This window comes from Myotis daubentonii, chromosome 3 (genome assembly GCF_963259705.1).
Source record: "Myotis daubentonii chromosome 3, mMyoDau2.1, whole genome shotgun sequence".
NCBI lineage: Eukaryota > Metazoa > Chordata > Mammalia > Chiroptera > Vespertilionidae > Myotis > Myotis daubentonii.
Window position 1 is genome coordinate 86254852 of NC_081842.1, and position 144179 is coordinate 86399030.

At 40.1% G+C, this 144179-nt stretch overlaps 2 protein-coding genes, 1 non-coding gene and 2 pseudogenes across 3 annotated transcripts in view; 2 read left to right on the top strand and 3 right to left on the bottom strand.

Moving 5' to 3' along the window:
* Nucleotides 1-14128, bottom strand: part of ARL13B (ADP ribosylation factor like GTPase 13B) — an 87096-nt gene extending 72968 nt beyond the window's left edge. Inside the window, exon 1 of the mRNA XM_059688049.1 lies at nucleotides 13730-14128. Within this exon, the coding sequence (XP_059544032.1) occupies nucleotides 13730-13788 (59 nt within the window). The 5' untranslated portion in view covers nucleotides 13789-14128. The remainder of the gene's footprint in view (nucleotides 1-13729) is intronic.
* A 4162-nt stretch (nucleotides 14129-18290) lies between these two features.
* LOC132229312 (large ribosomal subunit protein uL22-like) lies at nucleotides 18291-19040 on the bottom strand (annotated as a pseudogene).
* A 12711-nt stretch (nucleotides 19041-31751) lies between these two features.
* On the top strand, nucleotides 31752-113336 carry PROS1 (protein S). Its single transcript, XM_059688050.1, has 15 exons — nucleotides 31752-31943; nucleotides 54109-54266; nucleotides 57306-57330; nucleotides 67221-67307; nucleotides 69381-69503; nucleotides 69603-69734; nucleotides 74167-74292; nucleotides 76399-76520; nucleotides 78303-78418; nucleotides 86298-86487; nucleotides 92694-92861; nucleotides 94777-94945; nucleotides 106052-106200; nucleotides 108651-108876; nucleotides 112097-113336. Exons 1-15 carry the CDS (start codon nucleotides 31760-31762, stop codon nucleotides 112255-112257), a joined length of 2136 nt encoding a protein of 711 aa, XP_059544033.1. The 5' UTR covers nucleotides 31752-31759; the 3' UTR covers nucleotides 112258-113336.
* Nucleotides 50950-51086, top strand: LOC132231943 (U2 spliceosomal RNA; annotated as a pseudogene).
* LOC132232022 (U6 spliceosomal RNA) lies at nucleotides 89929-90036 on the bottom strand. Its single transcript, XR_009452186.1, has one exon. It is a non-coding gene; the product is annotated as a U6 spliceosomal RNA (small nuclear RNA).
* Nucleotides 113337-144179: the final 30843 nt, after the last annotated feature.

Here is a 144179-nt window from a genome sequence, read left to right on the forward strand (position 1 = left end):
ATGTTTAATCTTATCAGTAAACATGAAAATAAAAACTGCCCGGCCAGCGTGGCTCAGTGGTTGAGCTTCAACCTATGAACCTGGAGGTCACATTTCGATTCTGGATCAGGGCACATGCCCAGGTTGCAGGCTCGGTCCCCAGTAGGGGACCTGCAAAAGGCAGCTGATTGATGATTCTCTTTCATCACTGATATTTCTATCTCTCTCCCCCTCTCCATTCCTCTCTGAAATCAATAAAAATATACATTTTTTTAAAAAGAAAAAACTAAAACTAAATAGTGTTTTCCTTTAACAAAACAACTCCTACTTTTTAAGGGGAAAAAAGGCACTCTTAAACACTGCTAGTAGGAGTAGAAATTAGTTTAAAAAAAAAAAAAGCTTTTCTGAAGAGCAATTTAACAATATATATAAAATGCCTTAAACTTTTTCATATTATTTGATCTAGAATTTTCAAAGATATTTATATAAAAATGCTCCCCAAAGCATTGTTGGTAAATAGTGAAATATTTTAAACATTCTAAATATATAATAACTAGAGGCCTGTTGCATGAAAAGATTCGTGTAATAGGCCTTCCCTTCCCCTGGCTGCTGGCACCGGTTTTCCTCCGGCACCTGGGACCCAGGCCTTCGCTCCGGCCAGAGCCGCCTTCAGTCTTCGCTGCTCCGGCTGGAGCTGCCTTCAAGCCTTCGCTGCTCCGGCCGGAGCCGCCTTCAGTCTTCACTCCACTGCTTCGCACCTACGTATGCAAATTAACCGTCATCTTTGTTGGTGGTTAATTTGCATATCTCGCTGATTAGCCAATGTGAAGTGTAGCAAAGGTACGGTCAATTACCATGTTTGTCTATTATTAGATAGGATAGGAATGATTAAACACACTTTAATGAATGTATGCAACACACTACTCTGCTGCTATTAAAAACGATGTTGAAAAAAATACGTAAGGATGCAAAAAGATATGAATTATACATTAAAGCAAAAATAAAAAATAAAAAGCTATGAAACAGCACTATTACTTCATTGTTGTTTTAAAATTTACATGTAAGAAATTCTGCACTTAAAATACTAAAAATGGTAATCTCTAGAGGCATGAGCTAGTGGGTAACTTAAATGTATCACTTTTAGCTTAACTGAGCCTTTAATGTTCTCCAATAAACATACATTTTTAAATAGCAATAAACAAATTATTTTTAAATGTTTGAAAAATAACAATAGTTCCTGTCTACAAGATATAAAAGATTAAACATTTCACTACAATAAATGATTAAATTGAGACAAATACAAGGTGCTAGGCAAATACAATGAAAGTGTGAAGAATGTAGCTGGAATTCAAAGACAGTTTCCTGAAAAAAATAATCTCCCAGCTCAGATTTGAAGCATGATAAGGAAGAGCCAAAGAAGAAAAGGCATGTGGAGGAAAGGAGGAACTAGAGAACTTAAGTATCCCAAATTTGGCATGACAACAGGAGAAAGAATGGCTTATGAAGAGTCCAGTTAGCCCAGGGGTCCTCAAACTTTTTAAACAGGGGGCCAGTTCACTGTCCCTCAGACCATTGGAGGGCTGGACTATAGTTTAAAAAAAAACTATGAAGAAATTCCTATCCACACTACACATATCTTATTTTGAAGTAAAAAAACAAAACGGGAACAAATACAATATTTGTATTTGCATGTGGCCCACGGGCTGTAGTTTGAGGACCCCTGACTTAGCCAGTTCAGGACAAATCATGAATAACTTGTAAGTAATAAGATTAGATGCTATTCGTAAGGCAATTAGGAAAGATTTTGAAGACTTAAAATCCATTGTATACTACAAAAGACCACTGACAGCAGTGTGGAGGATTAATCAAAAGGGGATAGTGGAAAGTCTGTCAAAGAAATGGGAGAGCCCAGCAGGTGTAGCTCAGTGGTTGAGCATCAACCTATGAACCAGGAGGTCACAATTCAATTCCTGGTCAGGGCACATGCCCTGGCTGAAGGCTTGATCCACAGTGTGGGGTGTGCAAGGAGGCAGCCAATCAATGATTCTCTCTCATCATTGATGTTTCTCTCTCTCCCTCTCCCTTCCTATCTGAAATCAATAAAAAATATATTTTAAAAAAAATCTGGGAGAGAATGGAATAATGGATAGAGCATTGGGTATGGCAAAGCTGAAAAGAGTGCAAGATAATTAAGTGGTTAAAAAAACAGGTAGAAATCAAAGGATTTTGATGATTTAAGAGAATAAAACAAAAGGGTGTCCAGGATTACTCTTGGCCTCTGATTTGGGTAACAGAAAGACACAAGCAATTTGTCATGGAAATCAGAGACTTAAGCGCAATTTGGATGTGGTGGGATTGAGGGTTCTGTGAACTGGATATGTATGTCTTCAAGTGGTAGATGAGTCTTTGTGCTGGAAACTTGTACTTGGGAGTGAATATTGAGGTGGTAGATGAAGTCCCAATATTAGGTGAGATTGACCACAAAGAGAGAATATGTAGAAGAAAATAGCTGAAGACAAACCCTGGGGCAATCTTGGGGAGTCAGATGAAGAAAGGCTAACTGGCAAGTAGACACAGAAAAGGAAAAAGGCAGAAAAGCAAAGATTTAAAAATTCAGGGGGGAAAAATCAGAGAATTTTAAAAAGGGAGTTGTGATTTTTAAATTTAAATACTTATTGTTGAGAGTATTACAAATGTAATACCCACTTCCAGCAAGTTCCCACCCTGGCCCAGGTCTTCCTAAATTTTTGTGTTCATAGTTAATGCATATGTACATATGTTCTTTGGTTAACTTCTTCTCCCCCACATCCCCTGCCCTCTGAGATTCATCAGTCTGTTCCATGTTTCCATGCCTTTGGATCTATTTTATTCATCAGTTTATTTTGTTTATTAGATTCCTTATTTATTTTGATTTTTAGATTAAATCATTGATGGATATGTATTTATTGCCATTTTATTGTTCATGTTTTTTCTTTTCCTTCTTTTCCTCTTCTTCTTGAAGAATACCCTTCAATATTTCATGTAATACTGATTTAGTGTTGATGAACTCCTTTAGTTTTTTCTTGTCTGTGAAGCTCTATATCTCACCTTCAATTCTAAATTATAGCTTTGCTGGGTAGAGTGGCCGTAGGTTCTTGCTATTGATCACTTTGAATCTTTCTTTCCACTCCCTTCTGGCTTGCAAAGTTTCTGTTGAGAAATCAGCTGACAGTCATATGGGCACTTCCTTATAGGTAACTAACTGCTTTTCTCTTGCTGCTTTTAAGATTCCCTCTTTGCTTTAACCTTTGGAATATGAATATATATATACATATACATACATACATATATATATATATATATATGTATATATATATATATATATATATAGACACCCTAATATGCAAATATACTGAACTGTGGAATAACCAAACAACCAGTCACTATGACGTGGACTGACCACCAAGAGGCGCGCGGAACATGGCAGGTGTCGGCAGCAGGCGACAGAATGTGGAACGTGGCGGGCATCAGCCGTGGTGGGATGGTGGAGTAGATGAGTGGGGGCACCAGACCAAGATGGGGCGCTGGTGGCTGTCATAAGGGCAAGCCTCTGGTGATTACTAAAAATTCTTTGCTCCCGCACACAGCGATCCCACCCAGTACTAGCACCTGCTGCCAGGGACCCCTTAGGGGATGTACGACTGCCAATTTAGGCCCAATCCCTGCAGTCGGACATCCCTCTCGCAATCTGGGACCGCTGGCTCTTAACTGCTCACCTGCCTGCCTGATCGCCCCTAACTGCCTCTGCCTGCCTGCCTGATCTCACCCCCAATTGCTCTCCCCTGCCAACCTCGTCTTGCCCCCAGCTGCCTCTGCCTGCCTGGTTGTCCCTAACCGCCCTCCCCTGCTGGCTGATCTTGCTCCCAACTGCCCTCCCCTGCCAGCCTGATCACACCCCCAATTGCTCTCCCCTGCCAACCTGGTCTCGCCTCCACAGGCTTGATCACTCCTAACTGCCTCTGACTTGGCCCCCACCATCACAGCCCTGTCCGGAAGGAAGTCAGATGTCCTGAAGATGGCTGGTCGACCCGGTCTAATTAGCATATTACCCTTTTATTAGTATAGACTAGGGGCCCGGTGCACGAAATTTGTGCACTGGGTGTGTGTGGGGGGGGAGTGTCCCTCAGCCCAGCCTGCCCCCTCTCACATACTGGGAGCCCTCAGGCGTTGACCCCCATCACCCTCCAATCACAGGATCGGCCCCTTGCCCAGGCCTGACGCCTCTGGTTGAGGCGTCCGGCCCGGGCAGCGGGGACCCGCAGCTGCAGCGGCCCCACGATCATGGGCTTCGCTTTAGGCCCAGGCAAGGGACCCCTAGCTCCCGGGACTGCCAGCTTCGACTGTGCCCTGCTCCCATCGCTGGCTCCACCCCTACTTCCTGCTATCACTGGCCAGGGCAGCAAAGGCACCTGATTCTCCGATCATGGCTGGGGGGCAGGGCAAAGGCTCTTAGCTCCCCCCTGGGTTTCCGATCACTGTCAGTGGCAGGGGGCTTCTTCCTGCTTTCCCTTTCGCCTCCCTGCATTGTGCCTACATATGCAAATTAACCACCATCTTGTTGGCAGTTAACTGCCAATCATAGTTGGCAGTTAATTTGCATATAGCCCTGATTAGCCAATGAAAAGGGTAGCTCGTACACCAATTACCATTTTTATCTTTTATTAGTGTTGATGATGCCAAGAGATTGAAAATAATTCATTGGATATAATAACCAGGCTGCATCTAATATAGTACAAACAACTGAATTGAAGGGTCTCTGTCAAGCATGTCAAACTCAAAGGCTAACATGGGCCAAATATATAAGGTTTAAGTTTATGTGGGTCGCAAAAAAACAAAAGCTTCAATTTCTTAGAAAAATAGGTTTATTTTGATAGAGACATACTGAATACAAAGGGCTGAAATAAACGAGTAATCATTAACATAAAATAATGGAACATTTTAATAAAAACTGATATTTTTTCTTGAACATTAACTTACCAGACACTGAATAACTGCACAAATTAATAAGCATAATGCAAATAAACCTATTTTTCTTGTTCTCAAAAAGCGAAATATTTCCTATTGTGCACACCAAACAAGTCAGTACAAGACTAATGACTTGCCAGTTGGCTGCTAAAATATTCACTGCTAGTATTAGTGAAGAGAAATGGTGCGCCTGCACATAAGGGAAATGAATGCAACACAATTACAGTAATCAGTTATTAGCAAACATAGTTTGTTATTAATAACTAGAGGCCCGGTGCACAAAAATTTGTGCACCGGCGGGGGGGAGGTGTCCCTCAGCCCCACTTGTGCCCTCTCACAGTCCAGGACCTCTTGGGAGATAACTACCTGCTGGCTTAGACCCGCTCCCGGGTGGTAGAGGGCAGGCCCAATCCCTAGGTGCAGCCCCTGGTCGGGCTCAGAGCAGGGCCGATTGGGGAGTTCAGGCGCCGCCCCCGTCATGCACAGAGCAGGGTGGATCAGGAGGTTGCGATGTCACCCCCAGTCACACTCAGTGTAGGGCCAATTGGGGGTTGGGGCGCCGCCCCCTGTCACACTCAAGGCAGGGTCGATGGGGAGGTTGTGGCACCACCCCGTCACGAACAGAGCAGGGCCGATCAGGGGGTTGGGGCGCTGCCCCGTCACGCACAGAGCAGGGCCAATCAGGGGATTGGGGAGCTCCCCCGTGTCATGCACAGAGTAGGGCCGATAGGGGAGTTGGGGCACCACCCCCTGTCACCCACAGAGCAGAGCCGATCAGGGGGTTGGGGCACGCCCCCGTCACACTCAAGGCAGGGCCGAAGGGGAGGTTGCAGCTCCACCCCATCACACACAGAGCAGGGCCCATGGGGGGGTTGGGGTGCCACACCCTGTCACACACAGAGCAGGGCCGATCAGGGGGTTGGGGAGCTCCCCCCTATCAGGCACAGAGCAGGGCCGATCGGGGGGTTGGGGCGTCTTCCCCTGTCATGAACAGAGCAGGGCGGATAGGGAGGTTGTGGCCCCACCCCCAGTCACACACAGAGCCACAGAACGATCAGGGGGTTTGGGCGCTGCCCCCTGTCACACTGCTCCAGGGGCCAGGAGGCCTTGCGGCTCCACTGATCCCAGTGCTGGGAGGCCTCGCAGCTCCGCTTGACACTGGGGCAGTGAGGCCTCGCTGCTCCGCTGATCCCAGTGCTGGGAGGCCTCGCTGCTCTGCTGATCCCAGTGCTGGGAGGCATATTACCCTTTTACTATATAGGATAGAGGCCTGGTGCACGGGTGGGGGCCGGCTGGTTTGCCCTGAAAGGTGTCCTGGATCAGGGTGGGGGTCCCACTTGGGTGCCTGGCCAGCCTGGATGAGGGGATGATGGCTGTTTGCAGCTGGTCACACCCCCTTCAGGGTGGGGGTCCCCACTGGGGTGCCTGGCCATTCTGAGTGAGGGGCTGAGGGCCACTTTCAGGCTGGCGGTTGACTGAAGCTCCCAACCTCTCCTTTTTTACTTTATTTTTTTTATTCTGGGATTTATTTACCTTCTATGGCTGTCACTGGAGCTGAGAGCTGGCTTTAGCTCTGAGGCTCAGCTCCAGCTCTGAGACCTCAGCTGCTGAAAGCAGGTATCTGGGTTTGTTTGGCTTCTATAATTGAAACACTGTTGCAACTCCAGCTCAGCCAGCTGGCTGAAAGCATGGGGTTTGTTTAGCTTCTATAATTGCAACATAGTTGCTTAGAGTGCAAGCTCAGAGCCCAGCAGCGGCAGGCAGGGAACCTTGGCTTCCTCCTTCACTGGAGCAAGCAAGCCTCCTGTTCACTTCAGCTGCCTGGCTGCCTGCCGCTATCTTGATTGGCAGTTAATTTGCATATCGTCCTAATTAGCCAATGGGAAGCGTTTCGGAGGTACGGTTAATTACCATGCTTGTCTATTATTAGATAGGATGATGTATAAAGGATATTGTAAAAGTTAAGTTACAAAATTTTTATTAAAACACTAGAGGCCCAGTGCACGAAATTCATGCATGGGTAGGGTCCCTAGCGGCTGCCAGCCGGGGCCTCCCTTCATTCCACGCTGCCCCCTGGTGGTCAGCGCACATCATAGTGAGCAATTGAACTCCCAAGGGGACATTTTGCATATTAGGCTTTTATATATAGAGAGGCCCAATGCACGAAATTCGTGCAAGAGTAGGCCTTCACAGCCCCAGCTGCCTCTCCCGCCCTTGCATCCCTGGCTTCGTCTGGAAGGTCATCCAGACAGTCGTTCTGCTGTTCAGCCGTTCGGTGGGTTTGCATATTACACTTTTATTATTATAGATTTCGTACATACCGTTATATTGGCTGGGCTGCAAAAATATTCATTGTGGGCCTCGAGTTTGACATGCTTGGTCTAGGCAGAAGTCTTCTAATGAAAGATGTTAAGGAATATATGAGAGGGGAGGGAGCTGGTTGAGAAAGTGCCTGTAAGCCATTGCCAACTGTTGAGTTTGGGGTGAAGGGAAAGAGAAAGGGTAGTTAGTAACTGAAGGGAAAGAGGGTTATTTAATATGGTAGACACAGAATAATGGTTCCCCAAACATGTCCACAACCTAATCCCTGGAACTTGTGAATATGTTACCATACATGGCAAAAGAATTTTGCCAAAATGATTAAGGTTCTTGGAGGAGGAGTATATCTTTGAGTATCCAGGAAATCACAAGGTTCCCTGTAAGGGAGAGAAAGAAGATCAGAGGAGAACATGCTATGCTGTTGGCTTTGAAGATAGAGGGAGGGGCATGGGCCAAATAGCAGACAGCCTCTTCCTTTGGTGGAAAAGACAAAGAAAAAAAGATTCTCTCATAGACCCTCCAGAAGGTATGCAACTCTGCTGACCAATTTTAGGCTTCTGGAGTCAAAACTATGGGATAATAAATTTGTGCTGCTTGAAATCACTAAGTTAATATAATTTGCTACAGCAGCAAAAAGAAACATTTAGTTTGCTTTGTTTTTTTTAGGTAAGGAAGCTGAGGGACTTTATGACTTTAATTAAATTTAGTTTTAAATCCTAGTTCTAGAAATCATACCTATCTCTATATATACCCCTCAGACACCCACGCTTTCCCCCACATAATCAGCAACCCCAAGGCAGAAGACTGTAGCCTAGACCTGACAAATGGTCACAACATCTGGACCTCTGGCGGGCTAACCACAACATCTTGACCCAAGTTAGGTTTCAGTTCCTGAGCCCTAAGGTGGAACCACCACTGGCTATTTTCCCATGAGACCAGACAGAGAGACACTGGAAAAGACCGCAGAGCTGTCCTCACGACCTGAAGAGATGATTCACTACCCTTACTCCACCTCCAACCAATCAACTCCCAGCTCAACCCAAACCCTTAATCCACCATGTCTTGAGATTTTGCCCTATATAATCTGTAACCTACACGCCACAGAGGAGTTCCAGCTTCTGAGCATTCGCTTCCCATTCTCCTGGATGGTGCCATTCATCAATAAATTGGTCTTTCTCCACTGCACTTCTCAGGGTCTAGTGTTTGGCTTTGCTAGAGCCGAGTGAACAAACTCTTCCTGTTCTATAACCACAGTAAGAGGAGCTTGAACATGTTTACGTACTAAAGAAGAAATAGAAGCAAAGCTCTGAGGGAAAAACAGAAAGACTTATTTAGTTTGGATAATAAAACTGAATAATCAATTTTGGGATAAAAGTTTAGATTGATTCTTGCATCCCAGAAGTCCTATCATTGATCTCTAGCCAAATGCTGAACAACTGAAGTTCACCAGGAAGTGGGAAGAAATGAAATAAAGAACACAGGCATAAGAATTAGCCTGGGAAAAGAAAATGGACCCTTCCTCCACTAACACAGAAAATGATAAGTATAAAATGAATCGAGGAGGGTAATTTACTAATTAGCACTTGTCTCCTAGGATCATAGGTGATATTTACTAAGTAAATACTATGTGCAAAGCATCAAGTACTTGGGTAAATTTTCTTTCTCAAAATGCTGCATGACAGAAATTATCCACACTTGACACATAAAAAAAATGGCCAAAACTCCTAGGATTCAAACTTGAATCTGTTTGACTCAAAACACTATACTGAGAAACTGGGCTGACACCACCATTCCAAGTGATCTAGGACTAGGTTAACACCACCAGTAACAAGACATATCAACATCACACACTCCTGGATGTAATATACTGAGAAGGATACCTCACCTTTGTGGTATCCCTCTGCCCAACTAATGCAACAACACCTTTACCAAATCACAACACCAAACACATTGAAGTGGGGGTTCTACAAAACAACTAACAAATACTCTTCAAAGTCTCAAGGTTATAAAAGACAAGGAAAGACTGAGGAACTACTACAGATTGAGGGAGACTAAAGAGACATGGCAAAGCAATATGGAATCCTGGGATAGATCTCTGATTAAAAAAAGGGCATTAGGTGTTAAAACTGGTAAACTCAGAATAAAGTCTGTAATTTAGTTAATAGCATTGTATCAAAGTTAATTTCTTAGCTCTGACCACTATATTGTGGTCTCAAAATAAAAGTTATTTTTTTTAAAACCCACACTGCCTGGCTGTTGTGACTCAGTGGTTGAGCATCAACCCATTAACCAAGGTCACCAGTTTGATTCCCAGTCAAGGCACATGCTCAGGTTGCGGGCTCGATCACCAGTGTGGGGCATGCAGGAGGCAGCTGATCGATGATGTTTCTCTCTCATCAATGTTTCTATCTCTCTCTAAAAATCAATAAAAATATATCCTAAAAAATAAATAAAAATAAAAACCCAACACTATATTGCACTGCTTCTATAGGAGCACGACACTTATATAACTATGGGTCTAGCTATTAGTCTATTCAAAACTAATTTACATAGATTGAAAGCCTAGTTCAGATTCTGACTGTTGGTTAACAATAGCATGCCTATTGTTCCTGAATTATCTGGCATCCTGGTCCTCACTCCTGACCTAGACTGCTGCCTTAACAATTGATCTCTGACTCCTACCTTGTCCTTATCACAGGTACTGAATACTGCATCTAATCCCTAATTATTGTAGTTTTCTACAATAATGTCTCCCTGGGAAAGCAGCTAAGTGAGGACAGGTGGGTAAACCCAAAAAGTGCTGGATATATTAGGTAAGTCAGCAAAGTAACCTCAAAACATAATGTATTAATAAACATCATCTTCTCTTACATCTCACATCTGTAAACATAGCTCCATAAAATATGAACATGAAAAGAAAACGCAATAAGGAGCAGCATAGCAAAAAACCTTCAAAATACAAAACAGTAGCTCATAAAAGCAAAAATTTGATATATACTTTAAATCAGTTTGCTCACCTCTCATTTATTCCAGTAACTGCAACTACATATGCCAATATTATTTACATTAAGATGATTATTGCTAAGGAGTGATCAAAATACATACAATATTTTGCAAATATTTATTTAGGCGCTATTATGAAGTAGGCATTGAACAATGATACTTAAAAGATAGGTGTAATCTAACTTGTTTTTAATTCCTTTGGGTGTTAACTCTATCCAACAATGAGAGATACTAGTATTTACCTATGCCTCTACATTAGGCCATGTAGATCAGGGAGTTCCCATAGAATTACACTGTAAACCAGGGGTCCTCAAACTTTTTAAATAGGGGGCCTGTTCACTGTCCCTCGTGCCGTTGGAGGGCCGGACTATAGTTTAAAAAAAAAACTATGAACGAATTCCTATGCACACTGCACAAATCTTATTTTGAAGTAAAAAAACAAAACCGGAACAAATACAATATTTGTACTTGTATGTGGCCTGCGGGCCGTAGTTTGAGGACCCCTGCTGTAAACCATATATGTAAGTTTAAATTTTCTAGTAACTGCATTTTAAAAGTGAAAATAAAAGGTGCAATTATTTTACTATAATTCATTTAATCCTGTACATGCAAAAGTTATTTCAACATGTAATCACACTGAAAAAAAAAGACATAAGATATTTACTTATTTTACTTTTTGCATAATAAATCTTCTAAATCCACTTTGTATTATATTATATATTTCTGCATCTCTATTAGGACTAGCCACATTTCAAATGCTCAACTGCCACATGCAGCAAGTCACTACTCTACTGGACAACACAGATCTAGATGCTACTTAGACAAAGATACATTCTCCTTTCTCTGAACTCTATCTTTTCTTTAAACAATTTACCCCGATGTTACACTATACCTGCTAAGAGAAGCAAACACAAAGAATGATGAATTAAACTGAAAACTCCTTTGAAGTGCAAGCTTTTTGGATGTCTTAGTTAAAAGAAGACATGGTATTGTGCCCTCTTCTAAAAACAAAATACATTTTTAAAAAGCAGAAATACGGGGGAAAAAAAGAAGAGAGACCATTTATTATGAGTGGTCCTCAAATCTCAGTAGAGATTCTGTTATCAGCACATAAGATGATTAGAACAAATCTATACACCAAAACACATCTTTGACTCTATCAATATTACTTATATTTAAAACATTCAAATCCAATTAAAAGGGAATAATTTTAAAAGTTTTGTTTAGAGCACATTTCTTTTCCAAATGTAGACATACACTTTTTCCTTATAATATACAAGTATAGCTTTTCAGATTTACTCTTTAAAGGATAGCTCATCCTTACTGCAAACACTATGCTTGAAATGTTAATTAAAAAAAAAACACACATATCCTTTCTGACTGGTGTTTCTGGTTTCTTGGGATATATTCCTAGAAGTGGGATCACTGGGTCAAATGGGAGTTCCATTTTCAGTTTTTTGAGGAAACTCCATACTGTCTTCCATAGTGGCTGCACCAGTCTGCATTCCCACCAGCAGTGCACGAGTGTTCCTTTTTCTCCACATCCTCTCCAGCACTTGTCGTTTGTGGATTTGTTGATGATAGCCATTCTGACAAGTGTGACATGGTACCTCATTGTTGTTTTGATTTGCATCTCTCGGATGATTAGCAACTTTGAGCATGTTTTCATATGTCTTTTGGCTTTCTGAATGTCCTCTTTTAAAAGGTGTCTATTTAGGTCCTTTGCCCATTTTTTTATTGGATTATCTTCCTTTTGTTGAGTTGTATGAGTTCCCTATAAATGTTGGAGGTTAAACCCTATGTTCATAGCAGCACAATTCACCATAGCTAAGATCTGGAAACAGCCTAAGTGCCCATCTGTAGATGAATGGATTAGAAAACTGTGGTACATCTACACGATGGAATACTATGCTGCTGTAAAAAAGAAGGAACTCTTACCATTTGCAACAGCATGGATGGAACTGGAGAGCATTATGCTCAGTGAAATAAGCCAGTCAATGAAGGAAAAATATCACATGATCTCACTCATTTCTGGATAATAAAGACCATTATAAACTTATGAACAAAAATAGATACAGAGGCATTGCTGCCTCGAACAGACTGTCAAACTACAGCAGGAAGGCCGGGGAGGGTGGGAGGGCAGGAGGGGGGTGGGTAAGAGATCAACCGAAGGACTTGTATGCATGCATATAAGCATAACCAATGGACACAAGACACTGGGGGGTAGGGGGAAGCCAGGGGATTGTCAAGGGCAGGGGGGGAAAAAAAGGAGACATATGTAATACTCTTTGTAATACTTTAAGCAATAAAAAAAAACAAAAACAAAAACACAAGCCCTGACCAGTTTGGCTCAGTGGATAGAGCGTCGGCCTGCGGACTCAAGGGTCCCAGGTTCGATTCCGGTCAAGGGCATGTACCTTGGTTGTGGGCACATCCTCTGTAGGGGGTGTGCAGGAGGCAGCTGATTGGTGTTTCTCATGGATGTTTCTAACTCTCTATCCATCTCCCTTCCTCTTTGTAAAAAATCAATAAAATATATATTTTTTAAAAAGTTTTAAAAAAAATTTACTACAATTTACCCTTGGCCTAATTCCAAAGTATAACTGTAAGAAGTCGTTATTTTTTATAAAGAGTAACAAACTTAAGCTTTCTTTATAGGTTGAGCCCCTCAATTTAAAAAAAACACATCATTTTCACTGACTCCTGCCTAGTACAGTGCCTCTGGCACATAATATTTTCTCAACAAATACTTGTTGAGAAGTGGATGAATATCTAGTATCGGGCAATGAATATTAATATATCTGGAATTTCAAAATAAAAAGTTAAGAATTAGACTCTTTCAGTGAAAAGGATTAACTAGATTTCATATGAAAATTGAGGCGACCCTACAGTTAAGAAAACCCTTTCCATCAGTTACTCGCATTTAATACAACACCCCTGAGGCACAGATGTTATCACCCCTCATTAAATATAAGAGAAAGGTGGGGCCAAAAGCCTGTAAAGTCATACACTGTAATTATGAAGTAGTGGAGCCAGATTTCAAGCCCACGTCCTCAAACAAAACGTGTGTGACTGTTGGAAAGGGGTGTGTGAACGTTATGAAAACAATATGCCATGCTTCTCTACTTAAAAAACGAAAATCCTCATTACAAAAACTTCAGAGGATTGATACACACGTGTACAAAATCCACAACTCTTAATGTGTTTTGAACCCATTTAAATTATAACAACAACAAGCGCTCTTGCTGAAGCCTTAAACGCAGCTCGACGAGAAGGCGGCGTCCTTCTGTCCTTCCCTCCGGGGACCAATCAAACCGGGAGCGAAAGCATCCCCGCGGCCTGGGACGGGCTCGCCCGGCTGGAGAGGGGGCGGCTCCCCCCGCTCCCGGTCCCCGGGAAGGCGCGGGCCAGCGGCCCAGCCTACCTGACGGGCTCCTGCCGCCGCTTGAACCAGCTGCAGCAATTGGCCATCAGCCTCAGCATCCCAGGCTCCTCACTCCGCCTCCCATCCGAGCCTGGCGCGGGGATGGGCCCCTGGTGGCCCCGGGCCGCGTCCCGAACCGCCTTCACTACGAAAAGCCTCGGCGCGGAGAGCCTCGGAGGAGAGGGCGGGAGGGGGGTGAGGGCGGCGGCCAGTCCGAGCAGAAGCCGGTCTGATCGCGCCGGCCCGCGAGCCGACGACTGCGCTCCCGGCCGGGGCGGCGGAGGAAGAGGCGCAGATTCGCAGACCCGAGCTGGGTAGCGGGCCGACCGGAGAAAACCCCCGCGTCGACGCGCTGACGTCCCTCCCCGGCGTGGCGGGCCCTTCCAAGCACCGCCCACACGCCCCTCCAATCATCGTTCGCGGGCCGGCGGTGGGGGCCTCTGAGTGGCTGGAGGACCCGGCTCTCCTCCCCTCCCGCCCCCCCGTTTCTGCCCGAGAGGTGGGAGGAAGAAGGGGGAGGGGTCTAGAAGAAGGCGGTGTTGTCCCGGGGAGATGATTCTCGTTACTAGGCAACGGGAGCGTCCAGCGATGATCGGAGGATCCCGGACAAATCTCAGGCGAGGTTTACCTGTACATCCATGCAAAAGTGTGTTACCGCCGAGGGTGCTGCTGCTCCTCTGTCTCCAGTCACAGCTGAGATCCAAAGATCTCAGGTCTTGTGCGTGTTTTGTTTTGTTTTATGCACCAGGGATAGTGATCCACTGGGATTATAGCAGGCTCTGACTGCACAACTATAGAAACAATACATTGGGGGAATTATTACGAAGACAAGGGGAAAAACTCATTTCCTAATTATATCAACAGTTCAGATGAGAGTGACATGTTCATTTGTATAATGTTATTCCTGTTTGTTACACAAATGTGAAATGGAATTGTATATTTATTGTGTGGGGTGGAACGATTACTAAAGAAATATATGTTTATTGTAGAAAATGTAAAAAAAATAAAAACCACTAAAAAAGGAATAAGATTTAGAAAATAAGATGTCACTACCCAAAGATAACAAGTGTTAACATTTTGATGTATGTTCTTTCCAGGTATTTTAGATACATAGATTGCTAGCTATTTGGTTTCTGAAAGATGGAGTTGGTGATCTACTGGCTCGCTTGCAACCTGTTTTGTATTATTTAAAGAGATATGTGATATTTTTTTTAATATTCTTGGGAAAAGAAATGGCAAGTGCATTCCTATAGGAAAAAATCATGCATAATGTATAAGGGTCTGTGTATGCATTCAGTTTCTACTAATATATTTTCAAATCCTGGTAAAAGGTGAGAGGGCCCTGGGAAACCCACTGTATCCAGGGGAAAATAGTGGTTTGGAACTAAGAGTTTTTAAATTATTCTCTGTCTTTACTATGTAATCTTAATTCAAACTCATATACATTACTTACAGTTTACTATCTCTGAAACAAAGTACCCCAACTATAAAAGGAGAATAATAATACCTCTTTTGCAAGGTTGCTATGATGATGAAATGAGAGAAATAAAGCTCAAGTGCTATTTGTAACAAATGAGAGCAGATTTTGAAGTTGGTGTTACCTGTCTCAGAAACATTAATGGCACATATCCTCGTACCTCTTTCCAAACAGCTAGGATCTTATTCACCACTTGTGACCCGATGCACGGATTCCTGCACATTGAAAGGAAATTAATTAGAAGGTGGCTGTCGGGGCAGGACTGGGCGAGATGGGCCAGACACACCCTGGAGCCAACCTCCCATGGTCCCTCCCGGGCTGCTGCACCTGGGGTGGTGCTGCGGCTGGAAGGATGTCTGCAGAGTGAGCGGGGTCCCTCCAGCAGGTGGGTTCACTCGGCCTGGCCTGCAGGGATTAGGTCAGAACCAGCTCTCTGACACCCCCCGAGGTGTCCCAGAGTGTGAGAGCTCCCTCCTCTCTGGTTCCGGGGTGCATCACCGGAGAACCACCACTGCCAAGTACAGCAGCTTGGCAGCTCCTGCGTTGACTGTCTGCCCCCTGATGGTCAGTGCACATCATACCCACCGGCCAGCCGGTCAGATGGTTGGATGGTCACTTAGCCTTTTATATATAGAGATAGATTCTCACTCTCCTACCTTCATAATGTCAACTTCCTTTTTGATTACTCATAGATGTATGACCTCTACTGATTATCCTAATTTAACCTGCCCTTCCTCATCAGTAAGAGGTGCTGCCTCTGCCCAGACTGTTCTGCCCATATACTAAAATACCTCTATAATACAGTACTAATGAAGAAAGTTGAATGACACCTTCCACGCATTTTCTTCCTTCTCTGTTATTCCTGTTTCTTCTTAATTTCTAATAACTCAAGTTATCTATAGTTCCTCTTTTCCAAGGTTAACCACTTTCCTGGGACTTTGAAAAACATAATTTTCCACTTTTCTGAAATCCTCATCCTTCAAGTATTTCTTCTTCCTCCAACATTTTAAATATATTCCTCCTCATTTTTCCCCCTAGATCTTAGGCTACAGTCGCCAGGGTGGGATGGGGGTGAGAGAGCAGAGCAAGATAAGGCTACAATTCCTCCTTAACTATGACCTAGGTTACTACTGTTCTGCTAACTCTTTAATTTCACAACCCAACTTCTTAAAGGAATGGTTCACAAACCCTAAAGCACTATATTTTGCTGTTCAATTGTTTTAATCAATTTACTGTGATTAGGCTTCTGTCCCATCTAGCTACTCAAAACGTATTTTTATATAACTTATGTCTTCCTTACCAAATCAGTTCTCATTTTCTTTCACATTAGTTAATACTTTTAATACAGTTAACTCATCTAAAGCTCTTTCCTCCCTCAGCTTTTCACAATTATTCACTATTCTGGTTCTCTTCTCATCTCACTGGTCATTCCTTCTCCAGCTTCCTATGTGTATTCTCAAGATCCAACCATATCCCTCTGTTTTGTTTCTTTTTTAAAAAATATGTTTTTATTGATTTTAGAGAGAGAGAGAGAGAGAGAGAGAGAGAGAGAGAGAGAGGGAGGGAGGGAGAGGGAGAGGGAGAAAAAAAGCATCCATAAGAGAGCACCATCAATCAGCTGCCTACTGGGGATCCAGGCCACAACCTAGACATGTGTCCTGACTGGGAATAGAACCAGTGACCTCTCAGTGCATGGAATGATGCTCAACCCACTGAGCCACACAGGTTAAGACTCTCTGCTTTCCTTTAAAGAAAATTTTCTCTTAGAGAATCCAATGATTACTTTTGTGCCTGAGGGCCTTATTATGTGATGTTGCTTGAGCATTTGGATCCATACTCAACACCCTATTTCCAAAAATATTCTCAACCAGCTCTACTTCATGGCTTTCCTAGTTCTGATAGTGATCCAGTAACAAACATTTGTGGTGCCAACATACAGTCTGTCAGTCACTAGCATATTACCCTCCAGTTTCATCTAATTAAGTTGACTGTTAGCTTTCAATATAGTAAGTGATTTGGTAAGCATAAGTGTGCTCACTATTTCTAGTTCTCTTTTCCTCACAAGCACATGAAATAGTTATCCCCACCTTCTCAAAGTCATGGATTTGTTTCCTCCAGTAAAATGTGTGTGGTAGTAGTTGTGTCACTTCTTGGTGAAAACATTTAAAAGCTTATGTACAGTTCACTATGTTCTCTCTCCCCTTGCAATGCTAATTGTGGAAGCCTATGTTAACTTTGAAGTAATATAGAATCAAAACAGCATGGAATACTAAGCCAACACATGGAGGACAGCTGCTTGGAAAGTCCTACAGTGGACTTCCCATGAGCAAGAAATAAACACTTGCCTTAGCTGTTTTGGCTCATGGATAGAGCACGAGCCTGGGGACTGAAGGGTCCTGGGTTCATTTCCAGTCAAGGGCACATGCACGGGTTGCAGGCTTGGTCCCCAGTGGGGGATGCAGGAGGCAGCTGATCGGTGATTTTCTCTCATCATTGATGTTTCTATCTCCGTCTCCCTCTCTCTTCTTCTTTGAAATCGATAAAAATATATGTTGGGAAAAAGTAAATAAACACTTATCTTAAGCCACTGTAATTTTGTGGCTGTTTATCACATTATAATCTATTTCATTCTGAATGATGAAAACAGTCTTACTGCCATCATTCTAGTCAAGAATCTCATTTAATCTCCCAGAGATTGTTGAAATAGAATCCTAGATATTACTTGGTTTCTGTTATTTTTTCCATCTTCACTGAGGTACAGCTGATAAAATCATAATACATTTAAAGTGTATAATACAAGTTCTTTTTTCCATCTTCACTGAGGTACAGCTGATAAAATCATAATACATTTAAAGTGTATAATACAATGATATGATGTATATATACATTGAGAAATGATTCTCATAATTGAGTTAATTAATACATAAACACTTCTTTTTCAGTGAGAACATTAGAGAGCTATTCTTTTAGCATATTCCAATACAGTGTAATTAAGTATACTCATCATGCTGTACATTAGATCCTTAGAACTTAATCATCTTTCTTTTGTTTTTTACTTTTATTAGCATTTATTTTATGCTCAATTTACTCCCATGCCATAAGTTTTTGTTTCTTCTGTTATATCATTTTCTTCTGTGCAATCTCCTCTTCTGGTTTAGGAACCATCTGATCTTTTTCAGTGAGGATCACCTCAGTGTGGGAGGGAGAGCTCCCATATGGGCTCTGTGCCATGTCTTAGGACAGTGATGGCGAACCTGTGACACGCGAACTCATTTTTTGGTTGATTTTTCTTTGTTGAATGGCATTTAAATATATAAAATAAATATCAAAAATAAAAGTCTTTGTTTTACTATGGTATCAAATATCAAAAAATTTCTATATGTGACACGGCACCAGAGTTAAGTTAGGGTTTTTCAAAATGCTGACACACCGAGCTCAAAAGGTTCGCCATCACTGTCTTAGGAGCTTTGTTCACCTGGATATGCTTAATGACCAGAGAATCTACATCTAAACCTTTAAGTTCAGCATTACTCTCTGCAATTTTAAGCATGTCCAGCAGTACTAGTAATGAAGCACTCTTTTGGGGCCACCGACCCTGTGTCCAGCCTACTGTTTGGCTTGACCACACCGACAAACTCCACCATTGTAATGACAGAATGGCACACATTGTTTCTGTAAAATGACATCCTCTAGATACTTGGTGGTTTTACAGATCTGCATACCCTTGATGGCCTGGGCAGTTTCACGAGGGTTCTTTAAGAGAACACAAAAATTTGAACCTCTTGTTTTGCATGATTTTGTGGGGTTTCCTGGGTTCAGTGAATAGCGAACCATTTTCAGAGGTCACCTCAGGCCGCTTATGGGAAGAGAACTTATTCATCTTACAATTGAAAATGTATACGTTTTGCCAACCTCTCCCCTTTTCCCATATCCCTCAGCCTCTGGCAACCACCATTCTACTCTGTTCTGGTTTAATTTTTTTTTTTTAATTCCACATAAATGATACCATGCAGTATTTGTCTTTCTCTGTTTGGCTTATTTCACTAGCATATTACCCTCCAGTTTCATCCATATTGTCACAAATAGCAGTCTTTCTTTCTTTTGGAGCGGGGTAAGGCTTAATAATATTCTATTATATATATTTAATATACTTATATAATATACATACATAATTCATAGTATATTTATATATAACATTGGCTTATCCATTCATCCATAGATGAATACCTAGGTGGTTTTCATATCTTGGCTATTGTAAATATGATGAACATGGAAGCACAGATATCTCTTTGCGATAGTGATTTTATTTCCTTTGGTTCTATGCCTACAAGTAGGATTGTTGAACTATATAGTACTTCTATATGTACTATACATATAGTAGTTCTGTATATATAGCTCTATTTTAGTACTTATATAGTATTTTATGCTACTATAAACATATAGTGTATATATATATTCTATTTTAATTCTTCAGGGAACCTCTATACTGTCTTTCATATGGCTTCACCAATTTACATTCCCACCTAATGTGTACAGGGTTCCCTTTTCTCCATATCCTTGCCAACATTTATTTGTTGTCTAAATGTTACTTTCTAATCTTTCCCATCTTTGATTCATTTTGTAAACATTTCACAAGGTAACATTCTTAAAATACGATCACAAAAATCACACAAACAAACATATAAAAAACAAACAAACAACAAAAAAACAAGACTAATCCTTATTTCCTATGGCTTAAACACTTTAGCCTGGTTGTTTGTTTTCACCAGGGAAATATTAAAAGATTATTGTAGAAAAATAAAATGTACCACTATGGAAAATAATACAATAATTAAGTAATGATACAAGAATAAATTGTGTTTTGCATACTCACAGCTATAAACCTACTTTTGCCCCATTCTATATAAATCAGCAAAACAAAAATGATCCATAATCCCACCATTAGAAATGATCTTTGTAGATATTTTGGCATAAATATTCCCAGAGTTGCACCATTAAATTGAATTTAGTTGAACGTTTATGTTCCAATCACTGTTCTGGGCACTAGGAATATAACTGTGAACAAAACATTTTAAAAAATTTCTATCAAAAAAAAAAATTTCTATCCTCAAAGATCTACATCTAGTAGTAGGAAGGATGAGAGGACAGTAATAAACATAATAAATAAACTAGACCATATATTAGCATCCTATCTAATAATAGACAAACATGGTTATTGACCATACCTTCGCTACACCTCCCATAGACTAATCAGTGTGATATGCAAATTAACCTCCAACAAAGATGGCGGCTAATTTGCATACTGCAGGCAGGGCGGGACAGTGCCATCCCACCTGCCCCATCGCCATCCGGGCCTGCTATTTGCGACCCGGGGCAGCGAGCCTCATGTTCGACCCAACCTTGGGCGGCCGGGCGGGGCAGCAGCGATCGGCTGGCCCGCCCGGGCATCCCGTGTGCAACCCGACACAGGATGGCGCCCCAACCCCTGGATCAGCCCTGATGTGTGTGCGACCTGGGGTGGCGGGGCAGGCACTGAGGGATCAGGCCTTCCATCTGCCACCTGGAGAGCGGGCCTAAGCCAGCAGGTGGTTATCTCCCAAGGGGTCCCAGACTGTGAGAGGGCACAAGTGGGGATGAGGGCCACCCCCACCCGCCTCCCCCACCAGTGCACAAATTTTTGTGCACCAGGCCTCTAGTAACATTATATGAAGAAATATAAAACTGGGTGAAGGAATGGGGCTAGAATTAAAACTGGGAATGGTTTTAAGATTAGGACTGGGAATGGGATTAGATTAGTAGTTACATATTTGATAGGATTTAGTTGCAGATTTAGAGCCGTATCAAAACCAAATTTTGGCCAAATAAAATTGACCAGGTTTTTATTGATATTGAGCTAAAGCCACATATCACCATCTCAGATTTTTAATTCTGAGATAAATTAAAAATCCAAAAATTTTATCCAAAGATGTGTTATTTAATTTTAGTCTTAAAATTTTCTGTATATAATTTTTCAAAGTTTGATGTTACAATATAGGCAGGATACATAGTTTTCCAGCACTGGCTAGAATTGCTGTCACTGTAATACACATTTGTGGTATTAAAAAGTTTTTTAAAATTTTGCTGTCATATACATATTTTTTTTTAGAACATCCCCTTTATTTGTGACTTAGGTGAAATGTGAAACACAAGAGATCAGATTGTTCTCCAGATAATTAACAAATACACAAAAACAAATAACTATAAATCATATGTTTAAAATCAAGTGAAACACCAGGATCACCATACATAAAAAATAAACAAAGTCTACCCTAGCCGGTTTTGCTCAGTGGATAGAACATCAGTCTGTGGACCAAAGGGTTCCTGGTTCAATTCCAGTCAAGGGCACATACCTTGGTTGCAGGGGGCAGCTGATCTACATTTAGCTGATCTACATGAGAAACCAATCCATGTGTTTCTCTCACATTGATGTTTCTCTCTGTCTTTCCTTCTCTTCAAAAAAATTAATGGAAAAGTATCCTCAGATGAGGATTAACAAAAAACAAACATATACATACACACACACACAAACAAAACAAATTCCCTGAACCTTGCCCTTTCAAAAGTAAGTTAATTCAGCCCAGCCAGTGTGGCTCAGTTGGTTGAGCATCATACCAAGCACCAATAGGTCGCTGGTTCAAATCCCATTGCCCAGGTTTTGGGCTTGACCCCAGTACAGGTGGGGAGTGCAGGAGGCAGTTGATCTACATTTCTCTCTCACTGTTGTTTCTATCTTCTTCTCTCTACCTCTCCCTTCCTCTCTCTCTTAAAAAAAATCAATGAAAACATATAATTTTTAAAAGCTAATTTAAATACCAAGCCAGCCCTAATTTTTCCTCATTCTATAGCACACTTGAATAATAATACATAACACACTCTTTGTTTCTTTTTATTTGTTTGTTTTTTAAATATATTTTTATTGATTTCAAAGAGGAAGGGAGAGGGAGAGAGGGATAGAAACATCAATGATGAGAGAGAATCATTGATTGGCTACCTCCTACACACCCCCTACTGGGGATCGAGCCCACAATCTGGTCATGTGCCCTTGACCAGTATCAAACCTGGGACTCTTCAGTCCACCGGCTGATGCTCTATCCACTAAGCCAAATCAACCTAGGCCATAACACACTCTTTGTATTGTCCTTGGTGCTTTAATACAAATAGGCATTAATCATACCTCAAACTAGACCAGTGGTCGGCAAACTCATTAGTCAGCAGAGCCAAATATCAACAGTACAACGATTGAAATTTCTTTTGAGAGCCAAATTTTTTAAACTTAAACTATATAGGTAGGTACATTGTTATTAACTTAATTAGGGCATTCCCAAGCTGGCCTTTGCTAAAAACACCCTCATTCTGACTGAGGTACGTTCGCTGAAATCGACCCCTTCCAACTCTCCCATCCTCAACTTGTGCATGAATCACACGCGCCGCCCCCCCCCCAACCCCCGTGCTGCATATCCCGTGGCCCGCCTGCGCTGTGTCTCCCATCGCCCGACCACGGACACCCCCCACTTCTTCTAACACCACTTCTTCAAAATAGACTCGCCCAGGCCGAAAACCGACTTCTGCACATGGGCCACGAAGTTTCAATCGCACTGTATGTGTTCACCTGCACGTGGTATTTTGTGGAAGAGCCACACTCAAGGGACCAAAGAGCCACATGTGGCTCGCGAGCTGTGGTTTTCCGACCACTGAACTAGACAGTAAGTTCCTTAGAGGACAGAGTCGTAACAGTATCTATCACTACTGTGTAATATGCACCTATCAAAAACTAGCTGTCATTTATTATTTATTTATTTATTTTGTCATTTATTTTTTAGCAAGCATTTCTCTATAATCTGGTTGTAGTGAGAAGGATGATGTGTGCTGGTGGTAGAATATGGATCTAGGACAGTAAAATACAAATTACAAAACAGAGAGTCAACATCTAGTGGGCATTCAATGCAATCCCTATTAAAATATCAACAGCATATTTCACAAATCTAGAACAAATACTCCAAAAACATATATGGAACCAAAAAAGACTCCGAATAGCTGCAGCAATCCTGAGAAAGAAAAACAAAGTTGGACGGATCACAATACCAGACATCAAGTTACACTTCAAAGCCACTGTAATCAAAACAGCCTGGTATTGGCACAAGAACAGGCATATAGATCAATGGAATAGAACAGAGACCCAGGAAATTGACCCAAGCCATTACACTCAATTAATATTTGACAAAGGAGCAAGAGCATACAATAGAGTCAAGACAGTCTATTCAAAGTCACTGATGATCAGAGAGATGCAAATTAAAATAAACGGGGTTGGGAAAATTGGACAGATACATGCAAAAAAAATGAAGCTAGACCACCAACTTATACCACACATAAGAATAAACTCAAAATGGATTAAAGATTTAAATGTAAGTCATGAAACCATAAAAATTCTAGAAGCAATCATAGGCAGTGAAATCTCAGACATCTCTCATAGCAATATGTTTACAGATATATCTCCTAAGGCAAAGGAAACTAGGAGAAAATAAACAAATAGGACTACGTCGAAACAAAAAACACATCAAAAGAAACCATCAACAAAACAAAAAGGGAACCTACTGTATGGGAGAACATATTTGGTAATAATACATCTGACAAAGGGTTAATATCCAAAATATATGAGGAACTCATACAACTTAACAAAGGGAAGACAAACAATCCAATCAAAAAATGGGCAAATGACCTAAGTAGACACTTTTCCAAAGGGACATACAGATGGCCAAGAAACATGGAAAAATGCTCAAAGTCACTGATCATCAGAGAGATGCAAATTAAAATGACAACAAGGTATCACTTCATACCTGTTAGTATGGCTATCAACAAATCAACAAATGACAAGAGCTGGGAGGATATGGAGAAAAGAGAACCCTAGTACACTGCTGGTGGAATGCAGACTGATGCCGCCATTATGGAAAACAGTATGGAGTTCCCTCAAAAAATTAAATACAGAAACTGCCATTTGACCCCACTTCTAGGAATATATTCTAAGAAACCCAAAACACCAATCAAAAAGAATGTATGCACCCCTATATTCATAGCAGCACTGTTTACAATATCTAAGATTTTGAAACAGCCCAAGTGCCCAACAGTAGACGAGTGGATAAAAAAGCAGTGGTACATTTATATCATGGAAAACTCTGCAGCAGTAAAAAGAAGGATCTCTTGTCCTTTGAGACAGCATGGAGGGACCTGAATAGTATTATGCTAAGTGGAATAAGCCAGTCAGAGAAAGACAAGTATCACATGATCTCACTCAAAAGTGGAATCTAATGAATAAAATAAACTGATGAACAAAATAGATCCAGAGACACAGAAGCATGGAACAGACTGTTGAATCTCAGAGGGAAGGTAAGAATGGGCAGGTAGGAAGAAAGGGCGGGTAGGAAGAAATCAAGCAAAGAACTTGTATGTATATATCCATAACCCATGGACACAAACAATAGAGCAGTGAAGGCCTGGAGTGGGCTGGGTTAGGGGGGCGGGGTGTGGAGGAGGGGAGCAGGCTATAAGTGGTCACTGGGGGAAAAAGGTAACATATGTAATACTTTCAACAATAAAGATTTTTTAAAAAGTCTAATGGGCTGCCTAGACACAAGGGCTAATATAGCTTTGATTTGCTAATATTAAAAGCCAAACTACAGTATAATTCTCAACAGTACAATATTTAAATGGAAAAAAACCCTAAACACATGCACAATTTATTACAATCAAAGATTAGATTACAATTGTAACTACTACTCTATTTAAGGTCATCAACATTGTAGGTAATGTATAACCACAAAACATGCTGAAGATATGGTCATTCAGTCAAGAGCAATTCTGATATTGGTTTCCTGCTCCTTGTGAAGAAGATCCTCAAAAATCTGTGCTACCTTCCTTTGCAGCGTGCCTTCTGGTTAACCAGCACAGAGAGTCAGTTTACTTTCAGCTGAAGTCTTTGGAAGAGTAAAATTCTTCTTTGAGTAATTCACGTCTCTGTTTCTCTAACATTTCCTTTCTTTATAGCCTTTTTTCTTTAATGCCTATATTGGAAGTGATTTGTTATGAATGCTGTTAAATCACAATTTTGGAGGTTTTCCCTCCTAGTGAAATTTTGGGATCTCAAAATTGATATTCTACTCTTAATTCTTTCTCACAAGATGAGAAAGACCCATGGCCTAAGTGCATTTAATAAATAAATATAGTACTTAGAGGTTATTTTGTTTAATGATATGATTGCTAGCACACCAAACAAATTCACAGCGATTAGAATCCTATCTAATAAAAGAGAAACATGGTAATTAGCCATAACTCCGCTACCCTTCCCATTGGCTAATCAGGGAGATATGCAAATTAACTGCCAGCCAAGATGGCCGCCGGCAGCCAGGCAGCTTAAAGCGAACATGAGGCTTGCTTGCTTCAGTGAGGAGGAAGCCAACCTTCCCCGCCTGCCGCTGCTGGCATCTGAGCTTGCAGTTTGAAACATTGTTACAAATATAGAAGCTAAACAAAACCCCAGAAACCTGCTTTCAGCCAGCCGGGATCTCAGAGCTAGAGTTGAAACAGTATTTCAATTATAGAACCCAAACAAACCAGATACCTGCTTTCAGCAGCAGAGGCCTCAGAGCTGGAGCCAAGCCTCAGAGCTAAAGCTGGCCCAAAATAAAAAAAGAAAGAAAAAAAGGAGCGGTTGGGAGCTTCAGTCACCCGCCAGCCTGAAAACAGCCCTCAGCCCCTCACCCAGACTGGCCAGGCACCCCAGTGGGGACCCCCACCCTGAAGGGGGTGTGACCAGCTGCAAACAGCCATCAGCCCCTCACCCAGGCTGGCCAGGCACCCAAGCAGGATCCCCACCCTGATCCAGGACACCCTTCAGGGCAAACAGGCCGGCCCCCACCCGTGCACCAGGCCTCTATCCTATATAGTAAGAGGATAATATGCCTCCCAGCACCGGGATCAGCGGAGCCACGAGGCCTCCCGGCACCGGGATCAGCATGACAGGGGGCAGCGCCCAAACGCCCTGATTGCCCTGAGGCTCTGTGTGTGACAGGGGTTGGGGCCACAACCTCCCTATCTGCCCTGCTCTGTTCATGACAGGGGAAGGCGCCCCAACCTCCTGACCAGCCCTGCTCTGTGCCTGATAGGGGGAAGCTCCCCAACCCCCTGATCGCCCTGTGGCTCTGTGTGTGACAGGGTGCAACGCCCCAACCCCCTGATAGGCCCTGCTCTGTGTATGACAGGGTGCGGCGCTCCCACCTTCCCCCCCCCCCCCCCACGGGCCCTGCTCTGTGTATGATGGGGTAGAGCCATAACCTCCCCATCGGCCCTGCCCTGAGTGTGACAGTGGTGGCGCCCCAACCCCCTGATCTGCCCTGCTCTGTGTGTGACAGGGGGCAGTGCCCCAACTCCCCTATCGTCCCTACTCTGTGAGTGACAGAGGGGAGCTCCTCAACCCCCTGATTGGAGTAGCAATACTCATATCTGACAAAATAGACTTTAAAAGCAGCATGCTAAGTGAAACAAGTCAGTTGGAGAAAGATAAATATATGATCTCACTCATTTGTGGAATATAATCCTATATAATAAAAGAGTAATATGCAAATGGACCGAACAGTAGAACAACCAAACAACCAATCAAAGCATAAGATGCTAATGATATGCTAAAGCTGCTCAATCGCTTGCTATGATGTTCACTGACTACCAGGGGGCAGATGCTCTGGCTGGTATGTTAGCTTGCTGCTGGGGTCTGGCTCATCAGGACTGAGCGAGATGGGCCAGACACACCCTGAAGCCCTCCCGCGGTCCCTCCCCGGCTCAATCATGCACTGGTGGGGTCCCTCAGCCTGGCCTGTGCCCACTCTCAATCCGGGACCCCTTGGGGGATGTCAGAGAGCCAGTTTCAGTCTGATCCCCCAGGCTACTCCCCTTGGGAGGGTGCCAGACGCAGGGCTCATGGTTGGTGAGCCCTGCTGTTGCAGTGCGAGCCTCTCCTGATCAGGACTAACCGGGCATGAGCCTGCAGCAGGCACAGTGGGGCCCGGATGAGCGGGAGCGGCAGGTAGGAGCTGCAGGCAGTGTTGGACTGTGAGTTTCAGACCAATCCCTACAGGCCACTCAGAGGGACCCCACCGGTGCATGAATCTACACTAATAAAAGAGAAAAATGGTAATTGGCATACGAGCTACCCTTTTCATTGGCTAATCAGGGCTATATGCAAATTAACTGCCAACTATGATTGGCAGTTAACTGCCAACAAGATGGCGGTTAATTTGCATATGTAGGCACAATGCAGGGAGGCGAAAGGGAAAGCAGGAAGAAGCACCCTGCCACTGACAGTGATCAGAAACCCAGACGGGAGCTAAGAGCTGGGGGGCAGGGCAAAGGCGGCCCTGGGGCCGCGTTTGCCCTGCCCCCCAGCCATGATTGGAGAATCAGGCGCCTTTGCCGCCCTGGCCAGTGATAGCAGGAAGTAGGGGTGGAGCCAGCGATGGGAGCTGGGCACGGTCGAAGCTGGCAGTCCCGGGAGCTAGGGGTCCCTTGCCTGGGCCTAAAGCGAAGCCCACGATCGCGGGGCCGCGGCAGCTGTGGGTCCCCACTGCCTGGGCCGGATGCCTCAGCCAGAGGCATCCTGCAGGGGCAGGGGCGGAGCCCGCATGATCGCGGCGCCCCCCGCTGCCACTGCAGGTCCCCGCTGCCCGGGCCGGACGCCTAGGCCAGAGGCGTCAGGCCTGAGCAAGGGGCCGATCCTGTGATTGGAGGGTGATGGGGGTCAACGCCTGAGGGCTCCCAGTATGTGAGAGGGGGCAGGCTGGGCTGAGGGACACTCCCCCCCCCCCCCCCACACACCCAGTGCACGAATTTCGTGCACCGGGCCCCTAGTATAATAATAAAAGCATAATATGCTAATTAGACCAGAAAGCCGAACATAACGATCTTCTGGACATCCTTCCGGACGACCTTCCAGATGAGCCGGGGCTGTGAGGGCTGAGGCAGCTGCTGTGGCTGCGAGGGCAGAGCCCCTTGCTCGAATTTCATGCATCGGGCCTCTAGTGAACAACATAAACTGATGAACAAAAATAGAGCCAGAGGGGGAAAGTATTCTAGAATATAATAGAAGTAATCCTGTTATTTGCAGATTTTTTATATTTCCTACAACTTTTGTGATATCATACTATGTTAGTACAGTTTTGGTAATATTATTATACTTAAAATTCTTTTATTCTTGAAATATTAATGTATATTGCATGTAATATTATTATATGTAAGATCATTTTTCTTGAATAATTGATGTTTATTGCATGTAACATCATATTTAACACATTGTATGCAGGAAACGTATTTATACGTTTTATGTTGACTGGTAGTAGAGTGCGTGACACGTATTAATACATTTTTTATAGACTAGCGGTAGAATGCGGGTAACGTATAAATACGTTTTTTTTTATACTTTTTTATTGCTCTAAAGGGATGCTAACATGCAGATATACGAATTCCAAAGGACAAAATTTGGGTCTCTAACACATACAATGGTGAATTATGTATGTACTTCCAGGTATAACAGTAATCTATTCAACTGTGTAGAGTCATCCCTTCACACAATTCCAGTATTTGTTTAAAATTTAAGAAAAATAATTCAGTATACATTTTATAGTAAATCACAAAAAGTTTCATTGAAAAAAAATATGTAAAACTAAAGTTATCGTAATTTTACTGAACATTGCCATTTGCGCAAAAAATTAGCAAAAATGGCCCACGCCACCTGTTAGTGTGCGATAAAAACTACCTGCAAACAGTGTGTTAAAATCATTTTTCTTGAAATAAAAAAACTGAAAAAAAGAGTGACTTCCACTAGTTTGTGTTTGTGTGATTGTACAGAAATATATAATTGAATAAGGATCATGTGACATTTTTGGGAAAAGTATACTTAAATAACACAAAATTTTGTACCTATATTTCCATATATAGATGTGAATAACCCATTGAGTACATAAACTATTAACAATTTGCTGTAACCTTAAAATGGCATTTTTCTTTATCATTAACCTTGAGATTAGTTTTGCTTTGTAAATGTGATCATCCCCGTGTGATTTTTAAAATTTCTGTTCTTCTTATTGAATATTTTATTTTATCTTTAAGGATAAAAATTATTAAGGTAGACTTAACAATTAACTCACTTAGGTGATATGCTCATTCATATTTATCAGCATTGGTAGTAAATAGCCAATTTATACCTGTACTCCCAATATTTAAAGAGAGTTTCCTTCCCTGTCTCTTATAGCAAAGTACAGATCAATGAATCATTTATAAGAGAATGTCAGTTACTCTATTTTGATTTGTTGTACTATGTAATAAAATTAAAACTAATATATGTAGCTGATACTAAGATTCTGAAAATTAAATAATTAGTTTGCAAGTAATTTAAAACTTTTATTTAAATAATGACCAATTTACAAGGGATGTAACTACATTGTTGAAATACCTAAGCTGGTGATATATAACAACTGCAATGAGTGAACCTTAAGTAGATCCTGATTAAACTTAAAACACTCTTGGCTGTTTAATCTCAAGGCAGTCAATAGGATGAAGGAACTTATATCATAAGTATGTGACTATCTCAACTTTTGTTGTTCTTCTCTTGTGACTCTGAGTCTGAATTCCCCAAAGAACAAACTTCGAGGGAGGACTGGATTGCAGAAGAGTGGGGACAACATTCACCCAAAGATCTCACATATTTTATTGATGCCATACTCAGCAGTGAGGAATTCTATCCATTTTGGGAAATCTCTGTAATTTTTGACTTGTAAGACATATCTGCATTTTATGTGTGTGTGATTTGAGGATGTTATCAATGTTAAAAAAATACTTACATTAACACTTACATTAACAGTTATGCCCATTTTACAGGTGATAATGAAGCATGGTAGCAATCACCTAGGGTAAACACTGCTGTTTAATTTTTAACCCTGCTGTTCTGGCTTCTGTACTTATTTGCTTGCTAAAATAATAGAGAAGTTATTTTGATTTTCTGTGTTAGGTCAGAGAGAGCCCAGGATCAGATACATGCAGACATGTGATGAGACAATGGACTTCCCCTGGAATTTCTCACAGATCAACATGCCAGACACAGATACCAGCTTCTTCTCCCTGAATCCACATACCCCCACACAGATACGGACTTCTTCTGAATACCCCCGCCCATCCCCTGCGGCAGAGAATTCCTCAGCTCATGTCCCCTCCCCTCACCCAACCGCAGTATAAAAAAAGCGCCCCCCTCCCTGTTGGTGTGAATCCACGTGCCCTGTCCTGGGGGTATGTGGGTCTCCCCGGGACGCAGAATAAACCTTTTCCTTTCCTTTCTTTTCTGATTCACTGGACTCTATTTCTTGCGCCGCCTCCTGAGCCACCTAACCTAACATTCTGAACTTATATAAATCATCTCATTCAATTGAATACCCCATTGATTGTGGTTTTACTGGTCTTTCAAAAACACATTTCTCTGCACCTGGAGACCAGGAAGCACAATTGCTTTAATTGCTTCGTGGCTCCAGAAAATGTGTTTCTGTTGATGCAGTGGCCCCAAGACCTGAAACTATAATTAATCTTTGTACATAACTAACTTGCTTATTTTAGCTTCTGTAACAAACTGCTTTTGCAAACCAGATTCCTCATTCCAAACCTCGAGATGTAATCAATACCTTTGTGATATTTGCCTCTATAAGCCTGATGTTATGGCCAGTCGGGGCTTCGAGATTTGGAGAGCATTTGCACCCTCGAAGCCGCCGGCTCTGAAATAAATGTGGCTCCTTAATTGGACTTCTTGAGGCATCCTTGTGTGATTCGCGGGGTACAACACAACAATACAACTGAGGCTTAGAGGGGTTAATCAATTTGCTTAAAGTCACATAACTAATAAGTGGCAGAGCATTTTGATTTAGCTCCACAGGCAGTCTTAAACATTAAATAACACACATTTCAAAGGAGTATGCCTAAAGCACAAAAAGCAGAGGTAATATATAAAAAAACAAAATGAGCTCTCTAAGGTGATGGAATTTGATACATTTTTTTTCCCCCATCAAAACATTATTTCGCCATAGTTGTTTTAGACCATACGTGCAGGTACAAAATAAAAATGTTGGTGGTCAAAACTATCCCATTTGCTTCCCTTATCCCTGTGTTCTCCAGTCTTCTTGGAGTGGCTTCACTCACTTCTTGGTTTTAGTTCATGTCCACACCCCTGTTGTCTCTCTCCGTGTTTCTTCCCAGCAGGGATCCCCTTTCCCCGGAGTCCTCCACGTTCTCCTGGCCACTCAGCCTCCCAGCCTGGCTCGCCGGGGCTTTTTACTTCGCTTGCCTCCCCTTCCCCTTGGAAACTCCCCCCTCGGGAGACCTGGACCGAAACGCGCGAGTTGGGGAGCGGGCCAGGAAAGCTGCCTCCGCAGTGTTTGCTAGGCCGCCAACGCGTCCCCCGAGCCCTGCCCCCAGCTCCGCAAAGCTTCCTGGAAATGTCCGCGTTATCGCTTCCCCGCTGCGGCTGGGGGCTGGGAGCGGGCGGGCCTCTCCGCCCCCGGCTCCCGGGGCGCCGCCGCCCGCAGTCCTCGCGCAGCCCGGCCATGAGAGTCCTCGGCGGGAGCTGCGGGGCGCTGCTGGCGTGCCTCGCCCTCGCGTTCCCCGTCTCGGAGGCAAACTGTGAGTAATCAATAGCGTCTTGTCTTCTTCTGTCCCCAGCGATGCCAGCCGAGCCGCCAGCCTTGCCCCAGTTTGTTTTCCGGGGCTGCAGCCTCCTAGAAACTTTCCAAGCCCCGACAGCCCCGGCGGATGGAAGCAGCCCTGGGTCCTGCGGGCAGCGGAGTGGTGGGGCAGGGTCGGTGTTTGCTCTGCGCCGTGTTGCTGCCCAAAGGACCGAGGGAAGGAGCCGAGTAACACTAACTGTTAAAGGAGGAGTTAGAACACCTACCCATTTGCCCCCAGCAGCTGAAGTTCCCGGTCAGAGGACAGGGATGAGCACATTCCAGCATAAAAGTAGGGGAAAAGGCATCCCACTGCCTTCCCTTTGTACCCGCGCCTGTCCCCAGCTCGCACCCCCTGCTGCAGCCTTACCCCACTTTTGCAATGTCTGGACTTTGAGCTTGGTTTGCTTATTTCAACACTGACAAACGAATTGTTGTAGGTGAGTTAAAATTTTGCATAGCAGTTGGCACATATTATCTGACCTTGAAATCAAAAGGACTGTTAAACATCGTATTTCTTAGATCATTTTGTACTGAGGATATTTGACACTGAGTGCCACTGATCTGAAGTCCTGACAGGAGTTTTTCATCTTTATCTTTGAATGTCTAGTTCTTTAGGTTCCCGTGCCTGGACTCAAGGCACAATATTGAGTTTTGTCTGAAAAATATATGAGGTGTATTAAGGCATTTAGAACATTTCAGTTGTCAGTTAACTCATTTGTTTTCTAGAGTTTAAGCATGTTCATTGATTAAAAATGCTTACTTGTACTGTTTTACTCTCAGGAAATGACATGGGAGAGATAAACTATGAATTAAAAATAACTTTTAGGTTGCGTAAAGCTCTAATATAAAAACTTCAAAGAAGTAATTTCAGGAGAATTAAATAGGAATTTACTAACATTACACTAGTTTTTATTACTGCTCGTGATGAATGGAATATTTTAACATTCTAATTTAGAGGCTAAAACATTATTGTTGATTTTATATTAAAGAGCTACAATAGCAGAACTTCAACACTCATACCCCTATCATCACTACTAATAAGCCTGCATGTGGACCATAGGCACTTCCTTATTACCTATGTAGGCCATTAGGACAATCAGATATTCGTTTGTTAATTAGTGCTTTGAGAAGAGAAAGAGGCAAAATGACTAGCCACACTTCCTGCTTGTCATCACAGGAATTTTCTCAGCTCTTTCTTTTTATAGAGATTGTCATATTTTCACTGAATCTAGGCAGAGTTAAAAGTGTGTGTGCGCGCGCGCGTGTGTGTGTGTGTGTGTGTGCACATTATATGTAGGTATTCAAACCATATGTATGGAGAAATACAAGTGTTATGTATAGATACTGTTAGATAAATTAATTCTACCAGGTTACATATAAAGGCCCTATAATCTCTTAACTTAAAAAAATAGGATAGTTTGCCCTGGCCAAGTAGCTCAGTTGGTTAGAGCATCATCCAGATACATCAAGATTGTGTGTTCAATCCCTGATGAGGGAACTTACATGAATCAATCAATGAATGCATACATAAGTGGAATAATAAATCAATGTTTCTCTCTCTCTTCCTCTGCCCCCTCCCTCCTTTCCTCTCTCTGTAAAAATTGATCAATAAAAAATTGTTAAAAGTTTAATTGGATTGAAAATTATCTTGGTTTAGTGATGAGAAAACTGTGATACAGGTGGAATTATTTTACTCTTTAAGATTTTAAATTTGAAATAGAATTAGAACTCTAAATATTTGATTTACAATTCATGTTTAGTCCATAGAAATATAGTTGATATTTAAAAATCAAATCATAGGTTTAGTTTTGAGAGAGTGAGAAATCATTTAGTTCAACCTCTTTGTTTTAACAATAAATTCTTCAGAGATGTTAACTGACTTTCCAGACATTTCTAGACCATATGCAGAGAGAGAGAGAGAGAGATTTAAAAGATATACTGTCTACATATTTTGTCATTTCCCCTTAAGGGCTGTGGTGAAGAGAACTAGAAGAAAGGGGAGTGCTAATTGGCTGTGCTAATTTGGCCCTACGGAGACTTCCACTTCTGGATGGATGCAGTCCACCCTAGACATTACGGACTCATATTTTCCTTCTCTGTTTTACTCTTTACTAACTATTACTTTCATTGTTTATCCATCTTTCTCTTTACTTGAAGTCCCTTTATTTCAGAGTCCAAAATGTTGCACTGATGGAGAGATTTTATCAAGGTTAGGTTAGATTTGGGGTTGGTGCTAGAAAACTTAGAAGCAGTTTCTGGTATGCAAACAGCACCCTATGCCATATTCTCTTACCACTAATTATATGTAAGGAAACATAGTAATATTTTTCATAATAGACCTTTTCTGTCCACCAAGTTATAGATAAACTAGATAAACTAGAGGCCCGGTGCATGAAATTCATGAACTCGTGTGTGGGGGGGGTCCCCTCAGCCCAGCCTGTGCCCTCTTGCAGTCCGGGACCCCTTGCTCCTTACTGCCTGCCTGCTCTCTGCTCCTTAGCACTGCTGTGGAGGCGGGAGAGGCTGGCTTCTGGCTGAGCAGCACTCCCCCTGTGGGAGTGAACTGACCACCAGGGGGCAGCTCCTGTGTTGAGCATCTGCACTCTGGTGGTCAGTGCGCATCATAGCAACCAGTCATTCCACAGTTTGGTTGATTTGCATATTAAGTTTTTATTATATAGGATGTTCCTTATGCATAGGTAATTTTCAAAATATTATGAGAAAAAATGTAAGAAGCCTGGTAATACATATATCAGTATTCTTTATTTACAAGTAACAGCAATGATAAGGGAAGAAGGAAGAAATGGAGGGAGGAGGGGAGGAAGGGAAGGGAAGGAAATGTAAGGAGAAGGAAGGGGGAAAGAAAAGAGGAGAAAGAGAAAGGAAAAAGGAAGGAAGGAAAAAAGGAGCCAAATGGATTTATTGGAAGGTTACTGAATGGCATGCTGAATAAACAGGTTTAGGGAAGCCAGGGACTGGGCATTTAGGTGTTCCATACAGTGGGAACTCCTGTGCTCACTGTGTTAGGATCTGCCACCATGTGACTCCTAATTGCCTTCTAGTCCTGTGTGTCTCTACTCATGATTGAAATTCCTACTCATGATTGAGAGTCTCATCATTTGGGCTTAGCTTATTTCTGGAATCCTGTGATTGACACCTCACTAGAATCAGGTAGAGCCTGGACAGCTCCCACAATGCTGGGAAGGAAGCAGAAAAAAGAGAAGTCTACACGTTCTAATTATACCCTGTGCAACATACACACATGACCTTCTTTCTATTAACACCACCTGAAAGTATTTCAAATATTTTCACATATTTATAATATTATGTAAATAAGTAATATACAACACAAAGTACCTCCTGTTGAATAGGTTTTAGTCATAACCAGAGAGGAAGGCTCAAGGCTGCCATTTCCTACTTTTGTATCCTTGGGTGATGTCCGTGCCTCCTCTAGTTCTGTCACAATCCCCTGTCAATGTGGTCTGCTTTATGGACAAAATGATACATTGTAGTGTACCGACACATATTATATGCCAAAATGTAATAATAAAAAAGAGGGGAATACAGGTACTGGCTTTAGGGATTGGCTGTCTCTCTTGGTTATAAGCTTGAATTGGTATTTATGAGGGACTTCATCCTTCACTACTCAATTCACATCTTTCTTCCTCTCAGGGAGTTCCTCATGCTTGGGCTTTTGTCTGCTCCATGAGCTGAATGAACCACACCCTTCAGGAAGAATTTGAGCCCTGTTGTTTCTACCTGTGGAAGGCTGTATTCATCTCTTCTTTTAGAATTTCTACTGTTTACCATAGTTATCCTGGAGGAGTAACACTCCTAACCCTGATTTATATGTGGTAACAACACTATTTTGTCTCGATTATTGTCACTCCAGACAATCCTCTTTTCTTTTTTTTCAATGAGAGTAAGGAATTTTAACTGGCCATAAAGCAGGTTCAAGCTTCTAATTCAGTAGAAAATATTTTAGGTCCCTCATGAATGTATTCCTCCCTGGTTCGCCAACTTCTAGATGAACAGAACCCAGTTATGAAGGGAGAAAGCAAAAAATTCAAGAATAGGTCTTTGAATTAGTTTCTTAGGTGTGTTGGAACAAAGTACACAACTCTCATCCTAGCTGGTTTGGCTCAATGGGTAGAGCGTCGGCCTGTGGACTGAAGGGTCCCAGGTTCAGTTCCAGTCCAGGGCACATGCCTGGGTTGCGGGCTCAATCCCCAGTAGGGGGCGTGATCCCCAGTAGGGGGCGTGGAGGAGGCAGCCAATCTCTCTCATCATTGATGTTTCTATCTATCTCCTCTCCCTTCTTCTCTCTGAAATCAATAATAATAATTAAAAAAGTACCACAACCTGGGTGGCTTAAACAACAGAATTCATTCTCTCACAGTTTTGGAGGCTAGAAATCTAACATCAAGATTTTATCGGAAAGGGGACCTGGCCCTGAGCTGGTCTGCTGGTAGTGTGTGGGTTCTTGACTTCATGCAGGAAAAATTTCACAATATGGGTCCAGGTGATTTTTAGAGGACATTTATTAAAGCTGGGGACAGTGAAACAAGGAAGGGCCTAGGATAGAAGAAACAACAGGAGAGAGACTGGGCGGGGAAATGAGCCTCGGCTGGGTTTCTTTAGCTCACTAAGAAGTCGGAGAAAAGGGGATGGAGGGGACAGGTTCAGGGGGTTAGCCTGGAATGAGCTGAGCACTAGGAGGTGTTGTGCCCAGATTTCATGATTCCCAAGAACCCTCAGGGAGCCAGCGAGTCCGATGCAAAAGCAAAGAGTCATTCATTTCAAACCTAGGTTTGGCTCCCCTGCCACACTCACCGATGCAACGGTAAGCTCCAGTGGCCGAGAGAGAGAACTCTGTGTGGAGAGAGGCTTTATAGGGGGCTGGGGCAAGGGGAGGAGAAAGGACTGTGGGCCCTGCCGATTGGCCAGGCGCCAGTCGGTGTCTCATTACACAGGATGTGGTCATAGTGATGGCATGCACTTCCCTTAACTATCATTGGCCAGTCCAGAGAAATCCTGGGTGTGGCCAGCAGTGGCTTGGCTTTGGGGAAGAAGCCTTGCTGAGCACATGGCCAAGGTAAGATGGAGGGCATAGCCCTTACTTACCCTGGGGCAAGGTGGAGGGTGTAGTCCTCGCCCTTTCAGAGGGAGAATCTGTTCCAGGCTTCTCTCCTAGCTTCTGGTTTCAAGAGACATTCTCCCTATCTTCACATCATCTTTGCTCTGCACATGTCTATCTCTGTTCCACATTTCCTCTCTTGATAAGAACACAGTCATAGTAGATTAGCAACTACCCTTATGACCTTGTCTTTCCTTGTCATCTGCATAGTTCCTATTTCCAGATACGGTCAGGTTCACAAGTACTGGGGAATTAGGACTTCAATATCTTTATAGGGGACACAGCTGAAACCATAATAGTCACCAATCATGACAAAACCATATTTTTCCAACCCCAAATTAAGAAATCAATATTTTAAACATAAAACAACACATTTTTATTTATTTATCTTTTTATTTTTTTGACATCTTTATGGGCTCAGAACGTTCGGAGACCGAGCTCGTTAAGGAGCTCGTTAACTCAAATTACTCTATCAAACTCAATGCAAAAAATCGGCTGAGAGACAGCTGGTATCTCAAAAAACTCGTTAGTCGTACACTCGTAAGTCAAGGCCCCACTGTATCTCCCTATTTATATTAAAGGGTGATTTAGAAAATTGTCCATTTTCTTTTTTTTAAATATATCTTTATTGATTTCAGAGAGGAAGGGAGAGGGAAAGAGAGATAGAAACATCAATGATGAGAGAGTATCATTGATTGGCTACCTCCTGCACATCCCCCACTGGGGATAAAGCCCGCAACCCAGGCATGTGCACTTGGCTGGAATAGAACCTGGGGCCCTTCAGTCCGCAGGCTGACGCCCTATCCACTGAGCCAAACCAGCCAGGGCGTCCATTTTCTTGATTGCTATTTTTGGATACTGTATTTCAAATATATTTGGGGCATTTATTTATTTATTTTACTCTTGCTTTACTGGTAATTTTATTCAAGGAATAAACAGAAGTACTCTGTCTCTATTTACTATCTATCCATCTATCATCTATCTAGTTATACATTTTTGCTTTCTTTAGAGTCCTCTGATTCTTAGAATTAACAAAACAGCAAATTAGCACTTAGTAAATAACATCTGTTACAAGCATTAAACTATTTTAAAATTTTCATAATCTTTTATTACTTTGGATAAGATATGCTATAATATCTTTAATAACAATTTAGTAATACTTTAATCTGCAAATCTCTAAATCTTAGTAGTTTAGCAAAATAAGAGTTTCTTTCTTTTTTAAAAAATTAGTATATTTTTATTGCTTTCTGAGAGGAAGGGAGAGGGAGAGAGAGATAGAAACATCATCATGAGAGTTGATCATTGCTTGGCTACCTCCTGCACTGGGGATCGAACCTGAAACCCAGGTATATGCCCTTGACCAGAATGCCCCTGCAACCAGGGCATGGGCCTTTGACCGGAATTGAACCTGGGACCCTTCAATCCACAGACCCACTTTCTATCCACTGAGCCAAACAGGCTAGGGCAAGAGTTTCTTCTTAATTGTGTAAAGTCCAATTTGGTTTTTGTAAATCTCTTCCATCTTTAGTTAAACTGTCTGGTACACATGGCCTCGAATGTCCCTGCAAGAAAAGAGAGCAGTAGAGGAGATGTATTTGTTCTTCACGGTCTTAGCACGGAAGCGACAAGACTCACCCCTGCTTAGGGTTCAGATAGCCACATCCCAAGGCAGCACATGGAGTATTTGGTCAGCATTGTTTCTGTTACAAAATTTTCCTTCTAAGGTTAAGATGTTAAGATTATGGTTTCTTTCTCTAAGAGAGGTGCAGGTACTTATTGCCTATTTTGAGGTTGTTGCAACTACGTGAAAAAAATTTGTGATAGACAGAGGGCACAATTAACTATGCCTATTATGACACAACACCTGGGGACTTAGTATAATGACATTGAGTTGGTTGCTGATGTAGCAGGATGAAAAATAATATGGTAATAGCTGGCATTGAAATTGTTCCTCTGGTGAGAACTGCCATTATTTTAGAAATTACCTTCAACAATGGCTTTACATTTAGGAAGTGAAGTTCTGAAAACACGGTCTATAACTTTGCTACTCAAGCGGAGCCCATGGACCAGCAGCAGCAACATTTCCTAGGAGCTTATTGGAAATGGAGTATCTCTGGCCCCACTCCAGACCTGCTGATTCAGAATATGCATTTTAACAAGATCCTCAGGCAACTCCTCTGCACACTTAAAGTTTGAATCATGTGGTCTGTAAGGGGATAGCAGGGAAGATAGATAAATGGTTCTGCGTAAGAAGTGAACAGATTGCATGGGTGGCAGTAGCAGGCACCCAGGGAGCGAGAAGGGGAAGGGATGTCAGAGAAGGGAGAAAAGAAGCTGAGGCACAGAGAATGCAGCTGGTGTGGAAGGTCTCCTGTCAGAGATTATTAGATGCCAGGTGGACAAAGGATTTTAGGAACTGGCATTCCTAGGTCTCAACTTTAAGTGGCAAAAGTTGCTTTAAATGTAAACTGCCCCCAGGGTTTCTTCAGAAGAGGTTGAGTTTGCCCTAGCCGGTTTGACTCAGTGGATAGAGCCTCAGTCTGCGGACTGAAGGGTTCCGGGTTTGATTCTGGTCAAGGGCACATACCTTGATTGCAGGCTCCTCCCCAGCCTGGGCCCTGTGTTTCTCTCACATTAATATTTCTCTTCGTCTTTCCCTCTTCCACTCTCTCTAAAAATTAATGGAAAAATATCCTTGGGTGAGGATTAAAAAAAAAAAAAAGCTTGATTTCCACATCTAGGCTGATTAAGAATGAAGAGAAGAGAGTAGTGAGATTGTATTTAAAGGGCCAGAAGGTTGAGAACCACTGCTCTAATGTATCTTATAAGGACACTAATTCATTAGAATCTGGGCCCCACCTCTATGATCTCATTTAACCTTAATTACTTCTTTAGAGTCCCATCTCCAAATATAGCCACACTGGGGATTATAGCTTCCGCATATGAATTTCTGGAAGAAGCAAACATTCAGTTCATAATGACCATCAAGTGGAACACAAATGCTTATTTTCTTATTTCATTACTATGGAAGAAAACAAGTACATTTCATATTTTGTCTGGGTGGTTGTTGTTTCTTTTTCTTTTTTCTTTTTTTTTTTTAAGTGGCCCTGAGTTTCTATATGTTACATGCATCTTTCCTTATAGCTTGTTTTATTTTCCTTGACTCCTTATCCCAGTCATTTTCTCTCCTTTTCTTAATAGGTTATCATTTTATTCCATTGTTATTTAGCCTTTTGGAATGTCAACAGGGAATTCTGAGAGGCTGACAGAAATTGTATTGAATTTTAAACACCTACTCAATGATATACCAATATGTCAAGTAATCTCACATTCACATCTGTACTTAAAAATATATATCCTAAGAGTCAGAAGGGAAGCCATTGAGATCTACAGTCTTTCTAAGCCTGTAAGTATACTTCAGATTTGCTTATTGTGGAGATCTGGGAGGTATTGCAGGAAGTGGGATATTGTAGCATTAGGCCAACAGTTTCATTGTTGCCTTAAAAAAATGTCCAAAAACAATTTGCCTGTTGCTTCATAAATACACACACAGGCCAGTGAACTGATGATATAATTGATGGCATCCTAAAAAAATAGGTCAAATAGAACAAAAAACAAAACATTTCCTGTGCTGTAAACTCTTGATACATGACATCAAAATCACATGGTATTTTGGCCTCCCAGAATGTAGTAAATAGAAAAGACATGAGGACCGACTGCCAGAATATCTTACTGCACATCATAAAAGAGACCTCCCACTACAGCCTCAGAAAGTATAGATAGCCAGTTGGCAATGTAGTAGTTGAGAGAAGAAAAGACAAGGCTATAGAAAATTCCTCTTCATCAATAATCTGAACTCTTATGATGTACAGTAATTTATCATTTACTGAGAGCAAACAGATCAAATAAAAAAGATGGTCCATATAATTATTTCCTGAGTAATAAAAGGCTACCTGTTCTGTCTTTTGAGTAAAATGTACTGCCTCCTCTCTTTGTGGCTGAATGAAAGGTGATCATCTTGAGGAAACAATGGCAGAATGTTTGATTTATTCTTTTCCCCCCCTTAGACTGAGGCAGTAAATTAAACATTTAATTAAATCTCGGAGTAAGGAGAGGCCCATTTCACTTCTGTTGTGACTAAACAGTTTAGGCATTGTTTCCCTATTCATTCATTGATCTGACCCAGAATGGAGGTCAATGGCCACAGGTTTGTTTTTTAATGTCAGCAATGGCTTTCCTATTTCTAAATAAACGACAGCCCTCACTCCTTCCAATCCAAATGTTTTAGAACTCACTTTTATGAGTGCAGCATATAATTCATAGATTATTTCATCTTCTTTTCCAGATTTATATCTGTATCTTTTATGATCTTTGACTACCTTAAAGTCAGCCTATTTATTGCTCACTCCTTTTGAAGGACAGAGGCATAGTTCACCTTTTCTTACATTTTTCTTACCATTAGCATAATAACATTCAGAGAATCAGCATTCAGCAACATAGTGCTCAATATGAAAAAAAAATGTGAAATTTAGAGAAAAGCAAGGGTAATACCTTTCTTTAAAATTTTTTAAATTGATGTATATTGCACATACAGACATAGCATTTCTTTCTGAAGGCTAATAAAAGCTTTTCTGAAAGTTCATAATAATTATATAGACTGATGAATGCCCAAGTAAAAATCTGTCTTTGGAGTTTTCTTAATATTTGCAACCTTCACTTTTATAAATATCCCCTCAATTGAAAATCTTCTGTAGTAGATTCATTTATTTTAAAAATTAAAATTGTAGTTAATTAATATGTGATAAATTAAAATTTGTAATACTAGCTATGTGGTCACATGTTTTCCTATCACTATTAACTAAAGGTTTTTCTATATTAACATGCAATTATATTTTTTTTCAGGCTTTAACTAAGGAAAACATGCCATTTTAACAGTTGAGACATTAGAGGTACAATTATATCTCAAATTATTATCTAGTTGTTCTGTTTGTACTTTGAAAGCCATTTTCCCTGAACCCATCCCACACTGAAGCAGAAACAAAGATTCAAAGATTTTGATAACTCAAATGCTAGGCAAAGATTCTCTTCTCAAAACAAACACACAGAAAAACAGTAACAAAAAACAAACACACAAAAGATTCTCTTCTCAGACACATTATTTTAGGGGCAGTTTTTCATTTTTGGGATGCCAGATAATGAGGGCCTGGGGAAAGGAATGACAGAAAGCAAAACTAAAAAAGAGATGACCTTTTGGAGGGAGGAATGTACGAATAGTCATTCCAAGGACAAGAAAGCAGAATGGAAGTGATTCAGAGGATGAGCTGCTACCTCCTCCATCTGCTGCCTCCTCTTCTTCTGACTGATCAGTTTTGGGCAACCTGCAGACTTACGGTCCTGACCCACCTGAACACAGGGTAGCAAACTTGGACAACCAAGTGGGAAAGGGGCCTGATGAAAGGAGCTCCCCTTGACCGAGGTTCAACTGAATTGAACAGTGAGGAATTTTCCTGTGAGTATAGGCATTACTAACTCTACTATCCTTATTACGGATGCTTAAGTGACGCATCTGTAATATGCTTAATGATAAATTACTTTTTTGGAGATAAACTTGTGCTGGAAAAAACACACAAAGATTTGTTCCCACAGAAAATACTGAACCTGTGAAGGCTGTGAAGACCATTTCAAAAGAGAATTCCGGTTAGTGTTTGAACAATGATTATGTTATTGACATAGTTGTTCAACTGGCTGTGGTCACTTTTTGGAGAAGGGGTGACCCAGATAAGTTAAAAAAAGAAGCTGATTCAGTTATGCTTCTAATCTTGAAAGACTCATAACTAACATTACAACCTAAAAGTTTGAATCTGAATGTAGCACTTTTCAAGCAGCATAGTTGGGTTTTAACAAGGATTTTCTTGAAAAACTTCTCCATTTAAAGAAGTGAAGCAAGCGATTGAAGACCGAGTGGTAATGCAGAAAGAGAACAGGTTTTGGAGGCAGGCTTGGTTTGTTCTCAGCTCTGTGAACTTGATAAAATTAAACTCAACTTCCGTTAATTTTTAGTTCCTGTGTAATATGGGAAAATTATTATATATTTAGAGCAGTTGTGATTAGGATTAAAGGAGATTAAAACAAAACAGCATTTATCTGCTTATATGCCATGGCTATCATGATGATATTTAATGGAAGTTTTTGGACATTACTGCAGGCCAGTAGGTTGGGTGTTTTGGGGCTTATAGATTGAACCAGCTGTTAAAAGCATGTCTAACCACATATTATTCTCACCCTACAGTTTTGTAGTTTTTAGTTTGGATCTGTGATATCCTATTTATACCTTTTGACAAGGAATAGTAGACTCCTTTACAAACACACTCTGTTGGAGGGGTTTATTTTATAAAGGACAGTAAATGTCTTATTTACCGTAAGCTATCAAACTTGTCCACTCCACAACCACATAATTTCTTTTCCTTTTTTAAATTAAGTACATTGTGGGTGTTGGAGTGACAGCATGCATAGAAGAAAGAGCACTGGACTAGGAGGATGGGGATAACTTCACTTATTTATTTATTTTTAAAATCTGTATTGTTGAGAGTATTAAAGATGCCCCCCCCCACTCCCCCCCCCACCTGGTTCCCACCCTGCCCAGGCCTTCACCACCCGATTGTTTGTGTCCATAGGTAATGCATATATGCACACAAGATCCTTGGTTAATCCCTCCTGCCACCCTCCCTGCCCTCTGAGATTCCTTAGCCTGCTCTATGCTTCCATGCCCCTGATTCTATTTTATTCATCAGTTTATTTGTTCATTACATTTCTTGTTCATTTATTTTGATTTTTAGATTCAAATGTTGATAGATATGTATTTATTGCCATTTTATTGTTCATATTTTTTATCTTCTTCTTCTTCCATTTCTTAAAGAATACCTTCAACATTTCACATAATACTGGTTTGGTGGTGATGAACTTCTTTAGCTCTCTCTTGTCCATGAAGCTCTTTATCTGACCTTCAATTCTTTTTTTTTTACATTTATTTTTAAACTAGAGGCCCGGTGCACAAAAATTTGTGCACTCGGGGGAAAGGGGGGGGTCCCTCAGCCCAGCCTGTGCCCTCTCGTAGTCTGGGACCCCTCGGGAGATAACGACCTGCTGGCTTAGGCCTGCTCCTGGGTGGCAGAGGGCAGGCCCAATCCCTAGGTGCAGCCCCTGGTCGGGCTCGGAGCAGGGCCGATTGGGGAGTTGGGGTGCCGCCCCCTGTCATGCACAGAGCAGGGAGATCGGGAGGTTGCGATACCACCCTCAGTCACGTTCAGGGTAGGGCCGATTGGGGGGTTGGGGCACTGTCCCCTGTCATACTCAAGGCAGGGTCGATGGGGAGGTTGCAGCGCTATCCTCGGTCACGCACAGAGCAGGGCCAATCAGGGGGTTGGGGCGCTGCCCCTGTCACACACAGAGCAGGGCCCATCAGGGGGTTGGGGCACCGCCCTCTATCACCCACAGAGCAGGGCCAATCAGGGGGTTGGGGCGCCGCCACTCTCACACTCAGGGCAGGGCCGATGGGGAGGTTATGGCTCTACCCCGTCACACACAGAGCAGGGCCCGTGGGGGGGGGGGTGGGGAGCTCCCCCCTATCAGGCACAGAGCAGGGCTGATCAGGGGGTTGGGGCGCCTTCCCCTGTCACGAACAGAGCAGGGTGGATAGGGAGGTTGTGGCCCTGCTCCCTGTCATACACAGAGCCGCAGGGCGATCAGGGGGTTGGGGCGCCGCACCCTGTCACACACAGGGCTGCAGGGCGATCAGGGGGTTGGGGTGCCGCACCCTGTCACACACAGAGCCGCAGGACGATCAGGGGGTTTGGGCACTGCCCCCTGTCACGCTTATCCTGGTGCTGGGAGGCCTCATGGCTCCGCTGATCCCAGTGCTGGGAGGCATATTACCCTTTTGCTACATAGGCTAGAGGCCAGGTGCATGGGTGGGTGCCGGCTGGTTTGCCCTGAAGGGTGTCCTGGATCAGGGTGGGGGTCCCCACTGGGGTGCCTGGCCAGCCTGGGTGAGGGGCTGATGGCTGTTTGCAGCTGGTCACACCCTTCAGGGTGGGGGTCCCCACTGGGGTGCCTGGCCAGCCTGGGTGAGGGGCTGATGGCTGTTTGCAGCTGGTCACACACCCTTCAGGGTGGGGGTCCCCACTGGGGTGCCTGGCCAGCCTGGGTGAGGGGCTGAGGGCTGTTTGTAGCTGGTCACACATCCTTCAGGGTGGGGGTCCCCACTGGGGTGTCTGGCCAGTCTGTGTGAGGGGCTGAGGGCTGTTTTCAGGCTGGGGGTGACAGAAGCTCCCAAGTGCTCCTTTTTTTCTTTTTTATTCTGGGCCAGCTTTAGCTTTGAGGCTTGGCTCCAGCTCTTAGGCCTCTGGCTGAAAGTAGGTTTCTGGCCTTTGCTTACAATGTTGTGAATCTGCTGGCTGACGTCCGGTGGTATTTGTTACAGAGTTTCTTAAACTGCCGGCTCAGAGGCCTGCAGCAGCAGGCGGGGAACGTTGGTTTCCTCCGTCACTGAGGCAACCAAGCCTCATGTTATTTTCAAGCTGCCTGGCTGCCGGCAGCCATCTTGGCTGACAGTTAATTTGCATATATCGTTGATTAGCCAATGAAAAGGGTAGCGGTCGTACACCAATTACCATGTTTCTCTTTTATTAGTGTAGATATATATTTTTTTATTATTGATAGTATTACAGATATCTCCCATTTCCCTCCCCCTCTTTCCCCCTTCCTCCCAACCCTTACCTACCCCCCCCCCCCACCAAGTCTTCACCACCCTATTGCCCATGTCCATGGGCTATGTATATAACTATATAAATTCTTTGGTTTATCTCTTCTCGTCCCCCTAATCCCACATTGAGATATGTTAGTCTGTTCCATGCCTCCCTGTTTGGGGTCTTATTTTGTTGGTCAGTTCCTTTTGTTCATTAGATTCTACAAATAAGTGAGATCATGTGATATTTATCTTTCTCAGTTTGGTTTATTTCACTTCGCATAATATTTTCCCGGTCCATCCATGCTGTCCCACAGGGTAAGAGAGTCCTCTTTTTTAACAGCTGCATAGTACTCCATAGTATAAATGTCCCATAAGCTTTTTTATCGATTCATCCACTGATGGGCACTTGGACTGTTTCCAAATCTTAGCTATTGTAGATAATCCAATTTTTTTGGTTGGTGTTTTGGGGTTTTTAGGATATATTCCCAGAAGTGGGATCACTGGGTCAAACAAAAGTTTAATTTGACCTTCAATTCTAAATGATAGTTCTGCTGGGTAGAGTAATCTTGGTTGAAGGTCCTTGCTATTCACCAATTTGAATATTTCTTGCCAATTTCTTTTGGCCTGCAAAGTTTCTGTTGAGAATTCAGGTGACAGTCATATGGGTGCTTCCTTATAGGTAACTTACTGCTTTTCTCTTGCTGCTTTAAAAAAAAAAAATGTTTTTATTGATTTCAGAGAAGGGGGGAGAGAGAGAGAGAGAGCGAGCGAGAGAGAGTAACATCAATGATGAGAGAGAATCATTGATTGGCTGCCTCCTGCATGCCCCCTACTGGGCTTTGAGCCCGAAACTGGGCATGTGCCCTTGATCAGAACCGAACCCGGGACCCTTCAGTCTGCAGGCCGATGCTCTATCCACTGAGCCCACTAGGGCTTCTCTTGCTTCTTTTAAGATTCTCTCTTTGTCTTTAACCTTTGTCATTTTAAATATGATGTGTCTTGGTGTAGGCCTCTTTGGGTTCTTCTTGTTTGGGACTCTGTGCTTCCTGGACTTGAAAGTCTATTTCTTTCACCAGGGGAAGTTTTCTGTTATTATTTCTTCAAATAGGTTGTCAATATCTTGCTCTCTCTCTTCTCCTTTTAGCACCCCCATAATCTGAACGTTGGTATACATGAAGTTGTCCCAGAGGCTCCTTATACTCTCTTCAACTTTTGGATTCTTTTTTCTTTTTGCTCTTCTGATTGTGTTTTTTTTTGAGACTTCATATTCCAAATTGTTTATTTGATTCTCGGAATCCTCTACTGTTGAATCCCTGTAAATTATTCTTTATTTCAGTTAGTGTATGCTTAATTTCTGAGTGGTTCTTTGTCATGTCTTTGAAATTCTCACTAAGATTCTTGAAAAGCTCACTAAGTCCCTTAAAGCTCTCATTAAGATCCTTGAGCAACCTTATAACCATTGTTTTGAATTCTGTACTAGTAGTTTGCTTGCTTCCATTTCTTTCATTTGTGACATGTTTCTTTGTCTCCACATTTTGGCTGCTTTGCTGTGCCTGTTTCTAAGTATTGGGTAGAGCTGCTATGTCTCCTGGAATTGGTAGAGTTGGTCTTTGTGTAGTAGGGAGCCCAGTAGGGTCCAGTGGCTCAGCCTCCCCAGTCATCTGAGCTGGGCCCTCTAGTTGCACCCCTGTGTGGGGCGTGTGTACATTCTTGTTGTAGTTGAGCCTTCATTGCTGTTGGCATCACTGGGAAGAATTGACCTCTAGGCCAATTGGCTGTGAGAACCAGCTGCAACTACAGCAGAAGAGCTGCTGTGCAGGAGACACCCATATGGGGCAGGACTTGCTTCAGTGGGGCTTTGGTGCTCACCAAATCTGCCTATTGAGTATGTCGTGTGTGGATGTGTAGAGTTGTAATCTGGTATTGTCTGAAGCTGTCCACCGGATGCATTGTCTCTTGGGTCTCCAGTGAGGTGCAAAATCAGCCACTGCCTGGGGCATCCAGCAGGAGCTACAGAGAGATCTGCAGATTCCTCCTATTTGTATTGGGTTTGGAAGTGCCCAGGTGAAGCCCAGCTGTGAAGCAAGGCAGGCTGGTGCTGGTGCTGGGTCTTGGGCCTCTTATTGATAGGTTTGGGGCATGCTGAAGCCAGCTGCTGCTTGTTTGAGAGGTTTTTTTTAAAAGAGTGAAGGCTGAGCTGGGACAGGCCATTCATATGGAAAAGACTCTGCAAACAGCTTGGGTGGGCTGCAAATTGGATGGGGAGGGTCTCAGGGAATCACCAGGGTGGAGTGAACAGTATGGGCCATGCTTCTGGAAACTCAGATATAGCTGTCAGTCAGCTCTGCAATGGGGAGGTCCCAACACAGGAACAATAATCCCTGTGAGCACCCCAGTCTGGGAGAATGCTGCCCCCAAGTTCCTTCCCGGATGCCAGACAATCCAGTTCCTCCCCATATGTCTCTGGATCCTCCAATGCAACCCCTGAGTGCTGGAGGAAGCAGGACCCTGTAAGTTTATGCGCCAACCCTTTAAGAGGAACTCTGTGAGGCTCTATAGCAGCCGTGGGCAAACTACGGCCCGTGGGCCGGGTCCGGCCCGTTTGAAATGAATAAAACTAAAAAAAAAAGACCATACCCTTTTATGTAATGATGTTTACTTTGAATTTATATTAGTTCACACAAACACTCCATCCATGCTTTTGTTCCGGCCCTCTGGTCCAGTTTAAGAACCCATTGTGACCCTCGAGTCAAAAAGTTTCCCCACCCCTGCTCTATAGCTTCAGCTTCACTCAGTCCCAAACCCTGATGGTTTTTACAGCCCGGCTCCCAGGCACTAAGGCAGCCAGGCAGGGGGCCCAGCCCCAATCGATTGATCCACAGGCGGGATGGTGGAGCAGATTTTTGTGTAACAGATTTTTGTTTCTTGAAGAGGAGTTTGAGGTCTTTGATGGGCTTACAAAAATAGGTCTTAGGTTGTAGTTTCTGTGGGGACTCACAAGAAACAGGTTAAATTTGAGATAAGTGAGCCCAACTGGCTATCGCTGTGAGCTTTACTGGAGTTGGGGTGCTTACTAGGATCTGATGTGGGCCCTTCGGTCTGGTTGTAGTTGGGATCAAGACAATTGTATTTCATTTTGTAAGGCCCAAGAGACTTCCTCTGTGGTGTAGGAGGGCCTTTTAGGGGCCGAGGGAGGTTGGGGAACAGGTTTTTCTCTAATTATAAGACTCCAGTGAGTGCTATGAGTTCAGCTTTTTGGGCCCAACTAGTGGGAGACAGGGGTTTTGCCTCTTGTTTCCTGAAGACTGTTAATGGCATACCCAGCCCTTCTGACCCCATCCTTTATTATAAAAGCTTAATATGCAAATTGTTCAACCGGGAGTTCGACCGGGAGTTCAGCTGCTCGCTATGACATCTGCTGACCACCGGGGGCAGCGTGGAACATGGTGGGCATCGGCAACGTGGCACTGCAATGGGTGGCAGTAGAGGCGCTGCCGGCCCCAAAGGGCCCCAACAAGAGTGGGACCGTGGCGGGATGGTGGAGCAGGTGAGCGGGCAGCACCAGGCCAAGGTGGGTGCAAGTGGGGGCCCAGTCGCCCCTCCAATTGCCCCGCAGATGGTGACCAGCGGCGGCAGTGGGGGGTGGGGTCACCGCCCGGCTCCCAGGCACTGAGGCAGCCAGGCAGGGGCCCAGCTGCAATCGATCGACCCACAGGCAGGATGGTGGAGCAGGTGAGGGGGTGGCACCAGGCCATGGTGGGGTGCCAGGCAGGGCTGCAAGGCTGGGGGTGCAAGCTTGGGCTGTGAGCCTGGGGGCACGAGCTGGGGGCTGATCCCCGTAGGCCACCCCAAGGGACCCCACCGTGCACAAATTCGTGCACCAGGCCTCTAGTCTTGTATAAAACTTCTGCCATCTATAAACTCTTCTGCTTCAAGATGAGGTAAAAGTTCATCTTTTATGGCAGGCCTGCTTGAATGTAATTGTTCAGTAGTTTCTATGGATTCGTGTGTGACTTGTTTTTCTGTATTTATTGGTAGGAGGGTGGCAGGACTAAAAGTTTGGAAGACCTTCAAGTTAAGGCAAGAGAGTTGAGGAGGAGAGCCTGATATTTCCTTAGCCTTCCCCTGTGAGCCATTGAGAGCCGTTATTTCTGTTGTGGGTGGTGAGATTGGCACCAGGTGTTAGCCCAGTGGGGTCAGACTGGACCTGGGTTCCGCAACCTTGTCCTTGAGTTCTGGCTAGGAAAGTACTATTCACAATCGAGATTCAAACCATAAGAGAACATTTATTGGGAAAATCACAAGAGGTAAAAGAAGTAATTTGTAGAAGAAATGGGCTTAGGAAACAAGTTATAGAGGCAAAGGAAGGGCCCTTGGAGCTTAGACGTCAGCTATATGATGCGGCTATTTCCCTCCAATCTGTTGCTTGATGTTGAATTTTGTTATGTCATTTTTGTTGTTATCCAACTATTTAAAAATTTTTTTCTTTGCCTTCTGTTTTTTTCTTGCATAGTCTTTATATGATGCCATTAAATATTTTTAAACAATAAAATAAGTGTTATAATACCAAATAGGAAAATGTAATACATTAGTCATATTTAATTATATTACTTATTTTTTAAAGGTAGACAAATATTACATAGTATTGGTTTGTCACAATATTGAATAATATTAGTTAATTAGTTAAATTCCTCAGATTTTAAGAAGGAAATATTTCCTTTTGTGACAGCATGGATGGACCTGGAAAGTATTATGCTGAGTGAAATAAGTCAAAGAAAGACAAATACCATATAATCCTATTTATATGTGGAATCTAATGAATAAAATAAACTGATGAACAAAGTAAGTCTAGAGGCATGGAAACATGGAATAGACTGATAGTTGTCAGAGATGAGGGGGGAGAAGGGGACTGGATGAAAGAAGGTGAAGAGATTAGCCAAAGAACATATATATGCATAACCCATAGAGACAGCATTGTGGTGATAGCCAGAGGGCAGTGATGGGGCTGAGGCTGGAAGGAGGTGGGCAAAGGGGGGAAATGGGACATCTGTAATAGTGTTGACAATAAAAATAGAGCTAATCGCTTCTCGGCCTTTTGGCTAAGATCAAGTGTAGTATCTGTTCTTATCAGTTTAAAAATAGAGCTAAAAAATAAAAGAAATTGAAACTATGTGAAGTGATGGATGTTAACTAAACTTATTGTGGTGAGAGTTTATATATATATAAAGTTATAATGAATTTTGTTATGTCATTTTTGTTGTTATTCAACAATTTATTTATTTATTATTTTTTTTAAAATATATTTTTATTTGTACAGAGAGGAAGGGAGAGGGATAGAGAGCTAGAAACATCAATCAGCTGCCTCCTGCACACCCCCCGCAGGAGATGTGCCCGCAACCAAGGCACATGCCCCTGACCGGAATCGAACCCGGGACCCTTCAGTCCGCAGGCCGATGACGCTCTATCCACTGAGCCAAACCGGTCAGGGCATTATTCAACTACTTAAAAATTTTTTTGTTTGCTTTCTGTTTTTTTCTTACATAGTCTTTATATGATACCATTAAATATTTTTAAACAATAAAATAAGTGTTATAATACCAAATAGGAAAATGTAATACATTAGTCATTTTAATTATATTAATTAATGAGATTAGCCAAAGTATAATGTATACTAATAAAAGGGTAATATGCTAATTAGACTGGGAGACCTTCCGGGAGACCAGCCAGGGAGGGCAGTTGGGGGCCATCAGGCCAGCCAGGGAGGGCAGTTGGGAGCCATGAGGTCGGCAGGGGAAGGCAGTTGGGGGCCAAGAGGCTGCCAGGGTAGGGCAGTTGGGGGCGAGCAGGCTGGCGGGGGGGCAGTTGGGGGCGAGCAGGCTGGCGGGGGGACAGTTGGGGGTGAGCAGGCCGGCAGGCAGAGTGCTTAGGGGTATTGGGCAGGCAGGCAGGTGAGCGGTTAAGAGCCAGAGGTCCCAGATTGCGAGAGGAATGTAACCGGAGTCAGATATCCCCCGAGGGGTCCCCAGATTAGAGAGGATGCAGGCCGGCTGAGGGATGCCCCCCACCCCCATGCACTAGTAAACCTACTGATTACTAGTACATTATATATATTAGTTCTATATAATGATATAAAACGTGCACCTAAAACTAATACAGTGTTATATATCAATCATATCTCAAACTGGAAATGACAACTAAAGAAATTCCCAACATTTTAAATAACTTTGTAAAAACTAATCTTTTTCACATATTCAAGTGTCACAGATAGTGTTGCCTGATTTTTTAAAATCTTGACTCATAGTTGGTTAAAGAACATGTTTTATTAACTTAATTATGGAAGTTTTAAAATGAAAACATACACCAGTAATGACTGTTGAGGTGGTGAGAAGTGATCATATGTTTTATAAGTATTTATTTATTTACTTATTTTTAATCCTCAGCTGAGGATATTTTTTCCATTGATTTTTAGAGAGAGTGGAAAAGAGAGGGAAAGACAGAAGTATCAGTGTGAGAGAAACACATTGGTTGCCTCCTGCACACACCCCAACCAGGGCCCAGTTCAGGGAGGAGCCTGCAACCAAGATGTGCCCTTGACCAGAGTCGAAACTAGGACCCTTCAGTTCACAGGCTGATGCTCCATCCATTGAGCCAAACTGGCTAGGGCTGTTTTATAAGCCCTAAAGAGAAAGCTGAGAGGATTTTGTGATGATGTAGAATTGGGTTTTGAGGTAGGAGGAGAGGGGAAGGGGGAATGAAGGATTATTTCAAGATATTTTGTCTGAGCTCTAGAAATTACCATCAATTGAGAGGTCAAGTGGAGGCACTCAGATGGAGTGTGGAAATTAAAAGTTCACTTTTATGATGCCATATTTGAGATTTTTGGTCATCCAAGAGATGTCCAATAGCCAATTGGACATATGATCTGAAGTGCGGAGGGAGGCTCTAGCTAGAGATATAATGTATCATTAGGATATAGCCATGAAACCTCAAATAACCAATATTTACAGATCAGTAAAAGGGGTCTGGGTCTGGTCAATGAATGAGATACAAGAATAATGAAAACTGCCTTATGATCTGTAAGTTAGGTTTAAATATTGTGTCCACGAAGCAATAATCAAGGCTGTCAAATAATACTTGTAGGTCATGGAAGATGAGGACTGATAATTAACCTTTAGAGCTCGTATCAGGATCTTGATAAAAGCAGCATGGTTAGAGTCACACAGAAAAGCCTGATTGGTGTGAGTGTGAAAGAATGGGAGGACAGCTGTGCCAAGTGGAGCAAAGAAATGGGAGCATTTCTGATACGATTGAAATGCCTGTCATTAGAGGATGAAGAAGGCCATAGAGGGCATGCCAGGATTAGTCTCTGTGGATTCTAGAGTCTTCTGTACGGGCTTGCTTTTACCATGAATTTTTAGCTTCCTGTTTGTATGAATAATTGTGTTAGCCTATTAAATATGTTTTAAGTAGCTGATTGGACTATACTTCTGCTTTAGTGGTCATGTGAGTTTTTCATTAAAATTAAGAAAGTGGCTTTCAAGATGGGATAGCTATGACTTTTTACATAGTCATTTCAGCATGATGCTATTTCCAATGTAGTTATAAGATAAACAGAAGTATCATCTGGTATGTATGACCTCCAGCATGAGCATGAAAAATTTGTGTAGATCATTATACTAATGCTATAGTTGGACACCAGACCTACTCTTTGAGTTGTTATCAAAGTGCTATATATCTGCACTTTTTTTTCAGTTCAACCATACTGATTTTAAATGTCATACAATTCAAAGGCAGAAAATGGTTCTAATTATCACTAGAGGTCTGCTGCATGGATTTGTGCACCAGTGGGGTTCTTCGGCCTGGCCTATAGGGATTGGGCCAAAACTGGCTCTTTAACATCTCCAAAGGGGTCCTGGATTGCGAGAGGGCACAGGCCAGGATGAGGGACCCCACTGGTGCACGATTGGGGCTGGGGAGAGACCACGGGAGGGCTCCAGGACGTTTCTGGCCCGTCTTGCCCAGTCCCGATCGGCTGGACCCCAGCAGCAAGTTAACTTACTGGTTGGAGCATCTGCCCCCTGGTGGTCAGTGCATGTTATAGCAACTGGCCAAATGGTTGAACGTATGGTCGGACACTTAGCATATTAGGCTTTTATTATATAGGATTGTTTAAAAAATAACATATTTTAGGTGGAGAAATGAAATATTTCTTTATATAAACTTATTTTTTTCCTTCAGTTTTGTCAAAGCAACATGCTTCACAAGTTCTGGTTAGGAAACGCCGAGCAAATCATCCCTTTGAAGAAGTCAAACCGGGTAATCTTGAAAGAGAGTGCATCGAAGAACTGTGCAATAAAGAAGAAGCCAGGGAGATCTTTGAAAATTACCCTGAAACGGTAAGAGCTCATGACAATTAACGTTAGCACAGCTAGTCATACAATTGTAGACAGAACAGTTCCAGCTTGAGTCTGTGTTCCTCTGTGTTCCTTTTTAATGTTAAGTAATTGTGTATATATCACATTTCACATGTAACCATTGAAGTATTTCAGAAGGAAATATCTTCAAAGGAAGGTGGACTAGTCAGGAAGACACTATTGCCAAAAGCAATGTGCTCTAACCAATCTATAATTTAATTATAAATTAAATACTACCAGCAAATAGTATCAACCTCATGGTTTGTAAATACTTTCTTCCAACCATAACTTGGTAATATGGGGTAGGGAGGGAAGACATCTTAAATATAATGTGTGTGCATGTTTGTGTGCGCACATGTACAGACATGGGTGGGTACCAACATGTGATTGCATTGTTATCACTACACTTAATTAAATATCTCCAGGCATTTTTAACCAGCCTTTAATCTAGAGCTTGGTACATAATAGGTACTCTGTGAATCCTTACTGAAGAATTCACTCAGGCACTAGCCGGTTTGGCTCAGTGGATAGAGCGTCGGCCTGTGGACTGAAGGGTCCCAGGTTCGATTCCGGTCAAGAGCATGTACCTTGGTTGTGGGCACATCTCCAGTGGGGGGTGTGCAGGAGGCAGCCGATCGATGTTTCTCTCTCATTGATGTTTCTAACTCTCTGTCTCTCTCCCTTCCTCTCAGTAAAAAAATCAATAAAATATATTAAAACAAACAAAAAAAATGAATTCTCTCAGCACTGTATTTCCTGAGTATATTTTGATTTATTCCATAAATCCTTAAGAACTTTCCTGAGCCATTTTATATCATCAGTCATTCCCAGGGTTAGAATTTACATCTTAGTGATTAATTTTTCCAAGTTAGTTTACAAAAATCTAACCATAAACATCCCTGAATATGCAGAAATATGACCTTATCTTTAGTCCTCTTACTTCCCAGGCCAGGATATTCTCCAAAATATACTGCAGGTGGCAGTACAAACAGTGCCTCTAAGAATTCAAGTTTGATAACCTTCATGGTCACCTCAGATATTTTCTTTTCTGAGATGAACTATATAACCAAAAGGAAATGAGGAAGAACATATATACAAAGGCCCTCCTTTACCTCTCCCATGGCTCTTAGGACCATGAGATAACGAGGAAGAATTATCTCTATAGTTGGAGAACTTGTCCAAGACAGTAATAGGTTGTGTTCTCTTTAATTCTTTTACCTCCACCTACCTTTATAGGTTCAAAAGGAATTTTTTCCAAGGTACCTAAAGATTCATTTTTAATACTCTCTGGGATTGAAGCAAAATGTTTCTCTTAATTCTGTTGCTTTTGTGGATAAGCACTTGGCAAGAGAAAAATATTTTCTTCCATACAATATACAGAGTATTCTTATTTTTTAGGAAATAGATACACACACCTTTATTTTTATTATAGAAATTTAAAATATATACCAAAATACAGAAAACAATATAATAAACCCCAATATACCTTCCCTTTACTTCAACAATGATCAGTAATCTACCATACTTGTTTTACCTGTTTTCTACTATGCCCACTCTAATTTTGTTTTGTTTGCTGGAACGTTTTAAAGCAAGTGTGCATGGCTGAGATATCATACTGTATCACTCATACATAAATACTTGATTATGTTAGCATCTGAGTAGCAAATAGGGAGCGAGGCCAAAGACCATAATGGAGTGAAGGGAAGATAGTAGGGAAGGGAACTCATGAATATTTTTTTCTCTCCACTCATTCTGATGGAGGTCTCATTGACAAAAGAGAAAGATATGACAGACAAAAGAAGAAATGGGAGAAATAAAAGGAAAGAAAAAACATTTGTTACTGCTTCTCACTTCCATCCTGCCTCATCCACTCACTGTCCACTTCCCTAATACCTTAATTCACATTCCCAATCTCTACCCCATTGTTTACCTCCCCATTATCCCTAATACATTCCTTTCAGCCATCACATAATCTCCTTTTGAACCCATTCATTATTGCTTATCCTCCTGGCTTCTGTTCTGTAGAAGACACTGCTGTCTGAGTCACTTGATGGGAGATCCTATCCTTATAAACTAGTAGATGTGTTGTGTAGGTTTCTTCAGTCTATAGGCCGACGCTCCATCCACTGAGCCAAACGGCCAGGCCTAAGTGTGTAGGTTTCTATGTGAGAGAAAGAAACAGTGAAGACTTTTGACTCTGTGTTGGATGAAATTATCATTTGCACTTCATTACGTTTTTGTGTAGAAACACTGGTTCCTCATGGGGTGTTCTTGTGCTTCTAATGTTACACATTAGATATATTATGGCTTAAGAAGGCTTTTGTGAACCAGCCTGAGAACCTTCCCATTAGAAATCATTTTTAAAATTTTCTCTCTCTGGTGAAGTATATTTCTTAGTCCAAATTACTGATTTACAGACAAACTTTTGGTACATAGCCAATTAAAAAGTAAGGTATTACTTGTACTCATGATGCTAAAAGATAAATGTCCGCTTCAGTTCAGTTCAGATGATGTCAGTGTTATTCAGCATTGGATCTGGTATGTGTAGTCGGCATGGCATGAAATGTGTCAAATGGTTATCTGATCTCTATGGGAAAAATAAAGGATTTACAAAAAGGGGACATATATGATTATATTTGATAGCTTCAATAGAACCTGTTTTCAAATTAGAAGTTTTTGAAGCATAATTTAATAGATCAGTATGGCCTTAAGACTAAGCATCTGATTAGCTGAATGTTATTAGTTATCTACTCCTAGTATGTTTTGCTATAGAAAAAAGCCTTATAATGTGGAGATGACAATTGTTTGTAACTTATTTGCATCTTTAAAAAGATATATATTTAAAGTTTTTCGCCTTCACCATTTATTCCCCCTATACCCTCCTCCACATTCACCTACACCCCTCCCCTCCTCTCTCCACATATTTGCATCTTTAAAGTAAAAACACATTTCAAAATTGTTTTTACTCTATAGTGAAATTTAACTTTCTAAGATAACTTATTTATTTTTCTTTCTTTCTAGGAATATTTTTATCCAAAATATTTAGGTAAGTTCAAAGGCTTTTATTCACATAATTCTAGAAATGGAAGGGAGTTAGATATGATCAAGTCTAGTCCTCTACTTGTATATGTCATCCAATACAATTTCATTGGCCTTGGGAGGAAGATTCCATTCTATATGCAATATTGCTGTTCTCTTATTAAAGTTATGTAGAAAAATTTTAGAATTGTCCTTTAATTACCATGTGGAATTTTGACATTTAGTTTTTTCAATTTCCTGTCTTTCTCATAGAGTCATTGGGCTAATACTAAGTTATATTTAGGTCCTGGGTTATCTTTTAATAAAAGAAAATATCTCTGAAAGAAAAACTCCCCAGAGCTGTGGCATAAATAATTATTGAAATGACTAACAACTTCTCCCTTGGCAACATCACTTTATCATTTCCTCCAGTATCTCTCTCCATGTTTTGCTTTGGTACACAATTCTGGACTTCCCAGGAGTGAGGTCATTTCCGTACCCAAACAGAGGAGATGATTTCAACTAAATATCAGTTAAAGATAACTAGGTTTCAGTTTGCTTTAAGGACATATGAGAACATTTGTATTAATATTACTTGGGATAGTTGTTAGCATTTCTCAGCAATTAAAGTCGAGTACAATTTTCTCACCTCTTTCTGATGGGATTCTCTGTAGGTGGAGCCCACAAAGGTGTGCTCTTGTCCTCTTTAGGCTCAGATTACTCCCCATTGGTGCCTCTTTCCATCCCACTCTCATCCCAGCCAACGTGAGCTTCGAGCCCTGTGAAAAAGAAAAATGAATCTTCCTAAAAAAAAAAAAAGGTAGAAATGTACTCTGATACACATGAATTACTATGTAGCTTAAAATTTATTGATATAATTTTGCGAATAACTTTCTATTACTCTATTTTTTCTCTTGAAATTTGAGGGTTTAATTATAGTTTAGAGCTTCACTTTTTGTTTGTTTTTGAATACCCATGCACAGACTTCAGAGACCATGTTTAGATTGGGTATATCTCTTCTTTCCCCCCTTTCCTCGGGAGCCTGATATTGAAATGATGGTATGTGCTTATATCTTCCCTTCAGGACAATTAACAATTAGGAGCCTAAGACCACTGTGTAGAAGACCCTTTTAGGACCAAGTGCTCGTTTTCATAGTCCTGAAGTAGTTACTCTTTCATTTATGAGTGTCCACAATGGTCTGACTCACTTTCTTTTATTTTTGGTAATCCTCACCCGAGGATATTTTTCCTTTGGTTTTTAGAGAGACTGGAAGGGGCAGAGAAAGGCATAGAGAGAGAAACATCACTGTGAGAAAGTCACATTAATTGGTTGCCTCCTGTACACGTGATAGAGCCTGCAACCGAGGTACGTGCCCTTGACCAGAATCGAACCCGGTACCCTTCAGTCTGTGGGCTGAAGCTCTATTCACTGAGCCAAACCGGCTAGGACTATACATGACTCACTTTCTAAAGCAAAAAGTACAGGTTTGCACTGTTAAAGTGGAGAAAAGATAGAATAATAAGACTATTTCAGCTTCTCAATTTTAGGTAGAAATTTGATTATAATTAAAACATACAATATTTGAATATTAAAAAGTTACAAGCTTGCATTAAAAAACATAGTGTTAATCTCTATTTCTTAAGTCCATGTATTGAAACTGTTTCTGTAGGTGTGTAAACTCTAGAAAATATATACATTTGATCACAGAGTATATTTCGATAAAGATAAATACGATTTTAATAGAATATTATGTGTTTTGGAGGAGTTCCTTAGGTAAAACATTTTTCCTTTATTTTCCTTTTATTTTTCTCAACTTCCTCTTTGCTGGCTCAACCCAACTTTCTCTTCTCTTTACCTGTCTTATTTGGCAGCATGGTGGAAAAGCTAAGTATCAAATAAAAAAATAAGTAAGATGTAGGCTCTAGTTAAAGACCTAAATCATTTCTACTGTGTTAGGTTATGCAAGTTATTTAACTTTTTAGCTTCTGTATTTAAATGTACACTATATTTTTTAACTTCAGAACTATTGGGAATACCAAATAAGTACATTTATGGAGATACACTTTTTATTGTGTTAATTTTTTAAAATGTAAAGTATTATCATTTAACCAACCCATATATGAAATAAAATATATTCTTATTATGGTTTATTTTTTTAATTCAAATTTCATATTTTGGACCTTATTTATACACAGGCATATGTGATTAATTCCACTGTTGAAGACAGAAAAGAAATGCTCTAAGTTAAACTTTTCTGTCATTTGATTTATTTATTTTGTAGGCCAGATTTTTCTACTTGATAAAAAACCTTTAAAATCCTATCCATGGTAATCCTAACAGTAATTTTACTAATTACCTCAGTCCATGCATAGTGCTCCTTACCGTGAGATAAGAACACCCAAGAGATCAGATCACTAATAACCCATACTTTTTGGACAGTGTTTAGATTTGTAGTTTCAGGGGTTCAGAAAGCACTTCAATCTCTCCACATACCCCATTACTGCATTGAAAACATGGAATTTGGACAGAAATGCTCTGTTTGTTTTTATATTTATTTTTTCTCAGGTTATTTTTTAGATTTTTCAAAATTAATTTTTAGAGAGAGGAGGGGAGAGGGAGAGAGAGATAGAAATATCCATGAGAGAGAAACATCATGGATCGGCTGCCTCCTGCACACCACCTACTGGGGATTGAGCCCCAAACCCGAGCATGTGCCCTGACCTGGAATGGAACATGACCTCTTGGTTCCTGGGTTGATGCTCAACCACTGAGCCACAGCAGCTGGGCAATGCTCTGGGTTTTCAAGTTGTGTTCTTTTCCTTAGAAAATAGAATAAATGACTCTACCAGATATATTACTTTTAAAATATCACCTGATAGAGTGGAAGATTCTATTAATGGGAGAGAAACTTTGTGGGAAGAATGCTAGATTCTGAGCCTAAATATAAACATTAGAAATTATTTTTAATTTCTAGTTCTTACCAAGTTGGTGAATTAGCCCAGACTGCCGACTTCCCTTAAAATCATCTCAAGGGAAACATTAGCATTCCAGGCACTAATAATAACAAAATAAAACTTTAAAACAAAAACAAGAAATATGAGAAACCCATGGGTAGACTAAAGATTGGTTTGACCTAGCATGGGAATCGGGGTGCTGACTGCTGATGCAGCAGTTGGAGGACAGATCAGAATACTTAAAAAAATGATCTAAGCATTCCACTCAAGAGAAACTTTTGGAGGTAAACCCTGAGTAACAAGGAATAAGGAAATAATAAAAATAGGGATAGAAATAAGTTAAATGGAAAACAAAAGAGAGATTAACAAAAACAGTATATCTTTCTTTGAAAAGTATAAATTAGACTGACCTCTTGTAAGAATAATCAAAGAAAAAGAAAGAGGGAATGCCAAAACAAAGTGGCGGATAAAAATGGGAAATACTGAAAACTCCCAATATAGATGAGATTTATAATAAAATAAAGATCATCATGAAATAAAATATTACAAATAGCTACACCAAAATATATTTAGAAACTGGATAAAATGGACACATTCCTAGAAATATATAAACATCTATAATTTTACATGAAGAAATAGAGAACTTGATTTTATAAATGAGAACTAAATAAGTTAACCTCCTCCCCACTTAAAGCTTCCTCCTTTGTATTCCCTCAAATCCAAACCCAGATGTTATATGAGTGAGTTCTTCTACATTTAAAATTGTCCTAGAAAATAGAAAAATAGAAAAAGATCTATGTTGTGAGTTTATTTTAAAAGACTGGTGTGGATCTTGATTCCAAAATCAGATAAAGACAATGCAAGAAAATAAAAATATAATTCCTTTTCATTTATGAATTCTAAGTAAAATTACATCCAATCTGATGTAAACTATATTAAAAATAATGTCATGGTAAAGTAGATTTTATTCCAGAAATTCAAGGAGGTTTAACATCAGAAAATCCATTAATGTAATTCTCCACATAGTTTATTAGTGCCTCAATTCATACAGAAAAAGTAGTTGATAAAGTTCAACACTTAATTATGATAAAAAAAACTTTTGGCAAACTACAATTACTAGTATAGGAGAACTTTCTGAGCTTTGTAAAGGTTATATATGGAATAACCATGTAATTTATCTTTCAAATTTTGATGTTTTGTTTATGTCTAATATTACACTAGATAAATGCCAAGTAAAAAAGAATAAGTAGGACTCTCCTGGGTAAATTGGCATGTATGGTAATGCTAATGATATACACACAACATGAGAGAAAGAAAGAATGGAAGGATGGAATAAGAGAAGGAAGAAAAGGAAGGGAAAAATAAGAACAAAACATTATACTTAATGGGTAAACTTTAGATATAGTCTCTTTATGATTGATAGCAAAAATAGAAGCACTTCAGGTTACAGATAACTCAAGGAAAGAAAAGTAAGAATAGTATAGATCATGAGGCAAAATCTATGGCTATCATTATTTGTAATTGATATGATGATATATTGCTAGGAAAAAACATTATCCACAGACAAAATATTAGAACATGTAAGAAATATTAGATAGTTCTGAGTCTACCCCATAAAAATCAGTAACAACTAGTAGCCCTGCACATGAATCCGTGCCCCCCTTATAGCTTGCTGCCCTGTCCCCTCCTGTAGTTCTCTGCTGCCCGCTTGTAGCCAATAGCTCGCTGTTGCCCTCCTGTAGCTCTCCGCCAGCTGCCCTGCCCTCCTGTAGCTTCCCATGCCCTCCCCATTCCCCCCCATAGCTTGCTGCCCTGTCCCCTCCTGTAGCTCCCCATGCTCCCCCCCACCCCCCCTCATAGCTTGCTGCCCTGCCCCCTCCTGTAGCTCTCCATCACCTGCTTGTAGCTCACTGCCCCACCCTCCTGCTGATCCGTGATCCGGTCGTTGTGTAACGGCCATTTGTATATTACATCTTTATTATATAGGATAGTCCAGTAAAAAATAAAAAGTTGATACCATTCACAATAGCAGAAAATCCAATAGAATATCTACGAATATCTTAGGAATATATAAAACAGCTAGAGGGAAAATTTTAATTGAACTTAAGGTCATAGAAGATGAACTGAAATCATAGAAAAATATTTCATGTTCTTGAATTGAGTGATGCAGCAGCAGTGGGGTGATGGGGGCAGCACCTTCCCCTGATCGGCCAGGTTGCCTCTGGCAGAGGGAGGCTTAGGCTGCGGGCCGAGGTAGAGGTGGTTAGGGGCAATCCGGCTGGCAGGGGCCAAGATAAGGGTGATCAGGTCAGCAGGAGACAAGGTTGGGGCAATCAGGCTGGCAGGGGGGCAAGGTAGGGGTAATCAGGCCAGCAGGGGGGCAGTTAGGGGTAATCAAACTGGCAGGCAGGCAGAGGCAGTTAGGGGTGATCAGGCAGGCAGGTAGAGGGGTTAGGGGTGATCAACCAGGCAGGCAGGCAAGAGTTTAGGAGCCAGTGGTCCTAGATTGCTAGAGGGATGTCCATCTGCCAGTTTAGGCCCGATCCCTGCAGGCAGTCGAACATCCCCTGAGGGGTCCCAGATTGGAGAGGGTGCAGGCTGGGCTGAGGGCCCCCCCATGCATGAATTTTGTGCACCAGGCCTCTAGTTAATAATACAATGCTGTAGAAACAAAACCACTTGCTATTGTCAAAGGAACATGTAGACTAATGAACTTAAAGAGTTTAGAAACATCTATTTATATATGGAACCTAATATTTGGTAAAGATGATACCATATGTCACCTTAAATTGTTTAGAAGATCATGTTGGAAAGACTGGCTAACTATAATCAGAAAAATAAATCTGGGTTCCTAACTATCACCAAATGAAAAGATGGATCATAGGTGAAATAACAATACACACTAATGTTAAAATAAAGTAAAACAATTGAAACGAAACAAAAACTGTATGAGAATATCTTATGATCAATGGCATGGAACAAAAAAACCTCAAATGCACAAACCATAAGGCAAAATAATTGGTAAATTTGATTACAATAAAATTAAGGACTTCTCTTAAAAGACAAAAGGGATATGATTAAGAGACAGGTAAGAGAATGAGATGATATTATAAATGTTTAAAGTTTTGCAAACCGACATGAACAATGGATAAGTGCCAAAAGGAAAATGACTACAAAATAATAAACTATTCAGAGAAGGAAACCCCAATTTTTATTTATTTTTTAAAATATTTACTTATTTATTTAGTGTTAATCCTCACCTAAGGATATTTTCCCATTGATTTTTAGAGAGAGTGGAAGGGTGAGGGACACATCAATTGGTTGACTTCCACATGTGCTGGACAAGGGCTGGAGATCGAGCCTGCCACCGAGGTCTGTGCCCTTGACTGGAATCAAATGAGGACCCTTCAGTCCACAAGACAATGCTCTGTCCATTGAGCCAAACCAGCTAGGGAAGAAACCCCAATTTAAAAAAAAAATGAGATATGCTCCATCTCACTGGAAATCAGAAAAACAATGAGATGTCACTTTATTACCCACTAGAGGCCCGGTGCACAAAATTCAGGCATGGATAGGGTCCCTAGGCCTGGCCAGTGATCAGGGCTGATCGGGGCCTTCCAGCTGCCAGCTGGAGCCTCCCTTCCCCCGCTGCCGGCCAGGGCCTTCATTTGTTCTGTGCTGCCCCCTGGTGGTCAGCACACATCATAGCGAGCGATCAAATTCCCAGTTGAACTCCCAAGGGGACACTTTGCATATTAGCCATATATATATTAGAGACCCGATGCACAATATTTGTGCAAGAGTAGGCCTTCCTTCCCCCGGCTGCTGGCACCAGCTTCCCTCTGGCACCCGGGTGCGGGCATCCTTTGCAGCCCTGGCTTTGTCCAGAAGGTCATTCGGAAGGACGTCGGTCTAATTAGCATATTACACTTTTATTATTATAGATATATATTCTGGAAACAGTTAGAAAGCCAGAATATGAAAATTCTTATGCTGTGATGGTGGGCGTGCACCTCTGGAGAGCCCCTAAGTTCATGCCTAGCTAATGATCCTGCAATTCCAGAAATCCTTTAGAATCTATTCCATAGAATTTCTTATTCATGTGCTAACGAGACATGCATGAAGATATACCCATTGCAGTGCTGCTTATAGAGGTGGGAAATTGGAAGCAATCTGAGTATTGCAGATAGAGAGGATTTTTAAAATGGTGATTGCATGCCATGAGTAATATTTAGTAGTTAGGAGCAATAAGTTATATATAATAGCATGGATAGATCCTAAAAATATAATGCTAAGGAAGAAATATCAGAAAACATGATACATATTACACAACCATTTATAGAAGTGAAAATTCATGTACACAAAATTATAAATCTATTTTATAAGAACACATACAAATAAAAAATGCGTGTTAATTAATTAGAATGATTGCATAAGGAGTGATTGGGAGTGGAAATAGAGATAAAAAGCTACAAGCAACAGGCTTTTTAAAGACAAATAATAGTAATGTATCATCAAGAGGGGAGTATGAATAGTCTTCCACTTAATGAACAAACACTTAGATTTTTATGTGATGGCATCTTCTGTGATATAAAGACAGAAAGATGCAAATGTAGTTTCTCAAAGAAAAGAAAAATTTGCCAGACTCTGGTTCCACTACAATCCCAATAAAACTTGTTTAGGGCAGTTTGAACTATTTTTTAAAATTGACCAATTCAGACAAGTAGTTCAGTGGTGTCTATATCAGGTGGTAAAAGAGAATCAAATAATTTGGTCCCTAATAATATTAATGAGGAAAAAGGTGAATAGAGGGTGTGTGTAGGAATTTTCATAGTCTAGACCAGTGGTTGGCAAACTGCGGCTCGGAAAACCACGGCTCGCGAGCCACATGCGGCTCTTTGGCCCCTTGAGTGTGGCTCTTCCACACAATACCGGCTCTTCCACAAAATACCGACTTCTGCGCATGGGCCACGAAGTTTCAATCGCACTGTATGTGTGCGCCCACACGTGGTATTTTGTGGAAGAGCCACACTCAAGGGGCCAAAGAGCCGCATGTGGCTCGTGAGCCACGGTTTGCTGACCACGGGTCTAGACCAAGTGTAATCATCAGGGTCCTTATACAGGGAGTCAGGAGATCAGAGTAGGTAGTAGGTTATATAACAATGAAGCAAAAGTTGGTAGTGATGTGAAGGTAGGCTTCCTGGTACAAGCCAAGGAATGCAGGTGGCTTCTAAATTCTGAAAAAAGGCAAGGAAATCAATTCTCCCTTGAAGTCTCCAGAAGGGATGCAGCCCGGCTGAGACTGTAATTTTAGACTTCTGGTTCCTATAGCTGTAAGAGGATAAACTTACGTTGATTTAAGCACTAAGGTTATGGTAATTTGTCACAGCAGCAGTAAGATACTAATGTACATATTGACTTCAAATGGAGCCTCTGAATCAATCTGTTATACATTGTACCTTCCACAAATGGCTGCAGAAATGCCTCCCATCACACATACTCTTCTGCAATACCTCTTGCCACTTCCCATTCACTACATGGAGTCCATGCCTGCCACCTCTCCCCCTTGAATCTGTGTGGAACCTGGGACCGCTTCGATCAATAGAATGGTGGAAGTGACAAAATGCCTCCTAGTTGGCCTGGCAACTTCCACTTTTTCCTCTTGAAAGCTAGCTACCCTGAAAGAAGTGCCATGTTAGAACCAGCATGCTAAGGGAAACTCAACCACATGGAGCAGCCCTGCAGCATGATATGCCATATGGAGAGAGAGCGATGCCACGGAGCCTGAGCTGTCGGACTGTGAATGAAAAGCTATCTTGGAGGTGGATCCTCCAGGATGTGCAGCAGAGACAAACAACCCAACGCTTTCTAAATATTTGACCCACAAATTCATGACTAAAGTAGAATAGTTATTTTAAGCTACCAATTTTAGGGTTTGTTTCTCAGCAAAAGATAATCAAATCCACCTTTTCAGTAAGCTGATGATTATCCACACAGTGAAGTGATATACTGTTGTTTTCGGTGGCTATTAAAGAACGTGTTGTTGGCACTGAGTGACCCCTAGTTACTTTAAAGACTGTAAGTATTTTATCTCTATTTTTTCAGCTGTTATTTCTGCCAGATTGCCATATGTAATTTCATAGAGTTATAGTGAGGAACAAAATGAATGCAGTGAACCTGCTTTGCTTTGTACTATTGAGGCATTAGGCAAATACTATTATGTTAATCTCTATGCAACATTGGAACAATTGGAAGTTGTTTACAGCAACCAGAAACACTAACTAATTCTATTGACTTAATTACAGACACTTTCTAAATCAGGCTCTGATCTACAGATTTGAGGATAACTGTATAGGTCTTTGCTATAGAGATTTTTGTGTGACAATAAATCTCTTTTGCAAATCCAAGAATGTTTTCACTTCTGGCTTTAAGGTTCTTTTCCAAAGAGAACTTTCATAAACCTACTAGAGGCCCGGTGCATGAATTTGTGCACCAGTGGGGTCCCTCGGCCTGGCCTGTGCCCTCTCACAATCTGGGACCCCTCAGGGGATGTTGGACTGCTGGTTTCAGCCTGATACCCACAGGCCAGGCTGAGGGACCCCACTGCACCGGGGCTCTAGTATGCATATAAGATCTTTGGTTAATCTCTTCCCGCCCTCCCTCCTTCCCACTTCCTTCTGAGATTCATCAGTCTGTTCCATGTTTTCATGCCTGTTTATTGAGCATCTGCCCCCTGGTGGTCATTGCGCATCACAGGTACTGATCAAACAAGTCAAATGGTCGCTTAGGCTTTTATATGTATAGATTTTTCATGAATCCGTATTTTTGCAATCTTGCTTTGAATGCTGAATCTGTAAGTCCACAGGAATATAAATAATGCGCCTCTTTGCATAATTTCTACCATGATTTCAGATCATGTGAGTATGCCCACTCTAAAAAGATTACATTTGTTTGTATTTACAGGCTGTCTTGGCTCCTTCCGAGCTGGATTATTCACTGCTGCACGTCAGTCAACTAATGCCTACTCTGATCTAAGGAGCTGTGTCAAGGGTAAATACCTCTACAATCAATTTAAAAACAAAACCAAACAAAAACCTGCAAAAAGTACACCCATGTAAATATGTTTAAAAATTAACAAATGTACCCTTGAAGGTTATGCCCAACAAGGAGGTTGGCTTAAAATGCATTTGAAAGAATGCTTGTCATATGCAAATGCTACTGTTTTATTAAAAATGAATTTTTCACCTAATGTTTATTGAGCTGTCTGCCTTGTTTACTAAGCTCTAGGTCATGGATTTCAGGATTTTATTCCCAACAGCTTTATTTTGTCTATTGTTGCATAATCATGTAATATGACCAAATGTTACAGTTGATTAATAGATCAAAATTGAGCCAAGTTATTTTCCTAACTATTGGCATCAATAACATAAGTGTGGAAAATGTTATGATCCCAAATTATCCTTCTCCCTCTGAAGTTCACATAAAGTCTAGTGATAATCCTGGTACATTGTCTATCTCTGATTTACCAGTTTCCTGAGAGTCATAGTGAAAAAGGGGAAATTGCAAGAAGTTGAAAATGCAAGATTGGAATGTTTGTCCAGTGAATGTTTTACATGGAGCATTGGCAATATCTAGATATTTATCTGAATTTTCTCTAATATAAAGTTAGTTAAACTTACATAAGTATAATCTATTTGAACACACATATTTAATTCACACTTTATCAGTTTTTTAATTTACCAAAGGACAGGAAAGTAATTTGATAACAATTTCTGATTGGTCTTTCTGTTATTTTAATTCCTAATTTATTACTATTTTAAAAAACAACTTGATGAACTTATGAGGACATTTAAAAACATGTGGTAATTAAGTTTCAGCTAGGTTTACAATGTTTTTCTTTGCAAGAAACAGAATTTTCCTCTAGCTAACCTGAGCAGAGGGGGCTGTTTGGGAAGTATGGAAGGAACTCGCTGAGTTGACTAGGAAGGCTGGAGAAGCAGGCATGGAAATGTGTAGGAACCAGGGACCCTGCAGTGTCCCGTGAGGAGAGAGAAACCACAAATGACTAAAGAAACAAATGGGCATGTCATTAAGATGGTGATAAAGTGCTCTGATATTTTATGAAGAAAATTCCTTCCCCTAAGGATCACAGTACTCTGCTACCTTTTTTTAAATGTCTGAAAACCAGTATTTCATGTATTTTGACAGAGTTCTATTTATCTAATGCAGGAGGATAAATCTGGTCTCTGTTATTCCATTTGAGCCCAAATTGGAAGTCCCCAATATTTTTCTATTAATATTGAGAGTAGTTTTATGTGTCCTGTATATCTCATGGAACTGTTTTAATGGTCAAGTATGGTAATATATATGAAAAAATATCTAAGTTACAGTTATAAAATACGGTATATATTTGCAAATATAAGAGTAGTTTCCTTTTTCAAAATAAAAAGATTGTCTAATGGACTCAATATTTTATGAAAAAGTATTATTTGAAAGAAGGATTTACAATTTTTTGTTTGTTTATTATAGGCTTCATGCACAGGATTTCTTTTTTTAAATTTTTTTCTTTATTGATTAAGGTATTACATATGTGTCCTTATCCTCCCATTGTTCCCCCACCCCCCAGCTCATGCCCTCACCCCCCTGGTGTCTGTGTCCATTGGTTAGGCTTATATGCATGCATATAGGTCCTTATGTTGATCTTTCCACCTTTACCCCCACCCTCCCCTGCCTTCCCTCTGAGGTTTGACGGTCTGATCGATGCTTCTCTGTGTCTGGATCTGTTTTTGTTCATCAGTGTATGTTGTTCATTATATTCCACATTTGAGTGAGATCATGTGATGTTTATCTTTCTCTGGCTGGCTTATTTCGCTTAGCATAATGCTCTCCAGTTCCATCCATGCTGCTGCAAATGGTAAGAGTTCCTTCTTTTTTATCACAGCGTAGTATTCCATTGTGTAAATGAACCACAATTTTTTAATCCATTCATTTGCTGATGGGCACTTAGGCTGTTTCCAAATCTTAGTGATGGTAAATTGCATGCACAGGATTTTTATCAAAAGGTATATCATTTTATTTACTATGGCATGTGGTAAAAATTAACTAGATGTCTATTTCCTTTAGCCATTCCAGACCAATGCAACCCTCTTCCATGCAATGAAGACGGATATCTGAGCTGCAAAGATGGCCAGGCTACATTCTCTTGCAAGTGTAAATCAGGTTGGCAAGGAGAGAAGTGTGAATTCGGTATGTATGATATACCCATTTGGCTCATCTGGATCAACCCCCTGAGGAATTTTCTGAAGGCTTTATCACTTTAATAAGAATTTATGTTCTGGTTTTTAGATATAAATGAATGCAAAAATCCCTCAAACATAAATGGAGGTTGCAGTCAGATTTGTGATAATACACCTGGAAGTTACCAATGTTCTTGTAAAAGTGGTTTTGTTCTACTTTCAAATAAAAAGCACTGCAAAGGTAAGAGAAAGAAAGTAGAATAAGAAGATATTTACCATGTGAGAGCAAAATTCAGTTAGAGAAATTTCCCTAGGAAATTCTTGGAAAACTCTCTGGTTATAAGCTGTTATAATAAATATACATTACTATGCACTTTGAAGCCTTTCGATATTATGGGACTGCCTTTTAATTTTTTATAGGACATTTATTGTTTTCTTTTGTATTTAATATTTATAGAGTATTTTTTATTGCATATGTATGTGTGCACACATGTGATCACATTTTAAAAATAATCTCATTATGCCCTGGTCAGGTGGTTCAGTTGGTTGGAGCATTGTCCTGTACATCAAAAGATTTCGGGTTCGACCCCCTATCAGGGTGTGTACGGGAAGCAACTGCTCCTTGTTTCTCTCTCTTGCATTGATCTCTCTCTCTCTCTCTCTCTCTCTCTCTCTCTCTCTCTCTCAAAATAAAACATATCTTTAGATGAGGATAAAAAAAAGAAAAAATAATTTTGTTATGTGGTGATAAAGTGAAGTTTCAGTGCAAGTCCTTGCATACTACAGTGCTTGCAAAATTGTTGTTTATACTTTCTTTGACAGACACTATAATATTATTTCCTTTATTCCAATGAGATAAACAACTATACGAAAAAATCCAACACAATGCTTAGTAACTGTTTTCGTTGTATTTTGTTTCCTTGTCAGAAATATCTCTTTAATTTCCAATATAAACCCTTCATCTTACACCTCATTTCCTGTTGGAAATTTGGGGAAAATGAAGCACAGACTTTCTTTATACTACATCTAAGAGCACATCACTTGTCATTAGTCTTGTTTTTTTTTTTTTTTAAATCTCAGACTTTAGTGATTCCTGTCAATTTAGCTTTATAACAGTCATTTTGCTATAGTATATTTCTTTTTTTCTTTATGCTTCTCTGTTCCCCGAGTTTTGACTTTTTTATCTCTGCATGTCTTTTCCATTAGACTACTTTAACAGCTGTAACTAAATCTTCAAGTGTAATTGGTAGGTATGTGGATGACTAAAAAGGGAAATTTCCAGCCTGAAGTTTAATTTTGCCTTAAGAAGCTAGAAGTTTTTCCCTCCCTCCCTCCCTCTCTCCCTCCCTTCCTTCTTTCCTTCCTTCCTTCCTCCTCCTTCCCTCTCTCTCTTTCTCTACTACTCCTCTACTTCCTCCATCTCTTTTTGCTGCAAGGTGAAAAAAAAATAGTAAATTAAAATGTAAAGTTTTCTCCGTTCATATCTGCTTTGGTAAATATACCAAATTGAATTCATAGTCAAGGAAAGGTCTGCCCCTCAATGCACTATAGTGTTTGGTGGGGTATAGTTTACTATAATATTATTTAAAGTGCAGTTCAATGACTAAAGTGAAGTGTATGAACTAACAATTTCTTCTAAACATATACCTAATTTGTAACCATATATCTTTCTTATTTGCCTGTATGAAAGTCTGTTTGAGGTTTAAACATTTAGAATACCAATATCATTAGAACATCAGTTATAGAAAACCATCATAATGCAAGATACCATATGCATGCCATAAACAAATAGTACCCATTCATACTCTACATTAAAAAACTTAAATAGTCTGTTCTTCTGAAGAATTTGTGACATATTTTTAATTAAAAGTTATTTAATCCTTATACACTGAAGTTATACATGTGCATGTAAATTATCGCAAAAAGTACTCATAAATAAGAAGGTCCCGATTGACCAGAACATATGGTCTTGTGTACTTCATTTGCATAGCTTTTTATCCATGACATCTAATTAATAGAGTACAGAACTCTGAGAAGAATGTGTATACAACTATTACAATAAGGCCTTTGTCAACATGTGGATATGCTTGGATCAAGTTGCCAGGAAATGTCTAAAAAATTCAAGAATAGAACTTTTCATCAGTCATTAGATGTCAGTGTAGAGTCATAAAATCAATGAGCTGAAACCTGAACTCATATGATTTAAATAATTCCTTGCAATTTTTCTCAGACCAAATAATTTAGGCATATGTTTTTACTTTCTTTTAAAAATATTAAATATTTTATTTTGAAGTAATATAGATTCACATGCTGTTGTAAGAAATAATAAAAAGAGATCCCATGAACCCTTTGCCCAGTTTCCCCTAATTGTAACATTTTACAAAACTATAGTACATTATCACACCCAGGTTACTGACACTTATGGAGTCAAGATACGGGGAAATTCCCTTACCACAGGGATTGATTCTATTACATTTGTGCATGTCATTTTATTTTTATTTTTTTAATATATATATTTTATTGATTTTTTACAGAGAGGAAGGGAGAGGGATAGAGAGTTAGAAACATAGATGAGAGAGTAACATCGATCAGCTGCCTCCTGCACACCCCCCACTGGGGCTGTGCCTGCAACCAAGGTACATGCCCTTGACTGGAATCAAACCTGGGACCCTTCAGCCCTCAGGCCGATGCTCTATCCACTGAGCCAAACCGGTTAGGGCTATTTTTATTTATTTTTTATCCTCACCCTAGAAGTGAGGATATTTTTTCTGATTTTTAGAAAGAGTGGAAGGGGTGGGAGAGAGAGAGAGAGAGAGAGAGAGAGAGAGAGAGAGAGAGAGAGAAGAGAGAGAGAAGAGAGAAACATTGGTTGCCTGCCAAGTGTGCCCTAATGTGGGTGGGAGAAAAGGGGGGTGGGAACCAGACCTGCAACCCAGGTACATGCCCTTGACCAGGAATCTACCTGCAACCCTCTGGTGCACAGGTATGATCCAACCACTGAGCAACGCTGACCAGTGTGCATGTCTTTTAAAATAGAATAATGTCTGAAATGTTGGTTATTAGTCTGTGGAAAAGTTAAAATCCCAGCTTTTAAAAGAAATACATATTTTTTTTTATTTATTTCAGAGAGAAAGGGAGAGGGGGAGAGAGAGATAGAAACATCAATGGTGAGAGAGAATCATTGATCATCTGCCTCCTGCATGCCCCCCACTGGGGATTGAGCCACAACCCAGGCATGTGCCCTTAATCAGAATTGAACCTGGGACCCTTCAGTCCACAGGCCAATGCTTTATCCACTGAGTCAAACCAGCTAGGGCAACTCCCAACTTTTTAAAGTAGAAAGTATATTTTTCATTCTAAACTTGCTTTCAGAGAGTACAAATGAGAAAAGTTCACTTATAATTAGATCTCCATTGAATTATTTTTATCACTTTTTTCTTTCTTTTTTTTTTTTTTTTAAATATTTTATTGATTTTTTTACAGAGAGGAAGGGAGAGGGATAGAGAGTTAGAAACATCGATGAGAGAGAAACATCGATCAGCTGCCTCCTGCACACCCCCTACTGGGGATATGCCCGCAACCAAGGTACATGCCCTTGACCGGAATCGAACATGGGACCCTTCAGTCCGCAGGCCAATGCTCTATCCACTGAGCCAAACTGGTTAGGGCCACTTTTTTTTCTTTGTTTTTACAGGTTCTTATCTAGTAGCTAATTGCAATCAATACTTTGTCTCCTACTCTACTATGTAATGTAATAAACACATCTGAAATTTCAGGCATATTAATTTAGCATTAAAATTTGTATTGGATTAACTGCAGCTTTATAAATACTTTGAGACCTTATTCAATTTCACTTTAAATTTGAGTCACTCTTGAATATTTTAGGTAACAATAATGGTATGCAGTTTAGCTATTGTTTTTCCAAAGGAAAAACATAAGACTGATGAGCCATCTCATATTTGTTTTTTATATTTGTGATAATGCAGATTGTATATACTTTTTTTTTTGGTATATACTTTTAAGACCATATTTCAGAAACATGTATTTAGAAATACATATGAATAATATGGTGGCCATGGCTGGTGTGGCTCAGTTGGTTGGGTTCCATCCCATTCAATGAAAGGTTGCTTGTTTGATTCCTGGTCAGGGCACATGCCTGGGTTGCAGTCTCAATCCCCAGAAGGGGCCTGCAGGAGGCAGCTGATGTTTCGCTCTCACATTGATGTTTCTCTCTTCATCTCCTTCTCCCTCTCTCTCTAAAAATCAATTACACACACACACACACACACACACACACACACACACACATATATATATATATGTATATATATATATATATATATATATATATATATATTAAAAGAAATGTTTATGGTAAATCCTTTATCCCATTTATTTTCATACTGTAGCCTGGTAGATAAGACAATAACTAAAGCCCTGTCTTTCGTTTACATAACTACACATTGCAAACATCAATCAAATTCTCTGCGCTTGCATGAAGATATAATATTTAGTGAACTAAAATATGATGATAGATTTAATATTTTGTTATTCTCAGGCCACTCTGTTATCTTATTTTATACATTAAACCAGATCCAGGAAACACAGATCAAGGGTTTTTTGCTAGCTTGGTATGGGAAAAATGTCTTTTAATATATTGGTTTCATTTATAGATGTGGATGAATGCTCTGTGAAGCCAGGCATTTGTGGCACAGCTGTGTGCAAGAACACCCCAGGAGACTTTGAATGTGAATGTGCTGAAGGTTACAGATACAATCCCACATCAAAGTCTTGTGAAGGTAGAGTTGTGGTCATGTCATTGTTGATGGTGGAGAGGGTGGGTTTGAACCCTGGTTTGGTATTAGAAGCATTGGTTCTGTTTGACATCAACAATCAGATTTTCTAAGATGGTCAAATCCATCTTAGTTTGTTCAATTGAATAATCATTGGCTTCCTTCCAAAGTAAAAATATGCAAGACACATGGTCTTTAGTTTTAGTGTTAGTACTCCAGTGGGCCCTCTAAGCTAAATATGGATTAGAGACCTCCCAATGTATGATAAAAGCAAAATAAACATATTCTCACATCACTTAAATAATATTCAAAGATAAAAAGAGTTTCAAGCTGGAAGGAATAACACACACATACAAAAAAAAAAAGACAAGTTTAAAAATCACGTGGGAATTACTTACAACAGGGGTGGTTAGAAACCTTCAGTTCTATACCAAGCTTATCAATGATTTTTTGTGTGTAAGTTTTATTTATTATAAAATAAGAAATGACAAAGTTCTATTATAAGTAAAAGCATATGAAAGAAAAAAAATAATCATAACCAAATGATAGCTAAGTTCTAGAAATGAGAGAGTACTGATTAGTAGTGTCAGTGCCTGTGGATTAGGAAGAGCCCTTGAACTTGTTGCTGCTTCATTTGGCCACAGCAATGCTTGGATGTCATAGTGGATTATTATTTTTTTATTTTTTATCATGGATATATACAAATTATCTCACATCCTCCTTTAAATTTTTTGAAGTTTCAAAATGAATTTAATACCATGACTAAAACTAATGAAATGAATAGCAGTTTTGACAAAGTATATTTGAGATACAATGTGGTCATTTAACCTTTTTTAAGTGTACAATTCAGTGGCATTAATTACATTTTATATAGATATGCAGCCATTGCCATTATCTGTTCTAAAACAACTTCACCACCCCAAAGAGAACTCTGTAACCCTCCTCCAATCCCTGAACCTCTAATCTACTTTCTCTTTCTACAAATATCCCTAATCAATAGTAATTTTAGAATAGGGTTTTTTCCAGCTACATATACTTCTCTTGAGATTTTGAGGCCTTATCTCTTCGTGCATGCACCAAAAATACCTGCTCGTTCCGACACACATACGTCATTTCTACTCTCTCACCATGCCAGATAGAAATTACTGTAGTAAACCATAACCATTTGTAGATGGTAATTAGCTCACTTCATCATCTATATTGTAGCTTTATTCCGTGAAAAACAATTAAAAAACAAAATAACAGATTTATATGACATACAATATTTTATTACTTTAATCATATAACATTTTAATGGCATGGAGGGATCACTAATATTGGGGTTTTTTTTTAAACTGTTGTGTGCTATAATAGCATTTATGAATTTGGGAATTTTCAAAGATATCATTGGTTCATTCATCGAAAAGGTCAGGATCTTAGTAGCTCTGGATCTTAGTAGTGGGCTTTAGCTAAAGAATATTGTTACAACTTTTCAAGAATGACTTTCTCAAAATATGAAGTGGGGACAGGGATCATTATACAAGATTTCACAATATGGGAGGTAATATAGCACAGTGAGTTTTTAATAAAAATAAGAATACAGGTATGCCCTTTAATGCCTCTATTAATCATTGCATCATGTAGAGTCAAATGTTTTTGATATTATCATTTAGTTCTCAATTACATTGACCTTCAATTAAAAGGGATCTTTTCATCCCTATCTTCCCATCCTCCCCTTCCTTCTCCTCCCCTCTATTCTCCCCTCTTTTTCTTCAAAGCAAAGAATAGGAAAGGTAGTCTCAATGCAATTATATAATCAGAAATGCGAACTAACTTGAGACTCTTGGTCTTTTTGCCTTCAAATTCAAAACCAGGAAATTAGTATACTTGTTATACTTTTGTTAAGTATTAATTAATAAAATTTTAATATTAAATTTGTTATTTGCAGTGTGTAAATAAAAAGAAATTAAACTTGTGACTCATTTAAATTTTCATGCCAAGTGTTTAAATGTAATTGGATGTCAGAAATTTCTTTCATTATTGTCACTGATATCGCAGATTAAAATCAGAATACTTCTTCTGTTGGGTTGAGCATTTATAAGATATTAAGATTTATGTTCTCTTTTTCTCTAGATGTGGATGAATGCTCTGAGAACATGTGTGCTCAACTTTGTGTCAATTACCCTGGAGGTTATTCTTGTTACTGTGATGGGAAGAAAGGATTCAAACTTGCCCAAGATCAGAAGAGTTGTGAGGTAACATTTTACAATGCTAAACTTACCATCTCTTTTCTAAAATAAGAGATCCAGGTACTTATTTCCACAGAGCTGAGATAAGTCAGGAAAATACAGATGTCCTACAATAATTTCTGTAGTTCCATCTAGGCTCTGAGTCACAATCTATTTACTAATTATGGATGTGTAAAGTTGTAAACAATTGGGAATAATTAGTGGCTGGGTAAAAATAAAAGCTGCAGGGTCACAGTTCAGAGAGTACAGCATGTACATTTACAAAATACAAAATATATGCTTATTTAAGAAACTTAAGGAAAGCTGAGGTTTATACTGGTCTTTGTGAGAAAAAGAATCTTCCATAGAAACTTTAATGAAAACATTTCTCAGTGTCCACTTTTCTTTATTTACCATTCTGACAACTTTGATCAAGCCTTAGGCATGTTAGTACTTTCAAGAGTTGTCATGAAATCTTGGGTGGAAACATTGTCAGACTAGAAGAGTTAGTGGGACTTACATAGATCAAAATTCAGAGAGTTTGATTTTGTTAATCTGTATCTCTTAAATTTGCTTTTAGTTACTCAGATTTAACACATAATTGATGCAGAAATTGAATGTTGGGGGTAGATTCTAGTTTTTCCTTTATTGAAATGAATAGATCAATCTCTGAAGCTATTTTTTTTTTTAAATAAGGATCATGTGTTAATGATCCTTAGTCCAATTATTGTATCTCCTTTACTTTTTTTCAAGTAAAAGTGAAATTTATATGATTCTGAGGCAAACAGTAAAGATACAGAAATCCTTAATAATGATTTAATCATATGTACACACATACCTCTTTATCATCAAGACAAAGCTTAAGTACTCCAAAAATGTAACATTCAATATTATTCTACCTACTTGATAAAGGAAGATAAGGTAAGATAGTTGCCTATGTACTGACTTTAATAGTACAGTACTTAATTGAAATGCCATGCTGTGTGAATGTCTATTTTGTAACTTAGTCTCTTATGATTTAAGTATTTGTTGTAGTTAGACATCACCATCTGCCTCAGAATAGATTTATTAAAGTTCTAAGAGGAAATTAAATGTTATTTCTGGACCTAGATTTAATACAGTGCTATGTACATAATTCCTTCCAAAATAGCCATTTATAAGACTTTCCATTTTAATGTTTATTTTTATTTTTAGGAAAAAAAGTACTTAATTTCAGATTTAATGATTCTAAATCACTGTTTTTGTAGCTTCCTTGAAGACTATGATGATATCTCATTTCTATTTATTCCATCCAGGTTTTCCAGTATTCCCTTTGCTACCTAGATAGCTCAGTTTTTGCACAGAAATTTTTTGCTTAATAATGAATGAGTGAATAAATGAGGTCCTATTTATTGGTACATTAATTTTCCCACCTACTTCTGACTCCAAATAAAAATTATTTTCAGACATAATTCATGGAAGGTCTGATACCTGTATCAGTTAAATAAGGGATCACTTGTTACTAGAGGAAAAAGTTTGTGTTTTTGGACTGCGATTTATAAAGGAAATATTAAAGACAAAAATATAAAGCCATACGCATTGAACAAAATTTTAAAAAACACGTATTTTTGGGGGTTCCACTGCTAGACTAGACAAGGAAGTAAAGGTTATTGCTTTATTATTACCAGGGTGTCTTTAATTCATTTTAGTGTATCATGGAGGATACATTTGACAAGAACACTAGGAATCAGAGAAAGGATGCATAATCTGACAAAAAACAAGCAGTTAACTATAGTTTTTGTTTGTTTTCTTTTCTTTTCTTTTCTCCAGGCTGTTCCAGTGTGCCTTTCCTTGAACCTTGAGAAAAATTATGAACTCCTTTACTTGGCAGAGCAGTTTGTAGGGGTTGTTTTATATCTAAAATTTCGCTTACCGGATTTTATCAGGTAAGGTACCACTGTCAATGATAATTTCTAGCAGTAGTCAGGTTAGAACAGAAGAAGAAGGGGACTATAAAAGTTTGAAATGTATGAAATTGCATTATAAATCAGATGATTTAGGTATATGATTATTCAGATGACTTGGGGAACCATAAAGCTAATTTGCTCCTTCACACATGTAATTTTCACGCTAGAACAAATTTGGATCATTCTAGGCTGGCCTTCCTAGTGATCCTTCAGTCTTTATTTATTTATTTATTTATTTATTTATTTATTTATTTATTTATACCTATACATTTGACAAACATTGAAGTCATCCTGTACATGTAGTTTTGTAATCTGCTTTTTTCCAAATACCAGTTCACTATAAGCATTCTTCCCAATATAAATATTTCTACAGAATAATTAAAAAAAATCTTTATTGTTGTGAGTATTACAGATGTCCCTCTTTTTCCCCCCATTGTCCCCTCCTACCCAGTTCCTGCCCCACCTCAGGCCTTTGCCACCCTATTGTCAGTGACTACAGGTAATGCATATATGCAGATAAGATCTTTGCTTAATATCTTCCAATCCCCCACCCCTTTCCCTCTGAGAATCTTCAGTCTGTTCCATTCCCATGACTCTGATTTTATTTTATTCACCAGTTTATTTTGTTCATTAGATTCCTTGTTCGTTTATTTTGATTTTTAGATTTAATTGCCGATATATATGTTTTTATTGTCATTTTATTGTTATACTAGAGGCTTGATGCATGAAATTCGTGCAAGAGTAGGCCCTCCTTCCCCCAGCTGCAAGCACCGGCTTCCCTCTGGCACCCAGGACCTGGGCTTCCCTCTGGCACCTGGGACCCAAGCTTCCCTCCGGTCGCCAGCAGGCACCCAGAACCCAGGCTTCCCTCTGGCCACCAGCAGGCACCCAGGACCTGGGCTTCCCTTGCAGCCCCAGCTTTGTCTGGAAGGATGTCCGGAAGGGCATCCAGTCTAATTAGCATATTATGCTTTTATTATATAGGATTTTTTTTCTTTATTGATTATGGTATTACATATGTATCCTTACTCCCCCATTGCCCCCCAACCCCTGCACTCATGCCCTCACCCTCCTGGTGTCTGTGTGGATTTTTTTATCTTTTTCTTCTTTTCTTCTTAAAGAATACCCTTCAACATTTCATGTATTACTGTTTTGGTGGTGATGAACTAACTCCTTTAGCTTTTTCTTGTCTGTGAGGCTCTTTATCTGACCTTCAGTTCTGAATGATAGCTTTGCTGGGTAGAGTGATCTTGCTTGTAGGTCCCTGCTATTCATCACTTTGAATGTTTCTTGCCACTCCCTTCTGGCCTGCAAAGTTTCTGTTGAGAAATCAGCTGACAGTTCTATGGGCACTCCCTTGCAGGTAACTAACTGCTTTTTTTCTTTCTACTTTTAAGCCTCTCTCTTTGTCTTTAGGCCTTGATATTTTAATTATGATGTGTCTTGATGTGGGCCTTTTTGGGTTCCTCTTATTTGGGGTTCTCTGTGCTTACTGGACTTGTAAGTCTATTTCTTTTACCAGGTAGGGGAAGTTTTCTGTCATTATTTTTTCAAATAGGTTTTCAATATCTTGCTCTCTTCTCATTCTGGCACCCCCATGATTTGAATCTTGGTACACTTGCAGTTGTCCCAGAGGCTCCTTACACTCTCTTCATATTTTTGGATTCTTTTTTCTTTTTGCTTTTCTGATTGGGTGTTTTTGCTCTCTCATATTTGAAATCGTTGATTTGATTCTCAGAATCCTCTACTCTACTATTGAATCCCTGTCAATTATTCTTTATTTCAGTTAGTATATGCTTAATTTCTGAATGGTCCTTTTCCATGTTTTTGGCTTCTCACTAAGATCCTTGAAAGTCTCACTAAGTCCCTTGAAGGTCTCATGAAAATCCTTGAGTAACCTTATAACCATGGTTTTGAACTCTGTATCTAGTAGTTTGCTTTCTTCCATTTGTGACATGTTTCTTTGTCTCCGCATTTTGGCTATTTCCCTGTGTTTGTTTGTATGTGTTGTGTAGAACTGCTATTTCTCCTGGAGTTGGTAGAGTGGCTTTGTGTAGTAGGTGTCCTACAGGGCCCAGTGGCTCAGCCTTCCCAGTCACCTGAGGTAAGCCCTCTAGTTGCACCCCTTTGTGTACTGTGTGCACAGTCTTGTTGTAGTTGAGACTTGATTGCTATTGGCATCACTGGGAGAAATTGACCTCCAGGCCAATTGGCTATGAGAACCAGCTGCAACTACAGCAGAAGAGCTGCTGTAGGAAATACCCCTATAGAGCAGGACTTGCTTCTGTGGGGCTTTGGTGCAAATTGAGTCGGCCCCTTGAGTGTGTTGCTTGTGGATGTGTAGAGTTGTAATCTGGTATGGTCTGAAGCTGTCCACTGGGTGTATTGTCTCTTGGGTCTCCAGGAAGGTGCATTGTCAGCAGAGAGATCTTCAGATTCCTCCTATTTGTATCAGGTTTGGAAGTGCCCAGGTGAGGCCCAGCTGTGAAGCAAGGCAGGCTGGTGCTGGTGCTGGGTCTTAGAGTCATACACTCTTTGAAAAAATGAAATTGGAGGTTTGTTGGAATAATGTAAAGAAAACACGTTTAGACTGGCTATAGAGTCCAAATTTTAAAATATTTTAATTAAATAAACATGGTGACCTAGAATTTAATTCATTATATATGAGTGATTATTCATTAACTATAAATTCATAGAAATCTTTGCATTAAGAATCATTGAAATTTATTCTAAGATTCCCTGATGTAATTGTGCTCCTTCCACACTCATTTTCCACTATGACCTGGTTTTCCCCTTTAATATCTCAGAGCAAATAGTATTGTCTGATGAGATAGACTGGAGACAGTATTCCTTGCTATGCAAATAATGAGAATGACAGAGAAAAAAATAATGTCTGCATACTTTCAGGCATGTTCAGGGGTATTGCTTTCTCAGAGACAATTCATAATAGCTTGGGCTCTAACAGTGGATCAAATTGGCCAAATAATTATTTTTCCTGGTATTATTTATTTAATTGGTTACTTAGTTTAGCTTTTTATTGAGATATAATATATACAGAAATGGACTTGTCTGAAATGTGCAGCTTGATGAATTTTTTATGAACCTCACCTGTGTAACCAACATGAAGAACAAGCTAGCGCTTTATTACTTTTTTTTTTTTTTTTGCAAATCCCTTCTGTTGTTTCCTGTAATCAGATACTCTACCCAAAAGTACAGATTCACTATTTTTTTACTCTATAATACTTCTGACAAAGAATGAATTGTTCCCCAATGTGATGAATCAGCATATTGATGTATTTCAGAAAGAAAACATACAGAACAGGACTCAGAATTACTGGTTTAGCATGACTTTACAAAGAGACGGAAATTATCTCCATAATAGGATCAAGTTATGGAAAATTCTGAGCATACAAAGATTAAGGTTTTGGCAAGATAACACATTGCATCAGCAAGATGTGATGAATGTGAAAAAGAATGGAAGCACTTATTCTAAGCAAAATTCTTTTTCTTATAAAATAATTTGGGTTCAGTGAATTTCTACTACATTGCTATCCATTCAACACACTTTACTTCACATTTACGTCTTTAGAATATTTCCTATCACCTTTTCTCTGTTTCATTTGAGGTAGATCTGTTTCCCATTGCAAATGGTGCCTGTGTTGTTATTACTGCTATATGTGGGGATAAGGTGTGTATTCCTTACTTTATTTAGCAATTATTTGAAATCCTAACTTTTTAAGTTAAATTATCTTTATTTTAACTAATCATTATACCAGTACTTTTCTATTCCCTTTTGTCTTTTTTCAGTCATTTTGATTTGCTGGTCCCTTGGAAACTTTATTGCTGATTCTCATTAGAAAATGTCCTATGGGCACTGAGTCAATATGTGTTATTTAAAAATATAGCATACTTAAGATTTTTCCTCCCTTGTGGTACCTACATATATGTCCAGAGTCTTTAATAGTCATTGCCAGAGCTCTGATACCCCAGAACACATGGCTAGACTTTATCTGTTTCTTTGAAGGTAAAATTGATATATGACATAATATGTCTCAGGCGTACAACATTATCTATAATAATAAAAGTGTAATATGCTAATTAGACTGGACATTCTTCCAGATGACCTTCTGGACGAAGCCAAGGCTGCGAGGGAAGCCTGGGTCCTGGGTGCCAGAGGGAAGCTGGTGCCAGCAGCCAGGGGAAGGAAGGCCTACTCTTGCACAAATTTTGTGCATCGGGCCTCTAGTAATTTGATATTTGTATATATTACAAAGTGATCACCACAAAAAATCTAGTTATTGTCTTTCACCATAAAATTGACCCCTGCAGACTTCTCACTCACTCCCCACCCAATTCTCCTTTGGTACCACCAACCTGTCCTTACCTATATGTTTGAGTTTGTTTTTGCTCATTTTTGTTGTTGTTTGTTTGTTTGTTTTAGATTCCACACATGAGTGAAATTTTGCAGTATTAGTCTTTCTCCATCTAACTTACTTCACTCCATTTGTTTTGTCTCAAATGGCAAGATTTAATTCTTTTTATGGCTGGGTAGTGGTCCGTTGTGTGTGTGTACCACATTTTCTTTATCCATTCACCCATCAGACACTTAGGTTGTTTTGTTTTTTATATCTAAGTTATTGTAAATAATGCTTCGGTGAACATGGGGGTGCATTTATCTTTTCAAATTAATGTTTTGTATTCTTTGAATAAATACACAGCAGTGGAATTGCTGGATCATATGGTGACTCTCTTCTTAAATTTTTGAGGAATCTTTATACTGTTTTCCATAGTGGTGTGCTACTTTACATTCCTACCAAGTCTATGAGGGTTCTCTTTTCTCCACATCTTCTCCAACATTTGTTGTTTCTTGTCTTTTTGATAATAGGCATTCTAACAGGTATGAGGTACTATCTCATTGTGGTTTTGATTTGCATTTTTCTAATAATTAGTGAAGCTGAACATCTTTTTATGTGCCTGTTGGCTAGCAGTATGTCTTTGGGAAATACATAGTCAGATTTTCTGCCCATTTTTTAAAGTCGGTTGATTTTTTGTGGTTGTTGAGTTTTGTGAATTCTTTGCATATTCTACATATTAATCCCTACTTGGATGTATAGTTGCAAATATCTTCTCCAGTTCAATAGATTGCATTTTCATTTTGATGATGGTTTCCTTTGCTTTGTAGAAGTTTTTTAGTTTGATCTGGTCCCATTTGTTTATTTGAATTTCTGTTTTCCTTTCCTTTGGAGTCGATTCACAAAAACATTGCCAAGACACATGTCAAGAAGCTTACCTGCTATATTTCTTCTGTGTATTTTATGGCTTTAGGTCTTTAATCCATTTTGATTTAATTTTTGTGTATGGTGTGAGATAGTGGTCTAGTTTCATTGTTTTGCAGGGGGCTATCCAATTTTCCCAGCACCGCTTATTGAAAAGTCTGTCCTTTCTCCATGTTTTTTACTTCTTTTTCATGAATTAGTTATCCATAAATGTGTGGGATTATTTCTGGACTCTCAATTCTATTCCATTGATCTGTCTATATTTATGCCAATATCATACCATTCTGATTACTATAGCTTTGCTGTATAGTTTGAAATCAGGAAGTGTGACACCTCCAGCTCTGTTCTTTCTCTAGCTTGTTTTAGCTATTGGGGAAGTTCTGTGGTTCCATACAAATTTTAAAATTAATTATTTCACTACTTTAGTGAAAAATGCCATTGGAATTATTTTGTGGCTGGGATTTGAGGAGACAGCTCATGGGGACTGAATAGGTGGTTCTCCCTGCCCAGATGGCCGTGGGGGTACCCAGGTATGGAACTGGACAGTGCCCTTCAAAAGGGGCTAAAAGGGGGGAGACTCTGTGGAATGGGAGAGGGTGGGCTGTGGACCAGGAAGGTAGAGAGGGAGAGAAAGAGGACCGACAGAGATGGAGAAGAGGAGGTTCTGAGGGATGGGAGAGACAGAGAGTTCCAGTGGGAGAAAGCGGAGGGAGCCAGGGCGAGAGGGAGAATGACCAAAGGACAGAAAAACAAAGAAGGGAGAGAGAGACTGAGAGGGGAGAAAGGGGAAGAATGAGAGAAAGAGAGAGAGAGAGAGAGAGAGAAGAAATTGAGAGAGAGAGAGAGAGAGAGAGAGAGAGAAGAAATTGAGAGAGAGAGAGAGAGAGAGAGAGAGAGAGAGCACACTGGAGGGGGTTTAGACAGAGACAGACACAGGGAGACACCTAGAGACAGAGGTGGGTGGAGAAAGAGGGAAGAAAACAAAACCAACCCCAGTGAGAGATGAGAACAGTTTAGTGGCCAGGAGAAGGAGGATTGTGGAGGGCCAGACCCTTCTGCCTTGGGAGAGAGGGCCCTGTCGCTGGAGGGCAGAGCCATTGGAATTTTAATAGGGATTGCACTGAATCAGTAGATTGCTTTGAGTAATATGGATATTTTAACAATAATAATTCTTCCAGTCAATCAGCACAAAATGTTTTTCCATTCATTTGTGTCTTCTTCAGTTTCTTTTATCAGCGCCTTATACATTTCAGTGTATAGGTATTTCACCTCCTTAGGTAAATTAATTCCTAGGTACATGTATTTTATTCTTTTTGATAACATTGTAAATGGGATTGCTTTCTTAATTTCTCTTTCTGATAGTCTGTTATTAGCATATAGAAACACTACAGATTTCTGTACATTAATTTTGTTTCCTGCAGCTTTGTTGAACATTTATTAGTTCTAACAGTTTTTTTGGTGATATCTTTGGGGTTTTCTATATATTTGCCATTTCCAAATAGTGAGTTTTACTCCTTCCTTTTTGACTTGGATGCCTTTTCTTTCTTTCTCTAGTCTAATAAAAGTGGCAAGAGTGGGCATCCTTGTCTTGTTTCTGCTTTCACTTTTCCCAATGGAGTATTGTTGTTAGCTGTTGGTATGTCATATGGCCTTTATTATGTTGAGCTATGTTTTTCTCTATACCCACATTGTTGAGAGTTTTTACCATAAATGGATGTTGAATATTAGCAAATATTTTTTCTGTTTCTATGGGGATAATATATGATTTTTATTCTTCATTTTGTTACTGTGGTGTATCACATTGATTGATTTGTGGATGTTGGATCATCCTTACATCCCTGGAATAAATTCTACCTGATCATGCTATATGATCCTTTCAATGTATTTTTGTATTTGGTTTGCTAATATTAGACTATATCTTTTAAACTTTTTTACCATGTAATCTAGTATAGTGATTTATGCTATTAGAGTTTGGGAGACCCTTTGAAATCAAGCTAATAGATAAATTTTAAAGCTTTTGACTTTACCTTTTCTACCACACATGAAAGCTTAACTGTGTTTGCAATCATTCAGATGCTGAGTGATTCCTTCCTGACATATATGAAATCATAGGGAGAATATGCTTTTTGATGGATAAACCAATCATGAAATTGTAATATCTTTCACTAACCACTTACAGATACAGCAATAAAAGAATCTTAATCAGATTATATAGTGTATAAAAGGTTCCAGAAGAGATTCAATATGTCTAATATTTGTACATGTGCCTTAATCCCAACATTTGAAAGAGTGCCTCCAAAACAAATGCCAAAAAAAAGATGAAAAATTACCAAAGTATCTGTTCTCTGGGGAAAAAAAAGACTCCAATAATAAGCAAGAAAATTTAATAAATTGATTTTAAACACACATGGAGCCAGAGATAATACACCAACAATCTAATTCTGCCCTTTTCTTTTATTAATTCCAGGGACAGAAGTAGTTGACTCAACATACTGCTTTTTGCCAGTACAAGAAAAAAAAGAATAATACATTGAGCCTTCCATGTTCTCACTATTAAGGCTCTCTCTTTGTCCGTTATTTAGATTTTCAGCCACATTTGATTTCCGGACATATGATTCCGAAGGAGTTATCCTGTTTACAGAAGCTCTTGACCACTCAGCTTGGCTCCTGATTGCACTTCGTGATGGAAAGCTTGAAATTCAGTTTAAGAATGAACATACAACCCAAATCACAACTGGAGGCCAAGTTATTAATAATGGTCTATGGCATATGGTACGTTGTTCAGATTTCATAAAGAATCTGTCCACTTTGACATAGTTTGTATAAAATCATTAATAATTTATTTTTATTAGGTTTAGTGCTACCAAACCTAAGTGGAATTGGTTTTAATCTGATGTTATATGAAGTATATTCTATGTACTGCAAATCCATGAAACAGTCTGAGGAAGGATAACCTCCCTTAATGTATTTAAGATTTCTCATAACTGAAGTTGTTTCCAGTTATTTGCCTGACCTTGTCTGACTTTAGCTTCTTACCCCTTTTAGTGTCTGTCACTGGCTGAATAGTTCAGAGATTATTAGCTGGCAAACTAGTTTATGTCAAGACACCACTGATCAAGGACAAGTATATTGGATAGCCAGCAATTTTTTTTAAATGTAAAGAATTACACTTAGGAACAAAATCAAAGTTACTTCAGCTTTAAATATTAGCATATAGATAATCAGTTTGTACAGTTTACATTAGCTGGTAGCAATCAGAGTGCCTAGAAACTAGAATTTTTAGGTAATTCCTAATCATGAGCCTTCATTTTAATAATCAATAACAACATTTTAATCAACTGTATCATAGTGGAGATTTTCTTTGAGAAGGGATTACTGCACGTCTATAGTGAGGAGAATTCTTTTCTGCAGTAGAACCAATCATTACTTCCAGGAGAGGATAGCTAAGACCAGCTTCACCTTAGGATGTGGTACCCATCCACAGAGGAACTTTCTGTGCCTGTGGGAGCTGATGAGAAGTCCCTGTGGCGATGCCATGTGAAGTCATCACTGAATTATTTCGTTCCATTATTTACCCACTCACGCACTCATCTATTCAATACACTTAAACTGAGCACTTTCAAAGTGCTAAGTTCCTAAGAACTGGTCTTTCTTACTCTTGAACTTAGCACCTCACAATTTAGTAGTTGATGTTGCCTTATGAATTAGTTGTCCATAGCTGTGTGGGTTTATAGACTAATGCAATGTAATGTGAAATATGCTACAGTAGAAGGAGTGATAAAGTCAGTTGAGCACAAATGTGGTTCACCAAAGAAGGGCTTTCTGTCCTTTGATAGTCATAGATTTTGGGCTCCTAACTTGCCGGAAGCCGGTCCATCCTTGCTGCTTGACACAGTCGCTGCAGGATAGAAACATCTCCACAGCATATGTTTCAAGGGACCTGGCTTATATAGCATACCGTTCTTAATATGTTTGCTCCCCTTAGCGCTGTGTGTTTTAACCAAGGTCACCTCTCCAAGAAAGGTTGTTTCCCCAGGTAGGGATTTTTCCCTGAAGTTAGGGAGGGGATAAAACCCCTTAACTAAGTGCCAGGCGGGTAGTTAATCACTGTAACTACAAACAATCACGCTTAAGCTAGATAATCTTTACTCCCTGGAATGGAGATAAGAAACGCCCTAACCTTTGTAATAGAAATTGACAGGATTAAAATCAACTGGTATAAATACGGATGTAACAAGACAATAAACAGCAGAACCTCTCTGGAGATCCAGACCAGAACTTGGCTGGAGATCCTGGCTAGGCTGCTGATCAACTGAACACTGTCTCCGTGTCCTTCCTTCTTCGCTGACTCCGTCTACGCCTTTGGGAACCCCTGGACCTGCTGGGGTTGGACCCCGGCACTAACTCTAAAAGAATACTGTCTGCACAGGTTTAGATGCAACTGTCAGAAAAATCACTAAAATTTTCTGACTTTGTATGCTCTCATTAGATGCTTTGCTACTATGTCTCTCCTATTACCCCTGTATCAAGAGCAGTTTATGAATCTAGCTAAAGGATATATTTTACTGCCTAATGTCCCAAACACATATCTTAAATCACTAAAATCACTTTCAGCAAGAGGATAAACATTTTCCCCCAATGAGTTTATACAAATAGAAAATAGCTGTTTGGAGGAAAATTTGGTAAATGTCTAAGTAGAATATATTATGTATAAGGAAGAAGGTAAGTATTTACCTGTGAGATTAACAACATGAGTTGTAGATTGTATTTATTTTTTAAAATTTTATTTATAAAAGGGGACCTAATAGATGGTGACAGAAGAAGATTTGACTTTGGTGGTGGCCACACAGATCTTATATCTTAGAAATTTACACCTGAAAACTATATGATTCTATTAACCAACGTCACCCCATAAATTTAATACAAAAATCAAGAAAACAGAAGGGAAATATTTAAAAACAAACAAAAAATTGTCAATGAATCATACTGCTGAAGGCAAGATTAATGGTTGGATGTAAGGCAGCAATTCAGTTTGATGCATTTTGTCCTCTATGTCTATGATCCTTGTTTAAAAGAAAGTATTTAATGTATATCCGTGTTTCAATTAAAACATTTTAATTAAATTATTCCTTTATAAACAGTTCAATTTTATATAAAAATAAAATGTAAGAACTATAAACAAGTCAGAGAAAAACTTTAATCTGGTAATAAATTTGGTATTGGTAGTTTTTCTTAAATTCTTAATTCAATATTTTAACAATTTATGAATTCCTCCCCACCATATAAGTAGGATTTTTTTCTCACTCTGTATGTTTTGTTTTTAAAAAATTACCACATGCTATTTTACCAGCTTATAATTTTGATGGTTTATTAATAAATTATACTATTTTGCTGAACAAATTTATTCAGCACAGAAATTATTTGAAATAAATATTTTAAGTTAGTAGAGTATTTACTATAAAATGACTGTTTCACCAATTTTAAATTATTTAAAAATTTAAAATAAAATACTTTAAAAATAAATCAAAATTGAAATGCATGACAATTATTTTATAATTCAGCTAAAGTGAATAGAATGTGTACTTATTAAGTACTTATAATGACTATAATGCAAATAAATAAATACTGATTGTTTAGAATGATTATTATATCTCATATTTGGGTTTAATCCTAATATTGGTTGGAAATCTATAATTTATATAATAATTTCATTCATTTAGCAAAATATTTATTGCACTTTATGTGATATTCTGTCTAGGTGGTGAGGATACAATAGTGAATAAAATAAAGTCACTGCTCTTATGGAACTTTCATTTTAGTAGTGGTGAGATGAAAACCACAAATACACAAATAAATAGATATGTCAGATATAATGAATGCTATGAGGAAAAAGAGAAGGCCAGGCAATAGAGAATGATGATGGTGAATGTGCAAATGGAATCAGGAAAGCTATCGCTGATTAGATTACAGTTGACCAAATATTTGAGGCAAAAGTCATGAGAATCATATGGGGAAAGATGATTCTGTGCCATATGAACAGCAAGTACAGTCTTAGGCAAGAGGATGTGTTTGAGGAATAACACAAAGGTCAGTGTAGATGCAGTGGAGTGAGACAGAAAGAGAGCATGTAGAAAATGAGGTTAGAAATATGATCTGGAATAACATCATGTAGGGTTGGAGAACATAGTGAGTACTTGGATTTTTTTTTTTTTTTTTAATATGGAACACTTCACGAATTTGCGTGTCATCCTTTGCGCAGGGGCCATGCTAATCTTCTCTGTATCGTTCCAATTTTAGTATATGTGCTGCCGAAGCGAGCACGAGGACTTGGATTTTATGCTAAGTAGAAAGATATTGGATGATTTTGAGACATGACCTAATCTAATTTGCATTTTTAAAGATAATTTTGATTAGGTCCTCATGGCTTTGTGGAAACTAGATAGTAGAGAATAAGGGTAGAACAGGACATGGAGCCAGGAGACCATTGAAATAACCTAGAAGAGAGAAGATAGTAGTTTTGGCTGGAGTATTGATCGTGTGAGTGGTGAGAAGTGATCTGATTCTGGGTATATTTTTAAGGTCAAGCCTTCAAGGTACATATAAACTTTCAAATATTTAGCATAAAGAGAGGGTTAAAGGCCATGAAATTGAGTATATCAACTGGCGGTTCTAAACTCTCTCATCCATTGCCCAAATATTTATAATGTTCTTTTACTGTCCTATAATGAAATGCATCAATAATGAAAACCACCTTCACATATCCCTAATAGAAACCAATAGGATGCTTCAATTATTATATACATGAAGGAAAACAATTTATAAGAATATATATTTCAATTTGTAAATGTTCAATACAAGTATAATACTTGTCAAATCTTGCTCCTATACATAGAATAATGAATAATGTGGAAGCTATAAATGAAGACTTATGCTGAGTATTGTACTGGCAGCTCAAATACCATAACTGCATAAATGGGTTTGCCATCAGTACTAGTAATTTAATCCTTAAATTATTTTGATGGTTTACTAATAAATTAATTGCTCTTATACATAGAATAATGAATAATATGTAATTATATATGTTTTTTCCGATGGTCTTAGGCGACCCTTGTGAAAGGGTCGTTCAACCTCCAAAGGGGTCACGACCCACAGGTTGGTGACCCACAGGTTGAGAACTGCTGCCCTACAAGAATATCCAGTATGGTTATTTAGAAGGTTTGCAGGATATTGGATTTTTTATTATTTATTTTGCACAATTACCCTTCATATTACAATGTCAGCATACTTCCTACTCCTTGTGACAACTAAAAGTACCCCCTCCACCCCACATTTTCCAAATGCCCTGGAGTGGAGCATAGAGTTCCCATTTAGAAATACTCGCGCGGCTGAAGGAAAAAGGTCAGGAAGCTGAGCTCTGGGGCTCATAGAGATTGAGAAGAGGGGGATCTAGCAAGGAGACTGAGAAGAAACCATAAGAAGGCAGAAGAAGCAAGGTTATTAGGAACATCTCCCCCCCCACCCCCCTTTTCTTTTCTTTCTTTCTTTCTTTCTTTTTTTTTTTTTTTAAAGAAATGTCTTTCAAAGAGGGAATAGTCATTAGGGCAAAGTGACATGATTAGCTATATATATATATATATATATATATATATATATATATATATATATATATATATATTTTCCTTTATTGGTTAAGGTATTACAAATGTGCCCTTATCCCCCCATTGTTCCCTCATCCCCCCACTCATACCCTCACCCCCCCTTCCCCGTGTCTGTATCCATTGGTTATGCTTATATGCATGCATGCAAGTCCTTTGGTTGATCTCTCCCCCTTAGCCTCACCCTCTCCTGCCTTCCCTCTGAGATTTGAGCATCGATCGATGCTTCTCTGTCTCTAGATCTATTTTTTGATTAGCTATATTAAGGAGAAAGTATACACTGCCTAAATCTGTACATGCTACCAAATTTATTTTGCTTTAGAGCGTAGGTTTTCTTTCTATAGTGGTGTTTTAATATGCCTTTTGTTTGGCCTCCATTAATAATTAGTAAATGAAAAATTTGCATGTTGAATGATACAGTTTTACATGAGATTGCAACAATGGTTCTTTGGATTGCCTTTATAGGATTTCTTTTAAAAAATATATATATTTTATTGATTTTTTACAGAGAGAAAGGGAGAGGGATAGAGAGTTAGAAACATCGATGAGAGAGAAACATGGATCAGCTGCCTCCTGCACACCTCCTACTGGGGATGTGCCCGCAAGCAAGGTACATGCCCTTGACCGGAATCGAACCTGGGACCCTTGAGTCCGCAGGCTGACGCTCTATCCACTGAGCCAAACCGGATAGGGCTATAGGATTTCTTAATTGTTGTTTACCATTACTACCAACCTTTATTTTAGAACCCACACTACTTTCAAAATTGGAAAAAAAGTTAAAATTTCATGTTTTGTGCTTCCTAATTATCTCAATTACTTTGGAATTTTGAAACAAAATATTATTTGTTGTGTAATAACCAGAATGATGGATGTACTGATTTATCTTAATTTATATGAATAATTTATTTACATTATTGATTCTTTATGTGTATTATAATACAATTGTCAAGTAAGAACACAAACATTTTCTAAGATTTTGTAGAGTGACTCACTTTTTAAAAACTATCCATTTTATGACATACTGGCTTGAAGAATACATATTTTAATTGGATGTTTAAATTTAACAGAGTAACATTGATTTTTTTAAACTTTAAAAGACAGTCATTTCATTTTTAATCATGTACTATTCATTTAAAACACATTTTTATCATCTCTATAATCAGTTGACATTTCAAATGTATTGGGGCAAATTAATAATTACATTAAAATGATTACTTTAGAAAACTATTTACTGGAATATTAACAGGATTATTCAAAATTAGTATTTAATATGACATTCAAGGACGTTTGGTTGTTTGATAATCTCTGTCTTTTTAATTGTAGGTCTCTGTGGAAGAATTAGAACAGAGTATTAGTGTGAAAATAGCTAGAGAAGCCATAATGAATATAAATAAGCCAGAGAGCCTTTTTAAGTCTACAAGTGGATTTGTAGAAACCAAAGTATACTTTGCAGGCTTACCTCGGACACTGAGGAATACACTCATTAAGCCGGTAAGGATCCAAGCTTTTTACATTCATTCATCAGGGATGAATTCCTTTTATTTGTAATAGATTTGAAAAGATATTGCCAAAGTCAAAAAAAGTTATTTTATTGAACACACCAACTGTGACAACTTGAATTGAACATGGAAAAATAACATTAGTGGCCCTTGAAGTTATATTAAGAAAACAGAAAAATGAGTATAGTGTTTTTGAGCCCATTTAACCTCCAGCAATTTTATTATTTTTTATTTTTATTTTGGCACCAGAACTTGGAAAACATTTATTAGACATGATAGGGAAAGTTCTCATGATGCATTATAAAAAGGACAGCCATATATCAACTGTTACAAAAATGGAGTAAGGTGAACATTTTTAACAAACTGAAGTATTTTCTTAAAGAAACTTCCTCTACTGTCAGAGATCTTGAAAGGCCTCTTGGTCAGTCGTTAGAAGCAATGCTTCACATAACTGATAAGCTTGTCTTCCACTTTGGGAAGAGAACCACCTTTTTCTATTCTTGCTTGCAGTGAAATAGAAAATTTTAAATTCTTAAGCTTTAATTCACGGCTAACATCATAATTGTACATAGCCATTAAACATAAAACTACATATATTTGAATCCCCAAATACATTATTTTATAAAGTCAGTTAAAGAGCTTTCTTAGGTCTACTTTAGAACTTAAATTTGGGAGATAAGAATGACATATAAGGTGGAACTTTTTTTATTTAAGAAATCTTTACTAGCAGTATGACTGCAGCTTGTCATAAATTGAAGTTACATACAGTAGATGATTTTCTGAATGTGATGTTTAATAACAGTGGAATAGGTTTCATGAAGGAGACTAATCACTGTCCTTAGAGAGTTTTAAATATTTCATCTGTATTCATGGATCTGCCAATTGCACCTGCTGATTTAACTTAAATATTTACTATTTTATATCTATCTTTCACTCATGGCAATTCAGTTACCTTAAGTTAAAAGATTTCTGTAATATGATATAAAACCTGAATTAGTTAACCCATGTCAGAGTGAATGTACCTGTTCTTTGAAATTGATAAATCCAGACACTTGAACAATAAAATAAATTATTCAAAAAGAATCAACTATTTATGACATGGCCACCACATATCTTCAGTCTCACTGGATGCCATGGCGAGGCTACAGAATGGAAACACATGGGGTCCTCTAATTGCATTTACCACACAGGTCTGTCTGTCTTGCCAATGTTTGAGTCTGATGGCAAGACAAATCTGTGTAGTAAATGCAATTAGAGAAAAATAGAAACCAGCATAGAGCCCAGGGCCACAGCTAGACACATACATGGAACTTGAGAGCAGGAAAGTTACCCCTGCATGCCATAGAAGAGGCATGTAGGGCTTGAGGTATTAAAAATTATTAGGATCTTAATGGAGGCCTGTGATGGCATAAACTCACTACCTGGCAAAGACTATGCATCTGATAGTCTTTTCTTTGATGTCATTTAAAAAATATTTTTAATATCTTGAATTTTATCTAAAATTTTCTTTTCAAAGTGTTCGTCAGATGGATAGTCTTTTCCAGGTAAAGTGAGTTTATGTCATCACAGGCCTCCATTAAGATCCTAATAATTTTTAATACCTCAAGCCCTACCTGCCTCTTCTATGGCATGCAGGGGTAACTTTCCTGCTCTCAAGTTCCATATATGTGTCTAGCTGTGGCCCTGGGCTCTATGCTGGTTTCTATTTTTCTATTTTTCTCTAATTGCATTTACTACACAGATTTGTCTTGCCATCAGACTCAAACATTGGCAAGACAGACCTGTGTGATAAATGCAAAAAGAAAAGATTTTCCCTCTAAGTGAAAGCCTGTTTCTATAATCAGTTAAGCCACTATCAGTCTGACAAGTTAAAAATGCACTCCTTGACATATATTCTATTTTGTTAGATTAATCCTCGTCTAGATGGATGTATGCGAGGCTGGAATTTGATGAATCAAGGAACTGCAAGAGTAGATGAAATTATTCAAGAAAGACAAAATAAGCATTGTTTTATCACTGTGGAGAAAGGTTCCTACTATCCTGGTTCTGGAGTTGCTCAATTTAGCATAGATTATAGTAAGTGATTTCCCATTTTATCTCTCTTTTCTCATTAATGACTAAGTTTATTCATTGACAAATAGCAGTAATTCCTTCAGTAAACATTATGAGTGCCTACTTTTTGCCAGGCATAGTATTAAGCTTATTCATATTATTATATACTTTTTATAAAAATTTCCCCAACATATTGAGGGAAAAAGTAGTTGAATATGCCTATGTTATTATTTAAAGATTATTGGCACATAGCCTGATTAATTTTGGGTAAATTCAATTGAAGCATCAACAATTTCTCAGTTGTATTGAGTCTACTAATTAATATAATTAAAAGGATGCATCTTCATTTCTAGTATTTTCATTTGCTTCTTTCTTAAAATTTTCACCTCTCATGAAATTTCTTTTCTGTTCATACATGTTGTCCCATCTTTTCCAATGAGCCTTCAACATATTAATTAAAATTTTTAAAAATTCCCTGTCTGATAGTTCCAATGTCTGTGTCATATCCAAACCTGATCATGTTGATTGCATTGTCTCTTGACCATGTGTTGCTTTTTTCATTCTTTCTTCCACATCACATAATTTTTGTTTTAAAGGTGGGCATCTTATGCAGAACAGCAGAGACTGAGATAAATAACATTTAGATCTGGAAATGAGCACACCTCAGCTTTTGTTAGGCTCTTTACTGAGGGATGATGAATCAATCTACTCAAGTGTTGAGCAGCTTAGGTTTTGTTGTTTCTGTGACTACTTTTCAAATTCCTTTAATATTATCTTGTGCTTAGGGTAGCAGTTGGTAATCCAGAGGTTTTGTTTTTTTTTAAATTCTGTATGTTGAAAGTATTACATATGTCTCCTTCCCCCTTCCCCCGCAAGTGACCTCTCCTAGCCTCCTCCCACTTCCCAGCATAGGCTCTCACCCCCCTATTGTCTGTGTCTATTGGTTATGCTTATATGCATCCATACAAGTCTTTTGGTTGATCTCTTACCCTGTCCCCCTCCACCTTCCCCTGCCTTCCCTCTGAAGTTGACAGTCTGTTCGATGCTTCTATGTCTCTATTTTTGTTCATCAGTTTATGTTGTTCATTATATTCCACAAATTAGTGATATCATGTGATACTTATCTTTCTCTGACTGGCTTATTTTGCTTAGCATAATGCTCTCCAGATCCATCCATGCTGTTGCAAATGGCAAGAGTTTTTGTTTTTTTTTTTGTTTTTGTTTTTTTGTGTTTTTTTTTTACAGCAGTGTAGTATTCCATTGTGTAGAGAAGTACCACTGTTTTTTAATCCACTCATCTGCTGATGGGTACTTAGGCTGTTTCCATATCTTAGCTATTGTAAATTGTGCTGCTATGAACATAGGAGTGCATGTATCCTTTCTGATTGGTGTTTCTGATTTCTTGGCTATAGTCCTAGAAGTGGGATTAATGGGTCAAATGGGAGTTCCATTTTCAACTTTTTGAGGAAACGCCATACTGTTTTCCACAGTGGCTGCACCAGTCTGCATTCCTGCCTGCAGTGCACGAGGGTCCCTTTTTCTCCGCATCCTCACTAGCACTTGTCGTTTGTTGATTTGTTGATGATAGCCAGTCTGACAGGTGTGAGATGGTACCTCATTGTCATTTTGATTTGCATCTCTTGCATGATTAGTGACTTTGAGCATGTTTTCATATGCCTCTTGGCCTTCTGTATGTCCACTTTCAAAAAGTGTCTATTTAGGTCCTTTGCCCATTTTTTGATTGGCTTGTTTATCTTCCTTTTGTTAAGTTGTATGAGTTCCCTATAAATTTTGGAGATTAAACCCTTATCGGATATAACATTGGCAAATATGCTCTCTCATGCAATGGGCTCTCTTGTTGTTTTGTTGATGGTTTCTTTTGCTGTGCAGAAAGGTTTTATTTTGATGTAGTTCCATTTGTTTATTTTTTTTTAGTTTCCATTGTCTTAGGAGCTGTATCAGTGAAGAAATTGCTTTGGCATATGTCTGAGATTTTGTTGCCTTTGGATTCTTCTAGTATTTTTATGGCTTCCCGTCTTACCTTTAAGTCCTTTATCCATTTTGAGTTTATTTTTGTGTGTGTGAGTTGGTGGTCTATTTTTATTTTTTTGCATGTATCTGTCCAATTTCCCCAACACCATTTATTAAAGAGACTGTCTTGACTCCATTGTATGCTCTTGCCTTCTTTGTCAAATATTAATTGAACATAATGGCTTGGGTTGATTCCTGGGTTCTCTGTTATTTTTCATTGGTCTATATGACTGTTCTTATTCAAGTACCAGGCAATTTTGAGAACAGTGGCTGTGTAATATAGCTTGGTATCTGGTATTGTGATCCCTCCAACTTTGTTCTTCTTTCTCAGGATTACTGTGGCTATTAGGGTTCCTTTTTATTCCATATAAATTTTTGGAGAGTTTGTTCTAGGCCTGTGAAATATTCCATTGGTATTTTAATGGAGATTGCATTGAATCTATAGATTGCTTTGGGTAGTATGGACGTTTTAATGATATTGATTTTACCAATCCATGAACATGGTATATTCTTCCACTTGTTTATATCTTCCTCTATCTCTTTTTCAATGTCCTATAGTTTTCCCAGCCTTTTACCTCTTTAATTAAGTTTATTCCTAGGTATCTTAATTTTTTTGTTGCAATGGATTTTTTAGTTTCTCTTTCTGTGAGATCATTATTAGTGTATAAAAATGCCATAGATTTCTGCGTGTTAATTTTGTATCCTGCTATGTTGCGGAAGAGGATTTTTCTTAATAGCTTATTTGTCCTAAGATTTAGGTATTCTCTCTTTCCTAAAGGGAGAGAGAGAGAAAAACATCAATGATGAGTGAGAATCATTCATCAGCTGCTTCCTACATGCCCCCTCCTGGGGATCGAGCCTGCAACCTGACAGGGAATTGAACCATGACCTCCTGGGTCATAGGTTGATGCTCAACCACTAAGCCAGTTCGGGCCAGGCTAGGTATTTTCTTTATAACATCATCAACAGAGTGTCTCTGCATGGTCTTGGCTCACCCAGCAGAGTGTTCTTACTCATTCCTTAATATTTGCTAGCCTCTTAGAGCGGTTGGGGGGGTTGCAGGCTAGAGATGGGAGGAGTATTCTCTATTATTCTGATACAGATTCAGTCTTAGTGTTACCAGGGAGATGATGAAACCTCGGATCTTGTCTTCTTGAAGGAAATATTTCAATCGAGAGACAAAGTGTAGCAAAGAAAGTACTGGCTGCAGCAAAAATATACTTAGGACAGTAAAACAAAGAAGGGCATAGAAGAAGCAATAGGAAAGCCTACGCTGGGATGCTTTGGCTCACTGAATAGTCAGAGAAAAGAGGGCTTGGTGACAGGGCTTGGCGGTTAGCCCTGGACGAACTGCTGCTGCCTATTGCTCCCATGGTTGCAAGACTTGTGGGACCCTTAGAAGGAAGGAGGGTGAAGGGAATAGTTCATGTGTACTCCCCTGGAGCGGGGGGGGGGGGGGGGGGGAGGGGGGAGTGTGCATTGGGTCCTTCATTCTAAGCATACTTATCTCTCTCTTGCGGGTGGAAATCTTAGGGGAGGTCTCAATAGAATATTTATCAGCTTTCCAGGTGTGCCCTGTCAGGGTTTGGTATCCACTGATTGGTTGGTGCCGCCATGGCAGGGGGTCATTAGTCAATGTAGCTGGTCCATAGCATCACTTGTCTGGTTTAGCTGCTTTTTTGGGTCTGGAGTTGAAATACAACTGAGGCCTAGATGTTATCTTTAGGAAGGAAAAGGTCGGGGGGGGGGGGTGGTATTCTAAACTTGCATGACCAGCAATATACTAGGGGGGGAAAGGTTGCCCTGGGGATGAGGTTCTTTTCCCCCCCAGGTTTGCTCCTTGTTAGGCATCTAGGGCTTTCTGGTCTGGTGAGTTTCTGTACCTGGCCCATCTTCCTTGCTCTGCTCCTGTCTGTCTAACTGCCTATATAACATTGGGTGAGTGTTGTATTCCTGGGGCTCAGGATTGGACTTTTCATTGTCTCTCTCCCTCACAGCAGTGGGGAGATGTCTAGGATTCAGGTATTTTTCTGTTTCTCCTTCATGGTAGATTGTTTTTGTTTTCTTGTTTCCTTTCTATAATCTGTAGGTACATGGGTCTTCATATGTGTCCTAATGGTGGCAGGTTTTCGACTTTTCCCCCATGCTTTAATTGTGTGGAAGACACAGAGAATGATCTGGGTGAGACTTTGTGCCTTTCCTGCTGGTTGCTGCTTCTCTTTCCTAGGCCTGCACTAGGAAAAAGGCACTCTTTAAACTCTTTCTCTGCCCCCAGTTTTTCTCTTGAGCACCCAGTAAGGTCTGTGTAGAAAGCCTATGAATGGGTATGAATTTATAGTGTTTCTGCAGTTCCCACAACTTATTTATCACACCAGCTCCCACTAAGACTTTAGGAAGTTGTTAAAATTTTACCTAGTTCTAGAACCAAGATGACGGCATAGGTAAATTCCAGTACTCACTGCCTCCCACAACCACATCAAAATTACAACTAAAATACAGAACAGCCATCATTCAGAACTGCCTGAAATATGACTGAATGGAAGTCCTACAACTAGAGAAGTAAAGAAGAAAGCATATTGAGACCGATAGGAAGGGCAAAGGCGTGGACCGGCTTGGTCCGACACCCATGTGTAGCATGTTTTTAATCAGGAGGGATATCTAGGCTTCAGAGGCCTCCAGTGGTGAGCAAGCCCCACACCAGACTCCTCAGACCAGGGTTCCAGTGCTGGAAGAGAAGCCCCCCAAAACTTCAGCTATAAAAACCAGCAGGGATTATGGCTGAGTGACAGGGAGACTGCTGGAGTCCTAGGCAATTTCTTTTAAAGGGAAGCACATAGACTTACTCAGACTCACTCCCTCTGAGCTCCAGTGCTTGAGGCAGTGGCTTGGGAGGATCCAGGGACATACGGGAGGAACTGGATTGTCTGGCATCGGATCAAGAACTTGGGGACAGCTTTCTCCCAGACAGGGGTCCTTGCAGGGGTCATTGTTCCTATGCTGAGACCTCCCCCTGACTGGCAGGCACCATATCCAAGTCTCCACCAACCTGGCTCACACTGTTTGCTCCACTATGGTGATTCCCGGAGATACCACCCCACTCAATTTGCCGCCCCACACAAGCTGTTTGCAGCAGCTATTCCATATGAATAGCCTGTCCTGGCTCAGGCTTCAGACTTTCCTAAAATATCACAAATAGGCATCAGCTGGCATTAGCGTGTCTCAGTAAGAGGCCCCAGGCCCAGCACTAGCAGCAGCCTGCCTTGCTTAACAGCTGGGCTCTCCTGGGCACTTCTAAGGCCAACACGAGTAGCAGCCATCTGCAGATCACTCTGTAGCTCCCAATAGGTGGCCCCAGGAAGGGCACAGGCAGTGGCTGACTTTGCACCTCCAAAAGGGCCCCAGAGCCAATGTACCCAGTGGACAGCTTCAGACCATGCCAGGTTACAGCTTTATACATCCACAAGCAACACGCTCAAGGGGCAAACTCAGTGAGCACCAAAGCCCCATTGAAGCAAGTCCTGCTCCATAGGGGTGTCTCCTGCATAGCAACTCTTCTGCTGTAGTTGCAGCTGGTCCTCACAGATAATTGGCCTGGGGTCAGTTCCTCCAATTGGCCTGGGGGTCAATTCCACCAACAGCAATCAAGGCTCAACTACAATAAAACTGTGCACAAAGCTGACACTGGTGTGCACATAGAGTGCCCATCTCAGGTGACTGGGGAGGATGAGCCACTGGGGCCTCCAGGACACCTGCTACAGAAGGCCACTCTTCCAGTTCCAGGAGACATAGCAGCTCTACCTAATACATAGAAACAGACATGGGGAAGCAGCCAAAATGCGGAGACAAAGAAACGTGTCACAAATGAAATAAGAGAAGACATCTCCAGAAAAAGAACTAAATGAAATGGAAATAAGCAAACTACTAGATACAGAGTTCCAAACAATGGTTAATAAGGGTGCTCAAGGATCTGAAGGAGAGCTTCAAGGATCGTAGTGAGAATTTCAAGGAAATTAGTGAGAACACCAAAGACATGAAAAAAGATCAGTCAGAAATGAAGGATATATGAATTGAAATGAAGAATAATTGATAGGGAATCAACAGTAGAGTAGAGGATGCAATTTGGAATATGAGGAAGCAAGAAATACCTAATCAGAAGAGCAAAAAGAAAAAAAAATCCAAAAATATGAAGAGAGTGTAAGGAGCCTCTGGGACAACTTCAAGCATACTATCACTCACATCATGGGGGTATCAGAAAGAGAAGAGAGAGGGGAAGATATTGAAAACCTATTTGAAGAAATAATGACAGAAAACTTCCCCTACCTGCTGAAAGAAATAGACTTACAAGTATAGAAGCACAGAGAGTTCCATACAAGAGAAACCCAAAGAGGCCCACATCAAGACACATCATATTTAAAATGCCAAAGGATAAAGACAAAGAGAGGATCTTAAAAGCAGCAAGAGAAAAGCAGCTAGTTACCTATAAGGGAGTGCCCATAGAACTGTCAGCCAATTTATCAACAGAAACTTGGCAGCCCAAAAGGGAGTGGCAAGAAATATTCAAAGTGATGAATAGCAAGGACCTATAGCCAAGATCACCCTCTCTAGGAAAGCTATCATTTAGAATTGAAGGTGAGATAGATTTTCACAGACAAAAAAAAAGCTAATGGAGTTCATCACCACTAAACCAGTATTACATGAAATGTTGAATGCTAATCTTTCAGGAGAAGAAGGAGAAGAAAAGATAAAAAATCAATAAATACATATCTATCAACAATTAAATCTAAAAATAATAAATGAACAGGGAATCTAGTGAACAAAATAAATTGATGAATAAAGTAGAACTAGAGGCATGGAAACATGGAATAAACTGACAAATCTCAGAGGGTAGGGTGATTGGAGGGTGGGAAGAGAGTAACCAAAAAACATATGCATATATGCAGTACCTTTGAACACAAACAGTAGGGTAGTAAAGGCTTGTGACCCCGTGCAAACCAAGTGGATGGGGGGCAATGGGAGAAAAAAGGGCAACATTTGTAATAGTTTCAACAATAAAGATAAAAACATTTTTTTAAGCTAAATTCTTCTTACCAATTGTATAGTATGTAGTGTTTGCCTTGGGTAAGTGAGCACTCTCATCCTGTCCCTCCTTGGAAGCACCTGTCTTTTTTTAGGTTTCTAATTAGTTGCTCTGCCAAGACAAGTTGTGATTATGTAGATAATTGGGCTCTTGATGTTGTAAGGGCGGGGACAGTGCTCTTTCCAGTTTTCTACAGACTTGCCAGACTGATCCCAAGCTTTTACCTTTGCAAATAATTCTTCCGTGAGTATCCTTGGGCATATATCCTTGTACCTTTATGTAATTAAGTCTTTAGGATATTCTTAGATTATTTCTCTCAGAGGTTATGCAAATGTACTTCTTACTGTTTGATCAGATTCTCTTCCAAAGATTTTTGTCAATTTCTACTTCTACCAACAGAAAAAACAGGTTTATGCTTGAGATTTCTTTTCAATTGGAGAATTCATAAATTAAATCTTATACATAGTTTTAACTAGTATTATCCCAATTTTTACTAAAGTTGAGTATCTCTCCATATGGTATATCTTAATTATTTTATTGGGTTCTTTGTCTTATTCTGTTTTATGAGTTCCATATTTGAGCTACTAAGAGTTTACATTATAAAGTTAGTGTTAATCTGATATCTCTGCTTTAAGAAAACATTATATTTTAACTAGAGGCCCGGTGCACAAAAATTTGTGCACTCAGGGGAAAGGGGGGGTCCCTCAGCCCGGCCTGTGCCCTCTCGCAGTCTGGGACCCCTCGGGAGATAACGACCTGCTGGCTTAGGCCTGCTCCCGGGGGGCAGAGAGCAGGCCCAATCCCTAGGTGCAGCCCCTGGTCGGGCTCAGAGCAGGGCCGATTGGGGAGTTGGGGCGCTGCCCCTGTCATGCACAGAGCAGGGTGGATCAGGAGGTTGCGATGCCACCCTCAGTCATGCTCAGGGTAGGGCCGATTGGGGGGTTGGGGCACCGCCCCCTGTCACACTCAAGGCAGGGTTGATGGGGAGGTTGCGGCGCCACCCCCTGTCACGCACAGAGCAGGGCCAATCGGGGCTGGGGCACTGCCCCCTGTCACTCACAGAGCAGGGCCCATCAGGGGAGTTGGGGCTCCTTACCCTGTCACGCACAGAGCAGGCCTGATCAGGGGGTTGGGGAGCTCCCCCCTGTCACGCACAGAGCAGGGCCCATCAGGGGGGTTGGGGAGCTCGCCCTGTCACGCACAGAGCAGGGCCCATCAGGGGGTTGGGGAGCTCCCCCCCCGTCATGCACAGAGCAGGTCCGATCAGGGTGTTGGGGAGCTCCCCCCTGTCACTCACAGAGTAGGGCCGATAGAGGAGTTGGGGCACCACCCCCTGTCACACACAGAGCTGGGCAGATCAGGGGATTGGGGCACCGCACCCTGTCACACTCAGGGCAGGGCTGATGGGGAGGTTATGGCTCTACCCCGTCACACACACAGCAGGGCCCGTGGGGGGTGGGGGGGTTGGGGCGCCGCACCCTGTCACACACAGAGCAGGGCCGATCAGGGGGTTGTGGCCCCGCCCCCTGTCACACACAGAGCCGCAGGGCGATAAGGGGGTTGGGGAGCTCTCCCCTATCAGGCACAGAGCAGGGCCGATCAGGGGGTTGGGGCGCCTTCCCCTGTCAGAAACAGAGCCGGGCAGATAGGGAGGTTGTGGCCCCGCCCCCTGTCACACACAGAGCTGTAGGGCGATCAGGGCGCTGCCCGCTGTCATGCTGATCCCAGTGCCGGGAGGCATATTACCCTTTTACTATATAGGATAGAGGCCTGGTGCACGTGTGGGGGCTGGCTGGTTCGTCCTGAAGGGTGTCCTGGATCAGGGTGGGGGTCCCCACTGGGGTGCCTGGCCAGCCTGGGTGAGGGGCTGATGGCTGTTTGCAGCTGGTCACACCCCCTTCAGGGTGGGGGTCCCCACTGGGGTGCCTGGCCAGTCTGGGTGAGGGGCTGAGGGCTGTTTTCAGGCTGGGACTGAAGCTCCCAACTGCTCCTTTTTTTCTTTTTTCTTTTTTTTTATTCTGGGCCAGCTTTAGCTCTGATGCTCCAGCTCTTAGGCCTCAGCTGCTGAAAGCAGGTATCTGGTTTGTTTCGGTTCTATAATTGAAACTCTGTATCAATTCCAGCTCTGAGATCCCGGCTCGCTGAAAGCTGGTTTCTGGGGTTTTGTTTAGCTTCTATATTTGTTAAAATGTTTTTTAAACTGCAGGCTCAGAGGCCAGCAAGGCAGGAGGGGAAGGTTGGTTTCCTCCGTCACTGAAGCAAGCAAGCCTCATGTTAGTTTCAAGCTGCCTGGCTGCCGGCTGCCATCTTGGCAGGCAGTTAATTTGCATATCTCGCTGATTAGCCAATGAGAAGGGTAGCGGTTGTACGCCAATTACCATGTTTCTCTTTTGTTAGATAGGATTGTGTTTATTTGCAATCTGAAAAAAACTTACTACAGTTTTACGGAAGAGCCTTTTACTAATACTTTCTGTTTCTTTTTTTTAACATAAATTAATACAGTGCTTTAAACTTTTATTTCTGTTCTGTAAATAAAGGCTTTTTGTTGTTGTTGTTGTTAATCCTCACCCGACAATATTTTTGCACTGATTTTTAGAGAGATTAGAAGGGAGAGGGAGAGACAGAGAGAAAGAAACATTGATGGGAGAGAGACACATTGATTGCTTGCCTCCTGCACATGCCTGGACCAGGCCAGGGATTGAGCCTGCAACTAAGGTATGTGTCCTTGACCGAATCAAACTGGTGACCTTTCAGTTTGGGCTCTATCCACTGAGCCAAATCGGCTAGGGCTAAAGGATTTTTTAAAAATATTTAAAGTGGATTGGTGACTGAATACAGGAAAATAATTGGCCTACAACAATTAGTTGAATTGAGGAAAAAATTCAGAAAAAGAGGAAAATAAGAATTATATTGTATCTGAAAAAAGAACTTTAATAAGCAAGTAGTTTTTTATGGGTAATTTGAAAGAGATCTACTTTGAAATTAATATTTAATTTTACATTGTAGTTTCTGAGCATTTGCACATTCATTTTAGTTTGACTTTGTTATTGCCTTAAATTTACTTAATTCAAAATGATTACATAAAAAATATTTTTTCTTGAAGGGAATTAGACTATTATAATGAAAAAATATAATAGCATTAGATGTGACTAAATGGAAGAACATGTTGTCAAAGGAAAATTATGTTGTCCATTCACATTCATCCTTTCAAAGCCCCTAAGCGGTATTTGAGTTATTGTTATATTTTACTTTATTAAATGAGGAAGACTGCATTCAGATTGTGAACTAATAGTTTTAGGAATCAAACAATTTTGGAAACATTAATTCAACAAATATGTGTTGAGTGACTTCTGTGGAAAACAAATGATGGTAGAGACATGTAGAGAACTTGCATCGTAATGTGGTAGGCAATTAACCTAATAATTAAGAAAAAGAATGTTAGGTATTATGCAAGAGAATAACAGAAGAGTCTCTATCAAATGTCAAAGTTAGCTGGTGACTTAAGAGTATTTCTCTATTATCAAACTACCCAACTCCCCTATGCATAGAAATCATATTTTTCCTTTCTATTGCTCTAACCTCACCTCTTTATGGATGGGAAGTGGTGATGTTGTAATGACAACTATACCCAAATTTTCCCTCAGATATATTACAATGAAGTTGTTGAATTTCCTTCTAAATGTGTACTTTAAAATATGACCACTCTGAGATTTGAGCATTGGTGAATATGCAAAAAAGAAGGAAGAGCTGTTAAAGAGCAAACAGGGAAAATGCATAATGATCCTAAATGCCACCGTCCAGAATTCCACTCTGGGAAGAACAGAAAGATGGGGTTTTGTTTATGTGTTTCTTGCCTGCATTAATGTTTCTCTGTGTTTTGTTTTGCCTAGGTTATATAGGTCATTGAGCAGGAAGAACTAAAATCTCTAGTATTACAGAAAAATGGCTTTGAATAGTAATGAGATCATAATAATTCCTTCTGCTGTACTTTGACCCTAATTTTTGTTTGTTTGTTTAAACAGATAATATATCAAACCCCGATGCTTGGCATGTAAATGTGGTTTTGAATATTCGCCCATCCACGGGCACTGGCGTTATGTTTGCCTTGGTTTCAGGGGACACGGTGCCCTTTGCCTTGTCCTTGGTGGACTCCTCCTCTGAGAAGCTTCAGGTAACTTTATTCTAACCCTTATGATCCGTGTTTTTTGTTTTTCTTTTTAAATATATTTTTATTGATTTCAGAGAGGAAGGGAGAGGGAGAGAGAGATAGAAACATCAATAAATAGAGAGAATCATTGATCTGTTGCCTCCTGCACGCCCCACACTGGGGAATGAGCCTGCAACCTGGGCATGTGCCCTGACCAGGAATCAAACCATGTCCTCCTGGTTCATAGGTCAACGTTCAACCACTGAGCCATGCCGGCCAGGCTATGATCCTTGCTTTTTATTTAAATCTGTAAAATGAATTTAATAGCAGTCTTTACCTCAAAATGCTATTCTCATGATTAAATGAGATAACTGATGTGAAGTATTTGATACAATCTCTAGCACATCATTAAGGACTCAATAGATATCCATTATTGTTACTTTTTTGCTGGCTTATTTCTGAGGTCTGAACCCAGAAGTAAGGGTGAGAAATTGAAAAGCTTTATTGCATCTGTAGCTAAGATTAAGCAGACTCACACACAGGCTGCTTGGAGCCTTTCCAGAGTACATAGGGATCCACCCTTATTCAGAATTTTGGAGGAATCATGGGAATTAGTCTGTACTGGCACAATAGAAGTGAGTCTGACTATAATCTGCTCTCAGCTATTCAGTGCCTAATTATAATCCTTGTGTTTTCTGGCACATGTAATCTTTTCTCCCACGAGTAAATTAGGAAAGACTAGAGAAAACTAAAAGCAGTTCACGTGGCTTCTTGCTGGCAACTCTGGTTTAAAATTAGGAGGCAGAACAGGAAAAACGCTTGCTTCAAAGGAAACATGAGACTTATCAGAAGATCTGTATTATTCCACTTCCTATTAGAGGCTGATAGCTCTGTTCTCATGTTACCCACTGTGGATTCCAACAAGCTACAGCAAGAAGCTTACATTTGTGCCAAGGTTGGCGTGGATGCTCTCTGGAGCTTTTAGAAAGAGATATGTAATTGAATAATGTCTGTAGTAATAAAAAGGTGTTGTTTGCAACTTAAAAGATGACCTGGAGGAGTTTCTGGTAGTTAACTCTAAGCAACCTGAAAGGATCCTGCTGAGTTTTTATCTCTAATCTACCACCACAGGAGCTTACCATACTGGGATCACAGCTTTTTGTTTGCTTGTTTTTTTTTTTTTAAATAAACAAAATGGAATTCCTATCTTTAACATTACGTTCATGCTCCTGCTGGCCATGCCTTTGATATTTATGTCATCTCTTTGCCATTTGTCTCCGTGGCTCCCTATTTTGGCATGTCAGATTGCTTTCTCAGGATCTGTGTACTTTGTTTTATAATGTTATTCCACACGCTACTGATCATTCTGGAACAGCTTTTCAGCTGACCATCTTTAAGTCTAAACGAGTTCAAGGATCTGGAACATGTAACACAGTAACAGATCTTCTTGAGTAACCTGTATTTGAGATGTATAGACTTAACATAAGCATCTTGGATTCCTGAGTAGGCACTTCAGACTCTCTCTGCCATCTGGGAAGCATGCATCTAGCACTGCATCTCTCTAGTTTTGATTTTATTTTCTCTCTTCACATTAACATTTCCTCTGTATCCAAATAAGCTATATGCATAAATCACACTCAACAAGTTGAGTACTTTTGTATATCAGTAGTTTGAAAAGTTCAGCAAAATAAGTACATTTTTTCTTTTGAGAATCATCTGTTAAATACTCTGTAACTTACTGCTGGTGATCCCTGTTGTTTCTCTCTCCTGGTTTACTCATTTACTTTTTCCCAAGTCTATAAGATTGCTTAGGTGATACAAAAATCTCTTCAGTCTTACTAAAGCACTTTAAATTTTCCAAGTCTTTTTTCCTAACAAATAGTGATTCAGGAGATTATATATATATATATATATATATATATATATATATATATATATGCAAGTCTTGAAGTGAGGAAGGTTCATAAATAGAAAAACATTGCTTAAGACACTAGGTTCTTGTGGTTGGTATCACAACTCTGATGGTTTATTGAATTTTCAGAAGTCACCATACATTTACATCTTAGCTAAACCTGAAGTTTATGAAACTAATGTATATTCTAAAATTATGATTATTGCTAGAGGCCCGTTGCACGAAATTCTTGTATGGGTGGGGTCCCTAGGCCTGGCTAGCGATCAGGGCTGATTGGGGCCTTCCTTCCCCAGCTGCCAGCAGGGTCTTCCTTCATTCCGTCCCACCCGCGATGGTCAGCGATCGGACTCCTGGTCTCCCAGTCAAACTCCCGAGGGGACACTTTGCATATTAGCCTTTTATATAGAGAGATAATAATTAGTAATGTTTTCATTTAAATTTGGAGGCTCTATCTTACATTTTTTTCTCATTGAAATTCAGATTTTGAGTTTCAAAACCCTAAATCACTCTTAAGTAGTATCACCATCAGCACTTGCTAATACTGAGTCTGCCTGTTCTTCAGGATATCCTGGTATCCGTTGAAAATACGGTAATAGTCCGGATAGAGGCCTTAAGTCTGTGTTCCAGTCAACAGTCTCATCTGGAATTCAGAATCAACAGAACAAATCTGGAGCTGGTGACTCCACTTAAATATGACATCATCTCCTCCGAAGATCTTCAAAGAGAATTTGGCATCTTGGACAAAGCAATGAAAGGAAAAGTAGCCACTTACCTGGGTGGCCTTCCAGGTACCTGCTTTTTCTTCAGCTTTAAAAAGTGTATTTTTAATCACAGGGGTAGTTGTTAGAGTCACCAGAGGAGGAACGCATGAGGCCAAAGTGGTGAGGGATTATGAATTTATTAGGTCGTCTGGATAACAGAGGGGCTGAGCCCCCAAATGGTGCCAGCACCCAAATACAGGGGTCAGAGATTTTAAAGGACTCGGCGGGTTTTTTCCTGGGCAGAGTATTCTCTGTGCAGGTCCAGACCCCGGGAAAGTCCAGAGGGGAGAGAAATGGCCTTAGCGAGTGGAATGTGGTCTAAGGGGAAGGGAATGTGCATTCTGAAGTGGCCTACAGGTCAGTTCCCAGGGGAGGGGTAGTGATTCAATTATTTGATCAAACCTAACAATAGTATTTTAAATAAGTAATTTTAGTAAAAGGACATCGGAGGGGAAAACAGAATTCCTGTATCCATTATTCTTTTCCTCATGGTTTGAATTGACATTTTATTGTACATTTTTGTTTATTTTTTTTAAATGTGAACTGAAACTAACCACATTTTGCCTCATTTGGCTATCCTAGCCAGAAAGAATTTATTATTTCATTTCATCCTCATAATAGTCTTGTGAATTCAATATTTATTCTTCAATTCATCCATTCTTCACCCAGTATTTCTTAAGAATCTACATCCTGGTACTAGGAATACAGTAATAAACAGATATGATCCCTGCCATTAAGGGATCTAGTGGCAGAGGCAGACACTAAGCAAGTAATTAGAAAAATTTTAAAAGATAAAATTGTCCTAACTTCAGTCTCCTTCCATTACCATTTATTTCCCCTTTCACCTCTTCTACCTCTCCCCACCCAAGATATAAATCTGGTATTTGAAGGATTTAAAGAATTTAATCAGGTGGTGGGGGTGGGGATTAGCATTAATATGCAAATAAAATGGTCTATGTGCTGGAAAAATGGGAAGGGGTTGACATGCTTGAGGAATATAGAGATCAGCATGGTGAAAGCACACTGAGCAGGGGGATGGCAGGGCAGGATGAGGCTCTGAACTGGGTGGGGGTAGCGGGGAATTAGGAGGCTTGTACTCCTAGGACAGTGTCCTGAGTCTAATTTTAAGAGCTATGAAAATCATTACAAGGTTTTAGACAAGCAAGTTGTATATCATCAATATAGCACCCTGTATAATGAATGGAGATGGACAGATGGGAGGGAAAAATGGACAAGATGAGTTGGGGGCTCCGGAAGTAGTCCAGGTGAAGGCGCAGTATTAATAACAGCAGCAACAACTGTCCTACCTGTTCATAGTGCTTCACATGTATCCACTCACTGAATCTTCAAAACAGTTTTGTCAAGTAGGTACTCTTATTACCCCATTTTACAGATGAGGATGCTGTTGAACCACGGTGATGGCAGTGGAGATGGTGTACAGTGATTAAATCGGAGATGTATAAGAGGAATGAAACTAATAGGATTTAATGATTACTGGGGTAGGATCTCCTAGGCATCCGGCATGAGCAGTAGCATGGGTGGGGATTTCACACCAAGATGGACAAAACTGGAGGCAAAGCAGGTTCATCTTTAACTTAATATTAGAAAATACGAAATAGGCATAAATATTTTACTTTAAATGGCAGGAAAAAAAATTTTGAGGCAGAAAGTTCTTTAAAATAATTTTCAAATACCTTTGCAGGTTACTCTTATGGGGAGAATTCTGAGTTTGATGTCTGGACTTTACAACCTTCATTCCATTACTTTAACTGATCAGGATCTTCATTTCCCATATATGGAATTTATATCTGGGTTTTGGAGGAATAGAAATAAATAGGCTCTAACAGTTATAGATAAATAGACAGATAAAGATAACTATGTAAAGTTGGTTGATTATTAGGAAGTTAGTTAAGTTAGCATGGTTAATTATTAGGAATTATAATTAGAGTTCAAATGAGTAAATTCTACATTGAAACCCACTACTATCTCATTCACAAATTATTTGAATGCAGTTTTTAAAAGAAGTGAAATTATGAAAACTTCAGTGGTTCCAGGACTTTGGCAACGGCACTGAAGACTGACTTCAGGCGAGATGGGTTTAGAAAAAAGAGGAAAAATTAAGGGGAACTGAAAATTGAGATATTAAGAGTGTATGTAAACTGTGGGATGGGTGAATTATAATTGTTATGCAAAATAGGCATATTAAATTGCATGTTATGAATTAAAAATCGGGAAAATTGATCATTCTGAGGTATTTTTATAATAGTGGCATAATCCATAGTGCTCAGCCACAGTTAAAAGGGTTTCTCAATAAATATAAGCCCACAGAAAAGTGTATTGTCAAGTTAGAGTAGAAAATTTAAAGTATATATGCATATATGTATATATATATACATATATATGTGTATATGTATGTGTATATATATATATGTGTGTGTGTGTGTGTGTGTGTGTGTGTATTTGCTTAAGGTACTGAGGAAGAAGAGTAAGGACTGAGAATATCTATTGGGAATTAAGATTCATGGAGTGGAGATGCCAAAAAAAAAAAAGAGAGAGAGAGAGAAAACAATAGAGAGATAGATGTTTTTATGGTGAACTGTAGTTCTTAGGAATTCAAGGATGTTACCTACGTATTAAATTTGATAGAGAGTGAAAGTATAGAAAGCCCCAGAGGCCATAAACTATTCACTGAAGCATCATTAAAATTGTTATTTTTTAGAACCAAACATTACATAAAAGTGAATTCCCTATCATGATCTGCCAATGTGTGCTCAGCAAGAAACTATTTCTTTGGAAAATAAAGAAATTTGCTTTAATTCCAGTAATAATAAAAGAAACATATTTATCATGGCATTTAAAAAAGATTTCTAAGTAACTATAATTTAGAGTTGAAAAAGTGATTTAACAGCACTTAAACTGTTGCTCAGATTTAAAGAGACAATAATGAAGTTCCACATTATAAGTAAGAATGTGCTCATTTCTCCCAAGTGTGTTTATCTTAGGTTTGGGTGGAACTGATTGTGTTTATGAAATGAAAGGAACTCATGTATTCTGAGTTCAGTGCTATGCACAGTGCCTTATACACATAGACTCTCTTATATAAATTTATTAAATAGAATTACATTATTAACTTTTCCCTTAGGGGTAGAATTTGGTTGGGAATGGGAAGTTTGAGTGATTCCGCTAAGTGTAAGCAAATAAGATGGTAAAAATCTTGGACTAATTTTTTTGATATTCTCTTTTACAGTTGTTCCATTCAGTGCAACGCCAGTGACTGCCTTTTTTAATGGCTGCATGGAAGTGAATGTGAATGGTGTACAGCTGGATCTGGATGAAGCCATTTCTAAACACAATGATATTAGAGCTCACACATGTCCATCAGTTTTGGAAAACAAAAAGAGCCCTTAAGTCATCTTTTGTCTGCTGATAACATCTTTTTCCCTTTTTGTAATTATACTTACATTTCAAAAATAGTTGAAGGGTTTTACTTATGATGGGCAGACCTTAATTATTTTATGGTACTTTGTTTGACCTTCTTGGAATTTTAAAAAAGTCCTTTTTTGAGGAAACAAGATTCTCTTGTGATATAAATCACATTAAAAAGTTCTTACCTCTGTTGCTGTCTAGAAATTAAATAATGAAAAAACATGAGAAAGTTAATTTGAATTTTTGCTACAAATGACATTTCTTCATTTTTATGTTTGTAAAGGTAAATTTTAGTTGTGTCATCATGAACTAGTGTCTAAATATCTAGTTTTCTTGGAAGGCAAGGAAGTAAACCTAAACAAATGTTCAGGAGACTAAGTACTGTTGATCATAGCAGATACTATTTTGTTTTTGTTTCTTCCTAATGAAAGCAGAAGAGACAGTGAGTGGCCTATGCATTTGAATTGAGTGGGAGGCCTTACAGCTTTATTCCAAAACAACTCCTCAGGGGCCCCAGCTTCGGCTTCACCTTTCTTTCACTGGCTTCACATTTGAACCAGTAGTTTTACTGAATTAGAGAACAAGTGGACACATTTTCAGACAGCAGCCCATGAACCTTATCAGTTACTTATTGGATTCCACGAGGATGAGCTACCAGATGGTGCTGGGATGGGTGTGGAAACTGGGAGTGGGTACATTCTTTAAATTTGACTGTGCTGGTCACACAAGCTCCAGATTAGAAAAAGTAGAACATAATGATGGAAAGAATGAATGATTCCAACTTTAATTACCTGAATAAGTTGCCAGAGTGTGACTGTTTATTGAAGGATAAAGGGAACTATGAAAACTAAAATAGATTTTAATGAAAGAGTAACAACAGAGGGACATCGTTAATATTGTGTCTTTGGAGCAAGTAGTTCTATCACTCCTAAACCTGTGATTCACATTAAGAATGTATCTTATGTTTCATTGACAGTTTTAGAGAATAAACTATTTTTTCCCACTAGAGGTATTTTATATCATGTAAAACATAATAAATTGCTGTATATTTTTAAAATTTATATGAATGTTATCTATATTCTATCAACTCTTTGAACAGAACATAAAATTATAGACCTGGCCAGGTAGCTCAGTTGGTTAGAACATTGTCCTGATACTCTACGGTTGTGGGATCGATCCCTGGTCAGGGCACAATACACCAGGCAACCAATGAATGCATAAACATGTGGAACAACAAATCTCTCTTTTTCTCTCGACAATCAATAAATTTTTAAAAATGGCTTAAACAATATAAAATTACATAGTATGCCTGTAACTCTTCATGCAGCACAGTAGTTCTTTAGTTCAAAGACAGATAAAGCTCAAATATCTGATGAATAGTTATGGCTGCATTGTACACACGGGAGCTGAGAAAGGAAGAAAAGCAAAAGTCACATGTATTAAGTATTTGCCAGAAATTGTGCTAGACCATCTTAATGGATGTAATTTTTCTCCCAATTACTACCATGTACTGTGGGGAATACATTTTAGCAAGCAACTACTGATGATTACTTTGGTGTAAAAAAACTAAGGAAGTGGAGTGGTGGCCTGTGTGGCTCAGCTGGTTGGAGCGGCCTCCCAGGAGCGCACACCGGAGGCAACCGGTGGATGTTTCTCTCTTCCTATCCCTCTCTTTTAAATTAGTAAAACATATCCTTGGGTGAGGATTTAAAAACAAATAAGGAGCTAGAAAAACTGAAAGTATATGAAGAGAAAAAAAGAATGGAAGAAAGGGAAAAATGAATTTTTTTTGAGAGGGGAGCTCTCTGATTCTCATTTAACTATGTCCCACTACACTGAACTATACAGATCCATTCCACATTTGTCATTAGAAATAGAACCTTCCAACGTGCAGTAATCTTCTTAGAGGCTCCATGTACTTATTTATAAATTTCATCTATCTTTGAGATGGACTCACATGTGGCTTAGAGAGAGAAGGTGTCTAGACCTCAGGCTAAGAATCTTCCATTTGACCTTTGATCTTGATGTTTGCCAAGAAACACAGATTCCTAATTTTAAAGAGAACTGTGGTACTGAACATTATGCAAGACAGGTTGTAGATTGCCAGCTTGCTGATTAATACATTGGAAAGTATAGCTCTGCCGCAGCATGCCCAGGCGCAGTGTTCCTGAAAGCATTTGTGACTCATCCGAAGGGGGGCATTTAGATACAGCAGGTGTGATGACTAACAAGGATGAGATTTCATATCTGCGGGAAGGCATGGCCAGGAAGCCCAGGAGGACCTGATAGAATTGTTGGTTCAGTTCAGGGAAGACGGTGCTTAGTTCAGAGACTCTAGAATTCCTTCGTTCTGTCTTAAATGGGCAGTTGAGCTTCAAAATATTTTGCAATGGATATGAAAATCTGTTAAAGGAAACAAAAGATAGTATTTCAAATATAGGAAAAAATGAAATTTGTATGCCTTGATTTGTTTTTTTCATTTTTATGCAGAGATTAAAAAATATAAAGCTATATATGTTGCTTAGCAAAGATTTTTAAGATACCCTATATGTAGGATGATTGATTAAAAAAACAAACCTAATCACTTTTCAGAGTATATGTTGTTAATTGAGGAATGAAATTGTATTTTAGATTTGTGATGCCAGGAACATGAACAAACTAAAAGTTACTGTGCAGTTGTCAGAAATAATAAATCCAGCTTTTTATGAAAAAATAAAGAGAACAGTGGTTTATATTTGGTGCCATTTGAGCTTTGTGTCATGAAAAATCCAAGTGACAGAGTCATTACATTGTCCCCTAGAAATTACTATTTTCAGACAGGTTATGGATCAGTAATAATAATGGTTCATTTGTGAGAACAGTTACTAACCTTGGTTTTCCTGTCTGAAGTTTTAATTCCTGTATCAATCCCTGTGAGTCTTATAATCTTTTCATTTTGAAAGTGGTATTATTGATGGGGAAATTTTTTTTGGAGGGTATATTTGTTTAATAATAGACATTTATTTGGGAAACCCCTTAAGCTTTTAATCTCTACAGTCAGTACAAAAGACTGGGATATTAGAGGAAATTTTATTTATTTATTTAACCCTCACTGGAGGATATTTTTTTCCATTGATTTTTATTTTTATTTTTTTGTAATTAGCTAGTTATTATTTTAAATCTTTATTGTTGAAAGTATTACATATGCCACCTTTTTTTCTCCCATTGACTCCTTATAGCCCACCCCCACCCCCATCCCAGGCCTTTACCACCTTATTGTCTGTGTCCATGGGCTATGCATATATGCATATAAGTTCTTTGCCTCCACCTACCCACCCACCCCTGCCTTCCCTCTAACATTCATCAGTCTCTTCCATGCTTCTGTGTCTCTGGATCTATTTTGTTTATTTTATTCATTAGATTCCACATGAGAGTGACATCATGTGATACTTGTCTTTCTCCATGCTGTATCAAAGGATAAGAGATCCTTCTTTTTTACTGCTGCATAGTATTCCATGGTGTAAATGTACCACAGCTTTTTTATCCACTCACCTACTGATGGACACTTGGGCTGTTTCTAGATCTTAGCTGTTGTAAATTGTGCTGCTATGAACATAGGGGTGCATACATTCTTTCTAATTAGTGTTTCTGGTTTCTTAGGATATATTCCTAGAAGTGGGATCACTGGGTCAAATGGCAGTTCCATATTTAGTTTTTTAAGGAAACTCCATACTATTTTCCATAGTGGCTGCACCAGTCTGCATTCCAACCACCAGTGTATAGGGTTCCCTTTTCTTCACATCTTAGCCAGCACTTGTCGTTTGTTGATACTAGCCATTCTGACAGGTGTGAGGTGATACTTCATTGCTATTTTAATTTGCATCTCTCTGATGATCAGTGACTTTGAGCATTTCTTCATATGTCTCTCGGCCATCTGTATGTCCCCTTTGTAGAAGTGTCTATTTAGGTCCTTTGCCCATTTTTTAAATTGGATTGTCTTCCTTTTGTTAAGTTGTATGAGTTCCTTATGTATTTTGGATATTAATCACTTATTGGATGTATTATTGCCAAATATGTTCTCCCACATAGGGGACTCCTAAAATTTCTTGATGTTGCTATTGATGATATGGATTTTGGAAAAGACAGGGTCACTAAAACCTCTAGAGCAGTGGTTCTCAACCTTCTGGCCCTTTAAATACAGTTCCTCATGTTGTGACCCAACCATAAAATTATTTTCGTTGCTACTTCATAACTGTAATGTTGCTACTGTTATGAATCGTAATGTAAATATCTGATATGAAGGATGGTCTTAGGCGACCCCTGTGAAAGGGTCATTCGACTGCCAAAGGGGTCGCGACCCACAGGTTGAGAACCGCTGCTCTAGAGACAAGTGTGAAAAATTTCTAATTCATTCATTTAGCAACAAATATTATTGAGTAATTACTCTGCGTAAGGTAGAGCGTCTGAAGAGAGAAACCCAGCTGAATAGGAAATGACAATACTCACGCCAGCCCGTGGTGGGCCTCATGTTCCTATTCCTTGGGGTTACAAAGCAGGTGCTTTCAGGTTGGACTAAGAAATGCAGGCAATACAACTTTTGATCATTGCTTCTACATTAGAGTAGTTTGTTCCTTACAAACAGATTGATTTGACAGTGATCTTACACATGGGTTACTAACTAATATCAGGTTTCAAGCTTTCACAGAGAATTTATATTTGAAAATTGGGCTTTCTTCAGTGGAAGAGACATTGGTCAAAGGTTCATCAGTGATGTACTTGGGTCCACTCCTAGCTCTTGGCTATCTTGTGTTCATGTTTGTAGAGCATGACAGTGAAGGGCAGTTTCATGGATCAGCATCCTATGCGGCTTTCTGGTGCATATTAATATAAACACTGCAAGGTCTGATTACCAAATCAGATTGATACCATGAAAAGACTGAATCAAGATAATGTGAAGCTAAGAAAGTCAGAAGTGGAACTAACTGAGTATGGAGTGGTTTGGAACAAGTAATACCCTGAGGCTGTGAGGCATATCCTGAGCCACAGCAACTACTTCTGCAATGCTGCAGACCTGCCATGGTACAGCAATGACCTTGTGGATAAGAGTAGCATCCAGTGAACTTACAGACTCACTTCTGTGTCCTGCAACTACTTTCCACAGCAAGCCCACTCCAAAGATGACAATAGTTCTATATGAGAAATTGTACAATACAATTTGTATTTTACTGGTGAGAAATCTTTCCTGCTAAAGTTTCAAATGGTGGAATCTGAAATCTTATTCTGTAACTAGAGGCCCAATTGCGCTGAGGGGGATGGGGGAGGGTTCCCTTAGCCCGACTGTGTCCTCTCACAATCCAAGACCCCTTGGGGGATGTCTGCCCGGGGATCGGGCCTAAGCCAGCAGTCAGACATCCCTCTCACAGTCTGGGGCTCTCACAGTCCAGAACCACTTGCTCCTTACTGCCCACCTGCAGCAGAGGTGGGAGAAGCTCCTGCCACTGCCACTGCGCTATCCAGCTGTTGAGTCTGGCTTTTGGCTGAGCAGTGCTCCCACCTCTGTGCTTGCCAGCCGCGAGCCCACCGTGAGCCTCTGCATGGAGGTCAGTGCACCTCATAGCAACCAGTCATTCCACCGTTGGTCGATTTGCATATGAAGGTTTTATTATATAAGATTAGTCTCCAGATGGAAAAACAGCTTGGTACATTTGATCCTTCTTCAAGTTGATTTGAACAGAAGGGAGTTAGGCTAATATTTAACTGACATAGGGAGAATCTAACATTATTATCTGTAGTTCCCTAGTAATAAGCAAACAAAATAATAAATTATATAAATGTAAGTAATAACTATAATACATATTAAAGTGTAGTTAATGCTGGAGCCTTGGGGTTGATGCTGGAGCCTTCCTGAGCCAATTTAGCATGTACAAGGTAGCCACAGAGGACTAGTAGCTGGCTCTCCTGAAAAATAGGCACAGACTTAGCCTTCTTTATACATGCAACTAGCAAGATGTCAATCTGGAATTGTATCCCAGGATGTACCCAAATTTGAAACTATATGTGCCTTTAGTCTTATTAGTTATCCCATCTCTTAGTAAATGTTATATTTTTGGAGTGAAAAAATTTTATCTCCAACTCTACATACAGCCTGCTGTATCATTGAATCCCAGCCAATAATATTATCAATTTAATAGTTCTGAAGACAAATGTGATACTTTTTTCAATTAAGCAAATGCTGATGATGACTCTGAAAACTTCTATCTATACTAATAATAGAGGAATATGCAAATTGTCTGGGATGCCGTCACAGTAACAGTAATGACCAAACAGCAGGCTGCGTGGAGTGACAAGGCCAGCAGGGAGGGCAGTTGGGGGCAACCAGGCTGGCGGGGTGGGGCAGTTAGGGGCAACCAGGTCAGCAGGGAAGGGCAGTTAGGGGAGACCAGGCCAGAAGGGGAGGGCAGTTGTGGGCAACAAGGCCTGCAGGGAGAGCAGTTGGGGGCAATCAGGCTAGCAGGGGAGGGCAGTTGGGGTTGAGATCAGGCCATTAGGGGAGGGCAGTTGAGGGTGACCAGGCCAGCAGGGGAGGACAGTTGGGGGTGATAGGGCCGGCAGGGGAGCAGTTAGGTGTCAACCAGGCCAGCAGGGGATTGGTTAGGGGGCGATCAGGCAGGCAGAGACAGTTAGGGGCAATCAGGCAGGCAGGCAGGCGAGCGGTTAGGACCCAGCAGTCCCAGATTGTGAGAGGAATGTCCGACTCCCCGTTTAGGCCCAATCTCTAAACCGGCAGTCGAACATCTCTCAAGGGGTCCCAGATTGGAGAGGGTGAAGGCCAGACTGAGGGACAACCCCCCCCACCGCGCCCCCCGTGCATGAATTTTGTGCACCAGGCCTTTAGTAATCATATAATTGGAACCCTGGGCTAGATACTGTCCTAGGAAACAGTGAAGAAAATGCTCTAGTCCTGCCACCAACATTTTTACAATCTAGGGCAGTAGTCGGCAAACTCATTAGTCAACAGAGCCAAATATCAACAGTACTTCTTCAAAATAAACTCACCCAGGCCGAAAACCAACTTCTGTGCATGGGCCATGAAGTTTCAATCGCACTGTACGCACGCCCGCATGTGGTATTTTGTGGACGAGCCACACTCAAGGGGCCAAAGAGCCGCATGTGGCTCGCGAACCGCAGTTTGCCGACCACAGGTCTAGGGAATAGAAGACAAATGGACAAGTAATTAAAACATGAGCTTGAGTTTGATAAGTGGTGCAGCAGAGAAATAAACATTTCGGGAGGTTATGTGGAGGAATAAATGGATTACAAATGGAAGCTTAGTGAAGTAGGCCCTATTTGAATTAGGCCCAATAAGATAGGAATTTCCATTAGTTTCTCTGCTTCCAAGTCCTGTTGCCCACAATGTTTCCAGATGATCTCTCACACAAAGATCATATTTCACTATAATCCTCATAACCTCCTTTGTTTATCTATTGATTATTGCCTGAAGTACATATGATTAATTGGGCTTTCAAGGGCTGTCATCATTAAACCAGTGGATCTTGACCCAAGATGCTTACCAGATTCACTGGCACCATCCCAGACAACTAAATCAGAAGATTCCCATGGGTAACCAAGTAATAAGCCACAGATCCAGCCTCTGGGTTACTCTCTAGTCCAGCAATTTTCATTTTTTAAAAAAATTCTTTATTGTTTAAAGTATTACATATAGTATTACACATGTCTCCTTTTGCCCCCATTGACCTCTCCCCGGCCACCCCCACCCCCCAGCACATGCCCTCACCCCCCTGGTGTCTGTGTCCATTGGTTAGGCTTATATGCATGATTAAGGCATCTTCTGATTTACAATATAGCACAGTGTGAACCATAAATATATAGGTCATATAACAGAGTTGCATCTTATTGGTCATGTCATATAATAAAGTTGTGTCTGATTGGTTAATTCTTGGTACTGAAATCCTTATAAATATGTCTAGGCACCTGATTTTTAAAAAGTCACTTTGGAGAAAAAAGGATAGGTAACTACTGTTATTATTTGTAGATTAATCAAAATTATGCCATTTTTTTTGTCAGATTAGCAAAAAATACAATTTACTTTTTGGTATGTTGTAGAATTTTAGTAATTTATGTGTGTCATGAGAAAAAAGGTTGAAAATCACTGCTCTAGCCTCATGTATTCCCTTCCCCATTCCTTTTGTCTCCTGTGTGCATATGCACACACACACACACCAGAAGGGCAGACAAAGCATGAAATTGAGTGAAAAATAGAAATAAAAGAAAGGATACAGAGGAACAGGTGTGTGTGCATGTGTGTGTGTGTGTGTGTGTGTGTACAAAACCAGGAGAGAAAAAGACAATGAAGAAAAAGTATATGAAAACAAAGATTCACTGAGAGATTTGGTAAGATACAAAATAAATAATGAAGTGGAAGAAAGAGAAGAAACAAAGACTACAAAAGATACTGGATGAATAGGATAAGATAGAAATAGAGAAAAATTCAAAAGGAAATGAAATATCTACTTCCTTGTAGTCACTTAAATAAGAGTAGATAGAGACAAATTGAGATACCCACAGAAAAAGAGAGATTTAAAGAGGACAGAGATGATGAAATAGGGACAGATATTTAAAAGACAAGCCAGCTGTAACCGGTTTGGCTCAGTGGATAGAGCGTCGGCCTGTGGACTGAAAGGTCCCAGGTTCGATTCCGATCAAGGGCATGTACCTTGGTTGCAGGCACATCCCCAGTGTGTGGTGTGCAGGAGGCAGCTGATCGATGTTTCTCTCTCATCGATGTTTCTGACTCTCTATCCCTCTCCCCTTCCTCTCTGTAAAAAATCAATAAAATATATTTAAAAAAAATAAAAATAAAAGACAAGCCAAAGAATGAAAGAAAAAGAAAAGAAAAAAAAGGGAGAGAGAAACAGAAGAAAAAGACCAAGTAAGCATGAAAATAGAGAAAAATATTAGGTAGAGGAAAGGAGGATGAGCCAAATATAGAGAAGGGAAGAGTGAGATGGAAAGAAACAACAAATACTAATGGAAAGAAAGAAGGAAAGAGCTCCAGGAGGAACACAGCAAGGAGAGGCAGACATAGAATTATATAAAAAGGGGAATATGTCTGGAAGAAGAAAGTGGGAACAAGAATAAAATAATAAAAATTAAAATGGAAAAAAATGGATGGAGAATTAGACAAAGAGACTGAGAAAAAGAAAGAAAAGGAGAGAAGTATAGAGGGGGCAAGGCAGTTTTATAGTTGTATTACAAACACAGTTTATTCTCATATTACTTAATTTTTATGTTATTTTCCATATGAACAACTATAAACCCACTTTTGCTCCACCCTGTACAGAGAGAGGCAGGAAGAAGAGGCTGTTCAGCTAGTTTATCCAAGGTGAGGATGGCAACCACAAGGACATAATGGGAGGGCGTTCCATGCCCTGAGGTGGCGCCCTTGGCCAAGTAGCTGCTGAGAGTGTACAGTCAGTGTTCCTGAAATCAGTCATCAGGGAAGTCCCTGTAGGAGCTGATTGTTCAAAATCCAGGTGCCAGGGGTTTAGTTTTTTCTAAAGGCTGTGAGGGGAGGATCTGTTTCAGGAAAAGGGTAAAGTTTTAGAACCTTGGAAGATGTATTGATGCTATCTGTTTTCACCATTCCAATTTTCACCAACATCACTAGAACATACATTCAGATTTATTATGATGCAAGATCAGAAGTGCTGTTCAGTTAAGCACTCATGTTAATGTTCATTTAACAAAAGACATAGATTCTGACTCATAAATTATGTGAGGGGGAAGGTAAAGAACCTAGAAAATAATTATCTAACATAAGTAATGTAGATGCATTTCCTCTGAAAGCAATAAAATATCTTCGCTGCTTCCTGCAGAAATGACTTTAAGGCATTGATATATTGTGGTTCTTCTACATAATATTTAGATAGTGTGGTTTAGAAAGTAAAAAAAAAATACTCTAGAATTTTATATTCAACTTTGCCCCCATTTGTAAATCATAAATTTATTCAAATAAAAATTATTTTCCATGATCTAGTCAATTATATATGCAGTTATTATTCAATGCTTTGTTCTGTGATTTTTTTTTTTAATTTTTAAAACCCCTGTTATGATATACAAATATAAGACCTCTTTGGGTAGGCAGGATGGGAGATACTAAATAACTCAAATATTAAATAAGAAAGAAGACAGTTTTAACTAATAAAGCTGTTTGTGAAAGTAGTTTCTATCTACTTCTTTTGTTTGCCTGAATAGAAACTGGAAAATGTCAGGCTATGAGATCTAGAAAAGTGATCTGATGACCATGCTGAGGTAAAGTCAGAAAAAGAGCATACATTTCAAAATTTTCCTAGGGATTCTCTATTACTTTGCATTCATGGGGCTACTCTGTAATACTTCAAACATAAGACATATTTAGCTCTACTAATTGCATAATAAAGTGTACCATACTCAAGTACACTTAGGGCTGAGAAAACAAGCTGAAAATATTTATTATGAGCTGTTCCAAATTCAATAATATGATTAGATGCTTTTCATTTTTGTTCTTAACTTAGATTTAAATGTAGCACTTTGGATCCACTTTCCCTCCACGTATGCTTTCAGTTTAATACAGAAGTAAAACCCATGGGAACTAGGGACACATGTGGCAACTTGCTATAAGCCCTCAGTTCCTTTCCCTGCCTTTCTACTCACCTGCACAGCTCTCCAGTCATAGGAGAATGCGTAAATCCTCACTACAGACAAAAGAGAGGTGAATCCTGTTGTTAAACTCATTTTAAACACAGACTACTTCCTTGGCTATTAATTGCTTTGTTTTAATCTCAAGTTCTCTACAGGGTTTCCAAGGCCCTTCATAATCTTTCCCTTCCTCCTGTCCCCAGACATCATCTCTACCCCTTTAGATCAGTTACTCATGGCCCTTCATGGGTTACCATTTAACCCACTTGTCTTCATTCTGCTTTGGCCTGTGATTTTCATTTGACTCATGGAGCCCTCCCCACCTTTATTCACCTTGTAACATTTGTAGATATTTTCATGTATATTGCTTATTTATGATGTGTCTTTCCATAGGCTGTAATTTTCATTCAAGAAGGGGCATTATCTGTACCCCAGTAGCTGGCACTTAATAAGCTATACATATTTGTTAAATAAGTAAATTCTATTGTTTACATGCCCTGGCTTTACTTCCTCTCAGCTAGGTTGCAAACATTTATGTACATGGAAAATACCTGTCATTCTTTTTTATCCAGAGCTGCTTTGGGACAACCTCATTGCCTCCTACAATACCATTGACTTCATGGATACTTAATAAATCTAGGCTCATTAAAATCTGGAGGCACTAGTGAAAATCAAAGAGAGCATGAGGAATACGGTAAACGGGAATGAGGTGAGAATGTTTTAGTAAGCACTGTTCCAGCATGCCGAGATGAGCTGTGCTTTGCTTCACCTTCCTCTGGTCCAGAAGAGAGAATAATTCGACAGTGAAGAGCAGAACATCGCAGCAGATAAAGGGAAACACTGAAGGTGTCTGTGTTCTGTCTGGAAAGAAGCAAGAGTGAGGGGCTGCCCCTACTCAAGTCCACAGCACGATGGCTTGGGGTAAAAGGCCTTGCACTATAAAGGGACACTGCAATGCAAGGAAGATATAGACATGCAAAGACTCATCCTGCTTTTCTCCTCATTCTTGGAATTTCATGTCCCAGGCTAAACAGATGACTCTTATTAGCGAAGAGCAGCCCACACCCACAAATCTTGGCAGGACTGTCTCACAGGAAATCCTCAACTTTTATATCAACCTGGACATGTGATTTCCCCCCCAAATACTCTTGCAAAGGAGTGTTTCATCATGTCTTTGACATCCTTGGGAATAACTCAAATGAATTCTACTCAGTTGCAAAGAAAAAAATCATCTCCAATTATTTACATTTAACAGACCTATTTTTCCCCTCCTGACATGAAAGCCCAATATCCAGCTACATTTTTGGAGGTACATTTTATATTCTTGCCTGCCATCCTGCCTTTGTCTCTGTCTGCCTTTGATGATAAACCCACATTTCAGTCGTAATTTGTTTCATGTCAGTAAAGTTAAAACAGAACTGTAACGCATTTGGCGGAACACGTTACGGTGTTTGGGAATCCTGCTCTCTTCCTTCCTATTGTCTCGTACTGACTGCTTGCAGCTTTCCAGGCCCTCGCGGCTGCTCACTACTTTTTTCTTTAATTGAAGTAAGATTCACATAACGTGTAATTTGCCGTTTTAAAGCCTACCCAGCGATCGGTCCCTCCTCACCCCTCTCCCCCCCCAGGGGGGAAGCAGCAGCGTTTCCCCTGACCAGGGTGTCTCCTGTCCCATGTCTCCAGCTTCTGGGTGCCCTCTGCCACCAAATATTTTGGGGATTTGTTACCTTTTCTCAATTACCATTGCAGCGCTGCAGCCCTAGGCTCACAATCTCACCAGACTCACCACATTTGCCTTTCAAATGTCTTTCTGCCTCAAACTTTCCCATTTCCTTATATTCATCTTCTTTTTTTGTTATTATTTATATATTTGAAAATAAAGATCCATCAAGTTATTTTTGTACCTTACAATAGTCTTTGGCTGTCCGCTGCCGAGAGGAGGAAGTTCAAACTCATTTTCTGCTTGCCTGGGTTTCCATCACTGTTTCTTCTATGCACTCCACAGTTCATCCACTGTGCATGCACTTATTTCCCGAACACCCTCATTTCCTCAACAGCTACTGTATGACAGCATTGTGATGAGTGCTGAGGACAGGACAGTAAATGCACCGGTGTGAGCTGCTGCTCTCAAGCGGCTTCAGTGGACGCTTCCACTGGTTTGGTAGTGCATATGCATAGAATCAATAAGGACTAAATCATGTTACAACATGATTGTAAGTTCCCTCTTCATGAGCAAGACTCACAGATTCCTCATAGTGGGAACCTCAGAATCAAATACAGTGCCTGAGTCATAATAAAACATTTAGTTCAGGCAGACTGTGCTGAATTGGGTTTTAATTATTTAGCATAATAATGAATGTGTAGTCAGTGACAGATGCTCTATGTTTAGTGATCTGTAAATGTGGTTCAAATTAACGGATGGAAGTACAAATAATAAAAAACACGGCAATGTAGATTACAATTAAGTTTTGTATTATTTTCATTCATTTCTATGATATCTCAGTTTATCTTAATGATTGAAAATGTACATTCTTATTTTTCTGATTTTCCCTAAGGTGGGCATTTTTTATCGTATGGCCTATTCTTGAGCAGTGGTCCCTGATATACAGCTTCAGTGGGACAAAGCCATATCTAAATTCCTATTTTCAACAAAGACAATCAAGAACTATTCCTCATCTTTAACATTATTCAGTGGCTTAGGTTCTATCTAGCTAATTTTCTTTAAAAAAATAACCATTGTAGAGTGAGAAAGCATTTGGTATGTTCTTTTGCCTGTTGTCTAATTGCACTTAATTCAGTTCAGAGACCAGAGCATTTAAGCTTGTTTGGAAGTTCTTACAAGAAACCAGATGAAGGTTTATAACCCCCCATAGAGGAGGTGTGTGCACATTCTGCAAAACTAGACAAGGCATGAAGTGGACCATGTATACATGCTCTTTACCCTTCATGAGTCTTCAGTCCTCTTCCATTAATACCATACACCTTAGAGAGGACTTCTGAAAAGGAAGTGAGGCTGGGAGCTGGCATAGTGGAACAAGCACTGATGAGGAAACAGGATCGTTGGTTGACACACTGGGGGAAGGGTTGTGGACACAGGTTAAGATGGCATGGTTGGGAAGAAATGCCTTGGACTTTGCTAGCAAAGATCTAGGTCAGGGGTGGGCAACCCCTGGCACGCATGCCAAACATGGCACACCAGTAACTTTTGCTGGCAAGCAAAACCCTCTCTTATAATCTTCCATTTACATTTTTTTCTTAATATCAACTTTTTTATTTTTCAGATAAATTCAGTGTAGGTGCATCTTAGATATTTAAATAATTTTACATAACAAGTTATCTTAAAGACCATAGACATGGCTGACTTTGAAATGCAGTTGATTGAATTTCAGGGTAGCTCCATTTGGAAGCAGAAATTTATTGACCTTAGAGTTGACCTGGAAAACATTGGAAAAAAGCGATTAGAGACAGGAGTACCAGAGAGAAGTGTCGAAAATGAACTATTGAGGACTTGGAATGCCATTCCAGAAATTTTTTTCTGTTGAAAAAACTTTGCAACAGTGTTACTCTCAATGTTTTCATCCACATATGCTTGTGAATCTTTGTTCTCAGTGATGAATTTTGTTAAGTCTCGTAATAGGAGTAGCCTGACGGATGAAAGTAGTAGCTCGTGCATATCTCTGAAGGTCACGAAATATAAACTTGATGTAAAATCTCTGTCATCAATGATGCAGCAGCAAAAGTCCCACTGATAATATCAAACGGAGTCATAAAGTTTTCTGTTGGACTATCAGTGTACATGTATACATTAAAAAATAAATGTATTTTTCATCATCATATACTGTGTTTTTGTCACTCGAATTTTATTATTTCTTCAAGGTTCTTCACATACATACACCTTAAGAGATATCAAGTAGGCGTAACATGTTCTCAAAAAATTAGGGTTGGCACACAGAAGAATTTTGAGTCAGAGATTTTGCTGGTTTTGGCATGCACTCACAAAAAGTTTGCCCACCCCTGGGCTAGGTTCTCCATCCAGGTTACCGTCCTTGTGACTGTGATTGAATTATTGCTTCTTGAGTTTTGGTATCGGGATCTTTAAGATGGGAATAAAATACATTTCAAAGAGCGACTATGACAAATCAATGAGAAATTTAAATACAATGCCTGATATATAATAGGTATTTATTAAATACTAGAAACCTGGTGCACAAAATTCGTGCGGAGGGCGGGGGGCTGGTTTCCCTCAGCCCGGCCTGCACCCTCTCCAATCTGGGACACCTTGGAGGATGTCTGAATGCCTAAACCGGCAGTCGGACATCCCTCTCACAATCCAGGACTGCTGGCTCCTAACCCCTCACATGCCTGCCTGCCTGCCTGATCACCCCCTAACTGTTCCCCTGCCAGCCTGATTGATGCCTAACTGCCCTCCCCTGCTGGCCTGGTCACCCCCAATTGCCCTCCCCTGCCAGCCTGATCACCGACAACTGCGTTCCCCTGCTGGCATCTTGTGGCGGCCATCTTGTGGCGGCCATCTTGTGGCGGCCATCCTGTGGCAGCCATCTTGTGGCAGCCATCTTGTGGCAGCCATCTTGTGACGGCCATCTTGTGGTGGCCATTTTGTGGCGGCCATCTTGTGGCGGCCATCTTGTGACGGCCATCTTGTGGCAGCCATCTGGTGACGGCCATCTTGTGGCAGCCATCTTGTGGCAGCCATCTTGTGGCAGCCATCTTGTGACGGCCATCTAGTGGCGGCCATCTTGTGGCAGCCATCTTGTGACGGCCATCTTGTGACAGCCATCTTGTGGCAGCCATCTTGTGGTGGCCATTTTGTGACGGCCATCTTGTGGCAGCCATCTTGTGACGACCATCTTGTGACGGCCATCTTGTGGCAGCCATCTTGTGGCGGCCATCTTGTGGCAGCCATCTTGTGGTGGCCATTTTGTGACGGCCATGTTGTGACGGCCATCTTGTGGCAGCCATCTTGTGGCGGCCATCTTGTGACAGCCATCTTGTGGCCGCCATCTTGTGGCGGCCATCTTGTGACAGCCATCTTGTGACGGCCATCTTGTGACGACCATTTTGTGACGGCCATCTGTGGCAGCCATCATGTGATGGCCATCTTGTGACGCCCATCTGTGGCAGCCTTCTTGTGGTGGCCATCTTGTGACGGCCATCTTGTGACAGCCATCTTGTGGCGGCCATCTTGTGGTGGCCATCTTTTGATGGCCATTTTGTGGCGGCCATCTTGTGGCGGCCATCTTGTGGCGGCCATCTTGTGACGGCCATCTTGTGGTGGCCATCTTGTGGCGGCCATCTTGTGACGACCATCTTGTGACGGCCATCTTGTGGCAGCAATCCTCTGGCAGCCATCTTGTGACGGCCATCTTGTGACGGCCATCTTGTGGCAGCCATCTTGTGATGGCCATCTTGTGACGGCCATCTTGTGGCGGCCATCTTGTGGTGGCCATCTTGTGGCAGCCATCTTGTGGCAGCCATCTTGTGGAAGCCATCAGGTAACGGCCATCTTGTGGCGGCCAACTTGTGGTGGCCATGTTGTGGCAGCCATCTTGTGGCAGCCATCTTGTGACGGCCATCTAGTGGCGGCCATCTTGTGGCAGCCATCTTGTGACGGCCATCTTGTGGCAGCCATCTTGTGGTGGCCATTTTGTGATGGCCATATTGTGGCAGCCATCTTGTGGTGGCCATTTTGTGACGGCCATCTTGTGGCAGCCATCTTGTGATGACCATCTTGTGACGGCCATCTTGTGGCAGCCATCTTGTGGTGGCCATCTTGTGGCAGCCATCTTGTGAAGGCCATCTTGAGGCGGCCGTCTTGTGGTGGCCATTTTGTGATGGCCTTCTTGTGACGGCCATCTTGTGGTGGCCATCTTGTGACAGCCATCTTGTGGCCGCCATCTTGTGACGGCCATCTTGTGGCAGCCATCTTGTGGTGGCCATTTTGTGACAGCCATCTTGTGACGGCCATCTTGTGGCAGCCATCTTGTGGCGGCCATCTTGTGACAGCCATCTTGTGACAGCCATCTTGTGGCAGCCATCTTGTGGCAGCCATCTTGTGACGGCCATCTTGTGACGGCCATCTTGTGGCAGCCAACTTGTGGCAGCCATCTTGTGGTGGCCATTTTGTGACGGCCATCTTGTGTTGTCCATCTTGTGGCGGCCATCTTGTGATGGCCATCTTGTGGCAGCCATCTTGTGGTGGCCATCTTGTGGCGGCCATCTTGTGATGGCCATCTTGTGACGGCCATCTTGTGACAGCCATCTTGTGACAGCCATCTTGTGGCAGCCATCTTGTGGCGGCCATCTTGTGACGGCCATCTTGTGACAGCCAACTTGTGGCAGCCATCTTGTGGCGGCCTTCTTGTGACGGCCATCTTGTGTTGGCCATCTTGTGGCGGCCATCTTGTGACAGCCATCTTGTGACAGCCATCTTGTGGAAGCCATCTTGTGGCGGCCATCTTGTGACGGCCATCTTGTGACAGCCAACTTGTGGCAGCCATCTTGTGGCGGCCATTTTGTGACGGCCATCTTGTGTTGTCCATCTTGTGGCGGCCATCTTGTGATGGCCATCTTGTGGCAGCCATCTTGTGGCAGCCATCTTGTGGCGGCCATCTTGTGGCGGCCATCTTGTGATGGCCATCTTGTGACGGCCATCTTGTGACGGCCATCTTGTGACGGCCATCTTGTGACGGCCATCATGTGATGGCCATCTTGTGACGGCCATCTTTTGGCAGCCATCTTGTGACGGCCATCTTGTGGCAGCCATCCTGTGACAGCCATCTTGTGGCGGCCATCATGTGGCGGCCATCTTGTGACGGCCATCTTGTGACAGCCATCTTGTGACAGCCATCTTGTGGCGGCCATCTTGTGGTGGCCATCTTTGATGACGTTGCACATGACACCACCTAGGCTTTATTATGTAGGGTTATCTAGCTTTTAAAAAGTGATGATAACATTGTATTAAATCACAGTTAATAGAAAAGTTATGTTAAATTAGTCTAACCCAGTGGTCGGCAAACCACAGCTCGCGAGCCACATGTGGCTCTTTGGCCCCTTGAGTGTGGCTCTTCCACAAAATACCGATTTCTGTGCATGGACCATGAAGTTTCAATTGCACTGTATGTGCGTGCCCGCACGTGGTATTTTGTGGAAGAGCCACACTGAAGGGGCCAAAGAGCCACATATGGCTCATGAGCTGCAGTTTGCCGACCGTTGGTCTAACCAATAAAATTCCCAACGACCAAGTTGTGATTTCCGTCTTCTGAAAATGGCTTACTTATTAAAATTTTTTCTTTATGTTTCATTCTTGCTAAGCTTTTTCTGTACTCAAAGACAAATACATTATGGGTCCAGGATATGCCTCTTTGTTAACCAAGGTGTCCCCAGTTTGCTTCTCTATATTAAGACTCCAAGAATAAGGCTCCTCAATTCTTCCTCCAGATATTTCCTGTAGCTTGAACTTGTGTGGTATCTGGCCACACTATGCACCTCTTCTCTTAAAAGAGGAGAACATTCTTAAAAGTGTGGAACCTGGAAGTCATTTGTATATTTTATAGTTCTACTGACCCTACCCAATATCATTACCATTTTCTCCCAATATAATCTGGGCCAATTAGATTCACATCTATTCAACACTTGAATGGAACTGAGAGAAAGGTAATCTGGTTTATCACTATAAAGAGTTTTGTAATTGTTTTAAAGCTGTGAAGTCATCCTTTTCTATTAAAGCTCATAGAATAAACTGCTTTTATGTGAAACTACTGTAAAAGTTATAAACTGTGGAAAGTTACTATGTTAAGTGGAAAGAAATTTTAAATTGAGACCCAAAAAGTTATGTTGAATTAATAATTTATGTACAGTAAAGCAAAGTCAGGTGTGTGCAAAGAAAAAATAAAATAAACATGTAGAGAGAAGCAGATAGTTCATGAGGCTCTGAAGGTCCAGAGAGAGCTGGATAATCTGGTCTAGTTCCTCAATGAGGTTTGGCTGCATATATTTTGTTTGTATGAAATAGCTTTTGTCTTAGGTTGGGTTCTCCAGACTAAGGGGACATTAAGCAAGGTATCTATTTGTGTTGGGTCAATTTCTTCCAAATAAAGGGACCTTAGGCAAGGGATTCATATGCAACAGAGGGAAGGTTAGAAGCAAGGGTACTATTTCAAGCAAGGGTAGTGACAGCCAAGTTACAATGCACTGTGGTCTGTCCTGACTCAAGGCAAAGTTGCTGGGCTTTCACACTACCTCACCAACCAGTCATTGGCTTGTGGCCGCAGTGGCGGTTATAAACTCTTAAGCGCTTCCTGCTCTCTGCTTATGCTGGCAAAGGTGCTTCACTAGCTCAAAGCCCCCTTTTAAAAATCATGAAAGGAGTGGCCTCCAGAACTGTGAGAGAATAAATTTCTGTTGTTGTTAGCCACTAAGTTTTTGGTAAATTGTTGCAATGGCCATAAGAAACTAATACAGAACCTATACGTATTTTTCTTAAAATTTAAAAATAATCAAACAAAAGTACTCTATCAACTGTTACACAATTTTCTAAATGCTTAATTTCAATTTCTATAACTAATCCCATCATGGTTTTTGGATTTCTCTTTGAGTAGCACCACACACACACACACACACACACACACACACACACACACACACACACACACACTTATATATTTCAGAGAGGAAGGGAGAGGGAGGGAGAGAGACAGAAACATCAATGATTAGAGAGAATCACCTATTGACTGCCTCCTGCAGGCCCCCCCACCGGGGATCGAGCCCACAACCTGGGCATGTGCCCCAACTGGAATTGAACCGTGACCTCCTGGTTTATAGGTTGATGATCAACCACTGAGCTACGCTTGGCAGCCACCTCCCCCCTTTTTAAAATTGTTTGATTTGATTTTGTTGCTAAACACTGATCTGCAGAAGCAAAGGAGATGTGTCTGATATTCACTGGTGTTTTCCTTAGCACTCAGCCCAGACTAAGGAACACTATATACATATATCCAAACAATGAATGCCACTTCTTTGCTTAATCGAAAATGAGTTTCTGTTATTTGCAGTCAGAAGAACAGTTGACTAAGATTGCCTCCAGTCTTTGTTCTTCCTAATAGAACAGAGAAGTACCTGTGAAGAAGCTGACCAGTACTCCTTTGATGTTGCCCATGGCCAGAGCTTCTGGACACACTTCATCTCCTTATGGGGATTGAAGATTCAGGAGACTTTTGATTTGTAGCCTTCCCATCAGCAGCTGCCCCTGACCCTCCTGTTGAACCAGTTTCTGGGATTGTCAGACAGTTAAATAACTTGTTAACTGGTCTTAACTAGTGGCCCCACCCCCCTAACTATTAAGTCCTTTAACTGTGTCAAGATTCCATTAGGCTTTCTACTTGTTTTATTACTGTATGTCTAGTTACTGGGTTTGTTTTATTTTCCATAATAGACACTCATAAGCAAAATAATTGTGTTTATATAATCTTTGGGTTAAATAAGCTCTATGTCTACTCAATACATTTTTTTCTTTCTTCATTAGGATATGTACTTACTAAGTCATATTTCTTTTTCTTTCATATACAGATATACTTTTTTCTACTAAAAGTGATCAGAACAAACTTATTTTACATAAAACTATCATAAACTCATGAACATATTATAGAAAGTCACTATATTAAATAGAACATATAGAAGTAGTGACAGTTTGAAACCCCAAATTTAGATTTATAGTTATGTTCTTTCTGGTTTTATATCTGTTGATAATTTTATATCTTTTAAATGTAATAAGCAATTTGCAGTTGGTGTTCAATAGAGAATAGAAAAGTAAATTAGAAATTTGTTCCACAAAGTTGACTGGTGTATTTAAATTTTATAATCTGAGCTCTGGCTGGGTAGTTCAGTTGGTTAGAGCTTTGTCCTGATACACTAATGCTGTGGGTTCGAACCCCGGTCAGGGTACATACAAGAATCAACCAATGAATGCATAAATAAGTGGAACAACAAATTGATGTTTCTCTCTCTCTAAAAAGTTAAATTTATAAATTTGAAAGCACTTGGCATTTAAAAAATAATATATAAATCAGTATAGTTTAAATGACCAAATTTCTCTCTTTTTATTCTCAATTAAAGGCAACAGTTTCATCAGCTCATTTAATACTTTATAAAGTAAGAGAAATCATTAACAGAATCGCACTTCTCCATAGGTTTTACTATGTTTAAATTTTAGTAATGTTTTATACCTGAAAGAAATTTAAGGATTTATAAAAATAACTTCTGTATTTAAATCCTGAATCACTCCTTTACCAACTTGTATTTTTGATTTCTGTGTTTAGACCTTGAGAGAAAAAAATTTTACTTTTAAAATATCAATCTGCATGATACCCTCCAGGTCAGAAATACTAGTAAGCCAGTCAGGGAAAGACAAGAATCACATGATCTCACTCAGTTGGAATCTAAACAACAAAATAAACTGATTAACAAAATAGATCCAGAGACATGGAAACATGGAACAGACTGTGGAAACTCAGAGGGAAGATGGGTGTGGGTGGGTGGGAAGAGATCAACCAAAGAACTTATATGTATAATATTCATAATCCATGGACACAGACAATAGTGTGGTGAACGCCTGGGGTGGGGGAGGGAGCAGGCTAGAAGGGGTCAGTGGGGAGAAAAGGGGTGCATCTGTATTCCTTTCAACAATAAAGATAAATTAAAAAAAATAAAAATGGCTTCAAACACACACACACACACACACACACACACACACACACACACGCTGTTAAAATATCCTCATTGTCACCCTAACCGGTTTGGCTCAGTGGATAGAGCGTCGGCCTGCGGACTGAGGGGTCCCGGGTTCGATTCCGGTCAAGGGCATGTACCTGGGTTGCGGGCACATCCCCAGTGGGGGGCGTGCAGGAGGCAGCTGATTGATGTTTCTCTCTCATCGATGTTTCTAACTCTCTATCCCTCTCCCTCCCTCTCTGTAAAAAATCAATAAAATATATTTTAAAAAATAACCTCATTGTCATTATGATTTGAATGATTATACCCATCCCTCAGTATTAGAGATGATATTGAAAATTAAGTAGAATAAAGTTGGAACAAAAGTTTTGCTTTGTACTTTTGAAAATAGATGCACATGATTTAAATGAGAAAAGAACAATGCCAAGCTATGTGTTTAATATATAAATTGCTCTGATTTGCCCCATATGTGCACTTAAACGTGTCTATCCATATCCCCAGATTTTTTTAGTTAGATAAAAAGGTCACTATGGTTATATCATTTTGACTGTAACTTGTGATTTTGGAAATAATTATAGAAATAACACAACTTTGAGCCGTTGATAGGCCTTTTATATAAGATGCCCAAATATTCAACAGTTTTGAAGTGGGAAGAGCTATTTGCTGCCTCAGGTCTTCTCAGCTATGTTGACTTGGTTCTGACTTCAAACAAGCACCATCTGAGCCTGCTGGTAAGTCAGTGCCTGGGCTTAGGTCTGTGCAATGAGGTGACCACAGCCAACCCTTTCTAGGCCCTTTTTGATAAGATGAAGGTTCTCAGCTTGAACTAAATCCACCAAATAGCACGTTCTTTCTCTTTTGGGACTTTTCAGACTTTCAAATCAACGGGTATGTGTTTGGCTGACCACACGATGGCGCTACATGAAAGCCTTACAACAAAAGCGAGAAAGACAGCTTGTCAGACTGTATAATGTAACAACCCAAATTACCCCCTTACAACGTGAATGTGACCTAATCCAGTTCTCTTATTCCACAGAACACGTTCATGTTTAAAATATTGTCAATGTATGCTGTTTGTATTGATGTTCTCTGCTCCCCAACACATACGTGGGATTATTAGTAATCAGTGATAGCAGGTAGATGTTAAAGGCATTGTTGTTTTGGTTTTATTTTTAGTAAATGATCAGAGGCTTTAATAATGGGGAGGAAAACAGTAGCATTAACTCTTTATCAACCTATAACTCTTGCAAACCTCATTATTTCATTTTTATAAGTTTTTTTTTCCTCTTGTATTATTAATTCTCAGGACATTCACCAGAGGTAAGTAATAAACTAAGTAGTTATTATTTTCAAAATGAACAATATGTTACCTAGATATTAAAATTTAAAGATAGGTGATAAATAATAAAAGTTACCATTTAGAAGGGGACAATTTTGAGACCAATGTTAGTACCCTTATCCACCAAACTGAAATAGAACCATGGTTAGGAGTATACATATTTTATTTTATTTATTTATTTATTTATTTATTTTTTAATCATTTAAAATATTTTCAATTACAGTTGACATACATTATTATATTAGTTTCAGGTATACACCCCAGTGATTAGACATTACATAACTTATTAAGTGATCATCCCAATAAATCTCACACTCATTCTGACACTATACAAAGTAATTAGAATATTATTATCTATACTAGAGGCCCACTGCACAACATTCATGCACTTGGGGGGTGGTCCTCAGCCCAGCCTGCGCCCTTTCACAGTGTGGGAGCCCTTGGGGGAAGTCCAACTGACAGCTTAGGCTGCTGCGGAGGTGGGAGAGGCTCCCAGCACCTTCACTACACTTGCCAGCCATCAGCCTGGCTTCTGGCTGAGCAGTGCTCCCCCTGTGGAAGCGCACTGACCACCGGGGGACAGCTCCTGCATTGAGCATCTGCCTCCTGGTGGTCAGTGTGCATCATAGCGACCAGTCATTCTGCTGTTCAGTTGATTTGCATATTACCCTTTTATTATATAGGACTCCCTATGTGTACTTTACATCCCTATGACTATTCTGCGACAACAAATTTGCACTTCTTAATCCCTTCATCTTTTTCACCCATCCCTCCAGGTCCCTCCCATCTGACAACCGTCAAAATGTTCTCTGTATCTATAAGTCTGTTTCTATTCTGCTTGTTCATTTATTTTGTTTTTTAGATTTAATTGTTGATATATATGTATTCATTGTCATTTTATTGTTCATTTTTTTTTCATATTTTTTCCTTCTTCTTCTTAAAGAAGACCCTTTAACATTTCATATAATATTGATTTGGTGGTGATGAACTTCAGCCTTTTCTTGTCTGGGAAGCTCTTTATCTGCCCTTCTATTTAAAATGATAGCTTTTCTGGGTAGAATAATCTTGTTTGCAGATTCTTGCTTTTTATCACTTTGAATATTTCTTGCCAATCCCTTCTGGCCTGAAAAGTTTCTGTTGAGAAATTAGCTGACAGTGCTAAAAGAACTCCTTTATGGGTAAATGCTTTTCTCTTGCTACTTTTAAGATTTTCTCTGGGTATTTAACCATTTGCATTTTAATTATGATGTATCTTGGTAGGGGCCTCTTGGATTCATCTTGTTGGGATTCTTTGTGCTTCCTGGACTTGTATGTTTACTTCCTTCACTAAGTTAGGGAAATTTTCTGTCATTATTTCTTCAAATATGTTTTCAATATCTTGCTCTCTCTCTTCTCTTTCCAGTACCCCCATGATGCACATATTGGTATGCTCAAAGTGGTCCTAGAGGTTCCTTACACTACTCTCATTTTTTTTTTCATTCCTTTTTTTTTTTTTTTTTTTTTTTTACTGTTCTGACTAGGTGTTTTTTTCTTCCTTATATTTTGAATTGCTGATTTGATTCTTGGCTTCATCTATTCTACTATTGATTCCCTGTAAATTATCCTTCATTTCAGTTAGTGTATCTTTTATTTCTGACTGGTTCTTTTTATGCTGTTGAAGTTCTCACTAATTTCATTGAGCATCTTTATAACCAGTGTTTTGAACTCTGCATCTATTAGGTTGCTTGTCTCCATTTTGTTTTATTCTTTTTCTGGAGTTTTGTTTTGTTCTTCCATTTGTGACACGTTTCTTTGTCTCCGCATTTTGGCAGCCTCCCTGTGTTTGTTTCTGTGTATTGAGTAGAGCTGCTACATCTCCCAGACTTGGTAGAGTGGCCTAATGCAGTAGGTGTCCTGTAGGGCCCAGTGGCACAGCCTCCCCGATCACCCAGGCTGGGCACTCAAGGTGCAGTACCCGTGTGGGCTGTGTAAACCCTCCAGTTGTAGTTGAGCCTTGATTGTTGTTGGCACGTCAATGGGAGGGATTTACCCTCCAGCTGATTAGCTGCAAGGACTGGCTGTGACCGTCAACCACCACGGAGGGTCAGCTGTGCAGGGGCCCACCTCACCGAGCAGGATTTACCTCAGTGGGGTGGGGCTCTGGTGCCCACGGGGTCCACCCATTAAGTAAGTTGCTTGATAGATGGGTGGTGCTTGAACATGGTCTAAAGTTGTCTACAGGGCCTGCTGGCTCTGCAGCCTCCAGGGAGCTATAGACCAAAGTTAGCCACCACCTGGGCTGTGCTTGGGGCCACCGACATGAGCTACAAATAGATCTGCAGATAGCTGCTGCTTGTGCTGGGCTTGGAGAGGCCAAGCTGCCGACCTCTAGTGCCAGACCCAGGACACTTAAGGAGAGGTATGGGGCATCCTAAGACCAGATCTGTTTGTGTGAGAGATATTAGGAAAGTATGAAGCCTGAGCTAAGACAGGCCGTTTGTATGGAAAAGCTACTAGAAATATCTTGGGTGGGCTGGCAAGTTGGGTGGGGCAGAGTTTCAGGGAATTTCCAAGGTTGGGCAAACATTATGAGCCAGGTTGATGGAGGCTCAGATACGGTACCTGCCTCCCAGCTCAACAATGGAACAATGGCCTGTGCCAGCACTTCTGTCTGGGGGAAAGCTGTCCCCCAGCGTTCACCCTGATGCCAAATAATTTAGTTCCTCCTCATATGTCCCTGCTGCCTTTTGAGTTGTTGCTTCAGCATTGGAGCTGAGAGGGAGTGAGTCTGAGTAATTTCGTGCACTGGCCCTTTAAGAGGAACTGCCTGGGACTCCAGCAGCCTCCTTGCCACTCAGCTACAATACCTGCTGGTTTTAAAGCCAGAAGTTATGGGGACTTCTCTTCCTGGCATTGGAACCCTGGGCTGGTGGGCCTGTTGTGGGGCTGTGACCCCTCATTCCTTATGGCAGACCTCTACAGCCGAGAATCCCTCCAGATTTTTATCCCCCATACATGGGTGTGGGACCAGCCCTGTCAGTGTCTCCACCCCTCCTACCAGTCTCAGTGTGGCTTCCATTCATTCCGATTTCAGGTGGTTCTGAATGATGGTGTTTTGTTGTTTACTTGCAATTTTGAGTGGTTGTGGGAGGAGGTGAGTACTGTGTTTACCTATGCCACCATCTTGACCAGAAGTCAAGAATACATATTTTAAAAAGAGAAGTGAGACCATACAAAGCGAGATGAATTTGATTACCTATATTACATTTAAACCTCATATTTTTTTCTATTTACAAAATGTAGGTAAAAAAAGAAAAAGCCATTCCTATTATTCATACATTTTCATGTGACACCTTATTTCTTTTAATTGTTGTATTTTCAAGCACCTTATTTGTTTGAGGTTTTAAAAATGCATTAGTCAACCCAGCCTGCAGTATAATCTCACTATTTGTGAGTTCATTCTAATAAGGAGGCAATAATACTAGTCCATTTAGGTTGCCCTTTGATTAATAGAAATTCTAAACTTCTATATAATCTCTGTACACAATCTTGCTTGTCTTCATTATTTTTACTTATTTCCTCAGCCTTCTTGGATGATAGAAGTCAATCATTGATTCAAATTCCTCTAATAATTTTCCCCCTAGATCTTCCCATGTGTAAACTAAACACAGAGCTCCTGGTTGTCTTGTGGATGCTTCTGAGAATAGACAACTATTGACCTGTTTCCCTTTATTAATTTATTTGCATGTGTAAACTCTAGTACGTGCACGATCACAGAGGATGTCTATTAAAATAAAATCTAGTCTATTCTGATTTCATCCTTTGGATAAATCGATTCTTTGTTGTTAGGCTTGCTGACTTAAATCACTTGGAGTGCAGATCATCAGAGCTACAGAGAAAGGACTCATATAACAAACTGCACCTTTTCTTCTCTCACCTCTTTTATATCCTTCTCTTTTCTTCCTCATTCTTCATGTTCTCTCTTTCTCTTCTCTCTCCTCCCTTATTCTTAAATTTGGAATTCTAGGTTATCAAAACCAGACAAGAACAACATGGAATCAGAGGTGTGGGGTGGGGGGAACACAACTGTCAAATTCCAACCTCAAGAGACACAGTAATAAACATCAATCTGAGGTTATTTTGGATTAGATTGCATAGTTTTTATAAGTACATGCAAACCAAATGTAAATAAACTTATGACCCACTTATTGATCTTGGAAGTTACAACTAACTTCTTCAACACTGCTCAATCTATCATGACATTTCTCTGTCCTCAGCATGAAAGATTATCCCTATTAAAAGTAACATCAATATTTTTATTTCTATAGCTTTAAATACAGAGCCAAAATAAGCATTTGTGAACTGTTGCTTCATCCTGTCATCCTCATCTATTCAGCCACAATAATTATACTACTGTAACCAGCCTGAATTCTCCTGTAGCTCTACTTCTAAAGTGATCCACGTTTCTGTGATGAATATGTGTTTTTATGGAGCGGGCTTCATTTCCTCTTCCTCACGATTGGGTGATTGTGTTTCCTCTCTGGATGAATTAGAGCAGTATATTTGAGATTATATTTCATTAGTTTTATTGCTGCTTGTTAAAGTTTTATTATCCTCTCTGTGTTATATTTCAGGATGGCAACTCTTGCCAGCAGTGCTAAGTGACTTGATATATATGAATCATAACTCTGTGACCTAAGAATATGATGTCTGAAAATATAATGGTGTCTTAGATGTGATACTCTGTAATGCTATTAAACATATGCATTCACAGAATAAGCAAATATGCTTAAAACACTTTTAAGCTATTTAAAATTAAGGAACTCTATTTCAGATTTTTTTTTTAATCCCAGTTAAAGTTCTTAACATTTCTCTTAAGAGGCAAGTGGTATACAATATGTTTTAAATAATAATTCATTCACTGTGTATGGTTTTCATTTATTTCATGTCATTGTTATTGACTACTCAATTATAATTCAATTAGAGGCCCGATGCATGAAATTTCGTTCAAAAGTAGGCCTTCCTTCCCTCAGCTGCCGGCAGGCACCTGGGACCTGGGCTGCTTCCCTCCTCCTGCTATCCACAGGCACCCAGGACCCAGGTTGGCTTCCCTCTGGTCCTGGCTTTGTCAGGAAAGATGTCCGGAATGATGTCTGGAAGATGTTTGGTCTAATTAGCATATTACCCTTTTTTTATTATAGACTAGAGGCCTGATGCACAAAATCTGTTCACTGGGGTGGCCTGTGCCCTCTCACAGTCTGGGAGCCCCACAATGGATCGCCCCAAAGAGGTAGGTCCTGCCTACCCAGCCAGGGCTCCTTGATGGATTACCCCTGCAGAGGATTACCCCGACTGGTGGGCTGGGCCTCCCTCTTTGGGGTGATCGTGGAGCTCCCCGATTGATCAATTGCCCTGCCAGCCGGTGGACTGGGCCTCTCTCTTCAGGGTGATCATGGGGTGATGGCCAAACCCCTGACCAATCGCATTGCACCCACCTTGGCTGGCCTGGCACCAGTGGGTGTCATAGAGTAGTCATCTGGATGGTCGTTCCACTGTTCGGTGTTCTGTCGATTTGTGTATTACACTTTTATTATTGTAGATAATGTCTTTTAAGCAATCTAACACTTGGGTAAAATCTGAAACTTGGTGCTCCTTAGGTTGATGTCTCTTCACTCAGCTGAATAAATAGTTATGTGGATATAAAGCATAGTTACACATCACATAATTATAGTAGTACTAGACAGGGCGAGGGTTGACTAGGAGGTATGTTGGAATATTCTAATATTTTCTAGCATAATTCTAACCCCTTACTCCTCTGAACTCTCTATACTGTGGTTTCTTGTTATGTAAATGAGATTAAGTGTAGCACTCCCTGATACATTTAGAGTTATTAAAATGTGTGCAATATTATCATAGAGAACATGATTTAAATAAACTCCCTGAAATTGTACTCTTTAAAGCAAATTTGCTTAAAGAATTTTTGTTTTGTTTTTCAGAAAAAAGTAATGTTTTAGTTTTCTAGTAAAGAGATTGTCATATGCAATCACCATCAATAATTTAGTCTTTAGAAGGAGGATGATTCATTTCTGAATATTTATCAAGGTCTTACTATGTGCCAAAGGGTACCTTAAATTGTGTTTAACACATTGTTATTTTTGTATCATTTCACTGTATGCAATTGAAACTAGTGATTCATATAAATATCTCTAGTTAGCTAGATGTTCACTACCAATAACATAAAATTCTTTGACTATTTTAGACAAAAAGGAATGTATTCCTTGTTTTTATAACGTTTTTCTTTCTTGGCAGTACTCTAACATTTAAAAATTAAATAAAATTTGATTAATTGTGAAATTGAACTTTTTCTTACTCATTAAAAGCAAAACAGGACAAAATCAAAGTCTGTGGGGGAAAAAAGAGGCAAGGTGGAAATGCCAGTTCACTAGTTCTTGGAGCAGCCATGAATTCCATGCCTGTTTCCGGTGAGTGGCAATGCAGAAAGCCTCAAGTCTGGGAGAACCGTGTCTTCACGCTTCATCTCAGGTGCCAGGAAAGCACTTGGCATCTCTAAGGTTAGAGGACTCCCCAGGTCTCTGTGGTTTGACATGGAAATTTCTATGTAGTTTCCCACTGATTTCAAAAGCCCAAGGGATCCTGAAAGAGAAAACTTCCTGAGAATTTTAATTGTTTTCTGAAGAGCCTGGAGTTTGAGAACAAAATATAACATAATAACAGTAAATTGTTTTGAAACTAAGTATTTACATGTGATGGGAACAAAAAAACCCTTAATGTGTGCAAGCTTTCCCATCTCCACATTTGCCCCTTCTTTTCTCTTTGCCCCTCACCTACAAGGAGAATTCTTTCAGTTTCTATATTTCTTAGATGCTGCTGCTTTGAGTCAATGGTGGGGGGGGGGGTGCGGGAGGGGGGGGGGAAGAGGATGGGATATTTACTTTGGGAAGAGATAAAAGAATAGTGACAGAAGGAAAGAGAGAGGAAGGAAAAACAAACACCCTCATGGGATGGTGGGCTGAGTAGAGTGGTTGGTTGGAAGTTGAGAGTATCAGAGAGAAAGACTTTTAGGACTTGCTGCTATCCATGTGGGGAATGTTAAGAGTTAGACAGATGGGCAGAATGGCTATTTAAGAGGATTTGTGGTTTTAAAAGTATATTTTCATACGGTTGCCATTTTTTAAGAGGACGTCTTTAAATAATTGGAATGTCTTTTAATCCCTTCTGGTTTCTCTATTGTGTTTCTTTAACAATACGTCTGCGTTGAGCCTGGACTGGATGGGCCTGGCTCTTCTTGGGTTACCCTTTATTTCCAGAAGACATCAGGCTGCCACATGTAGGAAACCCCTGTCTTCATTTTGCTTATTTTCTCCTGGGAGCTTGCGTCTTTCCAGGAGTGCAAGGATGGATGATGCCTACTCTTCACCTTGATATTCTAGGCCCCTTCACCAGACGTGTCGTTTCCTAGTGTCCTAGGAGGAAGTTCCAGTTAAGGAATTGGAAGACTCTGGGCAGAGTTGGGGGAACTTTTGGTGCACGTGGGAAAGTGAGCCTATCAGAAATGCTGTGGAAGGAGGCTTGACTCAGTGTCTCTGACTTGAAATTTATTCCTCAGAGAAGCTGAAAATTGGAGACTCCTAGGGATGCTACTGAAAACGTCACTCAGCATGTCCGTTGCTCTGTGTGTCTGTGTTGAAAGAAGAGAGGCTGTGGTCAAAATAATTAAAAATGTTAGTGATTGTGCTTTTCCCAGTAGCAGAAATGGTAGCAGCAATCTTGTCCTGTCGTCACTTCTCATGTTGTTTCGGCATTAACACCACCTTCATTTTCTTCTGGTGGTCACCAAAAGGACTGAGAATTCAACATAGTCAAAGCCAAATGCAAGCTTTTCTCTCATGAGATTTCCCCCCCAGACTTACTTTGGCATTGTTCCCCCAGTTTGGAATTTAGAAATAATCTTTTATTTTTATCTTTGCTCTTGTCCAATCTTTCATGACAGATAGTTTTCCCTTTTTAATGTTTTTCAGACCCTGATTGTTGCCAATGATAATATTTTACTCAAGTTGTTTCTCCAAATGGGGACGCCTGCCCCCTTCTCTCTATCCCATCCTTTTAAGAACAAAATCGAGTCTCCCGCCTTGGAGCAGTGTCTGCTCCTCACTCGAATGCTCAGGCCGTTCCCTTCTCCCTATGTGCTCAGCGATTACTTTATTGCTGTGGGAGCGATTGTGGGGGTGTTAAAATGCATTATTTCATGTGTATCTGTCCTATATGCTTACTGAGTCTGTAAGCTATGAAAATTACCCTGCTTGCTTTATTTCCTTAATTACTGCGTGATCCTCGAGTATCCCTTTGAATACATATGAAGTGCAGGATGTGTAATAAATTCTCATTACCTGTTGAGTTTTCTTAGAGAAACACAGCTTTGCTTGTATAATTCAGGGTAAGAAATGCAATTGACAGTTCACTGGGCCAGGGGGGAAACAATAGTCTTACTCAAACGTTTCCTCAGAAGTCCCCCCGAAACAGTGGTGAGTATCCAGGTAGCTGAGGTGTACACGCCTGAAGCAGCTGTCTCATGTATGTTTGATGTCTCTGGTTTAATCCTAAACATTGGGGGAATTGTTCTCATCACTATGTTTTCAGTATTTGTTTTACTATAAAAACAATGTTTTAAATTATATATAGTAGTTTAACAATTTCTTTTCTGATTCTGTCTCCCAAATCTTGCTATAAAATAGATGGTTCAGGAAAATTTGTCAGATTAATGGTCTTTCTCATCCTTTGAAAGATAACTTAGTTTGAGATTTTAGAAATTTGCTGATAATGAGACTGGCAGTATGCAGAAAATGAATGATATATTAATAACTATAAAACAACAGTGGGGAATTCTCACTTAAGTAAATTTGTATATATTTTCACTTACTGATATTGTAAATATAGTAACAGATTTAAAATTTGAAACCTTTGTTTGGATCATAATGATTCATGTTTATTCAATTGCAATTTCAGTATATATCTCTAAAATATAAGCTGTAATTTCAAAAAGTGTTCTATAAGAGACTAGTTTTACTTCCAAAGAGATCTATATGAACTTAATGTTTGAAGGCAATGTTTCTTAATCATTAAAAAAAATGAAAACTTGTATTAG

Coding starts and splice junctions, on each gene's coding strand:
- PROS1 (XM_059688050.1), top strand. CDS start 31,760: ATGTCCGCGTTATCGCTTCCCCGCTGCGGCTGGGGGCTGGGAGCGGGC. Junction 67,308..69,380: donor TCTAAGGAGCTGTGTCAAGG/GTAAATACCTCT, acceptor TATTTCCTTTAG/CCATTCCAGACCAATGCAAC. Junction 106,201..108,650: donor CCTCCTCTGAGAAGCTTCAG/GTAACTTTATTC, acceptor CCTGTTCTTCAG/GATATCCTGGTATCCGTTGA.